The following is a 121,896-nucleotide window of genomic DNA, read 5'->3' as shown; positions in this document are numbered from 1 at the left end:
TTAAATACCCTTTCAAACACATGCATTTGGGGAGGGTCCCTAACGGGTGGCAACCCTAGCCCAGGCATGAAGAAGTCAGACTACGATTTTGTGATTGTTACAAGGGAACAGAGTGAGCTTTTCACGGGAACTCGCGCGTGCCAATGCGTCCCATAGAATTGGAAGGGACCCCAAGAATCATCTAGTCCATCCCCTTGCCATGGAGGAATCCTGCCCACAGCTGTCCAGGGGTGGACTTGAACCACCACCAACCTCCTGGTTGTGACCCACTGCGCCACAGATGGAGTAATTTAAAGCAAAAGAGAGGCAGGAAATAGGGCTAAATTCAGGTTAGAATTGCCTGGACACGGCCGCCATATTGACTGTTGCGCGCCCACAACCAGATGAGTCACCGCCCCGCCTCCTCCCTCCCCTCGGCCCCACCCTCTTAAGCGCCTGTCCGCCAGGAGACGTCGCAGGCGTGCGTGCGTGACGCCACCAAGCCGCGGCAATCGAGAAGACGCCACCAGCCTAGAAAGGCCCCCCTCTCTGCCTCACCCGGAAGCGGAGAAGAAGAGCGAGCGCTGCTCGGCGGAACCTGAGGTGGGGGTATAAAATCGAGTCGCGCCCTTCCCCCTCCCCCCGCTCCTCTTCTTCTAGCCCGGCGGTGCTGTCGCAGGAGGCGGTCGAGTCCACCTGAGACTGCAGGGGTGGAGAGAGAGAAAAGAGAGAGAGGCACGGCGTCTTTTTTCTTCCCCGCCTTTTAATAAGCCGCGCGCGAGTCTTGAGCAGCATCCATGGCAGCGGACAAAGGCGGAGGTGAGGACAAAGCGGGCGCTGGCTGCCTCGGCTGTTTGCGGTTCTTCCTCAGGCGGAGGGAGGGGGTGAGAGAATAACCTCCTTTGGGTGGTCGTGGCGGAATGATCCCCCTTTCAGTCGCGGTTCCTCTGCCTCCATTGGATGGGGCGGGAGGGGTGGCGTGTATACCTCCGCAGGGTTCTGGAATGTAGGGCCGGCGGGCGGGGCCGGGGTGAGGCGTCGCCGCCTCTCAGGAGCGGGGATGCGAGGGGCAGCTTCGATTAGTGGTCGCTCGCTGCCGCCTGGGGAAGAGGCTCAAGTGGCGGCTTATATCCCGCCTCCTCTTCCCCAGCCCCAAGGGGAGCAAACAACAACAACAACAACATGAGGTTTGAGGGTGCCCAACCTGACAGTTGAGGTTCCTGCATTGCAGGGGGGTTGGACTAGACGACCCTCGGGAATCCCTCTGTACTGTTACAGAGAGACCCTGCTGTGCGGCCTTACAGTTAGTGTGTTGGACTGTGGCCTTGGGAGGAGAAATGCCTCACTCGGCCGTGAAGCTCTCTGGGGTGAGGTTGGTGGCCTAGCCTACCTCGCAGGGTTGTTGAGAGGATGAAATGGGGAACCGAGGATGAAATGGAGAGGAGGAGCACCTTGAGGTCCTTGGAGGGTAAAGGTGGTATGTAAACGTAGTAAATAAAACAGAAATAAGTGAGAGGGTGTGAGAGGGTGGTGGCAGGTGCACTTGATTGCATTTATATTCTGCTTTTCTTCCACTATGGATGTTCAGGGGGCAACTAATAGGGCTTCTCAGGCTCATACTCTGAAAGAACCTGCTGCTGGGGGCTATGCCTCTGCCCCTTCCCAGAGAAGTTGTGTCAGCTGGTGGTCAACAGCTGTTTCTGATACCTGTGTGTGTGTGTGTGTAACATGTTTGTTTTGAGCTGCATTGCGTATCGTGGTTTTGTTTTTCGCTTCATATGCTCTTGTGTTTTGTATATATTGTATTGGTAGAAATCTCGTTTGCTCGCTTTTAATTATTACCATGAGCTGCTTTGAGCTCAGTGTTGCTGGAAAAGCAGCACGCGGGCATTCAATCAAATCAAAACAAAACATGCCCTGGGTGTCTCCCTGTATGTCTCTGTGCAGTGCAGCACTCTTATTCTTTGGGGGGCATACTGTAAGGGACACAAGGAATTAGCCTGGGCTCCCATGCTGTTTCTCTTGTGGCTAGCCAGGGCTCTCTTATCTGAATTCATAAACGTGACTGAGAATCCTCTGACAATGCAGTGAGGTCAGTCCCTATACCCAGTTCGAGGACTCGGTTGAGGTACTGGCAAGATGCAATAGGGATTCTGGCAGGTGCCATCTTCCAGAGCTATTGTGCCATAATAAAACAATCATTTATTTATTTATTTTTAAAAAAAAACACTAATAGCAAAACAGCCTCTGGGAAACAACCAGTGCAATGGCATCAAAACCAGTGAAATGGCATCAGCAGCATGAGCAATCAAATACTGTATTTTATTTATACCCCAGGTTTCATCACCAAAACACCCACGAAAAAGTACAATATAGTAAGAGGCTTGGGATTCAAGCTTTTTTCCTGCAGGTGAAAGAGATAGAGCTGCAGATGGAACGGGGCTGGCCAATATACAGAAGCAGGTGTTTCAATGATCTGTAATAAAGAGGGAAAAGTTCTCGGTGACCATACAGTTCAAAAAACTTTCAAAACAATAACATATTGATCTGGCACCTACAGGCTGGCATAAGAGGAATCTAGCCAAGTTTTCTTGAAACCTGGATAGAACCACGGTTACACAACTATTTGTTATAATAATAATAATAATAATAATAATAATAATAATAATAATAATATGCAATGTGGTAACACAGAGCAGAGCCTCAGCTGAAGACTCAAGTATACAAGTAGGTCTCAACTAGGATTTGGGAGGAGGTGGTCCCTTAGATAGTCACGTCCTAAAAAAGTGTCAGAACACTTCAAAGGCAGCCCCATATAGAACACATTGAAGTAATCTAATCTGGTTGTAACCAAGGAATGTGTAATAGAGACCAGAATGGCCTTTTTCATCAGAGTTCAGCCTAAACTGGGCAAAAACGCTTTAAAGGTGAACTTGGATTTTCTTGTAGACTTTGTAAGGGAAGAAATGTCAGACTTCACTTGTTATTATAACCCTGAGCTCCACAAACTGGAGTCATTTGCAAAATACAGGCTCAGGTGTATGCATGTGTGCTAGGAATTAAGGAACAGGGTGCCTCTTTGCACATGCTTACTCCAGAAATTTATGATCTCTACCAGAACCAAGCTGACAAGTGCTTTCACTTCAGGGAAACCAGGAGTGTATTTCTAAGTTTTCATTTTCAGCTGTCTAATGCTGTATGGCAAATAGCTTTTTAGTTGTTTCGGCTGTTGATGTGTTGGGAGTTCGATATACTTCCCAGTTTAACAGCAAATCACGCAGACATCTCCCAGCAAATCTGATAGTTATTTAGTTGTGTCCGACTCTTCATGACCCCATGGAACAGAGCATGCCAGGCACTCCTGTTTTCCACTACCTCCCACAGTTTGGTTAAACTCATGTTGGTAGCTTCGAGAACACTGTCCAACCACCTCATCCTCTGTGGTCCCCTTCTCCTAGTGCCCTCAATCTTTCCCAACATCAGGGTCTTTTCCAGGGAGTCTTCTCTTCTCATGAGGTGGCCAAAGTACTGGAGCCTCACCTTCAGGATCTGTCCTTCCAGTGAGCACTCAGGGCTGATTTCCTTCAGAATGGATAGGTTTGATCTTCTTGCAGTCCATGGGACCCTCAAGAGTCTCCTCCAGCACCATAATTCAAAAGCACCAATTCTTTGGTGATCAGCCTTCTGTATGGTCCAGCTCTCACTTCCATACATCACTAATCTGATCTACATTCCACCAAACCCTTCTGTAAGGTGCCAAGCAAGCCGCACTGTTTACCCAAATACTTAAGTTTCTCATTGACTTATTTATTTCAACCTGCTGTTCTTAAAGACGTATACCTGAACCTTTAAAAGCAAGGATTCAGAATTACAGAATTCAGTATTCTCTCAGAAAAAAATATGCTTGGAGCATAAGCAAGAAGAACACAATATGATTTAAAAGCAATATGAAACTATGCTTGGAGTTAACTGTTGTTTGAAATACTTGTGTTGCAGATCAGGGAGCAGAAAAACATGAAGCAGCAGGCACATCATCTGGGATTACTGATCAAGAGAAGGAGCTCTCAAACAGTGCTCTGCAAGCATTCATGGTAAGGCAATTCTGGAGATAGCAAATATGTATGTCATACACATGTAGTGTGATAGCTAGTTTTTGGAAGCACAGTGTTTCCCATAGCAGGCAAAGTGTGGAGCTGATATGATTTTGAGGAGCATCTTATTTCACATCATAGGCACTGCTTTTTGTAAAGAATAAAGTCAGACATCCCAATACCTCCAGCCTTTAGTCTAAAGTTTTTGTAGGGAAAATGCAATTTGATAGATTTTTCCACTCTAGCAATCCTTTTTAATATTTTGGTTTCTGCATAGTTCAGGCTGCTAGCTAGGCAAATATTTCCCATCGAGATAGGAAAAAGAGAAGGGTGGAGGGATTGCACACATGACTTCTTCCAGATTGGAAAATGTGACATCTGCCTGTGCGCCTCTGTAAATTAGAAGCAGTGTTTTGAATTCTAAGCTGGTTTTTTATTTTAAAAATGTGTCTATTTAAACCTTGCCTTTTCAACTGTGATACTTGCAGGCTGGCAACTATGAAGCTTGTCTACAACACCTTAGCTGCTTGCAAGAAATTAACAAGGATGATTACAAAATAGTTTTGAACATGGCAGTAGCAGAGTTCTGTAAAAGTAATCAGACGACAACTGACAACTTGAAACAAACACTTAATCAGCTGAAAAACCAGGTATTGCTTGCTTGTTTATTGCTTTTTTGTAAAGAGTTACTCGTGATTTGAACAAATATTTCTCGTCCCTCCATACTCCTGCAAAAAGTCATTTCCAAAAGGCAATGGAATCTTGAAGACAAAGTAGATATTGCAGGACGTTCTTTCTGTTCTTATTTCTGTTTGTAAGTAAATTATCTTCTTGTATTTGGTACACTCTGGGGTGCTTTGGGAAATGGCAATAGCAATAGCAAGTTACATTTTCACAAAGACCAGTCAGTAGCACATACTGATTTAACAGTACTTTTTAAAATTTGGTCATAATGTAGGAGTGGGTTGAAAAAAGGGGCTGTGTTTTTATCCCCCAGGTTCATTCAGCTGTTGAGGAAATGGATGGATTAGATGATGTTGAAAACAGCATGCTTTACTACAATCAGGCTGTTATTTTGTACCATCTTCGGCAGTATACTGAAGCAATAATAGTTGGAGAGAAGCTTTATCAATTCATAGAACCTTTTGGTAAGTTGACAAAGGTAAAAGGCTCCTGGGCCTAGTCTCCCCTACCTCAGATTTCATGCAACTTTTGCTTGATAAAGCTAATTTGTATTCATTATATTTTAAATTACATACTTAGTCAAGAGAAATAGTTCAAAAACAATTGAATATACAGTATTTTTCTCTTATGCATATAACAATACTATAATCACAGGAGCAAATATGTAGCTGCCTGTGTTCAGATACCTCTTCGTATGCACAACTTCAGAAGTTTGCAGAAGCTATTGTCTAATTATGTGCACTTGTATGACTAGCCTTAAACTGAAAGCCTTAACAAAGTCAGTATTTAAACCAGAGAAGTGGTGGTTGGTTTTCATAAGTAATCCTTAATGTAAGTGTGAAAATCACCTGCATTTGAGACAGAAGTTTAGTATCCTCTTGAACTAATTTTAGCGAACACTATCGAGGAAAGGACTAAATGTTTATTTTGTCTTCTAGAGGAGAGATTTGCCCAGGCAGTGTGCTTCCTGCTTGTAGACTTGTACCTGCTGACTTGCCAAGCTGAAAAAGCCTTGCATCTGCTTGCTGTATTGGAAAAAATGATTCTACAAGGCGGCAACAACAAAAATGGGAAAAATGAGGTATGTGTAGGAGAATATAGAGGAAATGTAATAATTTAAGAATGTTTGTCAAGCTAAACATTAATTGGCCCTTTGAAACGATGGTGGAATTTCATATAATTCAGATTTGGAACTGTTCACATTAATAAATTTATTTTTAACAGCATAGGAATCCTTTATTGTAGCCAAACTGCTTTCTGGTGGCCTCTTAACAATTGGTGTTATGTTTTGTTTTATTTTCACACAGGTGTTGCTTTTGAGAGTCACAGCTGCCATCTCGTGTGCTTCTCTGTGACTATTTTTGTGGCAATGCCTTCATTAGGTTGATTAGGGTTGGAGGGCTACCCCTTCATGAGATGCTTCGGGAATTATGTAGTATGCGTCATGTAATGCCCACAATCATCTGCTTTAAAATCTGACAATTGTTTCATCTCTCAATTTGTGATCAGGCAGGTAATAACACTAGTAAGGAAGCTTCCAATCACAAAGCTGAAAGTGGAACCCTGACAGAAGCTGCTAAGTCTAAAATACATCAGGTAAGACTAAATATAGGGCTTTTTTATTTTATATTACACTTTAGAAGATACTACATGCTGTTTTGCATTTTTCAAGTGACCCAAGGCTAGGACATATGTGTCATTATTTCCATTGCACAGTCATTCCAATGTATATAACTGTAAGAGTAGCTTCATTGTCTACTGGCCTGTGTTGGATACAGCTCACAGCAACTATTTTTTTCTGGCAAACATCTAGTCACTCTGATTGTGGAAATAGTTGCTGTCCTTTGTTATCAATATCCATGTGCGGGTCAGTTCACAACAAGTTTCTCCACATAATTATGTACCCAGAAGGTATTATTATGTGGACAAAATAGGCAGCCACCTAGATGTTACCCGTATTTTGCAAGCATAAAATACAGTTCTTCTAATCTTTTGCTTTGTACATCCTTTACTAATGAGATATACTAAAGTGTAGTATGGATTTTCAGATGACCCTTAAACAATGTTGGTGTGCTACTTTAATTAGCAATTTAGTTTAGTACACAATTCCTCATGTTAAGGCTTCAATTTATCTTCAAATATTCAATTTCGAACATAAACATGTTTTAACCTTTGTTCAGCAAATTGTGTAATCGTGGCATGTCACTATAATACAATAATAATAATTTATTATTTGTACCCCGCCCATCTGGCTGAGTCTCCCCAGCCACTCTGGGCGGCTCCCAATCGAATATTAAAACAATACAGCATTAAATATTAAAAACTTCCTTCTAAGCAGGGCTGCCTTCAGATGGCTTTTAAAAATAGGATAGTTGCTTATTTCTTTGACATCTGATGGAAGGGCGTTCCGCAGGGCGGGTGCCCTCTGTCTGGTTCCCTGTAACCTCACTTCTCACAATGAGGGAACCGCCAGAAGACCCTCGGCGCTGGATGTCAGTGTCCGGGCTGAACGATGGGGGTGGATACGCTCCTTCAGGTATACAGGACCTCGGCCCTTTAGGGCTTTAAAGATCAACACCAACACTTTGAATTGTGCTCGGAAACGTACTGGGAGCCAATGTAGATCTCTCAGGACCGGTGTTATATGGTCCCGGCGGCCACTCCCAGTCATTGTTCCCCAAATACAATAATTAATTTCTGAGTAGCTGTCGTAGTTTTATTTCAGTTTCATGAGATCGCTTATTAATTAACAGTATAAGGTGCGAGCCTATATTCAGATGAAGTCTCTGAAAGCATGCAAGAGGGAGATAAAGTCTGTTATGAACACAGCTGGAAATGTAAGTAACCATAACTGCTGATTTAAGTCACATGTTTGCATTTTTTAAAAAAATCATTCATTCGTCATAGCATTCGATCGTAATGTGGAAGGGAGAAATTGAAAATAAAGCTTCTCTTTTAGGATTTGAGAAAAATAGACATAGTTGGGACTTCTTGAGTCCCAACCTGATTCTGGATTGTTAGATATAAATATTCATCTAGTTTATACATCTGTGATAGGACTTGGCAGTTTAAGATAGCTTTCTAGGTATGATTTTGCAAATTCTAATGTTTCATTTAAACATTGGAAATTATACTCAGTTGGGTTTTAGCAGCAGAATAAGAGTTCTAAATGTACCCCCCCCAATCAAAGAGGTCAGTGCCCCAAATACCTTCCCTCCCAGTTCTTCCATTACTACCAGCCAAGAAGGGGGTGGGGCACCAATACAGGACTGGTCTCCTGGTGGCATTGTTACTGCCGCTTAGCAGGGCAGAGCAACAACAAGGTTGGGCGGTATGAGTAAATGAATGAGAGCACCTGATTGGCTCAGCTGGTCCCCCTTCCCTTGCCGCTGTCTCCCCCCACTGGCTGCTCTTGCTTCCACCTTCACTTCCCTGCACTTCTGAATTCCTTTGGAGTAAGTTTCTCTTTTGTAGCTATTTCTCTTAGGCAGCCTCTTAATTTTATGACCCCCTGCTTATGTCAGCAGTCCTTCAAGCCACACTGCAAGTCCTGCTTGGACTGGTAAGTGATGGCTTTCTGGCTGATGGATGTGTAGACACTTCTGAGCCTGCTGTTTCTCTCATGTAGATAACTGGAGTATCCAACCACACTAAATTTAGCCTTCCAAGTACAAGTAACCATGGGTATTGTTCTCTTTACAGTCTGCTCCTTCTCTCTTTCTGAAAAGCAATTTTGAGTATTTAAGAGGCAATTATCGGAAAGCAGTAAAGCTGCTGAACAGCTCAAACATCGCAGAACATCCGGGATTTATGAAAACAGGTACCTTAAACTTACATGTTTGCAAAAACAGGGCTTCATTTCACATTCTAATTCCCTTTCCTTGAATTGGTGTAAAATGCTTGTGCGGACAGGAGTATCTCTAGTAGATTTCTTCCTATACAAATAAAAATGTAAGGCTGTCATCACACAGCCCCCATTGGAAAATTTGCATGAACTCATAGGAGGGGAGCAAAAGAGAATGCAGGTTTTAAAATGGCAGTTTTGAAGAACAGCAGAGGCTGTTCAATAAAGCAGGAATGGAAGGATACAAAGGAGCTGTGAGGAAACGAGGGCATTGGTGAGCAAAACGAGCAGGGATGGCAGTCCCTGTGGGCCTTAAAAAAAAAAAGTCCAGAAATTCATTTATTTATTTTTTTCTTAGGTGAATGCTTACGGTGCATGTTCTGGAATAACCTTGGGTGCATCCATTTTGCTATGGGGAAACACAACTTAGGAATTTTCTATTTCAAAAAGGCCTTGCAGGAGAATGACAATGCCTGTGCACAGCTTGGAACAGGTGGCTCCGACACAGGTAAGGTAGACTAGTAATAAAACATGCTGCAGCATTAGCAAATTGTATTTTTATGGACCTATAATGTCAGCATGTAATGGCTCCCTCCCACAATTGAAATACATCAGTATCGAAAAACTACTTAATATGTGACTTCTTAATATGTAGAATTATATTTTCCAGCCTATTTTTCCAGCTAGACCACATAATGCAAAAAGTAGAGCCTCAGTTCATTTAAATAATAGTCAACTTGGTGCATCACCTAAATTTATAAAGGAGGTAGCCAGACTTTATATGGATTTTAAGTACCAGATAGATTCCTTACAAGTACTGCATGAGAAGGAAAGTGGGAGGGTGCACTCATCGGCCTCACCTCTGTCATATCTCTCTTGCTTGGTTTTGTTGCCCTTTTCATACAGAGCCTGGGCTGCACATGGAAGCAGCCCCCTGTTATTTGTGATCACAAACTCTAGTTTGAAATACGCACCATGTGAAATGACGAGGTTCATATATAGAGCATGTTCTCTGGATGGAGTAATTTAGAATAATGTCTCCAGTACCATGGCAGTCTTGGTAGTGGTGCCCGCCCTGTGGAACACCCTCCCATCAGATGTCAAGGAAATACACAACTATTTGACTTTCAGAAGACATCTGAAGGCAACCTTGTATTGGGAAATTTTTAATGTCTAATGTTTTACCATTTTCTATGCGCTGTAAGTTGCCCAGAGTGGCTGGGGAAACCCAGCCAGATGGGCGAGGTATAAATAAAAATATTATTATTACTATTTAACACAAACCAGAAACCATTAGTCCATGCAGACGTTGCTATAACTAGCTGGCCTTCATAAGTAACTACTGTACTCATGTGAATACAGTGGTACCTTGGTTCCTGAACGGCTTAGTTGTTGAACAAATCGGCTCCCGGACGCTGCAAACCCAGAAGTGAGTGTTCCTGTTTGTGAACGTTTTTCGGAAGCCAAACATCTGATGCGGCTTCCGTTTGAATGCAGGAAGCTCCTGCAGCCAATCGGAAGCCACGCCTTGGTATTTGAACTGTTTCAGGAGTTGAACAGACTCCCAGAACGGATTAAGTTTTTTAAAAATATATATATATTTTATTATATTTTACAAAAAAAGACACCAACAATAAAGAAAAACATGACAATAAAAACAGAAAAAAGTAAACACATAAACACATAACAAAGAATTACTTGTTTCTAAAATCCTCTCACATTTTTTAAAGGGACCCCCTCGGGCTCCCGTCCACTGTGGTTCATTAGCCTATATCATTTTAGCAAATTCTATATCAATTTAATCACCTCATTTTATTCTTATTTTACATCTTTTTCTTAACATGCTCGTCATCTCCACAGTTTAATTCCAACCTACTTCTAATCTTAATATATAACTTTTGCATATTTTTTAAAAAACAACTTAAATTCTTTCCATTCTTCTTCTGTCGCTTCTTCCCCCCGGTTGCGGACTCTTCCGGTCATCTCAGCCAGTTCCATAAATTCCATCATCTTCATCTGCCAGTCATCAATTGTTGGTATTACATGTGATTTCCAGTTCTTTGCTAATAAAATTATTGCCGCTGCTGTGGCATACATAAAGAAATTAACATTTCTCTTTGGAATCTCTTTGCCTACTATGCCCACTAGAAATGCTTCTGGTTTTTTAGCAAATGTGTTTTTCAACACTTCCTTCATTTCATTATAAATCTTTTCCCAGAAGTCACTTACTAGTGGACATGTCCACCACATGTGGTAAAAGGAACCTTTCCTCCTTCTTACATTTCCAACATTTATTATCATACATATGATAAATCTTGGCTAACTTTACTGGTGTATGATACCATCTATACATCATTTTCATTATATTTTCTCTTAATAAACTACACGCAGTAAACTTTATGTTCTCTTGCCATAATTTTTCCCACTCCTCTATCATAATATCATGACCCACATCCTTTGCCCACAAAATCATAACATTTTTTGTTTGCAGAACGGATTAAGTTTGAGAACCAAGGTACCACTGTAGTCTGCTTCCATGAATGGCTTTTGGAAGGTTGCAGGAGGAGCGGGATCTATTTCTATGATTCAAAAAGTTGGGAGACAACATTTGAGTATAGCTGTTCCAGTATGCCATTATACCCCGTTCTATTTTTCTTCATGCACTGGAGACATTGTTCTGCAAAGGGCAAGTGTGTGCTGTTGCTGCTACTCAAAAACTGGCAAAGAAATGATTCCTTTCCTTCCTTGTTCCCTATAGCCCCTTTCTCTAACTTAAGAAATCTGTGCATAATATTTAAAACTCAGACAGAGGGCACCAGCAGTGCCCGGATGGGAAATGAGGAGTAAAGCACTAGTGAGGGGGAGGTAGGAGACACTTGCTCTCCTCTTAATTTCCTTTGCCAGCTTCAGGAGAAATGAACAAATCTCACCCTCCCGTATTTAGATCTGTCTTGACACTTGGGCTGTTACTTCTTTGTTTTTATTGGGAGGGGTCACCAGCAGTATTGGGCACACAGTGTGCCAGAGAGAGGCAAAGTGCTTCAGAGGCTGCTGGTCATGCTACTGTTGCACATCCCTAATGTTTTGAACCCTTGTCTATAAAGTTCTCCCTCCAGCAATCCTGCTTACCATAAGCGAATGACTTTGAGAGATGCAAAGCTAGTATGTATGGAGTGCACAATATATATTGGGTTCCTTGAATTTTTGGAAGATTGTCACGGCATGAAGAATTTACCACATTAGTGCAGCCTCAAATAAAAAAGAGGGGAGGGTTGGGGGGGGAGAATTTGACTACGTCTTAAGTGACATGATTCAAATCCCTACTTTCGTTATGAAGTAATTTGCGCGTCCAAGTGCAAGTCACTCGCTAAAATACGATTATGTCATGAAAAGGTTAGTCTGAACAAAATGGCCTTGGTAAAGCAGTGATTATATTAATTCTAGTTTTGGTTAGCTCCAGTGTCTTTGGATATAGGTTAATTTAACCTATTCCTTTTCCAGCAGTGTCCTTTTTGCACTTAATGTTATCTGATTCTTTTTCACAGGTAAAAAGTTCTCAGGACGACCAATGTGCACCTTGTTGACTAACAAACGTTATGAGTTGCTGTATAACTGCGGCATTCAGCTCTTGCACATTGGGAGACCGCTAGCTGCTTTTGAATGCCTGATAGAAGCCGTCCAAGTTTATCATTCGAACCCTCGTCTCTGGTTGAGGATAGCCGAATGCTGTATAGCTGCCAATAAAGGAGTAAGATGAACCCCACATATTTTTTTTCTAATCAGAAATAGTTTAATAGCACATACATACAAAACTGCAGTTCTGGGAGTTTAATTTTTTTTAACCCTGCAGTCCTTTGTTACTTTTACAGTATTATCAGCTGCTTCAGTATCTTTGTGGAACAACCTGAAAATCCTAGTGAGGAGGCAGGTCTTTAAATACTCTGGGAAACTATTAAAAAGAGTTATTGCCATTTCCTTCAGATTGTTGAAAGGAGCCGTTTTTGATTATAGTAAAACAACTGTACTTCCGTTTTGTTACTTGTGAGCCTCTTTGGTTGATTTGAGTCATCTGCATTTTTCAGTTTCTGGCTTTAGAAAAATCTTCTCGTGTTGTGTTGTGTTGTATGGTATGCTAGGCTTGGTTTGGACATAATTCTGGACAATTGCTTACCATTACATCCATGAGCAGCAGCAGAGTTTAGTATCACGTGGTTCTTTCTTCCCCTTGCATACCCATAAGCACCCACTTTTAAGCTGACCAGAGTTACTCTTTACATCCGAACTATGGGAATGATGGTTTGCTAACATGCAAGGATCATGGGCTAAGGTTTGGTGTGTTTGAACAAACCATAGTTTAACCTAGTTTGAGTTTCCAAAACTTAGTATGAATGCAGAAGTGTAAGCATTTAATATTGCAGCAATGGTGGAAGAGAAGGAAGTGGAAAGTTCATGAGCCAGCATGTGCCCACAACACTGAAACGTAGTTTAACATGATGTCGGACAAGGATGTTGGTGTTAATGCCTAATTAGGTGGGTGTTTAAATCAGAGTGGCTGAATTTGGTCGGTGAGCTAGCGATCAATCCTGGAATAATCTTTGTATTATTCAGGTTTAGATTCTGTGCCTGCAGAGTTGGCTTTCTGAAAGTAGGCAGAGAGCGTCTACTGAGTTGCAGCCTGACCTAAACTGGTTCACAGCAGCAGCACTACCACCATGCAGTAGCAAATAATAATTAAGATCGGGGGATTGAATACTTTTGGTTTTGAGAGATGGAGTATTGTTCGTGTTTCATCTTTGAAATGTAGCATGAGGTCAGGAAGAAACAGGAGTGCCTTTGCTGTATCCTCCAGCTGAAAGCTTGTGAGCGTTATAGTGGTGTGCTGATTTGCTTTGGTTTCTGTTGGCTGCCTGCTTTCACTCAGCAAGTATAGAGCTAAAACAAATCACAGGCTCCCTCCCATGGCCGGCTCATGGGGAAGGTGGAGATCAAGAAGACTATTGAACCCTGATTAAGGTGGGACCCCAAATATATGTTGAGACTAAAAGTGGCTAGCTGGTGTATATCATACCTCCAATTAAGTTAATAGTGTTTCAGACCTGTTAAAAACAAATGTTTTCTAATAATGCGATGGAAACCATTCAGCATGCTCCAAAGAGCCTGGTAGAATGATGGCGATAAAGGAATACAACTTACACCTTGAGTTGAATCGGGCTGGTGCAAACAAGAGTTTTATGGGCTTTTATCTTTTTCTTTAAAGAGAGACTTGGATTTCTAGACAGGAAAGGACATTGTTTGCTCTTCCTGGGACCATGTTAAATTGGGTTGGAACCGATTGCTTTTAAGGCCAGTGTAGATTCCTGCAGTGAATTCCTGAGCTGAGGTCTGACCTTGGAATTGGCAATCTTTTTTTGTGGGTGTAGTCTGCATGTAAACTGGCTTGTAATAAGTATAATTGAAATTGCTACTGTGCCCAGAAAAACGGGAATATAATGCAGAGTATAAAGATGCTATGGAAAGAAGAAACAGAATACTGAACAGCAGCAGCTAGAGAAAATGCCAGCCTTTATCTAATAAATATTCCTCTTGATGCCTTAAATGTTTGTTCCCTAGAGTTCAGAACAAGAAACAAAAGGACTTCCAAGCAAAAAGGGCATTGTACAGTCCATTGTAGGTCAAGGATATCATCGTAAAATAGTATTGGCATCCCAGTCTGTACAGAACATTGTTTATAAGTAAGTTGTACGATTTTACATTGTTGTTGTCTAAAAGGGAAGCTGCTGGTTGGCACTTTCTTGGTGCTAGTCTTTTATTTCTTTAAGTATTAATTTTCAGCCAATCATGTGAATGGAAATGCTTTGCATTGCAACATTTACAAGGCTGCTTTGTATATGAGAAAAGATGTCCAGCAGTTATGTAGGCTGGCCCTCTTTGCATGTCACAATAAACCCCCGTTAATGATTTCCCATGAATACACAGGCCCCTCCCACTTTGCTCCTGTAGGGTGAGTGAGAGCAACAAACAGCAACCCCTGTGTTTTGTCCAAACTGGGAGTTGTGATTGAACACTATTGTATTTTGTTGCTCCCACTTGTGCAGCATGGGTGAAGCAGGAGCAATCTGCATGCTCATGGGAAACCATGAACTATGGTTTGCTGTAGTGTGCAAATGCTGTGCGCTATGCCTCAAATTTGAGTTCCTCTTGCTTACAGAACACTTCTTTATACAGTGGTACCTCTACTTACGAATAACTCTACTTACGAATTTTTCTACTTACAAATGGAGCTCCGTCCGGCATCTTGGATGCGGTTTAGATAGGATTTTTTCTACTTACGAATTTTTAGATAGGGTTGCTTCAACTTACAAATGTTTTCTCCCAATGTATTCCTATGGGATTCAACTTACAAATTTTTTCGACTTACAAATGTGCGTTCGGAACGCATTAAATTAGTAATTTAATGTAATTGGCTATGTGCTATGAAGTGGAACCTGGACATGGAATCCAGTCAGATGGGTTTAGCAAACACTTTAGCACAATTCGTATAGCTTTGTTCTCCAAGAAATTTTTGGCAGAAAAAGAAAAATTACTACTTTGCTAGGTTATGAGATTTAAGAGGCCATCTTCTTAAATTTAGTGGTAATATTCTGTACACCTGTACTGTACTGTAAACCTTCCCAAAATGAGCTTGAGACTTTCTTTCTTTACTTTAAAATTATCTGGGAATTTATTTACACAGGATTCTTGAAATTTCTCTAAGACATAAATGTGTTTATTTCTTTATAATATAGTTTATTCAGAAACAACTTAAAACAAGAATACAGTATTTCATGTAAACCAAAGCTGCTGGAGGTTAAGAAAAAGATTCTGACTTCCTGACTCACAATCCTTGCCTAAATTAATGTAGTACAAAGAGCATCAATATACTTTTTTCTTCTGTTTTCAAGTGATGGCCAGTCTTCAGCTATTCCTGTAGCTAGTATGGAGTTTGCAGCAATTTGTCTAAGAAATGCCTTGCTGCTGCTTCCTGAAGACCAGCAGGAGCCGAAGCAGGAAAATGGATCTAAAATTGGCAACCAGTTGGGAGGGAATAATGAGAACAGCGAGAACAATGATGCTTGCAGGTGAGTGCTATGTTAGATGTTTCTATTGCTTGCTTCACTAAATGTCTTGCCCACAACTCTAAAAAGAAATTTTGTGGCTGCTAACAGTTAGGATAATTGAATACGGAGAAAATTGGGGGTAGTGATAAGTGGTTTAAAACAAATGTGTTGCACGTAAATAAAATCTAGCAAACCTAAGGTGCTGCTGAAGGTGTTGTAACTATACCATTACTCTTCCTTTTTTTTGGTATGTTATTATTGGTGTGTATTCCAGATATTGGCCTTTCCCCCCCTTTCCTGTTCCTCTCTTTTCCTAAGGCCTAAGGAAATGTTACTGGTTGTTAATCTTCCAAGCCTCTCATCATTGCACTTCTCTCAAGATGTTAACATTGCTACTCACTCTCTGTCTTTGTTTCAGTAGCAAAAGCCATGAAGGAGACAAATTTGTTCCTGCTCCACCATCTTCTCCACTGAAGAAGCAAGAACTAGAAAATTTAAGGTAGGTCCTAAGATTTCTGGATGTGCTGCCAGACACCACAGTTATAGTATTCTGTGGACTTTGTTTCTGAAAGAAAGCAATCTAAGTTTGTTTTCCCCGAATATAAGAGAAATCTCGAGTACAAATTATTTTAATGACATTTTATATGAACGTATGCTAATGATACCTTAATGGAGGTTCTATACTGAATTTAGACCCTTTGTAAAGATTCCTAACTCCACATACATCCACTGTAAAAGTTTTTTCATGTAGCTACTGTATTATTAAGCAGTAAGTTGATGTGGGCAGCCTCAGCCAATATTCATGTTGTGGAAAAGAGGGGGAAGCCGCGGGTGACCCCCACTATGGTCTGTGGCCCGCCAGTATGTCGCCTCTCAACAGATAATCCCACTCTAAAGAAAAAAGCTCAGATGAAGAAAACTTGCCCACCCTTGCAGTTAGTTGTGTCACCTAGAAGTTGGGCAGCGCTAATTAAATTTAAGCTGATTATAACTGCAAAAAAGTCCTTTTTTCTAGCATGTTCCAATAATGCAATGCATATGTTGTTTCAACTGCAGAAACTCCCCCTCTCTTTTTGTAACTGATGTTTGGCAGTACAGTGGTACCTCGGTTTACGAACTTAATCCATCCCGGAAGTCCATTCTTAAACCGAAACCGTTCTTAAACTGAGGTCCACTTTCCCTAATGAGGCCTCCCACCGCCAGTGCCCTTCCACTGTACAGCTTCCATTTGTACACCGAAGTAAAGTTTGCTAACCGGAGCACTACAGTGGTACCTTGGTTTGCATACGTTTTGGATTACAAACACGTCAAACCCGGAAGTGCGTGTCCCAGTTTGCAACCTTTTTTTGGATTACAACCCATTTTGGGGGGATTATGAAAAAAAAAATTTTGGAGGCCCTATTGGCGAAAGTGCACCTTGGGTTACAACCTGTTTTGGTTTGGAAACGGACCTCCAGAACAGATTATGGTTGTATACCAAGGTACCACTGTACTTCTGGTTTTGCTGAGTTTGTAAACCGAATATTCGTAAACAGGGCTGTTCTTAAACCGAGGTTTACAAACTATTCGGTTTACGAACTCCGCAATACCGGAAGTAGTGTCCCGGTTTGCAAACTTTACCTCGGTCTAAGAATGGAAGCCGAACGGTGGAAGGGCACCGGCGGTGGGAGGCCTCATTAGGAAAGTGTGCCTCAGTTTAAGAACAGTTTCGGTTTAAGAATGGACTTCGGAATGGATTCAGTTCGTAAAACGAGGTACCACTATATTTTCATTGTGGTGGGCATGTATCCAGGTGGAATCTAGTAATGCTGAATACTAGTTAGAACGCTCAGACCCAGATAGTCATCGGGACAAAACTTCTGCATTGCGGGACAATTGGTGACACGAGATTCACAGGAAAGCAAGCTGCATATGAAACGTTACTGTGGCTTCCACTGGTGTTTACACGCAGTTAAATATTTCACTGGAAATGGTGATTATCTGAGAGGCGCAAGAGAGAGAAAGTTAACATTTCATTATGCCAACGTAGTACTCCTTTTGTCCTAGCTTATTAGATAGGCACAAGTTTCATCAGTATTAATAGTGAGCATCCATATACAGTATAGGGGAATCATATGTATGCTGCATTTCCTTCCAAAGAGGTGCATCCTCCTCCTACATAAATCCATGCACTTTCCAAAATGTGGAAATCGCTGCATTAGTGTGTTTCAGGTTTGTTTGTTTGCTTGCTTTGTTCCATGCATCTTGGGTACATGTATGGGAATTAACTTCTGCATGTAAATACCAGGCATGGCCATTCTCACACTATAGCGGATGTGTGCCCTTGAATGTGAATTCAGACTGGCATATCTATAAATGTAATGTGCATATGAATCCCTATTGCAGCATTTAAAGGAAACTATTTGGACTAAGTTTTCTCTCAGTTTCTTAAACCAGGGGCGAACCTAGGCTTTATTTCACCCAGGTCAAAGACCCAGTTTGGCACCCCCTGGAGGTTTCACCCAGGGCAGAAAAACAGGCTCACCCCCCCCCCCCGCCCCCGGTAGCTACAGCTCTGCTTAAACATTAGTAATTGTGAGTAACTATGGGTGGCATTAAACCAAGTTTTACTCAATAGTAGGCCTATTGAAATCGGTGAGCCTAGCATAGATGTCTTCATTAATTTTAGTGGGCCCCTCTGAGCGAAACTTAATTGCATGCCACCCCACAATCCCGCAAGTGGAAGGTTTTGGTGTAAAGGAAAGACACAGTGCCAAGGCTCTGAAAACAATTTCACACTTGACATTTCTTTTGCTGTAAAGGAAGGAAAATAATCTTTCACAATCCACTGTTGTTCTCAATTGATGAAACTTGACAGCCTGTCAAGAAAATCCTGTCATTACAACAAAAATGATTGTACTCCTACCAGAAGGGGCAGAGGGGAGCATGACAGGAGGGAAGAGAAACATTGATTTTAGCTTCTGTAAGGCTAGCTCCAGATAGTTAGGCTCCCTCTGTTTTTAGTCTTTATGTCTCAATATTTTTAATCTTCTGTACAAGATGACTGAAAATAGAAGTGTGTTGTTGTTTCATGGAAAATGATAATTTTATCACTCACACAGGCTATCCATGTCGTTTGCTACTGAGGGTTGGAGCTTTGGCAGAAAGGAGTTTTATCTAAACATGACCTGTGAACCAAATTTTACCTTCAGTTGATGTTGTCAGCATGTTAAAAATTCTATACAGAGTGGTTGTCATGGCCATACATCAGAAATCTGCAATGGCAGACAGTAGCAGCCCCCGTGTTAATGGATTCTCTTGTACCATATCTTTGAACCCAGCTTAGTGGCTCACCTACTTGCCCCATACTTCTCCTAGTCCCTATCCTCAGCAAGTGCCCTTGGAGGGAGGGAGGGCTGGTAGTAAACACCTGCCAATTGTTTTGCCTGGTCTCATCATGCGCAAGCAGCATTGATTGCAAATTATACATTATTATTAGTCATCACTTGCACTTGGGAGTTCTGTTTTGAGCTTCCCCAGTATTTCAAAAGCACATTTTGTTTTGGGGAGAGAATGTGGGTCATGAAAGTGTTTCAGATTAGGACTGTAATCCGAAAGTGCCCCTTTTGGCTCCTGCAAAGTTTTGATGCATTGTAAAAGGTGCCAATTCTTTGGTTTATATCTTTAAAAGCTGTCAGTCATGCTGAAGTATAGAACTGTAGATTCCCTTGCTGGAAAGGTTTGTTAATCCTAGTACACTGGGTTTCCTTAGTCTCTCCCTTCCTCCAGCAATCGCTGCCCCTGTGGCAACCGTTCCTTGTACTTTATTGGAGACTACTTCCAAATTTCTAGAGCTCATCGTCTCTGCCGAACTGCATGTGGAATGATCTCTTTTGCATCAATTAGCAGTGCTTCCCCGCTACAAATAAGATAGTGGCAGTGTGATTTGACTGCCCTTGATATGCAGCACCACCCTAACAGCTGCAACTGCAAATGGATTTTTTAAAAAGCAAAATGGATTTTGGGCTTGAAAGGATGCCTGCTTTCCTTGGCAAGCTCTCCCCCCCCCCCTGTGTGTTGGGATTTGATGTGACATCTGGGCACGGAACAGAGGAAATGGGGAGGGAGCAGCAGAGCGGATTTCTTACCCTGCTTGTGTGTAATTAAAGGGCATGCCTCCTGGGACACAGGCATAAAGGAACCCCAGGCCCTGCCATGAATTAACATGGCTTACTGCTGAACCAAAAGTGGGCTTGACAGTTGCCAGAAGGCTGCAGCCATAATAGCCCACCTACTGGCTAGGGAGTTTAATGGACTCCTCTTGCAGCTCCCAAACACCAAATCTGTCCAAGACGATCCACTCACTCCTCCTTTTTCCTGCCATGCAACAGGGTTGGATCTGTTCTTGTAGCAAGGCAAGCAAAGCCGCCTCCTCCTGCCCTGAAGCCAGGAGAGCCTGCCTTGAACTCTGCTCTGTGAAGTGGAAAATATCCCAAAGTGCTGTGTTAAGGAGGGAGGGAGGGGTGGAATTACAAGCTGTAAAAGCCTGACCTAATACTGACATCCTGATGTGGGCCTTTTGTTTGAAGCTGTGGAATGCTTGGCTCAAATTTCAGGGAAAGAATTTCAGGACCTACTTGTGCTTTATTGAGAGGCTGGAGGGACAGCAAGGCCAAAAAGGCATTTTTGCTGAGGTGCCACAGAGTGCCAATTGCGCAGAACCCATTTCTCTTTTTAGAGATGCTGGAAAAGCTTGTTTTCAATATTCTCCTTTACTGCACATAGTAAAGTATGTAACAACTTTATTTTATGTGATACAGCAGTTTACTACCTTTCCTCTTTATTCCTAATTTAATAAATAAAGTTAAGAGACCCTTAAATTTGTATGCTACCCTTCACAGGCAGTTTACAGCATAAAAATACAAGATTAAAAACACAAAGTACATAATAAGAACTAAACAATAACACACACACCCCATTTAATAGGATAAAGGATGCCATTCAGCCATAGGTCTGCTTATGTGGATTTTCTGCATGTATCAACTTACTATGTGTGCTTCTGTTTTTGTTTTCTAGGTGTTCAATACTTGCTTGCAGTGCTTATGTGGCTCTGGCCCTGGGGGACAACCTTATGGCTTTGAATCACGCAGACAAACTTCTCCAGCAGCCCAAACTGTCAGGATCCCTTAAGTAAGCTTGCCCTAGTCTTTCTCTTACAGCACTTTTACATTTAGTTTCTGTATATAGTGTGTAGGCATTTATGACCTCAAGTTACACATAGTAGTTGGGATTCTTTTCATCTATGAAGTGCCCCCAAAAATTATTCTCCTCCCCTGATTAGTAGAAAAAATAGACCACCACATGATAAAGCGAGAGACAATTTATATTTACACCTGGCTTTGAAGAGGTTTTGCAATTCTGTATATTATTACACTACAGTAATACCTCGGGTTACAAACACGATCCGTTCTGGGTCGCAGTTCGTAACCCGAAAAGTTCGTAACCCGAACGCGACCCGAACCGCCATTTTGCGCATGCGCAAAGCGCTATTTTCGCGCTTTGTGCATGCGCAAACCGCGCGCGCCGCGAAAATACTTCCGGGTTTGCGCAGTTCGTAACCCGAATTGTTCGCAACCCGAGGTGGTCGTAACCCGAGGTACGACTGTACAGTACTAAATTGATGAAACAGGATCTCAATCCCTTCAGTTTGTCATCTTGCCCCTTCAGATTCAAAGGAGTACGGAATGGCTTATTTTATACAAGTATCCTCTTATACTTAATTTTTAATGTGGGGTTTCTTAACTGCAGTAGGGCAGTCACTCAGAGGGAGACGTCCATGTGCTTTGCTCTCCAGCAGTAGCTTGATGTGACTTGTTGCCAGATTGACCTTTGCAACTGTGTGCACTCTTGCTTTCTCCAGGTTCCTTGGCCATTTGTATGCTGCAGAGGCTCTCATCTCTCTAGACAGAATCTCTGATGCCATTACTCACTTGAACCCGGAGAATGTCACTGATGTGTCCCTGGGGATTTCTTCAAACGAGCAGGATCAAGGTTAATGAGTCCATACTTGATTAGAACCGGTCATGCTTTCAACTGCCTTCCTGCTGTAACTTGTAACAGCTCTACATTTTAATGCATTGTTATAAAGGCCATAGCCGCTTGCAAAGTTCCTAGAATCTGTATATTTCAGTTTAAGTGCTCCTAGAATGCTGCTTCCTTTTTCTCTAATCTTAATATTGCTAACTTTAATTTGGACTGTGAACTCGTAAAAACATTGGAATCCCCAGCTATGCCTTAACATTGTATGCACTGTCTGCAGTGCAAAATACATGTGGAGTGCAAAAACAGATTCCCAAGTATGCCTGTATCTGTATTAATCATATTTGCACTGAACGTTGATGAAATATTCAATAACATATAAGCAGATTGATTGGAATGGGGGTCATGAATGATCTTTAAATTGTTGTTTGTCTAAAGCATATGTTGTGTTAAAGTGTAGATTTCACTAAACGATGCGTTCCTGCTTGTATTCTCCGCAGGATCTGAGAAAGGAGAAAACGAAGCAATGGAATCCTGTAAGTACCTACCTCCCTGTTTACTCTGTGTAATTACATATGTGAAATTATACGCTTCCTTTGCTGAGGAGCAGGGTGGGCTATAAAGCCAGTAAATGCTCATGTGTCCTTTCTGCAGTGTGTTACATGAACCAGTCAATACTGCTGCTTAAGTCCCTTACCTAATAAAGCAGCTGTTGTATCCAAGAAGTACATTTCATAGAAAAGTGAGAGGGGAACCCTTCCAAGGGCTCCCTTTTTATTTCTGGCATCACCTGATTTGTTACATATTTTAGCCTAGAGATCTTTTATTCCAAATAAGGAGCTACTTTTAAATTAAAACCATGGGGACCATCACTCAGGGCATATGACTCGTGGAAGGGCTTGTATAATGAATGGGAAGTTCATAAATTCAGCTCTGCCACAAAGGAGAAACCATGCATCCATTAGCTCACCATATAACCACCTTCCTCCTTCCGGCCTTTATTATATATTGCAGAACATGTTTTCAGAGCAGAGTAGCTCCAGCTGGTACAAGCAAATGATCCAAATTCCATACCAAAGGAAATGGCTTTGACACTCTGCTGCTGAAAATATTGACGGACACTGATGTGCAAACACCTAAACACAATTTTCCTTTCAGCATTGTAAATATGCATCTTGGAGCTGTTGGTAATAAGAGGCTCCACAGACAAGTGGCTGTAAAAATTTGGAGATGCACATCCCCATTTCTAGCTTAAGTTTAAAGCTGTACTTGATACACTAAGCATTGTTTTTAGCTAGTTACATGGTAAGCCAAAGTGGGCTTCCCCTGAAAGTGTAAGCACACAGGCTCCAGTGAAGGAGATTGTGGCCGTTTTACTTCTCCCCAATAGTTCTGCTGTGCTGCAACTTGTCGTCCAAACCCAGACTTGAGGTTTAGCTCTCGGGACGCCAATCACATGCTATATATAACAAAGGCGTTTTCCTCCCTGTGGCTTATGGTTCATCTACAACAGCTAATCCATGAGCCTCATTTTGGATGACACACTAAGCTAAATCAAGCCACGGCTTCCCTCAGTGTTGCAGTAGACCAGGTTATGACCACCTAGCCTGGAGCTCATGCATTTGTGCTAAGCCACATACAGATTGGGCCACTGGTTAATTGCTAACAATCTTAAATTTAATTATTCATCTTGACAAGTAATGTATTTTTGCATCTTTTGTAAGCTGGCAAGCAAACCCCACAATGTTACCCCAGTTCTGTCACATCTGCACGGACCATGATGCTGTTCAACCTTGGAAGCTCCTACTGCTTGAGAAGCGAGTATGACAAAGCGCGGAAGTGTCTGCACCAGGTGAGTCTTGTGGCATTTTCACTAGAGGAAACCACCCAAATACAACCAATTGTAATATATCATGGTCCCACAAGTTGTTCTGATAGTTTTCCTTGTCGAAGGCACAAGGTTTTCTCACCCACGGTGACCAAACGTTAAGCTTGGAAAAACAAAGGATATTTCCAACTTTTAAAGTGTTGTCTCCCAAATGACAAAGCAATGCTTCGTTCAGAAGACGGGCAGCCACTGTCTCTGGCGAATTTTTTATTTTGCATTTGCAGTACATTTAAGGCACAGTCTAAAGTGGAGGGCTTCCTTTCATACATCAATTCAACTCTTTTTATGTTTTTATTTTGGTATAAGGCTGCCTCACTGATTCATCCAAAAGAGATTCCACCGGAGGCCATCTTGCTGGCTGTATACCTTGAACTTCAGAATGGTAAGTTGCAAACCCAAATCTTCCTGAACCATACATTGCTATTTCTTGATATGTTTTACAGACTTTCTTCCACATGAAGCCATAAGGTTTAGGAGTCTTGTGTGACTTTCAGAACCCTAAGCACCTTGGATTATATTTGCCTGACAGAAAGGCTCATCTCTGGAAAAGGGAGTATTGTTTTTGGCACTTGCTCCCCCTAACTTTGTGGAAGGCCGCTATCTATAGAGTTTAAGTCTGAAATTGTTTTCTAGGAAACACACAGCTGGCACTGCAGATCATCAAAAGAAACCAGCTTCTTCCTACAGTGAAAATGCTCTCTGAGATGAGGAAGAAGCCTGTGTTTCAGCCGACACACCTGGTCCAGCCTATTCAGATGCCTGCATTCACCTCTGCTCAGAGAAAGTGAAGAAGCTGTGGTGAAAATTGGCCCTTTGAGGGACCACTTGGAAATTTTGTAATTATATATATATATATAACATTTGTGGTACCTGCGTATGATGTACTGAAGTGTGTTGGTTTGAATTTTTAATTAAAACAAAAAAAATCCCAATCATACTGTAGATTCATTTTATCCCTTTCTCCAGCATTCGTTCTGTGAAGGAGCCTGGCTCGGCACCTGTGATGCTGTACAATTAAAAGATACAGAGCAAACATACAGATCTCAAAAGATTTGGCTGCATTACTTTTTCATCTGCTTGGGAGGTATGAAATACACCTTTTCATGCTTTTGCTGCATACCTAAGTAGGTTTACCTTCTATATATGGTATGAGCCCACGCAGATCAAGGTGTTAGCTCTGCTCTGTTAGCATTTCCATTGTTGCATTCAAGAGGATTAAGTTATGGTATGACCAAACTGTACCTGCAGCTAGCTGAATACCCCACCACATTGGTATCTTTGCTGGTAAACACTTTTCATCATAGGATCCATGAAAAGCATTTTAACTGGAAGAAAAACATCAGTCCTTCAAGAGTAGGCTGTTAGCAAGAGGTAGCAAGTAATAGGCTAACCTGCCTTCCAGCGCTGAGTCCGTATGAATTTCAGGAGTTAGAGGGCTGTTGTGAAGCTAACGCTATCCTTGTTGGTTTTTGGTATACATGCATTTGAAAGAGGGGTGGGGAGAAATGGAAGACAAACCACAATTGAAGTGAAACTCACATTTATTTGATTAAACAAAAATAAAATAAACTGCATAGAAACATTTTAAAGTCCAGAGAGAGAATGACTTTGTTTTAAGGCTGCCAGTAGCTTGATACATTGTCCCCTTGCTACATCCTTCAGCCTTCTCCATGGACCACAAAGATACATTCAGAAGCCTCCATTAAAAACACGCAAGTTCTAACTTTAATTTTTTTAGCCCATTTAAACAAAGCTTGTGCCTCACCTGTTCTGTACTCTGCAACTTCAGAACACCAGCTGACCAAATCTTAAAAAGATACAGGGCATCAGCTGAAGGAAGGAAATAATTGTCTCGACCAAATCAAGCTATACACAACACCCATATTTGTATTGTGGGACTTTAGCTAGGCTGCTTACCTGGAAGTGGAGGTAAGAGCAGCAGAGGTCTCCAGCAGAGATTTATTAAAAAGCAACTGGCTCTAGGACAGGTGTACTTCCCTGCTCTCATTTTGGGGGGGGGGGGTGTCGAATCACATGCATCCAAAGCCACCTACAGTATGTAATAGCACCGGTGGTTTTTGCACCCGAAACAGGAGACTTTGAAATTCAAAGGTAAAGCCTCCTTCTCGAGCTGAGAGTGAAATCTCTATCCTACGGACCCTGGGGTGCCCTTTAAAGGGACCATAGGACTGTTCTAAAATTAAATTTCTTGCTTGAGTAACTTTGATTCACAAAGATCAAGTTGTACTATACAGCCAATGGAGGAATTTAGTCTGCAGAGGGTGTTCCCCCCCCAAAAAAAAACTGAATTTTTTTTAACATGTTCTCTTTGGTCTTAGACCACCCACTTTGTGTTTAGGCATAGGAAAAAACCCCGACATGCTTTTTATTTTTATCAAGGACCATTGCCTTAACTGTTTAGAAATGTACCACCATCTAAATAGATGCACAACAGGTTAGGCACAAGAGATATCACATACAGTAAGAAAAGTCACCCCCCCCCCCACAAGCTTGGGTGACTTTGAGCACATTAACTATTTTTTAAAAAATGTCTTAAGGGGAAGAGACTAAAACCAAGAAGCTCTCCCTGGGAAAGAATCTACATAGACTTGAGAAATATTTTGTAATGCTACAAAAGAATTTTTCTAGTTTGGCAGCTTAAAGAACGCCATCTATTCTACTACATACACTTAACATTCAGTCACCAAAGCTCTCTTGACAAAAGAGCTACAAACAAAATTAAAAGGCAACCTGAGTTTGTACATTGATACAATCATTGAAGAGGTCTAAGACCATGCAGGTACAACAAAGCTTTCTTTTTTTAAAAAAATTCTTCCTGAAGAACCATTACTGGTTAAACAATTATGGGGAAGGGGGGGAGAGACCAAATGCCATCCCAATCTTACCAAGGTCAACATAGCATGATTTCTAGTAGTGGTCTGTACCCACTGGAGTCATTATCCAATTCTCATATCCCACTTATAAGAAAGACAGGGGAAGAGGCAAAGATTTAGGAGATACGATCACAGCAATACATTGTGTGCTTCTATTCTAGCTTTGCTGTTATGTGTGGAAAACAATGGAAGAGACAGTCCAGTCTATACTGCCTTTGATGTGAGCATCTTAACTCTGCCAGAATGTCCTGTTCCAAAAATTAACAGAATAACCCACAATCTCATTCCCGTCCGTCACATACAATCATTTTGAAATGTAGGAGATTATTACTTCCTTTCATATAATTCTCAATGGATAATGAGTGTTTTCATGGCAGGCACAAGATTGTTTTCTAACAAACTAACCAGTAGATATGAGCAAACAGGGTTCTTTCCTCTAGCAGAGAGACCTGTAATCACAAGAACTACACAAGACCCAATTTACTGACCAGTCCACTGTGTCTTAATACAGAGATGGGGAGGGGATGTGACTTTAAAAGACTGGTTCATGGCGAAGGGTTATTGGTTTGTTTGCCTGAGATTTCCAAAGTGTCTCTTACACGTACTCTTACAGTGTGGCCATGGGGGGGGGGGTTGGGCCACCCTGGTTTAATGCTATTTGTGGTCAATCCCTTTTCTCCTCGTGGTGGAAAACCATTTTCTTCTGTGACATTCTGGTGCTACATTTGAGGTAGATACTGTGCTTATTTCATCAAAGTGAGGTAGAACTTTAAATTCTACTTTTTTTAGGCATCTTAGTACCACAGCAAACTGGGTTCTTGCTGGTTTCCTGAGGACTCAAGGACCAAAAACAGTGTTTGTCTAACGCAAGTACCAGTGTTAACTTTTTACACAGTCCAAACTGTGTGCATGTCTAAACATCTTTTCTTTTTAATACCCTATTACCTTTTGGCACCTTTGGATATACTTACATAAAAAAACAACAAACCACACACACACACAAAACACAACTCCACACAAAAAATGCTTTGGCACTTCTTAATTTAAATCAGAACTAAACATAGGAATCTCCTGATCTTCAAAAGAAATCTTGAGATATGGCTAAAATCAAGCAGAGACCTCTCCTCTTTAATAAATTAATATTTGCTTAACTAACTAAAACAGGCCACACCAATCACTTGCAATGCCATAAGGAAATGCCCCCCTTGATCCCAGATCTCATTAGGTTTAGGGAGAACATATTTTTTTATATATTTTAGGTCTCCATGGCAACCTCCACTTACACTATTACTTTCATGGTTTCCCCAAATAAGTTATACTTAACGGTATCAAAGTTAGCCACCTGAATTACTGCTGCTCAGCACCATGACTTCCTACTGGGCTTTCAGCAACAACAAAGAAAGACTATTTAGCAGAATATTTGATTCGTAAAGCTTAATCAGGAGCATAGCGATGATTTGATGGGGAATGCATTTGGGACGGAGGAGGGGGGAGTTACAATTTATAACAGCTCAAATTCAAGTGTTTAGTGCACAAAATTTAGAAAGCATTTAAAAAACATATTTTGCCTAAACCAGATTTATTAGCTCAGAAGACTTATACAAAGCACATGTTTGTAGCTTGCAGCTTACGCACTTTTTGGTAGTCCTGCTTTGTACTTGAGTCCTGAGTTGCTGTATAAAGCCCATGAACATGCAAATAAATGGAGTTTAAATCCTGTCACTTACATACCCAATAAAAACCCAAACCCCTAAGGGGCATTTTATGTTGGCATTAAATGTTTCCTGTATTATTACACTACTTAGCTTCATAGTATTATAAACACTCCTATGTCAGAAGTACATTAATACTTTAGGTGAGATAACATGTGCTTAGCACTACACCAACTGCAGTTACTGACAGGAGTCACTCAGGGTAGCCAAACAGCAGCATTTAAAAAATAAAACATTTTGATATGCAAGCTGAACATGGTTTTTCAGATGCTCCCGCCCACCCCGTTTTCTTTGTGCCAAACTGTGGATATCTAGATCCACCAGTAGAAGTAGTGTATTCATGGAAGAACGACAGGCACCATTTCTTTCCTACAAGTAAAGAGATTTCTGGCTTCTCCAAGCTTGTGCAGCAAATACATACAAAAGTCACGAAGCTCAAAACACTATTCCGCTACCTAACAGTTTTACACAGCAAAATGGGATGGCACAGCACAGAGAACTTTTACTCAACAAAAAAGTAGCTTATTTTAAGAGAAGCCCATCCAAAAGCAAATAGGGTAACATCAATAGAAGGAAGACAAACACTTGCCTTACAGACACACACACACGGGATTCTGCCAACTCTAAAATTAAAGCTTTTTAACCAGTTTATCTTTGGTAGCTAGATCAGGAAGGCTAACCTTACTTCTCAACTTGAGTCCCAAGTAAAATGCTCTAATTTGCAATGCCTTAGAACATCATGTTAAGCATGAAATCTCCAGAGACACTGCATGGAACCAACACACCTCCAATTTAGACAACAATTTCTGATGTAATGTGATGAGCAGTTGAATGGCAGGTCTTCTATTAAGAGCACACAGATTACCTTTTCCAGAAGAAAACATGGCATTTTGGTGTACAGAGAGGGGGCAGAAAACCTTCCAAGCAGGATGCAAGAGATTCTCGAAGAGGTGGCACAAAATATACTGCTGTGGTTACAATGCCACTGACAGATGCCTCTATCTCCACTAAACTATGCTTTGCAACTAAACAGCTACTTAGTGTGTGGACATCCTCAAACGTCACATCACCAGGCCCACTACAAACTAGCGAGGGGAGGAAATGAGAACCAAAGTGAATTTCACTGCGACTGCAGAGAACTGTTTCCCACTTTAAACTATATCAGCTCTTTAAAAAAACAATCCAGTATCCTAACAGGCTTTGATGCACTCTCTTCATAGATGCTGGCATTGGCTAAAAGGAAAGGCAATGTTTCGAACTAACCTGATTAAACCTATTAGAAACATTAGCATTCAGACGCTCACCAATTCTACATTATTCCTGGACCATCCAAATTTGCTGGGGAAAGGTTTTCTGCATTCTGTGGGCTGCGGTTCAATGAAAAGACAAAACTCAAGCTTCCTGTTTCTAAAAGTTAGTTTCTAAGAAAATACGCAAAGTGCAACTCACAACAGCTTTGTTAGTATTGAAATCCCTAGAAAAGTTTAATTCTCCCCCCCCCCCAAATAATAGGCATATGGTAGAGCATTCATATACATTAACTGGACCACATTTCAGCCTTCATGTGACAGTACAACTTATTTCTTCCTCGGTAATAACGGATACAAAAAAAAAGTCTCGTCACTATGCCAGAAACATCCACCTTATCGATATTTTGGATTTCCAACTAGGATTCTAGTCGAGACACATAAACGAAACAGGACAGATATGTCTCCTGAGATAACCTTAGCAAAGGGAATAGCTACAATCCCACCACGCACTTGCTCAAGAATACGCCCCACGTGGCCAATGAGGCTTGCTCCCAAATATCTGTATAGAAGAATGTATAGTGTTAAGGTGTGAACTAGAAAGTTTAAACAGGACAACATGGAGGAATTGCATTCCTATGGTTAGGTACAAAGCCTGAAATCTGGAGCTTATTGGAGAAGTCTAAGAATCTCACCTCTCTCAGTGCTAAATTTTGTGGCTGAATAAATTCAAGGAACTCATAGTTTTGGTTTAAGATACTGCACCCCCATTTCACATGGCATTCTTTGGCGCTGGAGCAAATGAGGTAGGTTTTAGGGTGGTTCTCTTTCTGCACACTATCTTGTCCCTAAGAGAGGGCACTACATGGGTGTCCTGGCAAGATGAATTTCCCATGTAGACCATTCTAATAAAGAGAGAAAGAAGGGGAGCTTTATGAAAAGCTCAGATTCCGTTACTACAGTCTCTTTTCCTTCACCCAGGTGTGACTGAAACACCCTGAATCTCCAAATTTCCGTTGTTTATATCTGAACAATTATAAATGTCTCTAGGCACGAACTAGGCTCGATTTCTAAAAAGTCAATTCTTCCAACGCATGCCTTCAAACAGTTTGCCTCTTCAGAACAAACAGAACACTCGGCCCAAGCATTTGACTCACTGCCTTTCCGTGTGCATTGTAACAGAGAGTTGTGTCTGTATCTAGAGAGAAAAAGAGCACAGACAAAAATATATATTTTTATAAAGAACCAGGGTGGGGGTGGGGTTTAAAGGCTATGAGAGAAACACATGGTCAAAAGGAAGCCCTTGCGCACCTTTTGAGAACAAGTGGCACCAAAGCTACGATCCAGAGATCGCCTTTTGACAGAAGCCACTTTCTCGCAAGGCTTCCCCCACACACAATCACCCGCGCACCCAGGCCGCACCGCATGCTGCACTGGAGGTAAAACTTCTAAACGTTTCCAAGTTTGGAGAGCAGCTTGCTCAGCAGTGAGGAGGAAAAGGAGGGCTGCTCCCAGAGGTTCCACATACCGGGAGGACATTTACCACGTGCAACTTTGGACCGCTGTCCAAAGCCACCAAATAAAGAGAAGCTAAACATATTCATAATGTCTTGTGCATTTTCCTAAACAACTTCCTTTTGTGTTGTGGGGTTACTGCATTTTTCTTTTACAAAAAAATATACATGCAAAACAGCAAATACCAATGAAGAAGAACCTGGGCTTCCCTCCCTGGCCCAGGGAATCCCATCCCACTTGCAAAAAAAAGACCAAAGCCTTTGGAAAAAGACCACTCTTTTAACGCTGAACAGTATGTCAAATGCACTGAGGTATTAAAAAGAAAATAAAGGAGAACAAGGAACAAGTTCTCTGCTGCAGCAGCATCTAAAAACAGGACCCCTTCACCGCCGCCATAAAACAAAACAACTCCCCACAGTACGATCAGAACAACAAAATTAAAAAATACCAAAAAACTACATAATTTTTTTCCATTCTTCTTTTTAAAGATGAGAGTGTGCGCCTTTTTGGCAGAGTCTACAGGATTTGCCGCCCAAACCAGCTAGCGTGCACAAAACCATGAATGTCCCCACATCCGGGGGGGGGAGGGGGAGAAGAAGTAGTAGTTTAATTTTATGCTGCACTGTGTGTATACTGTGGAGGTAAAAGGAACACAAATATAATGAGGTAGATAAAAGTACATTCATCTATTAAAAAAAAATTAAAGATGAGGTAGGTTTGAAACTAAGGTTGCAATGTGTGTGTGTGTGTGTTTTCTTAAAAGGATTTTCCCTGAGACAGTTTTCTTCTTAAGTATAGATTAGAGACAGATCAGAAGACGAGTATGCGATTGTTTCCAAAGTCAACCACAACAATCATGCCATCTGGGGTGACTGTTATACCTGAAGGACGGTCCATCTGACCAAAGCCACTTCCCTGAGTGCCAAATTTGCATAAAAAGCTGCCATTCGGCTCAAATATCTGCACGCGGTGGTTCCTGGAATCTGCCACAATGATTCGGCCTTCCTGGTCCACGGCCACACCTTGTGGGCGCAGAAACTGGCCATTGCTTGTGCCTTCGGATCCAAGGAAGCGGGCCGACTGACAGTCGGGGTGTATGACCAGAAGACGGTGATTATTGAAATCCGTCACAACCAGGTGGCCTTCATGATTGAACGTCACTCCTCTCGGGGAATCAAAGTGCTTCCAGAGTGCCCCTTCAAAACCGTACTTGTTCAGGAACACTCCGTCAGGCCCAAAGAGCTGAACCCGATGGTTCCTTGTGTCGGACACCAGGATTTTGCCCTCGGAGTTCACCGCCACATCCCATGGGTAATTGAACTGCCCGTTCTTGGTTCCTTTCTCCCCGAACTTCAGAATGAACTGGCCGTCAAAGGTGAAGATCTGGATGCGATGATTGTCCTTGTCGGCCACAACAATCCGCCGCGAGGAGTCGGAGGCCACGCCGGCAGGCCTGTCGAACTGGCCGGGCCTGGAGCCCAAGGTGCCAAACTTGTGGTGGAAGGCGCCGCAAGGCTTAAAGACCTGGATGCGGTTGTTGCTGCGGTCGGCGACTATGATGTAGCCTTCCTTATCTACACTGACGCCCCAGGGGCGGCACAACTTGCCCTCACTATCCCCCTCGCTGGCGAAACAGAGCCCCGGGAGCCCGATGCCAACATAGCTGCGCCCTGACTTGACGGTGACTTTGAACGGGCTGTTTTCTATGTGCTGGTTGCACATCATGACCGAAATCAGGTGCTCCCCTTCCATCTGTGGCCTGTAACTGACGATGTAGGTTCCGTTCTGCTGGTCGCTAATATCTGCCCCAAAGAGATTTCCATCGGGCCCCATGACCACGGCAGAGATCATGTCTCCCCCAGAAAGACGAGTCTCCCCGTCGTGGTCATAGCCTATCACTGTGAAAGAGGCCACTTTGCCCTGCAGTGCACGCTTGAGACCTTCCCCAGTGGCTTTGGTCAGAGGAGCGAAAGCCCCGCTGCTGACAAACCCCATGGACTTGATGGCCATATACAATGCCTGATCAGGAGGAGTGAACATGACCCTGTCGTCCTCTTGGGGCTGCAGGAAGCCTCGGACGTTCTTCAGCTCCTGCACCTGAGCGAGCATCCGGTCGCGAGCCAGGAGGATATCAATGCTCCGACCTTCCTCAAGCACCTGCTGCACTGCGCTGATGGTGTTGTCCAACTTGTTTAGATTCTGACGCAGTTTCTCAACCTGCAGGTAGAGGGACTTGGCTTTCACTTGGCGGATTTTCTCCACCTAAAATGAAGGTAACACAGAGACACAATTTGTACACTGTTTGAGAAGTATCTGATAAGTTTGCTAGAAAGCATGTCAAATTTCTGCTCAAATAGAGCTAGGGCTGCTCTTTGGTCCAAGGCCAAGGCCTACCTTATTTTATTAATGTACTCATCTGAGTCTCTGTCCTCCTCCCTTATGGCAGCCACTTACTTCCCCGCCTTTGGCGGCTTCCATATTGCCTTTGGTCGTGTTGGTGTCTGAGGCCTCCTCTGAAGCCTCAAACTTTTTGATTTACTTTTTGATCCCCATATTTCTTGGATCATCACCTTGTCTAGGCAATATAAAACTTTTTGATTGGATGTCAATAGGATCCACTCTGCTTAGATTTTGTCTCAGGGCCATTGGAGACACAGAATTATGCCGCCATTTTGTTTTCCAGCTAGCTTTGCCCCCCTGCCCTAAAGACACAATTATGCATCCTTTGTCTCTAGGATATCATAAATGTTGTTGGCAGCTTGAGCTGTGTATTTAAGATGTTAAAGGAAAGAAGAATTCTGATGTGTTGACAACTGCACCTCAGTTAACAAAAATCATCTCTTCCTCTGCAATAATGGTAGGCATGGCAGTGAGGAAAATGTTGTTTGGGGGGGTTGCTGGATGTTTGTGGCATTCCTGCCCCCCAGACACTCAAAAATATCTATATTGTCCCATTAAAACTACCCCCTCATGTAGATGTGCTCAGGTACTTGAGAGAAAAGGATGAGATGGACACACTCTCAGATTACATTTATGCCTATTATGTGTAACATCTTAACTGGGGCAACATATTAGATGTTGCCCAAGTTAAGACGCAACATGTTAAGATACGTTACCACAAAGATAGCTGTGTATTTAAGGAAAGAGGAACACATTCTAAAATTGGGTTGAGGTAAAAAAACTACTCTCCTACCTGGCTGAAGTCACTATAATCAGGAAAATCACCTATATACAGCCCAGGGGCTCTGAGTGCCTGAGCACCCACCAAAAGTTTGTTGTGGGTGCTCAGCCTCTCGAAGCACTAGAAGTCATATCTGAGGCCTCGAGACACCTCGGAGAGGCCTTGCGAGACCTCGGAACCTGACGTCCAGTACCACCAGAATTCAGGTTCCAAGGAAGGGGTGGCACATGTAACATTGTGACGTCAAGACACAACACGCACTGGGCACCCACAACCTGGGGCCCAAGTCAGCTCCCCTGATACAGCCTAAAATGATAGCCCCCCAAAAGAATTTATTTTCCAGCCCTGCTAGTTTTATTTACAAGCCACACAAGGGGCTTAAAAGGACAGTTAATTCTACAGGGTTTCACACTCAAAGAACAGAGAAGTAATTTGTGGAAAGAATACGTGGCTTTGTAGTATTCAGAATCTGCTGTAAAAACTAAAGTACATTTCACCATGGGGGGGGGGGAAGTATAGCTCTATATACTTTCCATGTTTATCAAGGACTGGGTGATAGCCAGTTTCGTCTAGCAGAGAATAGGCTGGTTCAGATGGAACATTAAAACCATAGTTTAGCTTTGCATGAATGAACCCAGCTTTTCCCAGGCCCTCTCCTCCGTCAGCACAACCACACAGAATTCAGAAAGTTTCACTTCCATCTGAAATTACCCACAACTTGTTGGGTCATTCAAACCTTAACAAATCAGAGTTGCGTCTAAATTACTGTTAGTGGAAACAAGGCAACGTCAAACTACGGTTTATGCAGCTGGCTGGTTTCCATGAACAGTTGAGATCAGTCAGAGTATGCCAAGATTTGGGTGACAGAAGAGAGGAAAGTATACCAGCTCATTCACCAGGGCAAGGCTAGCATCATTCCTGCAATACTAGCCTATGTTTAATACAGGTGCAGGCAACATGGTGCCCCTCCAGAAGTTGCTTTGGACCACAACTCCCATCAGCCCCAGCAAGCACAGGCAATGCTCAGGAATGATGGAATTTGTAGTCCAGCAATGTTGGCATGGCACCATAGTTTAGTGCTTTGTCTGAATTCAGCTACTCTTTCACAGAACTTTTTCTCTTGTTCCTTTTATAGATGGGTAACCATAGCACATGTTTATTGTGAAGACAAACAAGAGAACCAGCTGTTTAAACAAGACACAGATCAGCAAGGAATGCCCTGTCCCATTTGCCAGGGGACAACAATAAAGTGTGCCATTGTGGTTCATGAACCAGATGGCATGCCCTGTCTTTTCTTTTTTTACCTTCCATAGCAGCTCACACTCCCTTTCTTCTAGGGCCTTCTTGTGTCTAGATGTCACTGCTTTCACTTCAGATTGTACCATTTTTGCCTTCATCTCAACTTGTTCTGCTACAGCTTGGGCCTGCTCAATGCTGAGCTAAAAAGCAAGAGGGAGAGAAAGAAAAAGAAAATAACTCAATGTGATTAAACAGTAGCACATGGTGGATTTCTCATGCAATACAACTCTTCTAGAACTGAAGCAGAAAGTGACCAATACATCACCAATTCCCACAGCATGGGGCAAAAAGTTCAAGGTTAGTGTGTTCAAGACTTGACCAAGATAACCATCAGGTTTTTTTTATGGAAGAGGGAGGGAACGTCTACCCACAACTGGGCCAGGCTAGCTCTCTCCAATTCAACACACACACACACAGCAAGCAGCTACACACAAGATTCGTCAGCAAGAAGCTAGTAGAAAGCGCACTGCCAAAACCCAAAAGTCTCATTTCTTTGGGATGTTTGCAGATTCTTCTTCACTTTTCAAACTTTTTAAAAGGCATTGTAGAAGCGGGGGGGGGGGAGAGAGTATGACTAGGGCGCCATTAGTCTAATTCAGTGGGTTTTTTAGACCCAGGCTTCACTATGCCTTGCATCCCTCTTGTTCCTGCTGTCATCCTCCTCCTCCTCCTCACCCTCCAACTCAATAGCAGCAAGGTGTTTAAACTTGAGAACTGGCTCTTCAATATTTCTTAAGGAACTCCCCTAGCCCAATACTGTATCAGCTTACAAGATCACCATCATTTTGACATATAATACACTTTTCCTTGATTTCCAGAAATGATTTGAAAACCAGTAAAGTGGTTCGGGTGCCAGAATAGGGCTGGGGAGAGACCTGGGTTCAAATCCCCACTCAGACATGAAACTCTCTCTGGGTGACCTTGGTCCACTCATTACTTCTCAGCCTAGCCCACTTCACAGGGCTGTTGTGAGGATAAAAGAAAGAGAGGAGGACCATAAGCTCTTTGATAGAAAAGACAGGATATAAATGGTTGTTGCCCCACCCCCAAATAATAGCCATCACTCAGCAATGCTCCGAGTACAATGAACAACTTAAGCAACAAAGAGAGCATGAGCTCAGTGCAATGTTTGCCTCCCGCTGCGCCCTGTCCAAAAAAGACAATAATAAAGTAATAATAAGATTTTTTTTAATTATTTATACCCCGCCCACCTAGCTGGGTTTCCTCAGCCACTCTGGGTGGCTTACAGCACAGCAAGCAAACCGTGTGCTTATATAGGTGCATTGTTAAGTCAGGCACCTAATATTAACCTTATAAGAAGAGATGGATGGTTTCAGGTTAATTAGGTACTAGCACTAATTTGAACATTCACACTCTAAGCCTGATGCTGCCTTCAGCAAAAAAGATGGTATTTGCATGCTCCTTTTTAGCAGCTTCAGGATTGGGGAAATTAGCCCTAGTCACTTTACTACCAACACCAGGGCTGAAGATGGAGCTACACTGACATTTGTTCCTTTGATTATTATAAATTTAAGCTTTAGATTTACGAGCATGATTAACAAAGGTAGATAAGTAGAATTCACCTGGGGTGTTTGTTTTTTTTTGAAAACCTACAAGTTCATACCCCTGAGGCTTCTATTGTTTAAGGGGAGAATTTTTTCCAAAGGGAGTGATTTATTGGGGCAGCAACCTATCTATTTACATTGAGATAGCTGTAGTTTTGCAACAAAAGAGAGAGATAAGATCGCTCCATGAAAACTTCCCAGTTGCAGAGAGTTTGTGCGTAAGCCTCCAGCAGCAGCATTCGGTATGCTCTTCCCCTTTGCAGATGTTTCTTTACAAAAATGGAAAATCCGCATGTTCATTGAATTTCTCTTATCCAGAGGGCCTTTGTTGCAAAAGTGAAGCAGAAAATGCACCGCCACCATTCCAAGGATCAAGGCTTTATTTTAAAAGGCTCCATCAGGAGGAGAGAGTTATGGGGTTTTCCAAGAAGCCTTTTTCAGATCCCTTCCCCCTGAAGTCTCCTCATTGATATACAGCAGGCATGTCAAACCTGCAGCCCTCCAGATGTTTAGGCCTACAACTCCCATGATCCCTAGCTAGCAGGACCAGTGGTTGGGGAAGATGGGAATTGTAGTCCAAAACATCTGGAGGGCCGCAGGTTTGACATGCCTGATATACAGTGACTACCAGCAGTGCTGTAAGTACAAAGGGCTGACCACTTGCAACCAATGTGGCAGATCTCTTTCCCTCTAGCTTATTTTTCAAATACAGGCATCTATAAATGCAGCAAGAGGTTTCCATGTCAAGATGAAAAGCAAGAAGGCACATGTTTAAATGTTGCCTTGCACAGTGAGTGAATGAATGAATGAATTTCTCATAATAAAGGACAGCTTCTAGGAAACTTGCAATAACGTTTAAAAACCATACAGAAATGCCTAAAAATTGTCAACAATTTAGCAACAAATCAAACACATTAAATAGCAGCCTTTGCAGGAAAAGCAAACCCTTACCTACAGCACACTAACATAATACCTTGACCCAACTGGATCATATTCTATCAAATGTCTGGAAGAGGAGGAAATTCTTAACCTCACACTTAAAAGATGTCAAGTGTCGACACCAGTCTGGCTTCACTTTGGAGAGCATTACATGGGGAGTGGAGGACAAAACTTCTTGTATGTAGAAAGCTAGGCTGAACCAATCCCTTGACATGCTAACCTTCTCCCTTGCATGCCTTACTTCTGCATGTAGAGTAGTGTTTAAACATGTAAATCTTTACCTCCAGCCTGGCACAAACCCTGGTACAAATCATATAATTATAGGCTTAAAAGACCCTGAGGATCATCTAAGTCAAGCTGCCCGCAGTACAGGAATTTGCAATTGTCCCATGCAGGAATCGAACCTGCAACCTTGGCGTTCTCAGCACCAAACTCTAACCAGCTGAGCTATCCATCTGCATGTATAAACCCACTGTGACTTCGAGACATTAAAACAGGCAGAGTTGGGGGCAAATCAGCTGCAGATCAACCTCCAGGCCAGGTTTTATGTTTATTTCACGTTGAGGTTATAGAGTTTGCCAATGGAATACAATGGGCTGGTTGCTAAAGTGAAAATAAAGCCTTAAAATAGCTTCTCTCACTAGGAACTGACACAATAGCTGCTGTCATAGCCTCTCCTGGATTGGGAATGCACAGATTATTTCTCTGTCTACTCACTGGCCCAGTTGAGCATTATGGGAATGCACCATGGCAAAGCTTAGACTTATTCCTCCCCTCTCCCTACTTCCTCAGTACTTGAGGGAAAGAAGTTGAAAACATCCGTTTCTTCAGTTTTGAATAAAGCACAGCAGAGTTTCCTGTTATACTCAAACTTGGGGAACTCTGGTTTACTCTTGACTGTGGTTAGTTCAAGTAAAATAGTACCAAGCCATTGTTTAGCGTATCAGAACTGGGCCAGTTAGTATCAAGCTTAATTTATAAACATTTGAGGTTTCCCAAGTGACGCTGCGATAATTTGCAACTAGGTTTCTGGAAGTTAATGCCGTTCATTGTTTTAAACCATTCTTCTCTGAAAATGCAGCACCACGATTAAAGGAAAGGTCTTCTCTCCATTACTTTTTTTTTTAATTGGAACCTTCACATTCCCATAACTTTTAAATCAGCAAAAAGACAATTTAAAAATGGATTCTTATGAGCTCTAGTGCCACCAGGTGGCGCTATTTAGTGAGAGTGCCTCTTCCTAGTGAAAACAATTTGAAATACAGTACTGTATATATCATTCCAAGTCATTTATAGTGCTTCTTTGAATACTAAAGATCCAGGAAATAATGCCCCTTGCATTCCAGATGGAAGAACCAGAGCAATACCACCCATGTAAAGTAAGAAAGTGTTTCTGGAGAGGTGAGCTATACCTGTTAAACTAGTTTTGTGGCATCAGTTTATAGCAGAAAGAGGAGTGCCCAGAAACACTACTCCCCATACCTTGTAACATAATATAAAGCTTTGTGCCATTTTTCAGATGGAAAAGGAGTTATGGCATGCCAGAGCTTGAGGCCTTGATCCTAATATTTATTTATTGTATTTATTGTATTTATATTCGGTCCCAGTGGTTTTCAAGCAGTGTGCTGTGGCACCCTGGGGTGCTTTGAATGATGGTCGGGGTGCCCTGGGCAACACTGGCCCCTGGCCTTCTTTCCTTCTCTCCCTCCTCTGATGCCTTCTCACATCTCCTCCTCCCAACGGCTTGCACAGCTGTTTGTTGCAGCAGCCCTTGCTACAAGCTCTACAAGTGAAGGGTGCCTCTGGGGCTGGCCAGGGGGTGCTGTTTGCCAGGACCTGAGGCGGCGTCAGAGTAAGCAAGCAAGCCGACGAGAGAGCACAGCCAGCCAGTCCACCAGCCCTTGCTGTTGGGAATGGACAGACAAGTCCCAGGCCCCTGTGGGGCAGCGTGAGGAGGCACTGCTCTTTGGGGCAGGGGGCAGCTCAGAGACCACAAGATGCCTGGAGGACTCCCAAGGAGAAGGGAGAGGAGAGGAGGCTGTGGGAAGACCCCACAAGGGAGGGTGTTTGAAAAAGGGTGAGAGGCTGCCAGCTCTGCAGGCAAGGGGTGACGTAACTGGGCTCCGGAGCCCCACAGGGGTGCCGCAGAAAAAATGTAGTTGGTCAAGGGAGCCACAGACTCAAAAAGGTTGATAACCTCTGGATTAAACAACTATTACCGTGTTTTCCCCAAATTAAGACACTGTCTTATACAGTGGTACCTCGGTTTAAGTACAGTGGAACCTCGGTTTATGAACACCTCGGTTTACGAATTTTCGGTTTACAAACACCGCAGACCCAACTGGAACGGATTAATTCACTTTTCATTACTTTCAATGGGAAAGTTCGCTTCAGCTTATGAACGCTTCAGTTTATGAACAGACTTCCGGAACCAATTACACCCGTGCTTTGGGTTAAGTACACTTCAGGTTGAGTACTCCGCGGACCCTTCTGGAACGGATTAATCCACTTTCCATTACTTTCAATGGGAAAGTTCGCTTCAGTTTATGAACAGACTTCCAGAACCAGTTGTGTTCATAAACTGAGGTACCACTGTACACAATTGGTTCTGGAAGTCTGTATACTTAACCTGAAGCGAACTTTCCCATTGAAAGTAATGGAAAGTGGATTAATCCGTTCCAGATGGGTCCGTGGAGTACTTAAACTGAAAGTACTCAAACTGAAAGTACTCAAACCGAAGTGTACTTAAACCTAGGTATGACTCTATTTATTTTTCCTCAAGAAGACACGCTATGGCTTATTTTCAGGGGATGTCTTATTTTTTATTACACATCCAGCCTCGTCTCTTCCTTGGTGCCCTCCAGAATGTGCCTATCACTATGTCTTATTTTCGGGGTACAGCTTATATTGCACAAATGCTTAGAAATCCTGCTACGGCTTATTTTATGGGTATGTCTTACTTTCGGGAAAACAGGGTACTTGCAGTTGATTATAGAAATTGGCCGCTGGGTGTTCAAGGAACAGCCACAATATCTGCAGCCTGCCATGCGGCTTGTACATTTACCTGAATGGCCTGGCGACCCTGTTGAGCATCGGCTAGTAGCTGGATTGTAAGAGTTCTGGAGTCCTGCAGAGCATCTTGGAGGTAGATAAAACTGTGGCCCACATGGCGTCCCATGCTGCATTCCCGGCAGATGGGGACAGAACAAGTGTCACAGTAGAAATGGAGCACCTGAAAGAGAGATGGCCCAAGGTGAGATGGGTGAACAAAAGCTAGCCCAGAAGTGGGTTTGAAAAACAATGGTTAGCAATGGTCACCTGTAAAATTAGTGAACAATCACAGGGGTTCCTCTGATGTCAACTCAGATGCAGAAACTCAGATATATAAGCTGATCGCCACAATGTAATGTCCAGCTGCCCTTTCCCCCCCCTCTGTGGTCGGAATTGTTATTATTGTTATTGATTTCATTCCTATACTGCTTTATATTTTAAAGAAAAAATAATAAATCCGTTTACAATACTGTATGTTAAAACTTCAAATATAACCCTCTAGAACAAAATGAATTCAAGCTTCAAACTGAAAATTCAAGCTACAAGTATTTCAGACCCTTCTCTGACATTTTGCTTCCCACCCTGTTTATTTACCTACTTAATTCATAGAGCTGCCCCCCATAGCAGAATTACTGTAGGAAGCCAGTATGGTGTAGTGGTTAGAGCAGGGGTCCGCAACCTAAGGCCTATGGGCCAGAGGTGGCCCGTGGAGGTCGTTTGACCGGCCCACAAGCCCCCCCCAAAAAACTGAGCTACCGGCGCAGAGTGGCACAGGGACTCGCTTCCACAGCGCCAAAAATCGCGTCTGTGCACATGCAAATGCTGAAAATCGCAGGCATGTGCATGATCCGGCCCACGGAGGGATCTCCGCGGGACTGCTCTGGCCCAGGCAAGATAAACCTTGCTGACCCCTGGGTTAGAGTGTCAGACCTGGCAGATCAGAGTTCAAATCCCCACTCAGTCGTGAAGCGTGAAGCGCACTGGGTGACCTTGGGCCAGTCACATCCCCTTAACCTACCTCACAGGGTCATCATAGGGATTAATTGAGGAGGGGGTGAACCATGTACTCTTTGGAGAAAAAGGTGGGATATACATGCAATAAACAGGCTCTTCAGAAAGCTGGAAGGGCCAGTCAAATGCAGATGTCAGTAACCAACCTGGCATCTAGAGATCTCCATGTGGTCTCAATTGGACCCGCACAAAGCACACCTGTAGAATTTCTTGCACTGCTCAGATGGTGTGTGTGTGTGTGTGTGTGTGTGTGTGTGTGTGTGTGTGTGTAGATCCCCCAATTTTTACAACATCTCCTTCAACTTTTTTTAAAAAAACTGCAAATCTGTCATTAAAGCAGCCTACAGTGAACTTCCTCAAAACAAAGCATCAAGACGGTTAGCTGAATTGTCCATCAGTAAAATCAGAAAGCTATTTTCACATTCCATCCAGTAACAAGAGACCCTGTGGCATGGTAGCAAACTTTTAACAATCCATTCAAGATAAAATGGCAAAAGCCATTCCGAGCACCATCCCATCCATTGCTATTGGAAAACACCCTCTAAGAACTCAAATCAGATTGAATGCATAATCCCCGAACCGATATATCAGCTTCAAATTTACCTCTTGGGAACACATGAAGTTCAAACAGCACAAATTACATTCAAACAATGGGTAACAGTCAATCAGCAAAAGGGATGGGCAAGTGATAACAGGATCAGACATTCCTGTGTGTCACTCTCAACATTTAACTTCAAACAAATCCAGGTGGTCAACATGGTTTCTTCAACACTACAGGGCCAAGAGGGGTAATTTTATTTAGGGATTTGTTCATCTTTATTTACACCCACATTGCAGTCTGATCCCTATGCTTTCCCTAAATGCCGGGACCACAATCCTTTAAAATAATTTGATTTCTGTCTAACAAATCTCTTGTTATAGTTGGGCTTATGTAAAGTTCAGGACTACCGTATTTATTCTTTTGGCAAAACATCTCTCAACAACAGGATTTATCATAGTGTGGCACGGAGTACAGAAAAACCCTCTTCTACTAGTTTTAAAGCAGTAAGCAAAAAAAAAACTCTAGGCAGGCCAACTAGTGAGTCACATGAATATCACAATTCGCCTGCTTGTTAAAAGTATCCTCCTTTCCCCCACCCCTTTCTACTCAAAGGGGCCATCTGAAGAGAAAATGGCGTCAATATGAGGAAGGGTTCAGCTTCAAGCTAAACCTACTATTAACCCTCTGAAACAGTTAATGCCAGAAGCAAAGCTAGGTCAAAGGCCAGAGAGCAGTCCTGTCATGCAGATCCAGATGCTACTTTTTGCAAGAATACAAGGCACAGTGTAGGAGTCATTCAGGCACACCAACTACAGAAGAGAGGGGAAAGCAAAACAATTAACAGATTTATTTTTATTTTATTTCAAGAAAGCCTCTAGTCCACTAGCATATCAAGAAATGCTAGCTCAGTAACAATAGTTCTCCAACATTTTGTTCCATGCCAAACAGGTTCCTTTAAAAAAGGGGGGGCTTTGTATAAAAAGAAAAATGTTTTTTAAAAGTCTTCAGTACAAAACTGGTTTTTCAAGTTAGCCTATGGATACTGTGGCAGTCCTGAGCCTAGCTACTGGAAGTGTCTCAAGCAATAATTCACAATTTATTTCTTTCCTCTCATCACAGAAGGTGGTGATGTGTCAGAATACTGCTGGGGGGGGTGAGAGAAGAATTGCCCCCAGTTGGCAATTTACAGATTTTGGCATTTACCAAACAGGCTCAAACACAAGTTTTAGAGCAGTAACTGCTTTGAGCGCAGCTCTCTCACTCTGAACAAAGGCTACAATATACCACTCAACTGCTTGTTGGCGGGTGGTTTGAATGGACTTTCTTTGCAAAGGTTACATTTGTGCCTTTCCAAGGGAAACCAAAACAAAATTGCACCTACCGGCGTCTTCAAAAGGTCCCTAAGGGCGGTGGGAATACCATGCAACTTTCTGCTTCTGGCGCAAAAAAGTGTATGGCAACATTTGCCAACAAGTGCCCCAAACAAATATACATTCGTCTATAAAGTTTCCCAATTCTACAGCAAAGAAAGATGGATTGAAAGAGCACAGTCAGAGGCATGTAATCACTCAAGCTGTGTGTACACACTTCAGTCTTGATCTTACATTATCCGGTAAATGAAAATCTTTTTAGTTGAGGGGCGAAAACAAATTAACTGATCCATTTCTCATTCCCTCATGAGCTTCTTCAGAATTCAACATACATAGAGACTTTGTTTTATCCTCCTCCACTGATAAGGTAGTGGGTAGGAGATCGGTCTCCCCACCCTTATTCCATGCAAATGCAACAGGAGGAAGATCTTTGCGCGTCGATGACCTGTCACCCGCGTGGAGTAAATAAGACACACAAGGACATGTGAAAAATCTCCCACCGCTGTGGCCATTTAAATGGAGCTGGACTCCCCCCCCCCCCGTGAGCCCTATTGGCTGGCAGAGCGGTCTGATGCGGCGGCAGGGAGGGGCTGGTGCAGGGAGCCGACCACGCCCCCTGCAGATTGGCCCCCGCATGCAATCCCTCCCCCCTGGAAGGGAGGGGAGTCCTTCTTGAATAAGGCTGGGGGGGCCAATCCATCGGAGGAAACTAAAAACTCTACAATGATGAGCACAGACATGAAGCTCTAAGCATGCTAGGATTTCAGATGCCAGCTATATTTAACATGATACCAATATGAAAACTTTGGTAGATCTTCAACCTGCAGGCAAAGATTTAACAAAATATACCATAAAATCGAAAGGGTACATTTAGCAACCACATTTCACTGGGCTCTTAACAGCTGGGTTTTCATCTTTCTAGATACCAATAGGAGGAGGGACTGAAACAGGTTTAATTGACCATTACTCGAAGTGACTGGGACCTATATTAATTATGTTTATGTGTGGAAATGCCAAGGCTTAATATGCCCTCAAGGATTGAAAACACAAGTGCCTCTCCATTCAAAGTCCATGGACACCCTTTTTGAAAGAAAAATTGTGTGTGTGTGTGTGGGTGTTGTCAGGAAGGGGACACAGGTAAGATGGATACAAATTCGTGAGGGTAAGTCAAGAGGAAGTAATAGAATTCATATAAACAACACCAACCCGAAACTTAAGGCAACATAATGAAGTTGAACTTGGTGCAGAATTATAATTTTTGACCACAGGAATTTCAGATAATTAAAAAGTGATAAGCGTAGGTTTCAAGGTGGCCTGCAACCCTCCACACTTCTCCTGGAGCTTTCTGAGGTTGGCAGTAAGGACTGAGTCATGTCAAGCAGCGGACCTCAAGCACAGGTTGGGATGGTGGGCAAAGAGAGGGCTGGGGCTTGAGCCTTAGTTTAGGGTTAATAAAAAAATATTACAATTTTAGTATTTGTGTGGCCGCAACCCCCACCCCTACCTGCCCATCTGCCTGAGTTACATCTACACCTGTGTTATGGGTGGCATCAGTTTACATGGCAAAGTGCAGGGCTTAGGGCTCAGTCTATGCCCATGTGGCCTCCATGACTTGCTGGTAGACCTGCAGAGTAAGCTGCCAGGACCACCCACCATTCATCTAGCTCAGGCATCGGCAACCTCCGGCCCATGGGCCGCCCGTGGCCACCCGCTCAAGTCCCCCGCACGCTGCAGCAAACCGGTGCAGCACGGCGTGGGGACTCGCCGAGCGGAACAAGAAATCGCGTCTACGCAGCCGCAGAAGTGATTTCTGGCAGACATTTTGGAAATGGGCAGCCAGCACCGGAAATCGCTTCTGCGCAGTCGTGGACATGCGCAGAAGCCATTTCCGGTGTCTGGGACATGGGCAGCACGGCACTGGAAATCGCTTCTGTGCCTGTGTGGCCCATGTCCGGCCCACGGACAATAGTCCGTGGGAATCCTCCAGCCCACGGGCAGAAAACATTGCCGACGCCTGATCTAGCTTCACCCAGTGGCAAATGGCCAAAATTAACAATGAAGAGGAAAGAGAAAGAGAGGGAGAGGGATGGAGGAACAGGATGGCAGGGTTTTTACAACTGTAATCTAGCATAAAGTACAGTGGAACCTCGGTTTATGAACACCTCGGTTTATGAATTTTCGGTTTATGAACGCCGCAAACCCATCTGGAACGGATTAATCCACTTTCCATTACTTTCAATGGGAAAGTTCGCTTCAGTTTATGAACGGTTACTCCGCGGACCGTCTGGAACGGATTAATCCACTTTCCATTACTTTCAGTGGGAAAGTTCGCTTCAGTTTATGAACGCTTCAGTTTATGAACAGACTTCCGGAACCAATTGTGTTCATAAACCGAGGTACCACTGTATAGGCAATGGTTGTCCAACTTGCCCCCCCTTCCCCCAAAGCAACAATCTCATCCATTCCATATGCAGAGACAAAATGCCACCACTGCATACACGCAATTGCACAATTTGGGGATCACATTATGAGCCAAATCCTGGCATGGCAATGGCAGACCAGAGTGTCAGGATTGCTTCACCACTGCTGAATACTTACAAAGCATGCATACGGTACAGTGGTACGTCTGGTTAAGAACTTAATTTTTTTTCGGAGGTCCGTTCTTAACCTGAAACTGTTCTTAACCTGAAGCACCACTTTAGCTAATGGGGCCTTTCTGTTCTCATCCTGAACCCGAGGTACTATTTCTGAGTTAGCGGAGTTTGTAACCTGAAGCGTTTGTAACCCAAGGTACCACTGTATAGCATTTTAAAAGTGTAGCATGAATGGGTGGAGCTGGACTAACCCCCCCCCCCCGCAAGAAATTTCATGACAATTACTGCCCCGCCCCAGACTATTTTCTATCTAGCACAGCATCAAATGAAACCCTAAGAGGGGGTTGGGGATTGGAGAGTGAGCAAGCTAGGGAGAAAACCATGGGGTAGTGTTGAAAGGCTCGGCTCCCCATCTTCTGGCAACTTAAGTTTGTTCTCCTCCCAAAACAGGAATTTAAGGTAACCAGGACTCAATTGTGCTGCCCCAGCCTGGCACCCTCCAGATAAAGTCAGGAACCAGAAGGCACCAGTTTGTGTGTATTTTATGTTTCTCTGTTGAGAATGATGATGTTTGATATATATCATACCGTTGGATAAAGTGGAGAACAAAACTCTCCAAGGTTTAGGAACATTTGTAAAAGAGGCAGCTGAACAGATTCTGGGGGCTCCATGAATCCAACACTTTCATGTATCTAGCTTTTGGCTTCCTCCAGCTTCGGCTGGTCTTGGGCTTTGCCAGTCATGCATGCCCTCTAGATTACAGTGGTACCTCTACTTACGAATTTAATGCGTTCCGAACACACATTCGTAAGTCGAAAAAAATTGTAAGCGGAATCCCATAGGAATGCATTGGGACAGGCATCCCCAAACTGCAGCCCTCCAGATGTTTTGGCCTACAACTCCCATGATCACTAGCTAACAGGACCAGTGGTCGGGGAAGATGGGAATTGTAGTCCAAAACATCTGGAGGGCCGAAGTTTGGGGATGCCTGCATTGGGAGAAAAAAATTCATTAAGTTAAAGCAACCCTATCTAAAAATTCATAAGTAGAAAAAATCCTATCTAAACCACATCCAAGATGGCGGACGGAGCTCCGTTCATAAGTAGAAACATTCGTAAGTAGAGGTACCGCTGTACTTAAATGCACTCTATGTGGGGCTGCCCTTGAATCACATTTGGAACTTACAACAATGCAATAAGCAAGAGAGACCCTGTGTCTTATTCAGGCCAGTTTCATGTGATATGCGCTGGTTGCCAGTTCAGTTTCTGGGCTCAATTAAAAGTGTTGATGTTAACCTTTAAAACTCAAAACAGCTTGAGACCTAAGGATCCCTTTCTTCCAAATAAGCCTCACTCTGTATTCCAACATAACCATCCAAGGACTTGCTCAAAATAGTGAGGCACACTTAGCAGGCAGCAGGTGTAGGGCCTTTTCTGTAGTGACTCCGAATGACTTACCAAGGCAGCCTCCCTACTGTTTTAGACAGCTATTGTTAAGCATCATGACTGTTTCAAAAGGCATCAGGCTGAATATTTCCTCATTTTGGTATGCTGTTATTTTACTTCTGCTGGCTCCTTTGCAACTGTCATTGTGATCTTGGTTTTTACACTAACATTTTTATTTATGATATGGTTCTCAACTGTGGATTGCTGTATATTATGTTGCAATGGTTCTGAACTGTTAGCAACCTCGACTTCTGAAGCACAGGTGGGATGTAAAAAATTTTAACAAATGGAGGTAGAATTCTACTTAAATATTATGTTGAGAATGAGAGAAAACTAGAGCATAAGACACAGAGCAACACAAGTTTGAAAGCCTTTTTCGTTTTGTTTCTGGAACTGCAGAATAGTTTTTAAATATTCCAAAATTATACTGTAGTATAAGGCGTATTCCAGAGGGGGACACAACTATGCTTGTTGATGGTTATTAAGCTCAGTTATTAAGCTTTATCAGTATTCCAAACCAGCCATAATGAAGTTCTTTTGGAAACATCTGAAAAAGCAACATGGCACTTTTACAGGGAACTGCAAGACACAGGGAAATTGGGGGGTGGGGGTGGAGAGAGAATGGTTAGGGGTGCTTAATAGCAGTTAGCATTCAAAAGAGGCACTGAATGCAAGTGAATTGACAATTTCCTTTAAAAAATGAAACATTTCTTGATCACACACATTTCAAAAATTTCAATGCATATACAGTACATGCACGCGCACACACACAAAATCCCAAATGCAGACACACAACAGGGACCTTCCACAAGTTTCAGAAGCTGGTGAAGAACATCACAGGGCTATTCATCTTTTATAGGCACAGTGGGCCAAAGAGTGCCAGAGCAAGGTCATAAACCTGATTACTCTAGGAAAGGGCTTTACAGTGCACTGTAAAAAAATAAAAAATAAAACATTTTACAACACCAAGAATTCCTGGGTGTCATGCTTCCCCCTCCCCCTCCCCCCCTCCCCCTTTTTTGGTCCATTTGTTTTCAAAGAGCACCGTGGAGGATGGGCAAGGATTCGGTTAAATGTCTCCTGGGATTCCATAGAAAACCAACCAACATCTGATGAATGGCTGCTAAAGTTAAACTCTGACCTGACCGGACAATTCCTACAACCAGCTCCCCTCCCCCCACCCCTCTCTGTTGGTCCGTTCTCCAGTAGCCCCACCCACCCACCGGCCTCCTCTCTCCCAAAAGTTTCAAGTGCCAGGCAGAGTTAACAAAAGCAAAGGAATGCAGGGTTCACCCTGCTGCAGCTTCTAGTGAAAGCGGTGATGCAAAAGGGGCTTAGGTTCTCTGGCGAGTAGATGGCAACTTGGCTTGCTGCTTATGCTTCACCACCATTTGCCTAGATATTCAGGTATGGATCCGGGAGAGAATGTGTTTGACCAGTGACCATTAACACCACCTGTGGGCTTGACCCTAAAATGGAGCATTTTGGGGGGGGGATCTCATAACTGTAAAGACGCAAGGGACTCCCAGGGCCATCTAGTCTAACCCGCTGGCAAAGGCGCAAGGGATGGAGAGTGGAGAAGCTTAGTACACGCACTCTGATCATTTGCTCATCGTCGTGCAGCTCAGTGTCCTGCTCTGCTCCAACATTTGAGGGGGCGCGGGGGGGGGAACTGTGGTCTAAACAACTGAGCCTCTTGGGCTTGCAGATCAGAAGGTTGGGGGTTTGAATCCCCGCAACAGAGTGAGCTCCCGTTGCTCTGTCCCAGCTCCTGCCAGCCTAGCAGTTCGAAAGCACACCAGTGCAAGTAGATAAATAGGTACCACTGTGGCAAGAAGATAAACGGCGTTTCCGCGAGCTCTGGCTTCCGTCACAGCGGTTTAGTTATGTTGGCCACATCACCTGGAAAGCTGTCTGTGGACAAATGCCAGCTCCCTCGGCCTGTAAAGTGAGATGAGTGTTGCACCCCAAAGTTGAATTCAACTGGAATTAGCCATCCAGGGGTCCTTTACCTTACCAACATTTGCAAACCAGAGAAACTTTGGTTGCCAACACACGGCACAGAGAGGAACCTATTCTACAGGCTACAATAAACCGCTTCTTTCAGATCTAATTTCAGCAGCGGGGGGGGGGGACCCCTGTTGACGCCACTGAATGCTTTTTTGGGTGCATGTGGAGCTGCAGACACTACATTAGAAACCTCATTTGGGGGATTTAGGGGGGGGGAATAATTTAGTCTTATAAAACTCAATGCTCCTACCTTGCCTACAATACTGATATCCAGGTCATCGTAAACCCTGTCTGAGATTTACGGGTAAAGGGTGGTATACAAATTTAACCAATCAATTAATTATATTTCTCCACCAACGCATGATCCCTACCAGGAAGCTTCTATTACTGAAACGGAAGAAGACGCGTTGGCAGAAAAATAAAACATTTTGACTGAAAACGAGAATTTCATAAGCTTTTTTGTTTTCTTTACATACAAGAGTACAGTGGTACCTCGGGTTACAAATGCTTCAGGTTACAGACTCCGCTAACCCAGAAATAGCACCTCGGGTTAAGAACTTTGCTTCAGGATGAGAACAGAAATCGTGTTGTGGCGGCGCGGCAGCAGCAGGAGTCCCCATTAACTTAAGTGGTGTCTCAGGTTAACTACAGTTTCAGGTTAAGAACGGACCTCTGGAACGAATTAAGTTCTTAACCAGAGGTACCACTGTATTAGCTTTCTTAGGGAACTGTATTCCTCATTTATTCTTTTTCTGCGTATGCAGCAGTGATCTTTCCTACCCTCAAGTTGGGCGGGGAGTCATTTCTCCTCAGCACCAGCAATTTTATTCTCGAGTCTCAGTCACCATCCATGGCGACAAGACTTCTCAAAGTGCTCACTTTCTGGCACTCCCCAGTTGCAAAATGCACCTGGCTAATCTTGAACGCCGCTTCGAAAGATGGGTTTGAGGTATAACCAATGAGACTGGATTGCTCATATGTGTGTGTGTGTGTGTGTGTGTGTGTGTGTGTGTGTGTGTGTGAGTGAAGGTCAGTCTTTTAGGAACTGGAAAATTAAGTAAGATGCTAATTATAAGGAGAGTTCCCAACCTTTCCTTACCTGACAGAATACCTCAATACAGGGATCATATTATGTATGCCAAGGGGCAAGAAGAATGTGAGCTGGGATAGCTCAGTTGGTAGAGCATGAGACTCAATCTCAGGGTTGTGGGTTCGAGCCTAATGTTGGGCATAAGATCCCTGAATTGCAGGGGGTTGGACTAGATGGCTCTTGTGTTCCCTTCTAACTCTACAATTCTATGTAGGCATACCTTACAGAAATAGAAAGCTTGGCCAGGGCAGATCTTCATGTATGCAATGTACATTCACATCCCAGTATCAAAATCTTGTACAAAAATTCACTTATCCAAACCTGAGGAATTAGTACCCAAACCTCGCATACATACCACAGATTCAAATATCCAAACAGCTAGGCCTGCATGTAGTACTGTAAACAAAGGCCTTAAACAAGCCTTTGCGTTTTGCTGGTCCACAGCAGCTGTGTCACCAGAAACCATGGTGGAAGGAAGGGGGAGAGATGGGACCAATATAATCAAGCTGGTTTACATTTGACCATACATCACTGGTAAGCCTCACTTCAACAGTTAGTGTTAAATTATATTCAGACAGAAAACTGCCTCTGTCCTAATGAATGGTTTCAGGGTTAAGCTCCCATGCTCCCAGGACTGCCATGTTTCTCAGATAGTCACTCAGGTAATGGTCATGGCAGAAATACAGTCCTTGTTGGCAGGCAATTAATTGATTCTTAAGGCTCGTATTTTGAAACTGGCCAAGGACTGAAAATCTGGCAACATGGGGTCCACCCAATGACTCATTTCTCACACACCCTAAGGCTCAGGCAAAAGACTTTTCCAATATCTTGTCCTTCTTAAGAGGAACCATAAACAAAAAGGCCTTGGGCAGAGTTCTCCCCTTAGACAGCTGGACGACCAATTCCTAGGAACAGAGCTAAGGCACATAGTATGGGAAGAACTCTGCTCAAAAGCTCTGGTTCCAATTCACACCTTTTGCATGTCAGCTCACATTGGGAAAAGCTGTTCAGATGCACTATAAAACATGCAGATTTTTGGCACGTGTGTTTTCCTGCATGCATGCGAGTGCACATCTTCTATGCTGCGAACTCTAGAGTGACAGACAAGTGTACTTTTGAGGTTTCCATTGGCTCCAGCACACAATATAAAAGACAAGTCAATTATTAACAAAACACAACTACTTGAAAATTGTCCTCTCTAGGGTAGAAGCCACACATTAGCATAAGCATGCATTCATAGAAGTGTACTTTCAGTATCTTCTCCTGCTCTGGATATATATAACTTGACTTCATTCAGCAGAAGAAAAGCCATTTGATAATCAATTAGCAAGGGAGAAGCGATACACACATTTCTTCTCAAAATAACTGCTATAAGTCTGTCCATCACAACATACACTGCTATAGCTTTTTTTTTAACCATAATTTTTACTGTTTCTTCACGAATAAACATAATCAAATATTCTTACATAATCACAACTTAAATTAAAAAATATATCCCAGATTGTACCTTTTTAGGGACGTCTCCTTTAGTTACAACATATTTTACATTTGTTCTGCCGAACACGACTTCCCCTTTCTCCCATCCTTGGTTTTATTAATCGAATTTTTACGAATTGCGCTCATATAAAACAGGTTCTTATATGTGTTCTTACATCTTATCATCCTCTATGTAGTCTCCATTATTTACAGATGCAGGTATCATGAAGTCACAAAAGATACAATTGGTGTTTCACAATATGTTTTAAGATATTCCGTAAATTTTCCCCATTCTTTCTCGATTTTCTGATCTTTTTGGTCTCTTACTCTTCCAGTCAGTTTAGCTAGCTCTATATATTCTACAATTTTCTCTTTCTAGTCCGCTATTGATGGTACCATAGTGGATTTCCATTTCTGGGCTAGGAGCACCCTGGCTGCTGTGGTGGCATACATAAATATTCTTACATCTTCTTTTATTATTTCCTTCCCAATTAGGCCCAACAAAAATAGTTCAGGTTTCTTTGGGAATGTGTATTTTAACAATCTTTTTAACTCATTATAAATCGCCTCCCAAAAAGGTTTAACTGTTTTGCATTGCCACCACATATGATATATTTCTCCAACCTCCTCCTTGCACTTCCAGCATTTCCTGTCCTGTTTCTTATAAACTCTCGCTAGCTTGACTGGGGTCAGATACCAACGGTACATAAGTTTCATAATATTTTCTTTTAATATCGTACATGCGGTGAACTTGATATTAGAGTTCCATAATTTTAACCAGAGATCAATTTCTATGTTGTGGCCGATGTCCCTTGCCCATTTGATCATGACATCTTTTGTTTCTTCGTCCTTGGTGTTCCATTCGAGAATAAATTCATACATTTTTGACAACATCTTTTTATCTCCTTCCACAATTTCTATTTGAAATTTAGATTTCTCCCTTTCAAAGCCATTCCTCCTGTTATCTTCCTTGAATAAATCTACAACCTGATAGTACTGGAGCCAACTAGTCATTTTGGATTTTAATTGTTCATCCAGGCGCCTTTCCTAATTTTAATCTTGCCATTGCTCCATGTAACTCCTCTAGTGTTATTGGTTCATTCAGGTAGCTTTTTTGATCTTCTGTTATTCTATCCAGCTTACAAGATATCAAGTATCTATCCATCTCGCTTTCCATTTCCTTACCTTTCTGATATAGTTCTTTATAGAACCTCTGAAATTCCTTCCTAATTTCATTTGGATCCTCAATTATCTTTTCGTTTTTCAGTATTTTATTTACATAGTTTTGCTTTTGTTGCCTTTTTAGTTGCCAGGCTAAGAGCTTACCACATTTATTGGCGTATTCAAAATTTCTCTGCTTTAGCCATTTCAACTTCCACTCCACCTCCTGATTTATCATCATAGAAAACTGGGTTTGTAGCATAGATATATTTTGTTTTATCTGCTGATTCCCTGGTTTACTAATTAGCAACTTCTCATTTTCCATAAGACTTTGTATCAACATCTCTTTTTTCTTGTCCCTCTCCCTCTTTTTTATACTATTCTGTTGGATTAAAAAACCCCTCGCTACCGCTTTACCAGCGTCCCATACAACATTTAAATTCGTTTCTTTGTCTAGATTTAAGTCAAAATATTGTTTCATCGTATCACTAGCTTTTTCCACCACCCTTTGGTCGTTGAATAAACTTTCGTTCATTCGCCATCTAAACGATACATCTTCTTTTTTTTAATTCCATAAACATTGGACTATGATCGGAAAGGGTTCTTGGTTGGACTTCAACTTTTCTCACTTTGGGGATTAGTTCTTTTGACAACCATATATGGTCTATTCTCAGAGAGCTTTTATTTGAATTGGAATAATATGTAAATTGTTTCGTGGTTGGAAACTTATATCTCCAAATGTCAATTAATCCCAAATTTTCAACCATCTTAAAGAAGCTTTTGGGTAGTTTCCCTTCAAAAATATCCTTCTTTCTTGCTGTTTATCCATTTCCGGGCTTACTACACCGTTCAAGTCTCCTAACAAAATTATTTTTTGATCCACGAATTCTTGTAGGTTTCTTTCCAATTTTTTAAAAAAGCCAGCTTTCCCTTGATTTGGAGCATAAACACCGACAACCAATACTTTCTCTCCCCACATCGTTGTTTGTACCACCACTACCCTCCCCTCTTCGTCATTATAAATCAAATTTGGTTCAAATTTTTCTTTTATATATAGAACTACACCTCTCCTTTTTTTTTCATCCACAGTTGCAAAATCCAAGCCTAATTTCTTATTTACTAAAATTCTTCTATTTTTTTTGAGATATGGGTTTCCTGTAAGCAAATAATATCTACTTTTTGTTTTTTTACTTTTACAGTTCAAACCATTTACATTCCACGATTATATATTTAATGCCATAATTTTTATTCAGTTATTATCAATATTTTTTATATATCTTTTAAATTATTCCTATATCTCCTTCTCAATATCTTTAATATCTTCTGGTTCAACCTCTTCAATTTCCTCCTCTAAGCTTTCTTCTCCACTTTTCTCATCTGTCTCCTCCTCTTCTCCCCCCTTAGCCCCTTCATCCTCCTTTTTTCCCCATCCTAAGATTTCTTTATACTTCCTTCTAAATTTGTCAATTTCGTGGGATCCTTTGATAGTAAATCTTTTTCCTTTAAAGCAGAACGAAATTCCATCCAAAATTTCCCATCTAAAGCTAATATCGTTCTTCCTTAAGATGGAGACCATCTCGCGATAACTGTCCCTCTTACGCAAAATTCTATTCGGCACCTCTTTGAAGACAATTATCTCTCTCCCATCTATCACCAATTTTTGCATGAAGCTCTGGCTCAAGATAGTATTTCTTATATCCATCGAATAAACATTACTAAACAGTCTCCCGGTAACTTCTTCGCTTTAGCTTTAGGTGATTTTACTTTAATTCTAAATGCATTTAGAATTTTTGCCTCCACTTCCTCTTTTTCGAGTTCCAACCATTTTGCAATTTCCATACTCAGCTTTTCTGATATTTTCGTTTGCTTCCTCTTTAATTCCCATAAATTTCAAATTCAATTGTTTTTGTCTTTGTTCTAATAGGGCCATATTATCCAAAATACCCTCTTTTATTTTGCTCAGCTTCTCAACTTCTCATTTCACCCACTCTGTCTCCTTCTTTGTCTCTTTCACCTCCTTCTGTACCTTTTTTGTTGTTTCCTCCATTGTTTTTGTTCTCACCGATATATCATTTATTTGTTGGGAGATCTCCCCCACTGCCTTTTCAAGTTTTTCATCCATAGAACTTTGTATATCACCCAATCTTTTCTCAATGTTTTGCTCACTCTGTCTAATTTCTTTCTTAATCTCTCCTAATAGTCCTTCCCAATCCTTAACCTCCTTACCTTCTTCTTGTTTGGAGCCTCTCCTCTCTACTGGGGTCCACGTCTTAGCACCTCTCATTTTGCCTTCGGGGTATAACCTTAATCTTCTATATGGGCTTTAGTGTGCAACTCTTAGCAACTCCTTATTCTTTATACTTTATATTTCAACTGTAGTTCTATTTGACGCCACTAGAGGTCACTAATTTTCCCTTACTTGGGGTTGGGTCACAGTAATTTGGCTTTGTCTTCGCCCTTAATTTCCTACCCCCTCTAAATGCTTTCGTCTCTCTATCCGTTTTTTCCCTTTTACTTAAATTTCTTCCCCCTATGAAAGTTCCTAGCAACCTAGTAGCGCTACTAAATATAACCTTCTCTTTACAGTGGATACAATTGATACAGATATCACTTCCCCCCCCCCAGAGTCCTTTGTTTCCTTCGTTACTTTGTTAATTTCTGTTGCTGTTAGGTTGTTTCCTTCTTCCACTTATCCTTTCAGCAGTCTGTTTCCCAAAGTGCACAAAGTCTCTCTTCCTTTTTCCGTCGTTTAGTACACCGTCCCTTCCACTTTCAATCTTCTGTTCCTACCCCACAATTCCCAGGTCCCTCAGTAGAAAGGTATCCCAATAGTATCAAACAAAGTCTTATATAGGCAAGGAGGAATCCTCCCCGCACGGTCGCCAGTCCAAATGGAGTAACAACCCAATATTACAAAGAAATCCTTACTAGGAGCATTTGGTGGTGGGTCCAGGAGGAGTCCAGGAGGAAAGCGAAGTTTAAATATTCCATTTTTCACTTCTTTACACGGCTTGCTACCAACAAACTCGGACAGATTCAGTCCGTTCAATCCGGTCACGACAGTGTCCCTTTAAGCCGCTTCCTGGATTCACACCCTCCCAAGTTTCTCGAGCTGTTATCCCTTTTTACTCCAAAGTCTCTTATTATACTTATGGGCTTGTTGTTTGTTTGTTGCTTTTTTTTTCAAGTTCCAGTTCGCATCCACAATATAGCAAAAAAGTCCGTAGGTTTCAAACCCGCTATTTTCAGAAACTCCCATACACCTTCATTCAACAACTTCCCAACCCTCCTTTGGTTTGCAAGGAGGGGGGGACGTCTGTCTTCTATTTCACCCTCAGTTTTTACTCATAAAAGTCCTGAGGGATAGATGTTATGGGGAATATCTCAGTACTCACACTCTTAGGCAGAATTTTTCAACGCTCTCTGCAACGCCCCTTCAAGCGCCATGTTTACGCCAAAGCGGAGAAAGTTCCCTTTTGCGCCCCACCGTTTTCAAATGCTGCAAAAATTCTTCAGTTCTTTAATATTCTTTTTATAGCTGAATAAATTCAGCATCTAGATGCTCAGCAAGCTTCTTTTCTTTTCGGAGGCAGTTTGCTTCCCATCCAGAGCTTGAGACTTCGAGTTACGGAGTCGGAGATAATCCCCTTGCATCCACCGCTCGATCCCCCCCTCCGGTCTCTCTTGAAGAAACCGAAAGGCGGGGAGAGCAGCCAAGGACGCCGCCGGGATACCCGAACTTCAGGGTAGCCCCCCCTGAAGTGACCGGGTCCGCTTAGTCCTAGCAGACCCCTTAAACCTCCGAAACTCTCGGAACCTCCACAGAGAGAGCGTTCCGCGCTCCTAACAATGGCCGCAACCCCACCGGAAGTCCAACATACACTGCTATAGCAGCAGAATAATTAAAGCGAGTGTGTGTTACCCTGTTTCCCCTTTTTTAATACGTAGTCATAAAGTAAGCCATGGCATTTGAGAAATATAAGACATACCCCGAAAATAAGCCATACACCCACACTGAGGAAACCAACCCCCACAGGCACCTCCACTCACAGAGTCACTCCATGCGGCCGGCACTGCAGGAGCACGATCAGCTGTGAAGCGGCGCTCCAAGCATAGTCTTATACATGGAAAAGTATGGTAAACTGCAACCAGAGTACACAAACATTGTGACAATCCACATTAACTATATATTTTGATTTACACCCATTCATTTCCCCTCCATTTGAACTTAACAAAATATGTAATGTTGCCACAACTCTTTACCCATGTTGTAGGACAGGCATCTCCAAATTGCGGCCCTCCAGATTTTTTGGCCTACAACTCCCATGATCCCTAGCTAACAGGACCAATGGTCAGGGGTGATGGGAATTGTAGCCCAAAACATGTGGAGGGCCGAAGTTTGGGGATGCCTGCTATAGGAAATCTCTTTCCCCCCCTCTCTCTCTCACACACAAAATATTCTTCCTAACACAGCAATATTCTTCCTAACACACACACTTAGAATTCAGGAGCAGGTTCCCTCCTGTATAGTTTATTTCTACAGCCACTGAATTACAACATATAGAGAGAGTCACATTCCTTCCATCCAGTCTTACAGGTCAGAAGTCCAGCAAAAATCAAACTCAAACGATAACCAGTATCTCCCACACAACATTTTCAAGTGAAATAGCCCTGCCCAGGCATGGAACAAATGGGATTCTCTGCATCAGCAAAGTCCCACTTGATAAGATTGTCCCCAAGATGATACGTTTTTGACATTTCTCATCCCCCTATGGTGGCAAGCGGTCTTGCTTCCATTACGATCTTGCCTGCAATTACGCATTAAGTGTCCCAAATGTCACATACCCAAGCAAAACAATCATGCCTAAGCACATGCTTACCCTGAGGCTTTCAGTACAGTAGTCTAGATGTCTATAATATGCACAACCTCCAAGCTGAGATGCAGCATGCCTTAAAATTAACAGCTGCCGGGAACAGAGAGGGAGAAGGGTTGCTACTGCCCTTGTATCTCACATGTGAGCTTTCTGTTTGTATATAGTTGGCCACTGTGTGGAACAGAAGGGACCCAGGTGGCGCTGTGGTTAAACCACAGAGCCTAGGGCTTGCTGATCAGAAGGTCGGCGGTTCGAATCCCTGTGACGGGGTGAGCTCCCGTTGCTTGGTCCCAGCTCCTGCCAACCTAGCAGTTCGAAAGCACGTCAAAATGCAAGTAGATAAAGTAGATAAATAGGAACTGCTACAGCGGGAAGGTAAACGGCGTTTCCATGTGCTGCTCTGGTTTGCCAGAAGCGGCTTTGTCATGCTGGCCACATGACCTGGAAGCTGTACGCCGGCTCCCTCGGCCAATAATGCGAGATGAGCGCGCAACCCCAGAGTCGGTCACGACTGGACCTAATGGTCAGGGGTCCCTTTACCTTTACCTGTGTGGAACAGAATGCTAGACCGGCTGGTCCTGCAAGGCTCACCTATGTGTTTTTGAGCTAAAACAGAATTTTCTGTCTTATACCTACCTATCCACACACAACTCCATGTCTGGTTTTATGCCCTTTGAATTTCCATCCCTTCAGCAGCTAGATCAGGCATCCCCAAACTTCAGCCCTCCAGATGTTTTGGACTACAATTCCCATCATCCCTGACCACTGGTCCTGTTAGCTAGGGATCATGGGAGTTGTAGGCCAAAACATCTGGAGGGCCGCAGTTTGGGGATGCCTGAGCTAGATTAACAAATTCTCATTCTCTCTCTCTCTCGTCAAAGTTACTTATAGAGTAGAAAGCAGCACATTCTAATCTCCAAAAGCCAATTTTCGAAACTCCCATCGTTCTAGGTGCATTATGCGACAGGGAATTTCATAAGCGTGATCCATTTCTGAGCCCTGGGTACAGAACTGAGCCTAAGATTTCAGGTTAAAGCTGCAGAGTGGAAGGAAAGGAGGGCCTTTTTCTCTGCCTCCCCACTTCCAGCTACTCTTTGAAGACTGAAGAAGAGACCAACTTAAGAATATTAGAGGGGGTGGGAAGGGGAAGGACTAGACCATGTGAAAAATGAACATAATGTTTAAGCTGCAGTTAATTCATTTTCCACTTTGTATTATTGTTATATTTAAAAAGCACCTAGACATTCCGTTGTTGCACCCATAACCTCGGTTTAATGTGCCATTTAGCATCTAGCTTTACCTATCTCAGTTTATAACACTGCCAAACGCTAACCTTCCCTTAGTTTAGGGCATGGGTAGTGCAAAATAAGGCCCAGGGGCTGGATCCAGCCCAATCGCCTTCTAAATCCAGCCCGCGGACAGTCCGGGAATCAACATGTTTTTACATGAATAGAATGTGTCCTTTTATTTAAAATGCATCTCTGGCTTATGTGTGGGGCATATGAATTTGTTCATTTCCCCAAAAAAATATAGTCCAGCCCCCCACAAGGTCTGAGGGACAGTGGACTGGCTCCCTGCTGAAAGTTTGCTGACCCCTGGTTTAGGGGGAACTAAGCAGTAATAAGAGGGACGCGGGTGGCGCTGTGGGTGAAACCACAGAGCCTAGGGCTTGCCGATCAGAAGGTCGGCGGTTCGGATCCCTGCAACGGGGTGAGCTTCCGTTGCTCAGTCCCAGCTCCTGCCAACCTAGCAGTTCGAAAGCATGTCATAGTGCAAGTAGATAAATAGGTACCGCTACAGCGGGAAGGTAAACAGCGTTTCTGTGTGCTGCTCTGGTTCGCCAGAAGTGGCTTTGTCTTACTGGCCACATGACCTGGAAGCTGTATGCCGGCTCCCTTGGCCAATAACACGAGATGAGTGACGCAACCCCAGAGTCGGTCACAACTGGACCTAATGGTCCGGGGTCCCTTTACCTTTTAGCAGTAATAAAAGCATCTAATTTGCATTTATCACTGAGAGTTTAGGGAGGGAAATTCATAAGGGGGTGGTAAGGAACCTTATGTGTTTGTCACGACCTGGGGAAAATTTTGTACACAACCACCTTGGGATAAAAGTGTAATAACTAACATAACGTCTCTCTCACTTTCCTTGAAGAGCTTCTATTTGAAAGTGAACTGATTTGTTGGAAAATAAAAATGGGAAATGTGAATGTTTTGGTTGCAAGTTTCATTTTTGCCCAGAAGAAAAATCTCAAAATTATTATTATTATTTTTTTAAAAAAACAGATTGTCTAAGAGTGATCATTAGTCAGGAGTTTTGTATATTGCATCAAGACTGTGTGTTTATTATTGCTATCTATTCATCCCTAGTGAACAAAAACACAGAACACTCAATCTGTTTGTCCCTTTCAAGTTTAAAGGTTTTACTGGCATGGGGTGGGACATCTTTAATTTAGTAACAAGCCTCGAGGTGCAAGATACATCTGGAAAGAAACAAAAGCCCAGGGCCCAGCAGTACTGGGAAATTAAAACATTGGGTCATATTCAAACGGACTAGGAAGTCAAAGGTCAAGGCAGCATTAAATCATTAGTTTCCCAGCTGCCACCATGGCGTGGTGTTGACCTTTGATTTTGCAAGAAGTGGCCCATGCAATTTTCTGGTGGCAATCTGGCAAGGGTTGAATTTTCTACTCACACCATTCCATTTCCTGCTGTGGAGTAACAATTAAAGCATCCGAAAACATCCAAGCACCAACAATTCCAAGAGGATTAAATTAAATTTGTTAACTTTGAATTTGTGAATAAAATATATTGATAATTATCTTATCACTGGTATGCTGGAGCTTTTACAAAATACACACAAGCTGAATTTGCTGGTAGACTACTGGAACTGTGGAAGTGGGGCATCACTGCTAGTTCAGCATCAAGAGACGTCGAGTTCTGAAGCTATGAACTTCATATGTTGAGTTCCACTTTGTACAATATATGACCTATATGCAGCAGGTTGCCTGAACTGAGCTCAAAACAGATCAAGCTAGAATACTGTTATTCAAAATGCCTTCAGGGCCAGTTATACATTTCTCCCCTCTTACTAAGATAAAGCTCTTCAAATGGAAAATAATATCATGTGCAAATTTTCTTTAAAATCATGCTAGATTGCCACAATTTTCAAAGAGTTTAAACCCTCTGTGTCTTGCTAAACAGCAATGTTGTCTTATCAGCTTTGCCTCTTATCAAAAGCAACAGGCAGCATATCTTGGAGTCAACCGAGCAAAAACACAACTTTTAAAATACTGTACTGAGATGTTTAAGATGAGAATTATTCAATGCTGAAATTTAAGGGAAGCATCCTCCGAGAAGCAACTCAAACATTTGGCACACAAAAGGTGAGGCAGAGTGGCCAAAAAGTACTTCGCTACAAATATTTGAGGTAGACAATGAAGGGTCTTAAATAATTTCTCCGGTCCCCTCCGCAAAGGGAAAGCAGGCAGCAAGCCGGAGTACTAAACAACAATGATCAATGCAACAGCTAGAAAAGGGAGCAGAAGGTCAAAGGAAATGATTAATTCTGTGTAGATCATCAACAGGATGGGTCCTGGAGTGGCTCACAACACCCAACTACCCTAATAAGTGCATCTGTTGACCGTCTTGGGAATACAAGACTGTGTAAGAGAGGACTCTTCTCCCCCCCCCCAGCCTATACTCACTCACGAGGGCCATGTCCCAAAAGTAAAACATTCCAGAATTAGGTCTTACAATTTAACCAACATCAGTACTCATTCGTTATGATAATTCTTGAACTCATGGAGCCCATCTTATCCTATTTGCTCTCTCATTTTGCACTCCTGAACTTCTAACATTAAAATAACATGCCCTTGCTTTTCACAGCTTCTTGTTTGAATATCCATTGCGGAGTGGAGAGTCAGACTGTGCTGGCCCTGAAAGTTCCATTTTTTTACCCCAAAGATTTCTAATGTCTAATGTTGGGTGTGGTCTCTCTTCTGTTGCCCATTTTCTTAGAGATCCACATACAGGAATACCTCGGGTTACAGATGCTTCAGGTTGTGTTTTTTCAGGTTGCGTCCCACACCAAACCCGAAAGTACCCAAACGGGTTACTTCCAGGTTTCGGCGCTCGCACATGTGCAAAAACACTAAATTGCGCTTTGCACATAAGCACCGAATCACAACCCATGCGCGCAGACGTGGTGCTGCGGGTTGCAAACGTGCCTCCCGCCCGGATCACGTTCGCAACCCGAGCGCCCACTGTATACTGCTATACACTGTCATTATTGTACGTTGTTGGGTTTTGGAGTGGGGAGATTTAAAAAGCACACACAACTGGATCAATCTAAGAATGTCACCTGACTTCTCCAAACAATGTAATGAAGCATAATCTTGAATACCAATAGCCTATGTTATATGTCCTTAAGATTTCTCTAGTATCTAGCAATTCTTAATCTAGCTTCAGATAACATGAATGCAGTTCTTAGCACAGAGATCTGCAGCTTTCCAAAACACTTTTTGGGGGACAAATCTGAAGTTGGATTTATTGCTTTTGTTTTATCAGCACTCATTCCTCAGTAAAGCAAAACACCTATGTTCTACTTGTAACCACTACTTCCATAGTGTAGTCAAATTTGCTTATGATTTAGCCACTGTATGGCTCTGCTGTTAACTAAAGCAGGGGTTCCCAACAAAATTTTCTCGAGGACCCCTCATCGAGCCGCTATTGTGACAAGGACCCCCATTAATTCCTAATCCTAAAATTAAAAAGTGGGAGCCAAATTAAGAGTCTTTTTATATTTTATATTTATATGTTTTTTACAGTTACAACAGTAACTGTAAACCATCAGTATACAGTTAGTTTTAATTTTTAGTTTTAATTTTCAGTTCTTAATGAGATGAGTTAAATCTGTCCTTTGAGTCCATTATTTCTGAAATATTAGGTTCCAAACTTGAAACTTTCACTCTGAAATCCGACCCCATGTCGAGCCGATTCCTATATTTGTTTTTCATGAAACACATGGAAGAAAATGCTTGCTCATATTATATGTGGTTGCAAATGGAAGGATCTTTTTCATTGCCTTATCTCCAAGTTTCTTGTAGTCCTTGCGGCATACAGCAGAACTACTGCCAAAACAAAAAATCTGTTATCATACGAAATATATTTAATATATTTTTTATTCTAATAGCATCTTGCGGACCCCTCTGGCATAGCTCGCGGACCCCTGGGGGTCCCCGGACCACCTGTTGGGAACCACTGAACTAAAGGTATCTTGACCCATGGCAACTCTTAGCGAATACCTCGGTTTATGAACACAATTGGTTCCGGAAGTCTGTTCATAAACTGAAGCGTTCATAAGCTGAAGCGAACTTTCCCATTGAAATTAATGGAAAGTGAATTAATCCGTTCCAGATGGGTCCGCGGTGTTCGTAAACCGAAAATTTGTAAACCGAGGTGTTCATAATCCGAGGTTCCACTGTAATGGTTTGCCTAGCAACCAACCCTACAAGAAAAAAAAAGATGTAAAAACTGAGAACTTCTACAGGTAAAAAAAAGGGGGGGGAGGAAGGACAAATTACTTTTTGGTTGGTTATGTTCTGCATTATTAACATAAACAATGAAATCATACCAATCTCCACCCCACCCCCACGACTTATAAATGGCTGTGGATAATACAAAAAAAAAATTAGAAATACACGCAGAGCTTCATGAACTAATGTTTTCTGGAAATGCCACTCATCTCCCTGGAAATTAAGGGATAATCCATGTCAATGGGTTGTTTTATAGCCTTACTATAATTTCTATTATATTTAAAAAAATCAGTAATGTATTACTGATGTCTCTGGCTCCCCTCTTTGTCTCTGCTTCAATATTTCATGCCCATTTCCTGTGATGGTTTTGTTCCACACTTGATTCTACATTTTTAATTTGTAAAAAAAAGTAGCAATAATTGTTTCCTGAGTTTTATCCAAAGCAACCTCCTAACTCAGAATGTTTAGCAAAGGGCCAATTCATGTGTGAACTGTCATGCAAGTGGCCAGGTGTTTATTTAATTTTTAAGCCATGTGCATCTGAATACATGGGCACCCTGAATTCTAAGGGTGCCAGAAGCATCCTTGGTTGGGATGCAGGAAGAGCTACAGGAAGAGGCCTTCTCTGTGGCTGTGCCCAAACGCTGGAATTCCCTTCACCTGAAAGCTTGTTTGGCACCCTCTCGACCTTCCATTGTCTGAACAAGATATTTTTGTTGCAGCAGACATTGGGCCTGTTGAGCTGAGTAGTTTTTTAATAGGCCAATTTCCTGCTTAGGTGTTTTATAAGCATCTCTGCGGCTGTTGAAAGCTTTACAGTAGCAATTTTTGATGCTATTTTTGAAATAGAATAAGAGACCCCTCGAAAGCACGCTCAAGAGTTGTTATCACTACTGAAACTGACGACTAATGAAGATGGTACATATGAACCATTTTGTAGAACGTGGGGAGTTGTGACAACATCTGTCGGTTTAAAATTTAAAAACATAACAAATATACCATGTAGCATTCAATACGATTACTGGATTGAAGACAGTTGCTAAATTAGTGTTTGTACAAGTTTCCTATAAAATATTTAATACGGATCGTTACAATGTGTGTATTCATGTATGAAACAGTTGTGTATATTTGTAGTATGGCAAGTATTTTTAAAGTTTTCCTTTGTGTTTTTGGTGAAAATTTGTGTTAAGCCACCATGAGCCTTCTGGCCCCAATGGAAGGGTGGAGAGGTTTTCTAAATAAATGGTCATGCAGAGAAACAGTGTTAACCATTGGTGTTCAGAGACGCTGCCATTTCTGTGATCGTGGCTATACATGACATATGGTCATGTACCCATATACAGTACACAATAATATTGGCCCCAGCATTATCTTTGAGTAGATCCCAACCATTTTTAACTGATTGGGAAAAGCTAAAAATTGGCACATGCGTGGTTCTATTTAATAGAAAAGTCAGTAAAACATTTGGACTGCTTCCTAACAGAGGCCAGAACTCCAGTAAAAAGCAAGGTAAGCCACAGTGGGACACAATAGTGTGTTGTGGGAATTCACTGTATTCCTCACACCAGAGTCTTGGGAGGGAGCTTTAGTAGCTACCAGAAACATGCAATTTTGCTCCCAGAAGGCTGGTGATTTTTACTGGAGCATAATGAAAGCCAGTTTAAGTGTATTATCACTGCATCCAACCATGCACCACCAAATAAGCTTATCCTGAAGTGTAGTTTAGAGACATTTTTTAAGTTTCCTAAATAAATGCTTATACACACAGTCTACCGTTAGAAAACGCAGACCTTTCTGAAGAGCTTACTTCTTCATGTCAACACACATGGCTAACATTGACTAAAAGGCAACAAAAACTTCTTTAAAAATGATCCCAAATTGCTTCTCTTCTTCAGACAGCCAAGTAGGCAAGATCAGGTCTGTATTCACAGAGTGATGAGGAAGTACCTGTATGTTGCATTCCCAGTTAGAAGCTGGTATCAAAAATAATAAAGGCTCATAAATATCTGAACTTAATCAGTTTGAGTTTGCATAATCTTCGCAGTAAATGCAAAGGGGGGGTGGGAATAATCATCCAGTCAGCTGAGTCGCCTTCTCAAGCAAGCACGCCAGAACTCAAGTCTACAGGTCTCAAACTGTCAATACTTGTTAATGCTATCAATTTGTTCCCTTTTGGGGGGGGCAGAGGGGAGAAAACCAGCCTATGTACTTCTAGGAGAAGGATAATTAACTTTTAAATCTAATGTAAGCAAGATCAGCATTTGCTTCAAAAGACACGTGTGAGAGAAAATAGGTGGTGTCCTTCACAGACTACTTGAAGGGAAGGTGGTATCTCCCAATAAGCCCAATCAATGGCGTTCTATCCCAGGCATTTATATTGGTCATTTCCCGCTTGTACTATATCGGTGTAAACCTGGAATTTCTTGTGTGCTTGTAAAAAGGCACAAGAACCATTGTAGAGAGCAGTAGGGTTTCAAGTTGCCCCCTTATAAGAGGCTCCATTATCTTACTACAGTGGTACCTCAGTTTACAAACATAATTGGTTCCGGAAGTCTGAAGTGTACTTAACCTGAAACGAACTTTCCCATTGAAAGTAATGGAAAGTGTATTAATCCATTCCAGACGGTCCGTGGCGTACTTAAACTGAAGCATACTTAACCTGAAGTAAACTTTCCCATTGAAAGTAATGGAAACTGGATTAATCTGTTCCAGACAGGTCCGCGGAGTACTTAAACTGAAAATACTCAAACCGAGGTGTACTTAAACCAAGGTATGGCTGTACGTAAAAAGTTTCCTAAATAGTGCAATAACCGAATTTGGGAACCTGCCAGGCCCACAACAGCCTAACAAAGACTGCATTAGCCATTGGGAAAGCAGCATTCACTGTTCTTAATATGGAGTGTTGGAGATCAGGGACAGGATGGGAGGAGCCAAAAGCCATTAGAAGCCAAGATCAGGAAGCCAACACACCAAAGTTCACCTCCTCAAATATTCATCTCCATTCCAAGATGAAGTTGAGGAGAAGAGACCTTCAGGTTAATCAACAAATCTGCAACAACACAGAAAAGACAAAGAGGAGGATTCAGTCCAGGAGATGCTGCCAGCACACACTTCTCTAAAATAGTGTTTATTGGTTGAGCGATGGGCAGCCTCAGCACTAACGCAACTTTCATTGAAAGGGTCTCTCCTCTTTCCTACATGAAAGCTTTGATAACAGGGAGGAAATGCATCTCCACCTATTTGGATTTTTCACACAGTCCACAGAGGGCAACAGAACCAAATCCACTTCCTTCCCCCTTAGGCTTGAGTGGCAAAGTACATGCTCAATGACAGACTTCACCTGGTAGGGCTGGAAAATGTCCCATCTGAAACTTTTTCAAAGTTTCTGGCACAGAATATTCTTCTGACTGAATTGCTTCTACAAGAGAAGCACCCATTGCACATTACTGAACATTTTGGTGGTGGTTGCCAACACAAAACTGATTGGCACAGTGTCTTTCATTTTAGCACAATATTGACAAAGGGTCCCACTCTAGAAATGCAATGCTCCCGATATACAGATATTTTAATGGAATGATACTTTGCATGATGAAAGATACTTTTTATTGGTTTTTCTATTCCTCGCCCTATGTTAAAAGTTAGAAACCTTACCATCTGCTAAGGTCAAATAAGCAACCTACAGAAGGACTGGGGGTGGGGAGGGAAATCTAATCAGCATGTGCAAGCTTAGAATTAGAATTGGTTCTACCAGAGCTACATACATCTAGCTCATGGGTAGGCATACTAAGGCCCGGGGGCCAGATCCAGCCCAATCACCTTCTAAATCCGGCCCGTGGACAGGAGTGGCAGACAAAAATGACTGACTATGCAGAGTTAGCTAAGTTGACCTGCGGGATCCGAAACCAGGGAGAGACAAGGTTCCAAAAGGAATGGAGTAAATTCGTGGACTATATGGAGAACAACTGTAGAAGTTTAAAGACACTTGCAGGACTGAAATAAATCCTACGAACTGACTTTAAGTAGATGAACTAAAAGGAACTGCGAGATAAGAGTGGGAAAGAAAACCGAATGATGGGAGGGAGTGAAGTCAAAGCTCGGCAGAGCAAGAGAAGTAGAATAGGTGAATAGAAGATAAAATGGAAAAATTCTTTTTTGTTGTTTGTGATTGTGTTTGTTGTTTTTTGTTGTTGTTGAATGTTGTTTATTTGGAAAACTTAATAAAAAGTATCTTTTTTAAAAAAAAAATCGGCCCGTGGACGGTCTGGGAACCAGCATGTTTTTACATGAGTAGAATGTGTCCTTTTATTTAAAATGCATCTCTGGGTTGTTTGTGGGACCTGCCTGATGTTTTTACATGAGTAGAATGTGTGCTTTTGCATCTCTGGGTTACTTGTGGGGCACAGGAATTCATTCATTTCCCCCCCCCCCAAAAAAATTGTCCGCCCCCCAAAGGTCTGAGGGACAGTGGACCGGCCACCTGCTGAAAAAGTTTGCTGACCCCTGATCTAGATCAATGTTTCCTTCTTCTCCTGTTCTACTCCCTAAGAAGAACTATAGCTTTTTTATCTTTCGCCCCACCCCCACCTCAAAAATCACATGGGCAACATAACTGGATGCATTTGACAACCACTGGTATTCATCATTGCCACTACTTAACTTTCTAAGGAAATGCAGCTTCCGGGTTTCCACTTAGCACACCGTTAAGATGGCAGACATTTAGATTATGGAAGTATACACAAGATACCAAGGTGACACAGCAGCAAACTTATTCACAATTTCAAGCTGTTTGTTTGTTTGTTTGTTTAGGAACTAAGCTCTCTTGTCATGTCTTAAGTCTAGTGTTGCATGAGGCAGGATCAGAATACAGTACAAGTTAACATTAAAGCCAGCTACACATCAAAAGTTGCAGGGACCTGGGAGCCAACCCATGGCAATACTTGTTTTAGTGCAATTAGCCAGTCCATTCATAAGTTTAAAAGGTCACAAGAGCTCTGGTCCAAGCAGATATATACATTCCAGGAAGTACACGGAGAGGAGAGTTTCCATTGTTTTAAAAAACACAGAGAGAGAACTCACTTCTGTTTCTCATTTTTAAGGAAAGGCTAGAACAGTGTTTCTCAACCTTTTTTGGGCCAAGGCACACTTGTTCCACGAAAAAAATCACGAGGCACACCACCATTAAAAAAGTTAAAAAATTTAACTGTGCCGCCCTATATTGACTATATAATTATGACTGTAAGAAACACTTGCCAATTGCTGTGTTGGTTGCAATCTCCTGTAATAAGGCTTCACAAACCGCTGATTTCTCTGCCAGCACAATCCTTTGCTCAGCAAGTTTCAGGTTGAGCTCATCCAGCCAGCTTCTTTAAGTTTGTCTAAATTTTAGTTTAGTTTGTCTAAATTTTGCCGCGACGTGCGGCGACGAGAAGGGCGATTTGCATTGTCACGTGCCTGGCGGCCGCCAATACATAAACGCTAACCCACCGGAAAGGAAGCCGGCCGGGTCACGACGCGGGCGCTCGCCCCGCGTCGTGACCCGGCCGGCTTCCTTTCCAGCGGGTCAGTATTGAGTATTGGCGGCCGCCAGGCACATGACAATGCAAATCGCCCTTCTCGTCGCCGCACGTCGCGGCACACCAGCCAGCGTCTCGCAGCACACTAGTGTGCCGCGGAACAGCGGTTGAGAAACGCTGGGCTAGAAGAACGAAAATCCATGTCATCCTGAGAGTACAAATGTATCTCATCATGCTGGCTTCTGGAGTACAGCATTTCCTCCACTTTTCTCAAGAACTGGACACACAACAGGGTTTTTTGCACAAGGTATTTGATGAAGTGCATGGAACACAGCTGAAATTGATATCTGACACAGATAAAATTAATCAGGTTCCAAAACCAAGCAATACACAATATTTTGCCCTAATTTCTGCTGCCATCAGGACTTTTATATGTTTTTGACCAACTGCTCCTTTATACCTTAGAAAACATGCCAGCTTTTTTACCTCAGGAATAGGCGCTGTGGGTTAAACCACAGAGTCTAGGGCTTGCTGATCAGAAGGTCAGCGGTTCGAATCCCTGCAACGGGGGGTGCTCCCGTTGTTCGGTCCCAGCTCCTGCCCACCTAGCAGTTCGAAAGCACATCAAAGTGCAAGTAGATAATAGGGACCGCTCCAGTGGGAAGGTAAACGGTGTTTCCGTGTGCTGCTCTGGTTCACCAGAAGCAGCTTTGTCATGCTGGCCACATGACCCGGAAGCTGTCTGCGGACAAACGCCAGCTCCCTCGGCCTATAGAGCGAGATGAGCGCCGCAACCCCAGAGTCGGACACGACTGGACCTGATGGTCAGGGGCCCATTTACGGCCTTAAGACCTAATGCATATATGGGACCTATGAGAGCCTGGCCATCTGAAAAATATTGGGAGATCACACTGCAATCTAAAGCAACACAATGAAGAGGATGGGGGAAGCAAAAGAAGAAAAAGTGGCATATAGCCAAGACTAACAGAGCATCCCACAATAAAAATGATACTAACTCATTTCCAATACAGTCGTACCTTGGAAGTCGAATGAAATCTGTTCCGGAAGTCCATTCGACTTCCAAAATGTTCAGAAACCAAGCATGGCTTCTGATTGGCTGCAGGAGCTTCCTGCAGCCAATCCTAAGCTGTGGAAACCCTGTTGGATGTTTAGCTTCCAAAAAATAGTTTGCAAACCAGAATAGTCAGGGTTTGCGACGTTCGGGAGCCAAAACGTTCAAGCACCAAGTTGTTTGAAAACCAAGGTACGACTAGCACAATGGGCCATGTTCAAATGAGATCCCAGGGCTGGTCCTACGGCCAGACTGGGTGGCGCAGGGTGCCACGGCGCCCGCCCGCCAGGGGGCGCATCGCAGCTGCGCCCGCCCGCCACCCGCTCTTCTGTGCAGTAGCGCCCTAGGCAGTAGCGCTGTGCGCTGAGCCAGCCTGCCCGTGCGCAGCAGCGCCCTCAACAGCCACGCCTGCCCACCCACACATCGCGCTGGGAAACGGGGTAGGGGGGGCCCGGAGGGATCTGTCGCACCACGGCGCCAGAGGTGCTTAAGACAGCCCTGTGAGATCCCCTTCTAGACGGCCCTTCAGATCCCCTGCTAGACAGCAAACTTCCTAGCACACATCTTTGAAAATACACCCTTCTCCTTCATGCAGCCTACTCCATTTCACCCAGAAAGCTGTGACATTATTTACAGCTGCCTCTTCCCCACCACTCTAGGACCAAGAAGAGGTGGCAGAAATGCTACCAACTTTGCCTCTTTCACACTAAAAACACCATTTATATGCAGAACCTGCAAAATATTCTCTTGGCACAGCCTGGTGCTCTGGAGCCGTTTTGAACTATACTTCCATCAGCCCCAGCCAGCAAAACATATGTTAGCTGGGGGATGATGGGAGTTGTAGTCCAAAATAGCTAGGCGCCCACCAGGCTGCCCAAGGATATACAAGCAGTGTAAAGTTTTTAATCTTCTATTTCTCAGTTCAACCAACTTTTCTCCAGAAATCAAGTTCTGCATCCAATGTAGTACCACTCTAAAAAGAGGATTAAAAAGAGAGTATAAAGGAGAAATAGCATAACCTAGAGTTAAGAGGAAATATCACATGGGTATTAAATTCACAAAGGACACACCCTGGCTCCCCCTGCAAAAGAAAACATTTTTTGGAAAGGGTGCAAGTTTCCAGTGGGAAGATCCTTCCACTTTGTAATGTTATTGTTAGATGCCTTGATTATGCATTTGAAAGACAGGGTATAAATCTAAGCAATTTTTTTAAAATGTCCGTGAGGGATAAATCAACAGAGAAAGCATGAAAAGAAACAAGGCTTGGTGTGCATATTAAAAACCGACCCTGTGAATACAGGGCCAAAACTGGTTACTAGTTCCCAGTTACTAATCTGAAATAAAGCTAGGAGCACAGGAAAGTTAATTCACCTAAATAAATTTATGTATATGTCCCTGAACCCCAAAATAAGATTTGGTCTACATCATAGCTCCATGATACGGGGTAGGAACATGTAGACACAGGTTGCAGTTGCTTAATCAATTTGCTGATTAAGTTCCATTTTAAAACTTTCAGGCAAATAAGGAACTGGAAACCATGAGCCAACTTTAGCTACATGTTTGTCGCTGGAAGAAGCTCACTCAGCATCTGATTTACCAAGACAGATATGAGGCTTACTCTTTGAGCCCGAGGGAAATGTTTAACTCTCTCATTTTACACTCTATATAATCAAATTGTTACTTTTTCACTAGCTCTTGTCTTGATGCATGTGGATCTTGGGGTCAATTGCTATGAAAGCTGGCACCATGCAGTCTGTTGTTTACCTAAGAGACTTGCGTGTTTCTGGGGGGGGGGGGAGTTTGAACAATTCTTAAATTCTAGTGTCATGGTTTTATGGCAAGCTGTTTCAGGAAGCAACAGTACTGGGTAGGCATCCTTGCGATACAAGTTGACCAAAAATGAAGGAGGTGGCACAAGTTATCATAGCAAAACTGAAAAAATAAAAATACATGCCCTTGGATTCGAACTCTGCAAACGGTGCGCAACAAATTCTGCATGGGACTTCTGAGATGTGTGTGCCCAAAATAATGTGGAAACCGAGATTCAAAACAGGGCGACAGTAACTCCATCATAATAAATTATAATAATGATTTTTTTTATTTATACCCCGCCCTTCCCGGTTCAGAAACCCGGGCTCAGGGTGGCTAACAACAAATTTAAAACACTTAATTGTAATACAACATAAAAGCAGCATAAAATACAGTATAAAAGCATGAATTACAATAAAATTCAAAAATCAATTTGGGGGAAATCCATCCAATTAAACATTAGATAGTCACTAGGGCTAGCTGGCTAAATTAGTGCTACTTGGGCCAGCAAGGAGGCCAGGGGAGAATTAGCTGTGGGGTCCCAGAGCGGGTAATCTTCATAAAAAGGGGAGGGGGAAAAGAGAAGGGAAATAAAAGATCAGGCTGAGTTCAAATTAAAGGCCAGGTGGAATAGTCTTACAGGCCCGGGGGAAGAAGCTTAAATCCTGTAGGGCCCTAGTCTCATGCAACACTTCCATGAGAAAATATTGGAGGGTGGGTACAAGAGAGCAAGCTAGAAATAAATTTATTCCCCCTTCTTTGCCACCCTTCCTTCAACAAGGAAGGAAGAGAACAGGGGAGTATCTTTCCAGGGAACATCTCAGGTTTTTGTTTTGAGACAGAAACGCTGTCCTGCATAGACCCAAAGCTGTGTCAAATCTAGGTAAAAAGCATTTGAAGACACCACAACTAGACCGCATCTACAGATTAGCTAAGCCACTGTGCAAGAATGCTGCTTAAATAAACAACATTCTCCTCCTCCCTCTCCCCACCTTCACTGTTCAAGCTCCCTTTTAACTTACCCAAGGTAATCAGCACAACTTGAGATAAACATGTTTGTCCCTTGGATTAAAGGTATCCTGTTAAAGGATACTTATTCCTTACCCACTCGGCAAGCACAAAAATAGCTAGAAATGGAAAGACTGTGGAAAACAGTCACGCACTACAGACAGAAGCCCTAGCAGACTAGCCAGGCTTCCTTATTACAGTACAGTACATTTATATCCCATCCTTCCTCCAGTGACCTCTCTTCTCCCCACTATTTTATAGGTGGCGCTGTGGTTAAACCACTGAGCCTAGGGCTTGCTGATCAGAAGGTCGGCGGTTCGAATCACCCCGTTGCTTGGTCCCAGCTCCTGCCAACCTAGCAGTTCGAAAGCACGTCAAAGTGCAAGTAGATAAATAGGAACCGCTACAGCGGGAAGGTAAACGGCGTTTCCATGTGCTGCTCTGGTTTGCCAGAAGCGGCTTTCTCATGCTGGCCACATGACCTGGAAGCTGTACGCCGGCTCCCTCGGCCAATAATGCGAGATGAGCGCGCAGCCCCAGAGTCGGTCACGACTGGACCTAATGGTCAGGGGTCCCTTTACCTTTACCTTACATTTATATCCCATCCTTCCTCCAGTGACCTCTCTTCTCCCCACTATTTTATCCTTACAACAGAGGGAGAGAAATTAGAATGAGGGCAAATCAAGCACACCTGGACTAAGGTTGCCTGATGAGCTTCACAGCTGTGTGGACATTTGCACCTGGGTCATGCAGGTCCTAGTCCACCACTCTCTAGCCCAGGCATCCCCAAACTGCGGCCCTCCAGATGTTTTGGCCTACAACTCCCATGATCCCTAGCTAACAGGACCAGTGGTCAGGGATGATGGGAATTGTAGTCCAAAACATCTGGAGGGCCGAACTTTGGGGATGCCTGCTCTAGCCACTATACCACACACCCCTGTAAAGAAGAGTTGCAGAAGAGCAAACATTGTACAGAAACCAACAAAAGTCACAAACCTAGAGCATATGGAAAGTATTCCTGGTCCTTTTATGCTACTATCCATTTTTTGTTACCTTCTCTGACAGACTTACTAGGGAAGAAGCCTTCTAGAGACTTACATCTTGAGTAGACACTGATAAGAATTGCAGTGTTAAGTAAGGAATATTTCAAACTCAGGGATTTAGTTGTGGTATTTTGAAGAATTGCCTTGGCATGTTTGGGTTTCATTCTTCTCTATATTGCAAACTTAATGGCTGAATTCTGCAACACAATTGTTCAGTCTCCCAGATCAGGGACACCTTTCTCTTATTATTTTATGGGATGTACGTCAGACGCATTTGTAGAACAGGAAAATGCTTCCTTCCCCCACTGCTGTTTTGATTCCTCAAGTATTCCAGGTTTTAGCTCACTCCTATAGCTCTGGATAAGGAAAGTCCATCAGGACAAGCAAAGTATTTTAACTGATCAACGTGGCTCACCAAACACAGATCAAGCAATTTCTCTCTATGCCACTTGAAGACATGGCAACAAATGGTCAGGGTTAAGAATTGTCAGCTCCATGCAATAAACAGCTGCCAATGAACAGAAACTAAAAACTGGCTTCCACATGGCAGCTGTGATGGGAGCACTGGCCCATCATAGGTTGTTTGAACATTAGATGGGGAAGGCAAAGCTAAAAAATTAAAGGAAGAATGTTAATATCAGATTTGTATTGTGCTCCATATGCAGCACAGCACATTCAAATGTTTTTCCCCCCACTACACAGTTAAAACCTTCTTTTAAAAATAAAATTCTCTACATTTTTACCTGCAAAAATCTAACTGTATTTGTGGGTGGGTGAGCATACCCTTCAGAAAGTGTTTTAGGACTGCAACTTTAAAATATTACAGTGACAAGAGTTTACATCACTTATTCACCAATTATCTACTGCAATTATTCTAGACAAGGTGAATATACATCTGAAAATCCAGATATGAGACTTTTGCAGGAAGCAGGCAACAGAAACATGAACGCAAAGCAAGATGCAATGCAACTTTGTTTTTTCAGCATGCTACAAGATCTCAGTATCATTTGGAACCTAAGCTTCCAACTAAAGGTTCAGTTACAACTTCACATTCAAGAAACATGCCCAATGCAGCTATAGCAACAAGTATTTCCAGTTTCTTACTGTGTGCCCTTTTTAAGGTAAACCAGTTTAAACTATAACTTGAGAAGGAAGGTACTGAAAATATTTGCTGGGAAGAAGGGGAAGAAGACATCAACAACTATCAGCAGAAATATTCCGAATACTTACAGCAGTAAGGAATGCTATTCTTGGTTCAGCTTTGCAGGCTTAAAATTTTGCATTTAAGTGTTCCAAATGCCCTTCAGAGGCCCACAAAGAGACAGGAGTATTTGTTAAACATTAGAAAGCTCTGTGGGAGAACCAAGTGCTAATGAGGAGATTTTTGCATTTCCTCAAACCCTTCCTGAAAGCTCCCTAAACATTCCTTTTATTTACCAAATTCAAGCATTCTTTCTCCTTTTTTTTCTAAATAACCACACATAGATATGGTAAAAGGTCACCCAGTTTCTTGGTATGAACAGAGCTTGACTACTGTAATGCTCTGCTAAGAACCAGTCCTTCTTAAAATACATTTGGGGGGGGGGGTTAAGCCTAAATAGTGCATGTACATAGCAATAACCAAGGGGAAACTTTGCCCACTCAGTCCTCAAGTCATGACTCTTATCTCCAAAATAGTCAGGACCAGCTAAGAACTTTGCTGGGAAGCAAGCTATCTTCTTAACAATGAAGCCAATGGAAAATTCCACTGTGGCACTACCGCCAAGAGGAATGTCGCAATGAGGAATGTCGGCTCACAAATTGAACTTCCAGTTCATGCAGTTGCTACTAGATTTTATTATTTGGCGATCAGAGTACCTAGTTAATTGCTACAGTAACTAATTTATTAGAATATAGATTTATGCCAAGTACGATTCTGTTCTTTTAAATAAATAAATAAATGCTAGTACTTTGAAAAATTGCACTAAATTGAGATTATCAATGTGCTGCAGCCTTTTAGTTATACTTTTAATGCAATGTGATTATATGCTATCATTGTTTACAGCGTACAGGTGTAGTTTTAAAGCATTATAAAAATAAACTTAAAGCAATTTGCTCTTGCTTTCTTATTGTTTCTACACTGTCCCAACTCTTTCTATTTTATGTTATGTGACTAATGGGAAGCTTGCCAGAATTCAAATTTAAGGGCATTTGGGTCTAACTTTTGGTTTAAATGATTAGTTTATTAGGAGTGCAAATCTAAACGTTATTTTTTCCCTTTCATTTAATTAAGTGTTTGATCCTTCTAACGAAAAGTTTCTTTATTAGCAGCATAAAAGTCTCATCTCACTAAATATAGAAACTTCCAAAACAGCAGCCTGTTACTGGGTGCTTTTCGACATCAGAAGTGAGAACTTGGGCACTCTAGACAGCATATATTTTTTATAATAGGAAATTGATTTTAGGTATTATCCAATGCTTAAGGTTTAGGAGACAGCAAGCTCAAAAGCACCTCTCCTGTTATGCAACAATCTCAGGATCAGCAGCTCATTTCATTTTCATGTTTCCTTCCCAATCAAATAAACTCTACAATAGACAACAGTGACAGGAATATTTTTGGAAACTGAACACTCTATAAGTAGCATGATTATTATTTTTGATGGGGGGACTGCAACACAACATACACATCAAAAGAAACTCACATGAAAGTAAGTAAAGTTGAAACAGTGAAGATTCTTGTTTAAAAAGGAAAAAGAGCAAAAGTAAATCAGCATATGAGAGAGAGAGAGAGAGAGAGAGAGAGAGAGAGAGAGAGAGAGAGAGAGAGACAGACTGGGCTTCAAAGCCATCTTGAAACCACATCCTCTGACCATGTAAGCCTTTGTCTATCCCACATGTGCAAGCTCTAGCTGTTACTCAGCAGTGAGAGAAACTTTACATATGCTCAGAGGCATTTGGTTCCATAGGTCAGCCTTGGGTCATATTACACCCTGGCAAACTTCTAGAAGCTACACATTTGTAGATTTACTTGCATGCCACAGTCCTCCACAAAATTCACAAGATAAGAGATGGTGACCCTTAATTCCTATTTCCATAGCGGGACTTGTAGCATTTTCATTTTAAAAACCCACAGTCTAAACTGGCAAAGTTAAGTAATCTGCTCATGTAAACCACTATTTTCAAGAAAACAAATGAGGAAGGGAATCCTGAAGGAGCCAGTTTCAGTCCATCTCAGGAGACAGTCCTGCAGTGCTGGGAAGAGACATCGAAGTCACAAAAAGGAACTTGCAACAAAGTGAAAAAACACATCCTGTTTGCAGGCTTCAATTGTCTGCTCTCGCACTTGATTCTTATTTCAGTACTGTGTGTTAAACTTGTTAAATTCATGCCCCCCCCCAACCAGAACACACACATCACTTGTACTTCAGCATCCCGGGAAGTTTTGCTCTTAAGAGCTCTGAACCATCCTCTCTTGCCTGCAGCACATGCCCGCCCCCCCCCCAGCTCTACTGCTTTGTACAGCATTATGGAGATTTACTCCAGTTAAGCGTGGACAGCTCCACGTGAACAAAGCATGCAAGACGCAAGAACAGGGAAGTAAAGGGCTGGAAGCAGCAAGCACACCATGTAGGTGTAAAAAGGGGGAGAATTAAAGGAAATTAAGGTTGCCAGATGTCCTGGAAAGGAAGGGCCCTCGGGGAGGAACTTGACAGCCCTTTTTGGGGGGGGGGACCCATTTCAGAACAGCTACAGTACAATATTATGAGGAATAAATGAAGCTATACAATAAGGGGAATTGCCAAATGCACGAAAAAATATAAATTTCCTGCAAAAGACAAGTGGAACATGTAAGAACGGCTATAAATTCTTAACAGAACAACAATTTGCACAGGAGGGACCCCTTATTTCACAGCATTCCTCTTGAGGTTCTTATGGGCAGATTCAAAAACAATTCCAATTAACACAAATAGGTTACACCTTAGCATCTTTGAACCACCTTCCTGGAAATCACAAAGCAGATCAGAGGGAACAAACAGTAGCCTACAGTGGAGTATTTGTCTCCTTAGATTTTCTCAGTGCACACTTGTGAACAAAATCCGGGTAAATGGTAAATACAGAAGCAGGGTCCTATATAGTAATAGCTGTGAATTTAAGCCATGCAACCTAGTGCTGTTAACCAGCAAAACCAAAACGGTGCTCAAATATACATGCCTCTTCTGTAGGTGCTCTTTAATTCAGATCGCTCCACCCAGGATGGAAAGAGCACAGCCCCACATGATCTAAGCAAAGAGTAACACGTTTCCACGTTGCATTATCTTCCTTTAAAAATAAAAAGCCCTCAAAAAAACAACCACCCCAGAACAAAGCAAGCAGCCATTTGAAGTTGATTTGGGGCAGGACTCCAGAGGGGGTTCTCAGATCAAGAAGCTGAATACTCGTAGTTCAGAGACTTTATTACTTAATTTAACCCAATAAGGTTAATGCAATCTGTTCTCTATCCAGTGCAACTTACAAACTCCCAAACATCAGGGCAGGCGAGGCCAGTTTGCAGGATCCCCTTGAGCCCCGGCCCCTCTCTCCCTGTTGAACTTCAGAGGCGGTTCAACATCACTCCCACAAGACGCAAGGCGATTCGGATCAAGGCACAGGAGCCAACTCTTAGGGTCCCCCCAATAAAATATTTGAGGGTGCCAACCTTCCCCCCCAAAAGTTCATATACACTGCCATTCAAGTGGTGCGAGTGCGCCACGTCTTGGGATCGATTAGGCGAGGCGAGGATTCCCTTCCCCCTCCCCCAAATGCTCGATTCCAGTTGAGAACCCTGATTCGGATCAACGAGTCAAGGGGAGCCACTCACCTCGTCGTCGTGGTGCTGGCAGTAGTTGACCCGGTCCGAGAAGACGGAGGAGAGGATGGTGTAAGACGCGGCGGAGTAGGGCTGGCTGAGGGCGAGCTGCGCGGCCGCCGAGGCGGGCCCGGCGCCGGTGGAGGCGGGCGGCCCCGGGCCGAAGCGCTCGATGAAGTGGTCCTTGGTGAGGCGGACGCGCTGGTGGGCGCGCACGCAGTTGTCGCACAGGTGCTCTTGGCAGTCGAGGCAGCGCGAGCTGGCGGCGTTGCCTTCGTCGCACGAGCTGCAGCGAGGCTCGCCCTGGCGGCTGTGCGGCCGTCGGAGTAGCAGCGACGAGCCTCCGCCTCCCGACGACGCCGAGCCGGCCACGGAGCCCGGCGACGAGCCGCCGCCGGCCGAGGCGCGGTGTTGCTGTTGCTGCGCCGGTTGCTGTCGAGGGTGGTGGTGGTGCCGGTTGTTGGTGCTGCTGTTGCTCCCTCCGCCTCCCCCCGGTGCACCGGGGCGCCCGTTGTTCTTCTGGTCCTCGGCGGCGGCCGCCACGACGACCACGTCGAGCAGGTTGCTGAGGAGGAAGTTGGACGAGGGCAGCGCGTCCATGCCCGACGGCTCCGAGATCACCACCTTCTGGTCGCAGATGGGGCAGCGCAGCTTGAGAGAGTCCCCCGCGGCAGGGTGGCGCTGCGCCTCCAGGCACTGGCGGCAGAAGGCGTGCAGGCAGGGCAGGACGTGCAGGCGCCTCGACGGGGCGCACGAGGAGGACGACGAAGACCCGCCGCCGCCGCCTCCTCCACCCCCTCCTCCTCCAGACGAGGTGGAAGTCTGCGAGGACGACGACGAGGTGGACGAATTGGACGAGACCGGAGCCGGCGAGCCGCACATCTCCTTGCACAGCGGGCAGATCTGGAAATCCGACTCGGGGAACGAAGCCATTGGGGATTGCGGGGGGAGGGAGGGTTAGGGGGAGGAGAGAAGGGGGAGGGGCACTGGGCTAGCAAGGAGGCAGCATGAACCCCGGCGAGCGGCGGAGACCCGCTTGGCGAGCCCCGGTGGGTGGCATCAAGGAGGCGCGGTGTGAGGGCGCTGCTCCGAGCTTCCTCCTTGCAGGCTTGGCGGGCCGGTTGCTCTGGCCTCTCCTCCCTCCTCGCTTTCCCGTCCGCCGCCCTCTTTTAAGCTCCTTCAGGGCCCGTGTCTCTCTCCCTGCCGCGCCCCGCGACTGGCTGCACGCTGCTGCGTCTTAAGCCGTTTCCGAGCCGCCGTCGCGCTTTCCTCCTTCCCTCGCGGCGCAGCGCTTCTAGGACGGCGGGGCGAGCGACCGAAGCTTTCCTGGTCTGGAAAGTGCATCGGCGCCCTCGCGTTGAAATCCAGCGCAGAGTGCACGTCGCCGGGAGATTATTCCTCCTCCTCCTCTTCCGACCAGGGAGAAAACAACAACTAAATAATGGGGAGGGGGAAGAAGTCTCTGAACCCAGAACCTCTTTCCGCCGGTCTCAGAAGATGGGGAGAGCTCGGCCGAGCGGGAGGGGGGGAAATATCGATGGAGAAGAGGAGGGAGGTCTTTGGGTTCACTTCTTTCTTGAGAGACTCCGGAAAAGGCGCAAGTTGTTGCCCAGGCAGGCTTCTCCGGCCCCGATCCTCGCACGCCGGCCCCGCCACCGCATGTCGAGAGAAGCTGGAAGGAGAGAGATGGCGATCCCGCTGGCGCAGCAGCTTCTGGGCAGGCGGGCTTCCCAAAAGAGAAATGGTGTGTGTGCGCGCACGCGCGCGCGAGGGGAGGGGTGGGGAGGTTGCGAATGAATGAATGAATGAAGTGGAGTGGAGCGCGCGATCTTACGCTAACGAGCTTGGCGTCTTGCTTTTGGTCCACGCCTTCCGCAGGTCTCAGGGGAGATCGGGCGATCGCATCGATCAGGTCCTCGCCTAAGATCTCCCGGGAAAAGAAAAAGAAAAACCAGCAACTGCCCACGAGGTCTCGCTCGGTCCTCTCGGGCGCACACGCTCTCAGACCGGCGAAAGCCTGGGAGAAGAGCAGCAGTAGCGGCAGGTCCCGGCCGGCCGGCCTGAATTATTCATGGGGGGCGTATTATATTCACTATCACTCGCGCAAATTGGAGCTGCGCTGCAATGCTATCCGAGTGGCCCACGCTCACCCAACAGGATCAACCCACCCCCTTCTTCCTCTCCTCTCTCGTGTGGTGTTGTTTTTTTACCCGCCCGAGCCTCGTCAGTGTCCAGGATCACCTTTCCTTTGTCACTGCGCCCCTTCGCGTGGTCTTCTGAGGGTGCGTGTGCTTAAAATCCTCTTAAAATGAATAAAAAATGGTGCTTTCTATCCTCAGAAACTCACGAAAACAGAAAGGGAGAGCCGGCAGCGGGTTTGAATTAGCAGCAGTTACGCATCAGCATGGAGGTCCCGCGAATGAAAGAGCGAATACATTTGGTTCCAACAGAGCCAGCGCGCTGGAGAATGGGTGGTTTCTCCCTCCTCCTGTGTTGTTCTGGCTTTTTTTATTATTTTTATTACAGTAGTAGTATTATCTCCACCACCCGGTGGATTTAGAGGAGCAACGTGGTTCTTGCCGGGCGCCGATCTGCTCGCATTCCTGGTCCGCCTCTTTCAGGATGCGTGTTATGGAAACTGATCCAGAGTTCGGAATCCTTTTAATCTCCAAAGGAGCGAACTCACTTCCGCCCGAACGCAGAGGGGGTGGCTAGAGGGAAAGGAGGAGGGGGGTCTCAAAAGCAAACAGGAAACATTAACCCTCTTACTACCGCTGCCTTTTGTGTGCTGCTGGCTCTTTCCAGGGCAAACGGGGAGGTTCTTGAAGCTTCTAGTAGCCAGACGTTGCTCCTCGACTGGAATAAAACTTGCCTTGCTTTAATTCGCTTTTCTCTTAAATAAAATAAAATAAACTGAGATAGCCGGGATGGGAGGATTAGGAACTGGCATCAAGGCGTTAGGCTAAATTAGCTCTCCCCTTCCCCGTCCAATTTAAAAAATTTTTCTCGGTTTTTCACACACCCACACTTTTATTTTATTAAAAGTTGACGCCACCCTCATTGTTTACTCAGAAGTAAATCTTGTTAGTTTTCCAGTAAACTTCGTCTCAAGTAACAGTGCACAGGCTGCAACTTAAAAGGCACTAAGGAACCAGTTTTATAGAGGTTTTTTTTTTTAATGGAAAACAACACCTTTAATGGGTAACCTCAAATGCAAATCCCTTCCATGTAAAAGCACACGTTTCTGTCCTTTCCAGTAATCTATAGATATAAGTTTCTGAGGAAACTCCTAATAGCTACAAAATAGCTAGCATTTATGAAATACATCCATAAGATCTCATATTTGGAGGGGGCGTTTAATAATTCAGTCAATTCTATGCAAGAAGGCTTCTGCAAATTATTCTGAAAATGAGGTCTGTCATCTGATTAAATAAATCTTAGTGGGTTGATTGAGGAATTTCTGCAATTATTAAATCAATGAATTTGCTTGTGAATAAAAACATTCTGAAAGAGGGAGAAGCATTTCCTGACAGATGATATATGCACACATATCACAGCCACCATCTTAGAAGAGGTATTCCCTTCTCTATGAGAGTAAATGAGGAAGTCTTCTTTCTAAAATGGTGTCTGCCAACTATGGCGTTTATAAGCACAGTACTTGTGTTAAAAATAACTTTTTCTTTAAAAATTTAAAAAGTTAGTTATTAAGGGTACGTCTTAAAATATTTTCAGTTCAATAACTGACTTAACATTGTACCAAACCAATAATATTTGAGGGTTTAGGTATGCTTTACCAAACAAAGTAGCATATATTAATATTTACTTTTAGTACAGGAAATTAGGTTGTTTGACAGCAATTGCAAAAAAAATGGAATTCTTCTTTTCATAAAATGTTGACAAGCAAAAATTACAACCACTAATTAAAAAAGACTGGGACATTAAACAAAAACACTTTCAGTATGATTCTACACATGTCTACTCATAAGTAAGCCCCACTGATTTCTCTAGGGCTTTCTCCCAAAGAAGTGGTGTTAGAATTGCAGCTAAGTGTGTATAGGATTACAGGGTTAGGTCCCAAGCCTGAAAGAATTTAAGGCTCCAATCCTGCACATAATCTAAAAGTAAGCACCAATGAACTCTTCTTATGAGTAGATATTAATCTTTGGCGATCAGTTGTAGCCGAGTAAGATTGCCTTCCATGAACACGGTCTTAACAGTGAGTCTGTAAGTGACTGTGGAGGCCAATTCTGGATCCACATGTCCTTCCACAGTGGGGACATAGGCTTCTGGACGGAAGTTGATCACGGTGAGGGATTATCAAACATGCCTTCCTCTTAGCTTGTTTCTCTTTTTCATCCTGAGTTCAAGTGTCTTCAAAGTCCACAACACCTTTAGTAAAGGCTGTTCTCCAATTGGAGGGCTCGCAGGCCAGTGTTATCAGTGCTTATACTACATTTTTGTAGATTTGCCTTGAGAGTGTCTTTAAACCTTGTTTGCTGTCCACCGGTATTTCATTTTCCATTCTTAAGTTGGGAATAGAGTAGTTGCTTTGGAAGACTATCATCAGGCATTTGAACAACATGACCAGTCCAACGAAGTTGATGTTGAAGAATCATTGTTTCAACATTTATGATCTTTACTTTTTTCCAATACACTGGCATTAGTTCACCTGCCTTCCCAAGTGATGTGTAACAATTTTCAGAGACACCGTTGATGGAATATTTTGAGGAGTTGGAGATGAAGTTTATAAGTAGTCCATGTTTCACAAGCGTACAGTACAGTGTACTGTGAAGTTTGTAGTACAATAGCTTTTGGTTTCCCTGCAAATGTCTCGGTCCTCAAACACTCTGCACTTCAGTCAGGAGAAAGCTGCGCAAATGTCTTGGTCCTCAAACACTCTGCGCTTCAGTCGGGAGAAAGTTGCGCTCGCAGAGCTCAGATGATGCTGGAATTCTTATTCCCATTTATATGAATAAGATGGTGCTGTGGTTTCAAATGCATATACTGTATATGTAACTTTCCATTAATTTTCATTATTGTAATTTTCATTATGTCTTTAAAATTGAAGTACTGGTGCCCTGTGGCACAAAATAACGTGTTTACTGTCATGTCTGACTTGGTATACAAGACAGCTCCCTAGGCTCCTATTTTCAGTACCGAAATACAAAAGAAAATAAGGGAGTCATTTTATTATTTTTCATAAAATCAATACTTTATTTAGTCACTAATTTCAGAGCTCTGAATAAATGCTTGCAAATTGCACAAAGACACCTATGCTGTAGATTCCACAGTACAGAATTATATTGAATTAGCATTAACTTTTATTTGAAATCTATACTTTGATGACATGGGCAAGTGTGTTTGAAGTGCCGTTACTGGATTGCTCATGCATATAGCATATATACCTCTCAGAGGTTCAGCCAGGAGGTTGTTGTCCTGCATGATTGTCACCTGAAGGATTGTAAATGCTGTTCAGTGCCAAGAGTTATATTAACTTGCTCCAAACTCAGCAGTTGCTCAGCTTCGCCACTTGCTTCTTCTATAGCAAATGGAGAACTTGCATGCTCATTATGATATTCAAAACACTATCATTTTCTTACCTCGGAACTTCAGGCAAGATGACGACCCTAAAACTTTGAATTTAAATTGCACTTTTATTCATTAAAGGTTTTTCTTTCCTTTTTTTTCTTTATTTCACTTTTTGATTGGGCTAAAATATGAACACTAACACCAAAGCAATATACATTTGGAATCTGGCTTTCAAATGAGAAGGGTGTCAATAACAGAAAATCTCATATCTGAAGATGCCTATAAAAAACAGAGGACGTTGTTTCGGTCTGTCAGGAAAAAATCACAACAGGCAGACAATATTTTTTTATTAAGACCAAAAATAAGCCACAAAATAGCCTGATGAAGAGCTCTGTGAACTCCAAAGCTTGCTCATTATTTTGTGACATTTTGGTTGCTTGCTTCTATGTTATCCTCATGCACTTGTCATCCTCGGCTTCATTGCTAGTTGCTTGATTAATTTGTCAGCCAAATTTTCCTCTTTCCTTTCTCAATAACCGTGTAATCCTAACACCCTGATCTTTACACACAAGGGGGTTGCGATAGGTAGAAGTTACCTACCAGGCCACTGTGTAGAGGACCCTGTAGTGCCCAACTAGGTAAAAAGCTATTGCAACTCACAAGTGTCTACTAAAAGCAAAAGCATGCACAAAATATGGTCTGAAGCTCAACATCAAAAAAACTAAGATTGTGGCCACTGGTCCCACCCCCTCCTGGCAAATAGAAGGGGAAGAAATTGAGGCAGTGAGAGATTTTACTTTCTTGGGTTCCATGATCACTGCAGGTGGTGACAGCAGTCACGAAATTAAAAGACGCCTACTTCTTGGGAGAAAAGCAATGACAAACCCAGACAGCATCTTAAAAAGCAGAGACATCACCTTGCCGACAAAGGTCCCTATAGTTAATGCTATGGTTTTCCCAGTACTGTATTGATGTATGGAAGTGAGAGCTGGACCATAAAGAAGGCTGATCGCCGAAGAATTGATGCTTTTGAATTATGGTGCTGGAGGAGACTCTTGAGAGTCCCATGGACTGCAAGAAGATCAAACCGATCCATTCTGAAGGAAATCAGCCCTGAGTGCTCACTGGAAGGATAGATCCTGAAGCTGAGGTTCCAGTACTTTGGCCACCTCATGAGAAGAGAAGACTCCTTGGAAAAGACCCTGATGTTGGGAAAGATTGAGGGCACAAGGAGAAGGGGACGACAGAGGACGAGATGGCTGGACAGTGTTCTCAAAGCTACCAACATGAGTTTGACCAAACTGCAGGAGGCAGTGGAAGACAGGAGTGCCTGGCATGCTCTGGTTCATGGCTCACGAAGAGTCGGACACAACTAAACAACAACAACAACAACAACAACAAAAATCTTACCATGTAAGGAAGATACCAAGATGGAGATAGGGGTGAGAAAGAGCTCTTTTGTGACTGACAAGTATAGCTTGTTAACCACAGGGAATGGTTTCACCAGGGGAAGGATGCTGAAGGAAATCAAATTGCCTGTTTGCTAGTTCTGTCTCCCAGAAGCAGTACTGAAATACTTTTGATGGAGTTAGTTGGAGGCTTTTTATTTTTCGGTGGTTGCTAAACCTGCATCGTTTAGTTCATTCTAATCCTTAAAATACTCATTCCCTTATTTACTCATCATTTCTTCCTGGCAGTCTGTTTACATCTGTTCCTTAAACACTACTGTTTTAATCTATCTCAAGTTGTTATTATTATTATTCGGTCATAATTTGAGTATAATATAATTTCTTAACTTCTCTGTGTGTCTTTCACACACACCCTATTGCCAGTTTGTGCTGTAGCATATTGTAGTGTGCATTGCAATTGTTATATATTTTTTACCTTTTATTCTGTCTCAAACTTTTTGTCTGTATCACTGTTTCTGAGGCATTTACATGTTGCTGGGTTGTCCAGTGAAACCAGCTCTGGATTTATCTTGTGTCCTGTTCTCTTCAGTTCTGAAGACCACACTTGGCCAAACCAGTTTTAAACTGAGCTTGTTCTTCCGCTATTCTGTGGACACCTACCACATTTTTGTGAGATTCTATCAGCTGAACAAAATTCCCAGCTTATTGCTTTAGCAGAGAGAGCACAAAGTTTCCTCCTACATGGTAAAATGGATAGCAGCACACCCATCATTTAACAAGATGAAATAAATACCACCCAAGTGCCTGTCTCAATACACTCATTTCTTAAGACTTAGTCACTTTTAATGTGTGGTTGCCCTAACTGTTAACCCATAAAAGCAGTTTTTCCTCCAGGGAATGGTAATAACCACAATCCATAGGTTTTTTTGTATGGGCAATATTCTCCATTAAATTAGGTCACTATGAGAAAGCCATAGACTTTATTTGGATATTATCATGATTGTGGTCAGACGTATAATTAGAACAGGGTTTTCCAAACTTGGGTCTCCAGCTGTTGTTGGAATACAACTCCCATCATCCCTAGCTAGGGATGGACCAGTTGTCAAGGATGATGGGAATTGTAGTCCAAAAGCAGCTGGAGACCCAAGTTTGGGGGAAACCCAAATTAGACCATGCTTTAGACATGACCTTGAATGGTTTCCATAAACCTCATGGGCCACACCTGATACTGCACATGGTGGCTTAGGCACCTCCAAGGTGTCCAATCTCAACAAAACATGGGACAACTGCTCTCAATGTGCACTTTACCCAAATTTTAAGGCAGGCATCCCCAAACTTTGGCCCTCCAGATGTTTTGGACTACAATTCCCATCATCCCCGACCACTGGTCCTCTTAGCTAGGGATCATGGGAGTTGTAGGCCAAAAAATCTGGAGGGCCGCAGTTTGGGCATGCCTGTTTTAAGGTCATTATCATGGCAGTGCAGTGGTGGCCCCTCAAAATCTTGGGCAAGGAGGATCTGTTCCCTCCTATGTCTGGTTGAATAAGTTTGCTATCACAGTCAAAGAGACCCACATCTCTTTAAGTGAGACCTTTGATTGAGCCGTAATAAAAGTACATTTAAGGGCAATACTCAAGTGCCTACTCATAATTAAGTTTGGTGGAGTTCAATCAGACTTATTAGCCTCAGTATGGGACCAGCTTTATTCAATTTACAGCATAATCCAATGCATGTACTGGAGAGCAGTTGGACTTACTAGTTTATAATCTTCCTATCCATGCTTTCCTGGGTGTAAACCAGGGGTCAGCAAACATTTTCAGTAGGGGGTCAGTCTACTGTCCCTCAGACCTTGTGGGGGGCTGGACTATATTATGGGAAGAAAAAAAAAAGAACGAATGCCTATGCCCCACAAATTTAAAATGCAGAGATGCATTTTATATAAAAGCACACATTCTACTCATGTAAAAAACACCAGGCAGGCCACACAAATAACCCAAAGATGCATTTTAAATAAAAGGACACATTCCACTCATGTAAAAACACGACAATTCCTGGACTGTCTGCATGCTGGATTTAGAAGGCAATTGGGCCGGATCCAGCCCCCGGACCTTAGTTTGCCTATCCATGGTGTAAACCAGGCATCCTCAAACTGCGGCCCTCCAGATGTTTTGGCCTACAACTCCCATGATCCCTAGCTAACAGGACCAGTGGTCAGGGAAGATGGGAATTGTAGTCCAAAACATCTGGAGGGCCGAAGTTTGGGGATGCCTGGTGTAAACCCTATTACACTGAGTGGGGTTAATTCTGCGTAGGCTTATGCAATAACTATGCCTGGAACAGCCTTCAGATATTTTTGGGGTACAACCTATTATCCCTGACCATTGGTCATGCTGGCTGTGGCAGATGTGTGTTAAGAGTTGGAAGACAACTTAGAACCATAGCATCTGCACAATTCTATGCACATTTACTTACAAGTCCCATTGATTTCAATGGGCATTACTTCCAGATAAGTATGCCTAGGATCAGCTTGAGTGATGAGTACATTGATCATATACTTTACAGCAGAATCCTATGTCTACACATAAGTAAGTCCCATTGAATTCCATGGAGCTAACTTCCAGGTAAATGAGGTTAGGCTTAATTACGGTAGCTTTGGTTGATTAATTAGTGGGACATATTTGAATAACTTGGGTGAGGTTGAAGCAAAGACCTGTATGTTTTTAAGATGTTTTGACTATGGTATTTTACGTATTTATTTACCTACACGAATGTCAAATATCACAGTACTACCAGATGGAATTTAAAAATAAAAATAGTAAAAATGGCTTTTCTTTCTAAACATGAGTGGCAGCTTTTACTTATGCTGTTGTAAGTTGTCACAGACTTCCTTCCATTTCCTCAAAAAAGGCATTGCGCTTCTGTTAATATGCAGATTTCATTTATTTAAATTTAATCAGTAAATTGATTAAAAGACAGGTGATTAATCAACTTCAGATCTTTAACTGGCGGACAGCTCTTGTTAGTACAGTTATTAATTCATGTACAGATTGCAAAGTGAACAATTAGTGCTATAAAATCAAATTGTGGTCCAACATCCAAATGATTATTTCCTCCGTGGAACAATATCTCTCAGAAAGAAATATTTTACCATTCCTTCTGTATTGTAAACCAATCCAATACCTTTGCATGCAACTGCAAATCCAACTAAGAATGTGAGAAGAGGAGAGAAGCCTTTCAGGAAACAGAATTAAATAGCAAAATGGGCATTTCAGGAAACTTTCCCAAGCCTGGGGATCTAGTGCAGGTGAAGCTGAATAGAGAAGCAGGAAGCCCAGGAAACAGATGTGTTCCTTAAGGTAATCTTAAGGTTTGTGAAGGAAATCATGTCAACCGAGAAGGCAAAATGCTTGTCTTTCCCCCTTCCCTAACGCTGTATGAGGCAATGCATAGAACTTCAGCTCAACTCCTTTGAGTAGCGTTGCCAACTAAGCAAAAATAAAGTAGCTTTAATAGAAGCTTGACTGGCAAGAATCAGGTTTTTGTTTACACAGGGAGGATAAATACTTATTGCTCACTACGTATATGTTATTTCCATGCATCACAGTCACCAAGTTCCTGTGAAGAGAGGAAAGAAGGATGCTGCCTTAGGTTGGATCTTCCTGACTGTTGAAACATCTGCATGCTGAGCATGTCTTCTACCACAGAATACTGTTAGAGACACGGCTACAGGGGCGGGTTCAAAACCTGGCTACCTTTATTTTATTTTTGCAACTGGAACCTACCTTAATGGATGCCCGCAGCTCAATCATCCAGATGTCTCCTTGCAAGTAAGTCCCACTGAGTTAGAATCATAGAGTTGGAAGAGACCACAAGGGCCATCCAGTCCAACCCCCTGCCAAGCAGGAAACACCATCAAAGCATTCCTGACATATGCCTGTCAAGCCTCTGCTTAAAGACCTCCAAAGAAGGAGACTCCACCACACTCCTTGGTAGCAAATTCCACTGCCAAACAGCTCTTGCTGTCAGGAAGTTATTCCTAATGTTTAGGTGGAATCTTCTTTCTTGTAGTTTGAATCCATTGCTCCGTGTCCGCTTCTCTGGAGCAGCAGAAAACAATCTTTCTCCCTCCTCCATATGACATCCTTTCATATATTTGAACATGCCTATCATATCACCCCTTAACCTTCTCTTCTCCAGGCTAAACATACCCAGCTCCCTAAGCCGTTCCTCATAAGGCATCGTTTCCAGGCCTTTGACCATTTTGGTTGCCCTCTTCTGGACACGTTCCAGCTTGTCAGTATCCTTCTTGAACTGTGGTGCCCAGAACTGGACACAGTACTCCAGGTGAGGTCTGACCAGAGCAGAATACAGTGGTACTATTACTTCCCTAGATCTAGATGCTATACTCCTATTGATGCAGCCCAGTTCTTTATCGTTTTCTCCCAGGTAAGGTGATAAGGAGGATTTAAGCTTCAGTACTAAACAGGGATTTGAGCCCGGATTTCAACATCCGCATCTAACATCTAACACTGCAGCAGCTTCTGAACCACAAAGACTGTAAGCTGCATTCAGTTCTGGGACACCGTGAACCATTTTTATTGGTGCCTTTTGGAGCCATAGTATGTTTTCCAGAAGTTGCTGGCGACCCATGCATTAAAATAGATCTAAAGCTGCAGGGCCTAACAAGATTAAATTGGGTGGCAATATATCAGTAGGACAGTGATGGGCAACCTTTTGAGCTTGGTGTGTCACAATTCGCCAAAAAACCGAGCATAACTCGGGTGGTGTGTCACTTCGAGAAAAAAAACATAATTTAACGGTATTTATAGTTTAAAACAAAAATGTATAATTGTAATATATAACTGTATTTAATAAACCAAAACCTAATTATTTAACCTAACCAAACCAAAAACCCCTTATTTATCACAAAGTGCCCAGAGTTGTTGAGCTTTTTGGGGGGAGCTGCTGACCAAAGTTTTGGAGCTTTTTTGGGGGGTGCAAAAGTTGCTTTGCTTTTGGGGGGGATGCCCCAAAGCTGCTGTGCTTTTGGGGGGGGGTAAGAGAACAGAAATAAATGACGAATAATACCTTCACTAGAACTAACATGTAGCACCGACATAGTCTGCCAAAGCGCCAAAAAAACCAGCACAGAACGGGTTAAAAAATGAATGCTGTTACACCCAATCATAGTCTGCCAAAGCGCCAGGAAAAACAGCACAGAAAGGGTTAAAAAACCAATCTCTGGCTACCAGCAACAACAAAAAGGATCCGGGTTTTAACAGCGGAGACAAGCTTTAGTGGAGACAAGCTGTAGGAGGAGCAGGAGAACAAAGGGGGGGGAACAACAACAACAGCGCAAATGGGCCGATGGGGTGCGTGCCAGCAGTGAGGGCTCTGCGTGTCACGTCTGACACGCGTGTCATAGGTTCGCCATCACTGCAGTAGGAGATACCCCTTCTTTTACTTGCATAGGCAGCAGTACACCCATAGACCAGTTGCCCATCAGCCATGTCCCAGGGGCCCTTGGTGCAGCTTATTTTAGGTGTCTGGGAAAACTTCAGGATTGCAGAATCTATATTGTCTTTTACTAGAACCTACAGATCCAGCAACAAGAGCCAGGTGCAAAAAAACAAAAACAAAACACAAACACAACCCACCCAATAGATTGAAAATTAAAGAATCACCAACCCAGGGATTGGTTTTGAGCCCCAGAACTGAACAGAGCTCACGGTTCTTCCGCACAAAAATCCACCCCAAGCTTTCTCCATTTCAGCAATATCATTTAAGGTGCAGTGGGGGAGTCGTTGCTACTATTGTTAAACAGTTGAAATAATTGCTGATCTATTGCAAACCACACAGTGATATACAAGTAGACCCAGAGCTATTTTTCAGGCCAATCTGATTCTTATCAGTTTGTTTTGGATACTTTAAATGCTAGCGCTTGAACCTGGGACTTTTCCTATTACCTCCCCTCTCCACTTTTCTGGTAATGATAGCTAAGTTTGCAGCTGGACCTTGCAAAGCTTAATTAACTTGCAAAGGAAGAACAAGGTACAGTATATTGAAGGAAGCTCAGCTGTCCTTGCAAACCAAATTTCCAGTAAGAAACTTGACTGCAGGAGTGAGAGCTTTGTGGCACTTAGTAGCAAATATTTTCCATGCAGGCACCTTCTGGAGCCACCCTGTCTGATGAAACAGACAGCAAGAAGAGGAGGAGATACATTTACTGTACAAAAATTTCCTGTTCAGGAAGGGCCAATTAACACACTTGCTGTTTAGATATCTACACCCACCTACCCCTACTAGTCTTATAAATATACAGTACTGTATCTAATATGGGGGTGCCCAATGCTTTTGGGCCTGGGGGCACATTTGAAAATATGCGATGAGCACCACAAAATACCCATTTAACAGAATGAAAGATGGCAATGCTCATAAATACCCATGGCTCAAAAAACAGTCAAAAACACACCCCTTAATTCATAGCACTGATTAAAGAAAGTTGGTGACATTTGCAAAGCAACTCCCCCCCCCTCAATTTGTTCTGTTTTTTTTAAATGGTAACAGCAAATGGTAAATGTCAAGATGGGTATCTGAGGGCACTGTGGTGTCTGAGTCTTAAGAACTGACCCATAAGAAGCAATCACCATAGAAGGATCACATTGGTCCTGAGTGTCTGTTGCTGTGGTTTTGCACTACATATTATAAGACACGTCTTATATTTATTTTTTTCCTCAAAAAACACACTATGGCTTATTTTCAAGGGATGTCTTATTTTTTTCCTCCTCCTCCTCCTGCCGCGGCCGGCATTGCTGCTGTGCCTATCACTATGTCTTATTTTCGGGGTATGGCTTATATTCCTTGAATGCTTAAAAATCCTGCTATGGCTTATTTTATGGGTATGTCTTAAAATATGATAAACAGGTTACAGGGTTCAATCTACATTACGTGGTTTATGGCTTTGAATTCAGATAATGGTTTTTGAAGCATGTTGTTTTTAATGACAGAGACTTGTAGAATATTACTGGGAAGTTTAGGGAAGCTTGTAATGTTGGATGTTTTATTGTGCTTTTAATATTCTGTTGGGAGCCACCCAGAGCGGCTGGAGAAACCCATCCTGATGGGCGGGGTATTAATATCATTATTAATAATAATATTACTGGCTCTGTATGTAAAGTAACCCTGCTTGCTTTGTTATTGTTGCTATGAATTTATCAGATCTTTATATTTGGAAAGGGCAGCCTGAAAGCCTAATTGGAATGAATGAATGAATGAATGAATGAATGAATGGTGGTATGCAAAATCCATCGTATGTGCAACTATTGGGCTATCTGGAGCACCTGCTCATCATGATTGACAGCCAATGTTAGTTATATTCAGAGTAGGGTCTACTGCGAGTTGGATATAACCCTGTGAATGTACAAACGTACCTCAGAAGACAAACAGAATCCGTTCTGGAAGTTCACTCGACTTCTGAAAAGGTCGGAAACCAAGGCGCGGCTTCCGATTGGTTCCCGATTGCACAGACGCACAAAACAATAACGGAAGCCGCGCCAGATGTTCGGCTTCCAAAAAAAGTTTGCAAACCGGAACACTAAAAAACAACTGGTTTTCGATCGTTCAAGAGCTGGAACGTTTGACTCCCAAGGTGTTCAGGAGCCAAGGTACTGTACAACTGTATCAGTTCTTCGTAGGCTAGTAGAGCACCATACAGTTCAACACTACAGTAGGTATTGATGAAGAACCTCTGCATTTTTAGCTTCCTAATCTTGCCGTCTCCTGGTGGAGGAGTTAAATATCAGGATGAGTAAATATAATTAAAGATGGAGATTGTTTCCCACAGGCCCAGTCCTCCCCTGTAAAATTTAACGCATACGCTGGGGAAAGGGGGCATAATCTCTCCAGTTTCATTGTGTTACTCATTTTCTGTGGGGAAGGGGTAGAAAATAAATGTGGTAGACAGTAATGCAGGCTGAAATAAATACATACATATGAGAATTGGGAAAGAGGGCACTAACTTTTGCAGCTTAACGTGTTTCCCTCCCAAACTAGTTTCAATCCAAATTAAGGAAAAGAACAAACTAGCTGCATTTTAAACTGGCAATGTGTGTACACAGTGAGATGCTGCACTGGCTAATTCCTGTAACAATCAACCTGCTGCAAAGGTGCAGCTACAGATAATGCTTGAAAAACTGGCACATTTAACAGACAGTTAAGGCCCACTCACATATACTTCCTATAATGCTGTTGTTGTTTTTTAATCTGAAGCCTGTCTTTGGCAACTAATGGAATTTTGCAACTCATTTCTACAAGGCCAAGATTTTTCTTCTGTACAGAATGAGGGCTGGTCTTCTGGCTTGCTATCACTCTCCTCTTATTTTAAATTGCTTCCCTTTGTGCTATTTGTGGATTCTCACCTCCCCCCCCCCGCCCCGCCCCGCCCCCACCCCACCCCACCCCAGGGATGACTGTTAGTCCTTAGTCAGCAGGTTATCTTATTTGATGCCATTAGTTTTTTCTGGGCTTTTGAGAATCCTTAGTAAAGGAGAATGTGCATTATTCGTTTGTTTGTCTGTTTGTTTGTTTGTTTCTCTCTCCCTTTTGGCCAGAAAGCCAAATAGAGGAATAATTTTTCTTTAAATCTCCCCCCTCCCAAAACCCATTTACAGTGGAATTAAGGGTGGTGAGATTAAGAAGTGGAAAGGGTTCCCACCCCTTAAATAGTGTTCATGAAAGGGAATTTCAGCAGGCATAGTTTGCATAACAATGCACTTACTTGGTTACCTGAGAGTAGACCCCACTGACTTCAAAGAGACTTACTTATGAGTAAGCATGCCTAGGTTTGAATTGTTGATGTATCAACTCCCACTCTTTCTCGTGTGCAAATTGATGTGTTTTATTTGGAAGTAAAATTCACTTGGTTCAACTGGAGTTACCGTACTCCTAAGTAAAGGACCCCTGATGTAAAAGCCACTTCTGGAAATATAGCAGAACACCGGGTAAGTTCAGTGCTCATTTCTGTGTTATTTGCACTCTCCTCCTCTGGAAGTCTGTGTAAGGTAAAGGCCACCTGGACAGTTAAGTCCAGTTGAAGGTGACTATGGGATTGCGGCGCTTATCTCGCTTTCAGGCGGAGGGAGCCAGCATTTGTCCGCAGACAGCTTTCTGGGTCATGTGCCCAGCATGACTAAACTGCTTCTGGCACAATGGAACACTGTGACAAAGTGCACAGAAACACTGTTTACCTTCCCGCTGCAGCGGTACCTATTTATCTACTTGCACTGGCATGGTTTCGAACTGCTAGGTTGGCAGGAGCTGGGACAGAGCAACGGGAGCTCACCCCATCGCAGGGATTCAAAACACCTACCTTCTGATCGTCAAGCCCAAGAGGCTCAGTGGTTTAGACCACAGCGCCACCTTGACCACCTAGCCCAGTATTATCTCATTGATAGTAGATATAAAGGTAGAGGATTTTCCTGCTACTTGAGAGAATTTAAACTAGGGTTGAGGAACCTGCAGCTCCTGGGGTGCATGTGTCCCTCAAATTGAATTCAATGAAGAGATGCAAGGAAGAATAAAGAGGATGGCAGAGAGAGAGAGAGAGAGAGAGAGAGAGAGAGAGAGAGAGAGAGAGAGAGATGGTATGGGTCCTTTCCACTTTTGGGTCTGGCCTCTTCCACTCTTGCTCCAGCCCTCCCCACCAACCCTGACAAATTATGCCTGAAGGAACATTAGTTTGGGCAGAAATAAAGGCTCCTCACCCCTACTTTGAGATTGAATCTGATATTTCATCTAAGCAAGTCTTGGGCTACAGCACCTATTTCAAAGTTTGTTTTCTTAAGTTGTTTCTCCAGAGTGAAACATCAGTTGCCTCCCAGTCTTGGAGGATAACATCGGTCTTGTCCAGACTCGCTATTTTAATGGAAGGTCATTGCGGTTAGTTACATAAAAGACTATTATCTTCCAGTTTAGCCATATGTAAACACTTGGCTCTCAGAAATATGCAAGACAAATCCATCTCACTTCTGTACATGTGTGATGATGGGAATTGTAGTCAAGGATCAACTGGAGGGCACTATATTGACTACCCCAACATAGATTAGTGCCACAAAAGGCAGTTCCATTTGATTAATTTTCATGAGTTTCTGTTTCCAGTTTGTATATTTTTGGCATTCTGGAAAAACTGAATTCAGCTCTCCTTCCTTCTGAGTTGACGAGGTCCTATCTTAGTGTGGACTTTAGTTTACCTGCTTTTTCTGTTTTTTCAAAATGGATCCTTCCAAACTTTTGCTGTAAATAGAATGATCTTTTGATCCTTATAAATGTCTCATTTGGGATCCCTGGGCAAGAGATAGACTTTTTTATGATCAAAGGAGGAGTGGATTCCCTTACCATTCAGTGTTCTTTTTTGAAAGACCAAGCAAACAGATAAAAACAGCAAATATTAATAGTGGGGTATTGGAAGGCACGCGGGTGGCACTGTGGTGTAAACCACTGAGCCTTGGGCTTGCCGATTGAAAGGTCGGCAGTTCGAATCCCTGCGACAGGGTGAACTACTGTTGTTCGGTCCCAGCTCCTGCCAATCTAGCAGTTCAAAGGCACGTCAAAGTACAAGTAGATAAATAGGTACCGCTCCAGTGGGAAGGTAAACGGCATTTATATGTGCTGCTCTGGTTCCGCCATAAACGGCTAAGTCATGCTGGCCACATGACCCAGAAAAACTGTCTGCAGACAAACGCCGGCTCCCTCGGCTATTAAAGCGAGACAAGCGCCACAACCCCAGAGTTGTTCACGACTCGACTTAACTGTCAGGGGTCCTTTACCTTTACCTTTAAATTGGAAGGCGTATCTTCAAGTCAGCATTGACCGGGTGTCTCAATCAAATGCGGCATGGTAAAAGTGCAGCCCACTGCAACCAGCACCCAAATTAGTGCTGGCTATTTAAATACGGTAAATGAGGGCTATAATCCTATACCAAGTTGAAGTTGGCCGTCAAATAAATGGGGGCTGCAATTACTCACCTGAAAGTCAGCCCCATTTAACTCAGTAGGGCTTACTTCTGAGTAGACATATATAGGATTGCATTGTAAAATTATTGCATTTTGCATATGGGCAATTGGTATTGCGGTACTTGAAGGAGATTTACTTGGATGCTCCATTTAAATCCATTTAACATGTTTAGGGTTGCGGGCAGGGCCGTCTCGAGCAGGTTGGGCGCCCTGGCGCTGAGGCACAGAGATCGCTCCGGCGCCCGCACCCTCGCAGCGCACACCATGGCTTCTGCATGGCTTCGTCGCGCAGCACCCCCACACACACCGCCCCGGCGCCCGGCGCCACCGGGACTACACCTAGAGCCGGGCCTGGTTGCGAGGGTTTTACCGATAATCTGCTATTGGTATGCAAGCACTTGTTGCCCATTGTAGAGCTTTCAGAATAGGGCCGAATGCAACTGACAACCTGGTGCTGATTGCAACTATGTAGCAGCCCAAGACAGAGGATGGGATGTGCATATCCAGGGCCGGATTTAAGTTTGATGAGGCCCTAAGCTACTGAAGATAATGGGCCCCTTTATATGTCCAGCTGTCATTTGTCAACAACAAATTGTCGCTGTTTTTTGTGTTGATTATATGCTATATGGTCATTTATGGACTAATAGGTATCTAAAGCCATTTGCACATGTTGCCATGCAACCAGTCCGTGCAGAATGTAGGCCCCCTATATACAGAAATGAGGAAACCAGTGATATTTTAGGGAGCAGGCTAGCAGGCAGGGCCCATGACTTACATCATAGAAGCCTACACAACAAAAAACACTGTTTCTGTATGTAGGTTTTATTTGTTTGTTTGTTTATCTTATACGGTATTTCGGAAATGTACATCCAGGTTTTTTTGTTCCTTTAAATTTTGGGGGGGCAAGAGAGTGGGGCCCTAAGCTATAGCTTGTTTAACTTATATGTAAAACCGGCACTGTGCATATCCCCTGCATAGCAAGATTAAGTGGAAAGGCAAGTCCTCAAAACAATCTGCAGTGCAAATGGAGAGCATATCAGATGTTATTAACTTTGACAGAATGGCTTTTTATGCTGTCCATAGAGAAGGCAATGGCTTGCATCCAAAAGTGCAGTCTCATTGTAATAAATGGTAATTGAATTACCAGTAGGTAGAGCATGAGACTCTTAAATCTTAGGGTCATGAGTTCAAGCCCCATGTTGGGCAAAAGATTTCTGCATCACAGGGGTTAGAGTGGATGACCCTCGTGGTCCCTTCCAACTCTACAGTTCTGTGATTCCACAATTACAGCCATACCTTGGAAGTCAAACGGAATTCGTTCCGCAAGTCCGTTCGCAGGGCCAGTTCTAGGTAGAGTCCCAGTGGCGTGGGGCGCCAGGCCGGTAGGCAGGGCGCTGCACGGCAAAGCCACGTGGATGCCATGCTGCGCCCTGTGAGGGCGGGGGCACCGGAGCGATCTCCGCCGCTCAACGCCAGGGCGCGCGACCTGCTCGAGACTGCCCTGTCCGTTTGACTACCAAAACGTACAGAAACCAAGGTTGCAGATGCCGCGCCGGATGTTCAGGTTCCAAAGAATGTTCGCAAACCAGAACACTCACTTCCGGGTTTGCGGCGTTCGGGAGCCAAAACGTTCAACTCTCAAGGCACTTGGGATCCAAGGTACGACTGTACTAACTTGTCCTATTATAAAGCACACAACTTCTTCCAAATAATCCTGGGAACTGTAGTTTGTTCAGAATTGTAATTCTGTGAAGGGTAAACTACAGCTCCCATGATTCTTTAGGAGAAGTCATGTGCTTTAAATGCACGGTGTAGATCTGACATTAGTCTGGATTCAACCCTATAAACTCTACCTTTTGCATTATTCTAGTTTTGTAGTTTGTTTCTCATGACAATAAATCCACCCAGTTAACAGCGGTGTGTTGTTTGCACGGTAGTGCAGTTTAAATTGCCAACGATCTTATGTTTTGAGCATATGCTAGAACTGTTTTGTTCACTGAAATATTTTCAGATTAGTGATATTGGTCATATATTTTAGTGATCAATGTGTAGCTGTAGAAATGTATTTTATTCTATTTTTATATTGTTTTACTTTGTATTCCATGCCTTTTATTATTTATTCACTTTAAAATATTAAGTGGTGTATCAATAGTTTAAATAAAATATTAATAAATATATGGAACTTTGAACTCCCCTTACTAAAATAAGTTTCCTCTCTCAATCCTAGCACCCAGTCCTATTAAAATACATCTAATAGGTTTAGTTATTGGGTAATCATAAGCTAATGCAAACATTTAGTCACTACTGTACAACCAGACAGCAAACAATCACAAAACCTTCACCACTTAAAACATCTGTATGTAATACAACAGCTGGAAATTGCAACAGTATACTGTAATAGAACTACTCAGAATTAACATCATTTCCATTTCTACTGTTTAAGAATTCTGTGTAAAGCAGAAGCTTGTACTTTCAGCTTTCCTGCTAATCTTCTGACAGTGGCAAAAGCAGAGATTGCACTGTGCTTGAAAAGGAACTCTTATCTCATTATCCTCCCCACACCAAAAAAAATGTGGGACATTGTTTTTATCTAGAAAATTCAGGCATCACTTCAGAGTTTCTGTAGACAGAGCTTAAGCCTCAGAGCTTCTAATTGTTTGAATCCTCCAGAGTGGTACAACAGAGATAAAGATATGAAAATCACACTCAACAAAATCTTCAGCTTTTACTACCATAAGTTGGTCCATTTAAAACTTTTCACTTTGTACTAGAAAACACAGAGGTAGGCTTTCATGGAATGAGATATATTTAGAGGATGGAACATTGTTCTCTAGCTAAGTGGGTTGAGAGGAATATTGTCAGATAATACTTGTAAGCAATTGGGCAGTTTTTAAACCTTTTCCCAACATTAGATTGACTACCAACTGTGATTAGAATGGCCACTTAATGCATCCTCAAAAAAGAAGAAGAAGAAGAAAAGGAAGAAGAAGGACTGCATGGGGGGGAGGGGAGAAAGAGCCCAAGAGAGGATGAAATGGGCCACAGATTTGCATACCATTTGTTTCTGCTAATTTATATGTGTAGATGCAGATTTAGAAACAATTACAGTAATTTAAATAGCAATAAACTGCATCTCAAGACAATGGGGAAGACTGTGATCTGGTGACCAGCTATGTGCCTGCCGACCCTCATTTATTTTTTTACATTTATAAATTTATTTCCTCCAAGGAGCTCAAGGTGGCGTAAACGGCATGCTTCTCCCCCCCCCTAATTTAAACCCCACAACAACCCTGTGAGGTAGGTTAGGCTAAGAGGCAGGGACTACCCAGTGAGCTTCATGGTTGATTGGGGATTTGTAATCCTGGGCTCCCATGTCCTGGTCCAACTCTCTAACCACTACACCACACTGGCTTACTAGTTCTTCAAATCAGACTTGGCCTGGACTGCTCCGCGGAAACAGGGCTCCTTCAGGAAGAGGTTTTCCTCTGCAAAGTGGGACATGCACATGGCCACCATAATTTGAACAGGATGGTTCTCTTGTCAACATTTACTATGATTTCTTTTCTGGTTCTGTGGTTATCTGGGTGCATGTTGTCGACTTGAGGCAAATTTAGAAGGACATTTCACTTTATTCTGTAAAACTTTATTTTGCCTAACAGTGCAATGATTCCATGGACTAGGAAGTCCCAATTAAGGCTGTTTACACAATCCTAATTACTCTGCATCCACTGTGCTCCCATCACTGGTTTGGGAAGCAATATACACACAATGTCAGTCACAGTCCATATCTACCGGTAACCTGCATCTCACTTGGTTTCTTAAGAAATACAGTGGTACCTTGGTTCTCAAACTTAATCCGTTCTGGGAGTCTGTTCGACTACCGAAACAGTTCAAAAACCAAAGCAAAGCTTCCGATTGGCTGCAGGAGCTTCCTGCACTCAATCAGAAGCCGCAGAAGCCGTGTCGGACATTTGGCTTCCGAAAAACTTTCACAAACCCGAACACTCACTTCTGGGTTTGCAGCGTTCGGGAGCTGATTTCTTCGGGAGCCAATCCATTTGAGTACCAAGGTACCACTGTACTGCATTTTAATGCATCTCCCCACCCCAAACCAGCTTCAATCCCAATTGAGGAAAAGAACCATCTAGCTGCATTTTAAGCAGGTAAAGGGTACAGAGCTTAATTTAGGCAATCTTGCATTTGCAAATCTGCACCTAACAAGAGCTGACTCTTAAAAATTCAGAAGGTAAGGGTACCCCTGACCATTAGGTCCAGTTGTGGACGACTCTGGGGTTGCGCACTCATCTCGCTCTATAGGCCGAGGGAGCCGGCGTTTGACTGCAGACAGCTTCCGGGTCATGTGGCCAGCATGACTAAGCCGCTTCTGGCGAACCAGAGCAGCGCACGGAAATGCCGTTTACCTTCCCGCCGGAGCGGTACCTATTTATCTACTTGCACTTTGATGTGCTTTTGAATTGCTAGGTTGGCAGGAGTAACAATTCATAGATGTGATAAATTGTCTGGTTCCTGAACTCAGGAGTCTGAGCAACTACCCTCCTCCCTATTTTGTTTTACAGTATTTTAAAGTAAGGTCAAACTGGAAAGGTTCATTTGAGGGTATTTTAAAGACTCACAAGTCAAAGGAAAGGGCTTGCTTTATACAATCTAAGGATTACCTACATCAAATTAAGGCTCATATAGAAAATATATGAATAGCTGAAGCCAGTTTGGATTGAGCTTCATTGGCAACAGCTGACCACAACTAATTTGAACCCTTTCCTTCCCCTTATTTCCTCTGCTAAGCAAGCATTTGGATGGTGGAACCCTCCGAGCTGCATTCACAGCTCCCCATTTAATCCTACAAGGAGGCTGACATGCAAATAGATATCTTGGGAGATACCAGTCCTTGAAATTTGCATGTGCTAGTGGGAACCCCAGGGCTTAATTTGAGCTCAGCAGGACCCCAGGAATCTCTTTTCCCCATTATTATTTTATTTATCCATTTAACATATTTCTCAAATCACCCAGCCCTCATGGAGAGGATTCCAAGGTGGTGTGCAAAGGTGTGAATGAAGATTTGTACACAACGTACAAATACTTTATTTATTTATTTTTAAAGTATATGCAGCAAAAATAAGAGGGAGAATAAAGAATGGAGGAAGGCAAAATACCAACAAGATTGTCATCTAAAATGCCTGGGCAAAGAGGAACAACCTGGCCATAGACCAAAAAGTTCGCAATGTTGTAATGTTGATGCAGGACATGGATTTTTGAAAGGGGGGGAGTATTGCCTTCCCGCCAGAGTGGTACCTATTTATCTACTTGCACTTTGCTGTGCTTTTGAACTGCTAGGTGGGCAGGAGCAGGGACCAAGCAATGGGAGCTCATCCCGTCACGGGGATTTGAACCGCCAACCTTCTGATCAGCAAGCCCTAGGCTTTGTGGTTTAGTCCACAGCGCCACCCGTGTCCCTGAACCTCGTAAGTTCCCTTTAAAAAGAACTGTGTTACGGTGCACCTGTGATCCTGATGAGGCTGAGTGCATTACTGTGACCCCTACATAATCAATTTTTTGTTTATTGGAAACGATTTTTTTATAAGTGTAGAGTTAAAACAATACCAAATACATATCCATATTTAGAATATTTCTCTGAAACTCCAGACTAAACAGTTTCAGGTTAAGAACGGACCTCCGGAATGAATTAAGTTCGTAACTAGAGGTTCCACTGTACTTAGGTACGGTACTTAGTGCTGCATGGATGCAAAGATGTATCAGCACCCACTGGGGTCCTTAGCACAGCCTTCTCTTTCAGCGTTGTTTCTGTAGAACAACACTGGCCTCCTGTGGCTGGATTTTTAATCACACAAGTGTTTCATCCATGACACAAGTTGTAGAAAGAATTTCAGTTTGTAAAGAATGGGGCAGGATGGAAGCAAAGGGAAAATGAAATAACAAAAAATAGAGCTAGCCCCGCATGTTATGCCCTACAATGAGGCAGGGTGTGCGGCCTTCTTCAAACCTTGCAGATTTTGGGGTAACAATGTGTGGAGCACGATACTCTTAATCTCAGGGTTGTGGGTTCGAGCTCCACGTTCAGCGACATTTGGAGAACCATAGCTTCCCCATCCGTGCTAAAGGTCAACAAGCTTAATAGGTAAAATAACAGAGCAAAAGAAAGTGTGGTATTGAGTATTTCCACCTTCTACAGCTGCACTGCTCAAGCTGTAGCCTCCTCTCTAGAGTTTGGAGTATTGGGCTAATGCCATTTTTTGTTATATGAAAACAGTATGGGATCCAGAGAACCACAAGTCACATTCAATTCATGCTTCCTTTAAGCTGATTTGGGCCATGCAGAAATGTTGGGTGGAATCAACGTTAGTCATAGTCTGACTACACCCATTGAAATCATCTGATTATCAGCCAGCTGGATTAATGCCCCTTATTTAGAAGCAATTTTTTACCCAGGAAGGGTACATTAAGAAAAAGATAACCACGGACTCCTCTAGCAATAAATGTACAGTATTTCCACTACAGTACAAGTACTGGGGAAATGAACTTATGCTCTCCTTGTAGTAGCCTGGAGGGACAAAATGTAGCCAAGTTCTGCAATTTAAAAGTTAATGGATAATCTTGTAAAATAATCTAGTAAACTTTATTATGCATGTCTGAATTCTATTAATAGAGTTAGAGGGTGTGTGGGGGGGGAATCATACTTACTTTGGCAAGGTAGTCAGGCGCAGTAGGGGGTTTTAGAATGAAAGAATTAGATTTTGCAATGCTTTTCTTTTTCAGGGACAGAACGGAAAATAAGCAAGCATATGCAGTATATATATAAATATAAATAAACAAGAGGGAGGAAACGCTCACTTTGGATGTAGTTCAGCAATGTTATTTTTGGGGGTGGGGGTGGGGTGGGGTGGGAACATGAGGCAGGGGTGCCAACTTGAGTAAAATATTATGGGGGGCCAGATAAGCCCTGCTCCTCATAATTGATCACATGACGCAGCGCACATGCACCATTTGAATGGAATGCCCAGCAATTTTATGGGGGCCCGGTCCCCTCAGAAAATTTATTGTGGGGGCTAAAGCCTCTGCAGCTGCTAGGAGTTGGCTCCTATGACATGAGGCCCCCATGAGGCTTTAATTTCAAGATCTATTCCAATTTACTGTAAACAGAGCAAATATATAAGAGAAGAACATTTAAATGGAGCAATGATTTCTTCCCATACTTATTCCCAATAATATGAAGTGACCTACCAGTCCTTCCTGCCACAATGAACAGCGTTCCTTCCCCTATAATCCTACGCATGCCATTCAGTGAGAACTTAACTGAGTTCCGTGGTAGTTTCCCAGATCAGGGCAGCAGCCTTCTGTGGAGACAGGATTAGAATTATGTTGTTAATTACTAACATAATTAACTTTTATAGTAATTTTAGGGAGAAATCCTATGAACAAGAAACTGGCATAAAGCAAGCCAGTGTAAATTAAGTCAACGTAAAGCACACCAGATCCAAACCCCTCGCCAACCGAAGCCTGGCAGAGGGAAAACAAGCCTTTAAAATAGTGTTTGAGTCACACACCACTCTGTTTTTGCCAGCTTAATTTATGCAAAGTGTGCCAGATGCATGACCAAGCTGAAGGGACTTAGGTGTCATGAGTCCTGTGGAGACATCTTGGAGGAGCTGGTCAGATCAAGCAAGGGGTGGGAGGAACTTGGAAAGCTTGACTGTGAAGATCCTGGACAATGCGATGCACCCCATGTTTCCTCTCTCTATCCTGCCCCAAACATGTCCTCAGAACGTCCCATTTTCAGGGCTTACACCATTTTATGATCTGGCCTTGGCTTAGCCAGGATGGGGTATCCCAGTATCTCCAGCTGAGCTGATGCCTGTAGCAGGTGTGTTCTATCACCACCCATACTGGTAGAACTACTAAGAATTCAGCGAATCAGCCACACACTGACTTGGCAGTGGATCCCACTGAAATAAAGGGGAAATATGACAGCGCTGGTCCCTAAAAACTTTTTTTTTAGGATTGCAAGGCATAGCTGCCAAGTTTTCCCTTTTCTCGCGAGGAAGCCTATTCAGCATAAGGGAAAATCCCTTTAAAAAAGGGATAACTTGGCAGCTATGTTGCAAGGCTGTTTCAGAAAGGGAACCAACCAGGCTTCTAATGTGACGAAGCCTTTCTTAAATGCAGAGTCATTGGTTTATTTTTTGGTGACAGAATGGCAAACACAACTGCTGTCTATACTGATAAAGGCCTGACTCAATATTTAATCTCGTCGTGTCAAGGGCACAATGGCATGGTGCACACAATATCAATAGAGGCAGAAGCGTACTTTATCTCTAAACGTTCAAATGGTCAGACTCCAAAACTTGTCGTGGATGCTGCCTGCTGCATTCCCCGCCCCTTAGTCCCGCTGTCTGTTGGACACACAGGACGCAGACCTCTTTTTCAGGTGTTCAATGTACTCAGGATGAAAGACCTGCCTCATGGTGCGGGGTGGGGGCAGGAAGAGAGGAGGTGAGGGGGGAGCCTGCTGGTCCAAGGCTCACCCAAGCCTGTTCTGTTTAAACTGGTTTACTGGCTGTGGCAGAAGGTGGCGGCAGGCCAGCTCAAGGCTCAGGCATGTAAGATCCAAACCAGGCATATTATTATTATTATTATTATTATTATTATTATTATTATTATTATTATTATTATTTTATTTATACCCCGCCCATCTGGCTGGGTTTCCCCAGCCACTCTGGGCGGCTTCCAACAGGAAAATAAAACACAGTAATCTTTTAAACATTAAAAGCCTCCCTAAACAGGGCTGCCTTCAGATGTCTTCTAAAAGTCTGGTAGTTGTTTTCCTCTTTGACATCTGTTGGGAGGGCGTTCCACAGGGCAGGCGCCACCACCGAGAAGGCCCTCTGCCTCATTCCCTGCAACTTGGCTTCTCGCATGGAGGGAACCGCCAGAAGGCCCTCGGTGCTGGACCTCAGTGTCTGGGCAGAATGATGGAGGTGGAGACGCGCCTTCAGGTATACTGGACCGAGGCCATTTAGGGCTTTAAAGGTCAGCACCAACACTTTGAATTGTGCCCGGAAACGTACTGGGAGCCAATGTAGATATTTCAAGACCGGTGTTATGTGGTCTCGGCGGCTGCTTCCAGTCACCAGTCTAGCTGCCGCATTCTGGATTAGTTGTAGTTTCCGAGTCACCTTCAAAGGTAGCCCCACGTAGAGCGCATTGCAGTAGGGGACTACAGTTCCCATCATCCCTGACCATTGGTCCTGTTAGGAAGGGATGATGGGAATTGTAGTCCCAAACATCTGGAGGGCCAGAGTTTTCCTATGCCTTGTCCAAAGCATCCCACTTATTGTCCAAGAGTGAGCTGGCCAAAGGCCTAAATTACACTGTTCAAAGTTGGAGTTAACTATTTATTAGCAAAAACACAATCTTCACAGACTTGGCAGAGTGTCAGGCCTAATAAGTACAGCAGCTCATTAGGTCTTATGAATCAGTTGCTGAGACTGAAAGTCCCCGCTTCCCCACAACTGTCTTAAGTCCCTTGCTCTCCATGGTTTTTCCCAAGCCCATATCAGCCCTTTTCTGGCTCTGTGAGACAGGGGGAGCTTGAGCAGCCGGAGGCTCTGAGCTGTCTTCCATTGAGGGTTTCCTAGCTGGTTCCTCCCACCATTCCTTCTGTGTCCAACCAGCCCATAACATTTACCAATGTGGAAGACTCTTAGGATCTTGCTTCATAAGTTGCCAAACCAAGCTGAACTCGTACAATTGGCTTTGAATGGCTCAACTCATGTGCTGGTACAAAAGGAGGACGGGGAGGATGAAAGATGTGTTTCCTTCAGTCACCAGTCACGTTTTTTCTGCCCAACCCACATGGCACCTCCTTTCTTAACTGTGGGAGAATAGCAGCCAAACCTAACAAACGCATATTCTAGCTAGTTAGCATGAAAAGTGGTTAATGCCACAGAGCTTTATTGCTGATAGGCAGATACTCAGACCACAGAAATACAATTGGTAGAGAGGGTTCTGTGTGATGTCATTTCCCCTCTTCTCCTGGAGAGGAAGTAACATATAGTACTTCCTGTTCCTCTCTCTCTTCCTTTGACCTTTGTTGGAGGCATAAATCCCTCTGCTTGCTCCAGCTTTAGGCACATGCCTTAAGCTGGTTATAATGTAAATATAAGTATTTTGCCTGAATAGCTTTTACTGCTGCCTGGACACAGTACTCCAGGTGTGGTCTGACCAAGGCAAAATAGAGTGGTGGTACTATTATTTCATCTGGATATGATACTTCTATTGATGCAGCCTAGAATAGCATTAGCATTTTTTTGCTGCTGCATCACACTGTTGACTCATGTTAAGCTTGTAGCCCAACAAGACCCCTAGATCCTTTTCACATGTACTGCTAGTAAAGCCAGGCACACCCACCCACACACCCATCTTATATTATCATACAGGATCATGTAAAAAAGGCCTAGGGGGTGTGGTATGGTCTCAGAGTCATTTTAGGGGAAAATAAAAGAAAATACAGTTTTGGGATAACCCTTGCAATTGACGAATGTTACTAGGTGTCCGACATTTATTCTAGTCCTGTAAACCTTGTCTATGGTTTATTTATTTTTGAATAAAGTTTGTGGCTACTATCCCCTAGCCGCAGTTCAGAGAACATAGCCAGAAAACTGGTTTCTAAATTTATAACCTGTGAATTAGATGCTAGAATATTGATGTGACATGAGACCTGCCTTGGGAAGCACACTATCTGACTTGATGTCATGCCTGAAGAGACTTTACTGCCTTCTGTCAACACCCTTGCAGTGAGCAAGGAAGTAATATTGGCTGCCAGTGATGTGATCTCTTTGCTGACATTTTAAATCAAAGCTGCTGTCGGCAGGAGGGGAAGAATGCTTCCCCCAACACCATTTTGATTTTGATTCCTTTAAAGAAGAGAATAAAGGCATTCATATCTCCAGCCTTGCCTTGACTCCTGCTATCTCAATAAACTTCCTTCATCTTTAAACTAACTACTCTCCGCCTTGGCACATAGGAAAGCTCATTATTAGCACTAGCTTAACATAACTAAATTATTGGCTGAATCTGCCTGTTCTTCTTTCTGACACTGAATTTACATCTATTTGTTTTTAGCGAGATTTATATACTGCTTAATTGGGGGGGGGGGAAGATATGCGGTTAAAATAAAATAGCAGAAAATATCCATTGAGAAAGAAGTAAAAAATGACTTTAAAATAAGTACAGTGGTACCTCTGGTTAAGAACTTAATTCGTTCCAGAGGTCCGTTCTTAACCTGAAACTGTTCTTAACCTGAGACACCACTTTACCTAATGGGGGCTCCTGCTGCCGCCGCGCCACCGGAGCATGATTTCTGTTCTCATCCTGAAGCAAAGTTCTTAACCCGAGGTACTATTTCTGGGTTAGCGGAGTCTGTAACCTGAAGCGTTTGTAACCCGAGGTACTACTGTATATACAATTGAATTATCAAAACATATATCAACAGTTTCTTTTTAAAATGTACATAGTAAAATTAAAAGTCTGGATATATGTGACTAAATAAAAGCATCAAAACCAGTACAACACAGATGCTGAAATATAAATTGCAGATCATAGGGAAAATAGGAACATCCTATTCCATCCAACCTTTCTCCAATAAAAATAGGGATGTCCTAAGGAAAAGCAGGACATTCCGGCATCAAATCAGAAACTGGGGTGGCTTTTGTAAATCTGGGACTGTCCCTGGAAAATAGGTACATTTGGAGGGTATGTGTGACGCTATGAGAAGCTGGATCTGCCAATTTCTTTACAATAAGCTGCTGTTTAATGCACAAGAGCAGGCCAGGGCCATGTTTTGGGGGTCATGTGGCAATCCTACCTACAGTATGTGTACAAATATGTAGCCATACAATACAAGCATCCTTTATGATTACAACTTTTACGTGCTTTCAGCTGAAGGACAAAAATATTATAAAAATCCCCAATTTTCATAACAGCCCTTTTAGCTCTTCTTAGGAATTGTCTGTATAATAAAGCTAAACTGACATTCTTCCCTCTGTTAAGAAGCACTTAATTGGACATTAAAGTATGCAGCTGTTCAAACCAACTGAGAATTTCACATCTCCACCCACCCAAGAGTTATCAGGTATCCTCAGGAAGGAGAGAACGGTTTGGCAGTCATCCTCTTGAATTAGGACATTAAGGATTAGTTAGCTCCCTCTCCCCCTTCCCTCTTTTTTTCACACCACCAACCCAGAAAAACTACCAGGCATGTGCAATGAGCAAAATTTCTCTGCCAAGGAAGTGCTAAGAAAAGCTCATACTTTACTGACTCCTGACCCGGTTCAGCACTTCTGGAATTCCACTTGATTCAGAAGACAAGGACAAACAGTGTATTGTCCTTCTACTGATGGCATCTCGCACCAAATGCTGTTCAAGTGTCATGTTCTTAAAAGAGTCTCTACAGCTGATTTCAGGTAGACTGGGCAGCTCATCCAGAGGACCAGCAGTGGGTTTCACACCCACCCAGTACATTAAATGCACATTTAAAACACAAGTGCAGTGGTACCTCGGCAGTCGAACAGAATCCATTCCAGACGTCCATTCGACTTCCAAAACATTCAGAAACCAAGCTGCGGCTTCCGATTGGCTGCAGGAAGCTCCTGCAGCCAATCGGAACCCACGTCGGACATCCGGGTTCCAAAGAACGTTCGCAAACTGGAACTCTCACTTCCAGGTTTGCGGCGTTTGGGAGCCAAAACGTTGGAGTCGCAAGGCATTCGGGAACCAAGGTATGACTGTATTTTAAATGTGCTTTAAATGTATGGTGTAGATGTGATGCTACATTGGAAAGAGGTAATGGGTTTGTGGGGTCATCCCATGGGAATAGCCAGGGTTTGTTTTAGGGGAGGGGGCAGGCTTTATGTTGGGAGGGCAGAACCGAGTTATCTGCGATGCAATTGGTCAATTAGTTAAGTATTTATATCTATTGATTTTTTTTTTGGGGGGTGCCACGCCCTGGCCATGTTCATGGGTCATCCACTCATGGCAAATAGCTGTTATTGGCACAGGCACATAGAGATACAATAAAAGTGGCTGCCTTAGGAATTTTACCTTCTATTCCACATGTTAACCTGCAAGATGCTAAAAAACTGACATGTAGGGTTGACAATGGAAAATCGCCTTAAAGTCTAGTTGCCATAGCAACGTCTACATCCCATATCTCATAACTCCATTTGTAAGTCCATAGTTATTTCTCTCTCACTTTTTCCTCCTTTTAAGCTTTCCATGCAGTGAAACTCATGAAAAATGGACAGGGAAATAATTGGACTAAAACCTGAAATTCTGGCAATGACTTCAGTGTACATTCTGAAGCTGATTAAAATTAAAATCCAAATATATCCAAATATATCCACTAGGATCTTAGTACATCATTAAAGCCCTTGCTGGAAAGAGCCAAAGGGTTTAGGTGAGTGCAGAACATTGTTAGGAATACATAATAATGTCCAGGAAATAATCTACTAGCAATCACTCTGCGCTGGAGAGAGAGAAAAGACAACAAAAGTATTCCAAAATGATGCAGTTTTTAAAGCCCAAAGGAGAATCTACCTGCAGGGGAGAATGTGGGCAACTGAATTTCACATAGCCATTCATATGTGAACCCCAGTACCATGAAAATTAACTTTTTTAAAAAAACGGACTTCTGTTTAGATGTTTTATTATTTTGTTTATATAATGATCTATTGATACCGTACACGTAACACTTAACTGGCTTCAGCCCATAACATGGAATTTTAAATTAATCATGCTGGCTTACATTCATTCCTCAATATATCTGGTCTCTTTTCCCCTTCCTCTGCTTTTTTATTTCCTCCACTGTCATCTGCTTGGGGCAGAGATCTGTCATGTTTTATTACAGCGCTGTGTAAAACATCATGCGCAAAGATTGTGGAATTCCCTCCTGGGTGAGATCCAGTGAGAACCCTTATTTGCTCATCTTGAGATGCATACAAAATACTTTAAAGAAAAAATCCAGTTCACTTTTAATGCATGTTCCTCAGTTTTTATACTGGTAACTGCTGACACTCTCTGTTTTATACTTCTGGGCGTTATTGGGTTTTTTTTGCTGCCATTTTATTCTTATTTGTGATGTGTTTCCCCCCCCCAATATTATTTATTTAAAAGCATTTCTACACCACATAATCTTTTTTTAAACACACACACACACACACACACACACACACACACAAAACCAAAAATTGTTATTCTTCATCACAGGGAGGGGACATATTAATTGAAAATGCCTAGTAAATCAAGTTGGTAGTTGGGTTCCTACTGAGGGTACCGTATTTGGTGAGCCAACATGAAAGTAATGAGGCATTCAGGGTTGGAGTGATCACTCTGTGATACTATGGCGGTGGACAAAGCTGTATTGTAACTTTTGAATAAATGTGTTATATAAGAATCAGAATAACAGTAATAATAAAAATCCCCAGAATTCCCTGTGAATAACCATCTGAGGAAACTGTGAGCAACGTGAGGAGCACACTCAACAAACTACAGCTTCCAGAATCCTTTGAGGGACATCTAGACAGATTTTTTTAAAAAAAACTATCATAGTGGTTTAAAATGTAGGGGGTGAATTAAATAATTTAGGTGGCCCTAATCATTATTTGAATGATTGGTATTAGTAATTGTATTATAATTTGGTGTTGTTATAATGCGGCTATTATTGGGTGGTGTGAGGGACAAGGGATACAGGGAAGTCCCTCCCATCTTAAGTTCCAGCCCATCACCAAGCGCTGGAGAGAGTAAGGAGAGCTCTGCCTCCAGCGGAGAGTCAGGAAGTGGTGTCCGAGGCTCAGGCAGGGTTGTGGAGCCCATGCCTCAGGTGGGACAGGAAGTTGGACGCACGGGGGGGAGGCCAATCCCCCCAACTCCCGAATTGCGACGCAAACGTAGGGGGAAGAGGTTGGGTCTGCCAAAGTTGTGGTGCTGGAAGAAAACGCGCCAATCGCCATTCGGGAGTTCTGACACCTCACCTTAAGGATGCATTTTTACTGCTCTGAACACTGTAAATAGTCAGCACTTAATAAAAGCCTTAAAAGACCATGCTGGAGTCGTTACTCTAGAGTAGCCATACCAGGCCCTCTGACAGCAACTCCCGAATCTTTTTTGGCTACTTTGGAGTGCAGCGATGAGCGCTCAAGAGGCTGAGCATTGGAGGCTGGAGGCTGAAGCAGCGAAGCAGGAGCTACAGACCCTCACAGCGCACGCACAGCAGCAATTGCATGCCGCTCAGGAGGAAGCGCGAGGGGCGCAGGAGGAGCTGAACAAGCTGGTGGACCAGGTGAGGACAAAAGAGGAGACTGAGAAACAGCTAAGGGTGATGGTATTAGACCTGCAGAAAAAGTTGGAAGAGGAGAAAGCCGCTAGAGGTGGGGGGGCACCCCAGCCGCAGCTAGTCCAAGTGAGAAGGGGACAGAGCCTAGTCACCAAGTTCAGCGGAGACCCGAGGGAGTACCTCGGATTCGAGACTGAGATAAATTATGCGCTGGAATTGCATGCAGCAGAATTCCCAGATGACGCGCACAGAGTCTACTTTATCATAGAGCATTTGACGGGGGCCGCCCGGGAATGGGTAAGACCGCTCATCGCGCAAAAAAATCCTTGCATGAAGAACGCAACTTTATTTCTAGAAGCTTTAAAATTAATGTACGCTAGCGACAGTGAAATGGAGGCCACTAAACAGGAGCTTCATGACCTAACACAAGGAAAATCGACAGTTAGAGACTACTGGGCGAAATTCACCATGCTGGTGCACAAACTGGGGTGGGATCTGAACAGTGAGCCAGTGAAATCAGCCTTCTACCTAGGTTTGCATGCAGACGTTAAGGATGAGCTGGCAAGAGGTCCTAGACCGCAGACTATGGATCAGCTCAGCAAAGCGGCGCTAGCGGTGGGGGTGAGGCAGGAATCCAGATGGTATGACAAACAAGCGACGCGCGCAGCAAAACCTTGGTTCCCACGCTCTCAGGACAGACCACATCACCAAAACCCACCCCAGGGACCGCCCCCAGACCCGCCCAGACCAAGCCCAGAGCCGGAACCGATGGAGATCGGGGGGAGCGCGCGCGCGGGCTTTTCAAACCCCGGCGGCGCCAAAACGCAAGGAGGGAAGAGGAGGGAATTGCTTTCTCTGCAACTCCCCCCGGCATCGCGTCAGAGACTGCCCTCATCGCAGGGAGTGGCAAGGAAAGGCGGGAACGGTTGTACCTTCCCCCACTGACGTAGCACCACAGCAGGGAAACGAGACAGCCTGGCTGCAGGAGACAAGGGGCAGCAGCCAGGCACAGTCAGCAGTGAACAGCCCCAGCCCGCCCACCCGCACAGAGAGGAGCAGAGCCAGCCCACCCCTCCCAGAGCAGGAGTGGTTCTAGAAGTCACGCTGACGCTCCCAAATGGCTACCCCCTGTCAGTCCTCGCCTTAATTGACAGTGGGGCATCTGCCAACTTCTTCTCGAGAAACTTTGCAGAAGAGCACCAAATCCAACTTCTGCAGCTGGATTTTCCCCTGCATGTGGCCACCATTGATGGCAGAGAGTTGCTGGGAGGGGCCATCACTCATCAAACCCCCCCCATGAGAATGACGGTGGGAAGGCACTCAGAGACACTGGCTTTCAACGTCACGACCATCTCAGACCCCCCCATCGTTTTGGGAATGAGCTGGCTGGCGCGCCACGACCCTTCCATAAGTTGGCACCAGAGATGCATCACGTTTGGGTCGGACTTTTGTCTGGAACATTGCATGCAGCACCAACCAGGGGAGGGGCCTCCGATAGCCACGGTGGCCACCATGCACGTCAAAGGGGGTGAGGCGATACCCAAGCCGTACTGGGACCTGCAGGAGGTCTTCAGCGAAGCGGAGTCCGACCACCTACCCCCACACAGGCCTTTTGACTGCCAGATCAACCTGGTGCCGGGGGCAACTATACCCCCAGCCAAGCTGTACGCCATGTCAGACCAGGAACTGGAGGATCTGCGCGCTTTCATCGACAAGAACCTCAAGCGGGGGTTCATCAGAGAAAGCAAGGCAGCAGGGGGCAGCCCGGTCTTCTGGGTGGACAAGAAAGACACGCAACAGCGCCGCCTGGTGGTGGATTTTAGACGGCTGAATTCGGTGACAGAGCCAGTGGCTTTCCCCATGCCCAGAGTGGATGATCTCCTGACAGCGGCACGCAGGGGCAAGATTTTCACCAAGCTAGACCTGAGGGGGGCGTACAACTTGATCAGGATCCGGGAAGGCGATGAATGGAAGACCACGATGTTCACGCCTCTGGGCTCTTTTGAATATCTGGTGATGCCCTTCGGGTTGCAAGGGGGCTCAGCCTGCTTCCAGGCCTTCATGCACCACGTCCTGGGGTCCCTCCTCTTCAAGAACTGCCTGGTCTTTCTGGATGACATCCTTATCTATTCCAATGACCCAGTGCAGCATGTGAAGGATGTCAGGGAGGTGTTGCAGCGCCTGAAGGACAACCACCTGTATGTGAAGCTGGAGAAGTGCAAGTTTCACACCAAGGAGGTGGACTTCTTGGGCTACAAGCTGTCAGACAAGGGACTGGCAATGGACAAGGACAAGGTGCAGACCATCCTGGACTGGCACAGCCCCAGGACGCGCAAAGATGCCCAACGACTACTAGGCTTCGCTAACTTCTACAGGAAGTTCATCCAGAACTTCTCTCGGGTCACGGCTCCCATCACCGACTGCCTGAGAGGCAAGCAGAAGTTCAGGTGGACACCAGAGGCACAAGCAGCGTTCGAAAGCCTCAAGAGGGTGTTCGCGTCAGACCAGCACCTGTTCCACGTGGTGCAGGATGCGCCCCTACGCCTGGAGACAGATGCTTCTGATAAAGCTGTGGGAGCGATTCTGTTGCAACTGGACGCCAACAGAGAGTGGAGACCCTGTGCCTTCTTCTCCAGGAAGCTGACCCAGCCTGAACGCAACTACACAGTGTTTGATAGGGAACTTCTCGCGATCCACGCGGCGTTCCAGCACTGGCGACACTTCCTGGTGGGCGCCAAGCACCCCATCCAGGTGTGCACAGACCACAAGAACCTGGAGTTCTGGAGAACGGCCAGGGTGCTCAACCAGCGGCAGATACGGTGGGCAGAGTTCTTCTCGAACTTCAACTTCTCCATCCACTACATCCCGGGGGAGCAGAACGTCAGGGCGGATGCCCTCTCCCGCAAGCCAGAGTACATGGAGGAGGAGTTGCCACCAGCACCCAGGCACGTTTTCCCCCTATCTGCATGGTCATGCGGTGCAGCAGTGGTGAGCGAGGCAGAACTCACAGCACTGACGGCAGCGGATGAATTTGCCACCCGCATCTTCAGAGACCTGAGAGGGGGGAGGGAGCAGGCCAAAGACTTTGAGGAGAAGAGGGGTTTGCTTTTTTACAGGGGAGCCCTGTACCTCCCGACCAAACAGCTGAGAGGTAAGGTTCTCAAGCAGATGCACGACAACCCAACGGCGGGTCATTTCGGAAGGGACAAAACCACTCACCTAGTCATGAGACACTTCTGGTGGCCAGGGGTGCGGGAGGATGTTCGGGATTATGTCAGGGGATGTGACACCTGCCAGCGAGCAAAGGTGGTCAGAGCGCCACCAGCAGGTTTGCTGGAGCCATTAGCCACACCGCACAGGCCGTGGGAAGTAGTGTCCATGGACTTCATCACAGACCTGCCGTCGTCCAGGGGCAAGACCGCAGTGTTGGTGGTGGTGGACCTCATGTCCAAAATGTGCCACTTTATACCGTGTGCCAGGGCGGTCTCGGCAGAAGAGACGGCCAAACTGTTTGTGGACCACGTATTCCGACTGCATGGATTGCCTTTAAGAGTTATTTCGGATCGTGGCCGCCAATTTGTTTCCAGGTTCTGGCGACGGCTCATGAACCTCCTGCAGGTGGAGGTCAGCTTGTCGACGGCTCGGCACCCGCAGACCAATGGACAGGCGGAGCGGGTCAACGCCATTCTGCAGCAGTACCTGAGATGTTACGTCAGCCAGAGGCAAACGGACTGGGTGGATCGCCTGCCACTGGCAGAATTTGCCTACAACAATGCGGTGCACGTCTCCACAGGGGTGTCGCCCTTTAAGGCCAACTATGGGCGCGACCTCAGATCTTTCCCGGAGAGGGAGGGGGAGGAGGAGGAAGAGGGCCCACAGGCCGAGGAGTGGGCAGAGGACCTGGAGACGGTGCACCAACAGCTCAGAGAACACTTGGAGAGGGCCAAGGAAGCGTATAAGAAGGGGGCAGATCGCCACAGGCGGCCGGGAGAGGTCATAAGGGTGGGGGACAAGGTTTGGTTATCCTCGGAAGGTCTTCCCACCAGGGGGCGATGCAGAAAGTTAGCACACAGGAGGCTGGGCCCCTTCACGGTCACGCAACAGGTCAACCCGGTAGCCTTCAGGCTAGCACTGCCGGAGGACATGAGAGTGCACCCAGTGTTTCATAGATCACTGCTGTCGCCGTACAGGGAAAGTACCAGGTTCAGGGACAGCGATCAGCCTCCAGAGGGAGGGGGGGAGACGGGAAACGCCCGACAGCTCAATGAGGCAACTGAGATTTTAGACTCAAGGAGAGGGGTGAGAGGACTGGAGTACCTGATAGCATGGGAGGACACTCCGCCATCCCACAATGAGTGGATACCGGCCACGGAAGTACCTGAGGAATTTTTAGTGGAAGAATTCCACGCCCTGTTCCCCCACAGGCCCAAGCCCTGGCACATGGAAAGGGAGGGAGAGGGGGAGGAGCAGGAGGAAGGGATAGCAGGCAGCAGCTCCCCATGGAGATGGGAAGCGGAATTTGAGGACACGGAAGAAGAGGTGTGGGTTTCACCGAGGTCAACGACGTCAGAGGCAGGAGAGGACTGGCAGAACATTTTTACTCCCACCAGCTCTGATGCCACTGACTTCTTGGGATTTCCGTCTTCTCAGGGGGAAGGAGAGAGATCGCAGGATTGGGGGGAAATTTTCACACCCACAGGCTCGGATGCCACAGACTTCTTGGGATTTCACTCGTCCCCAGCAAGCAGAGAGCCACTGGGGAGGAGGAGAGAGGAGCCTGGGAGGGGGGTGGATGTGAGGGACAAGGGATACAGGGAAGTCCCTCCCATCTTAAGTTCCAGCCCATCACCAAGCGCTGGAGAGAGTAAGGAGAGCTCTGCCTCCAGCGGAGAGTCAGGAAGTGGTGTCCGAGGCTCAGGCAGGGTTGTGGAGCCCATGCCTCAGGTGGGACAGGAAGTTGGACGCACGGGGGGGAGGCCAATCCCCCCAACTCCCGAATTGCGACGCAAACGTAGGGGGAAGAGGTTGGGTCTGCCAAAGTTGTGGTGCTGGAAGAAAACGCGCCAATCGCCATTCGGGAGTTCTGACACCTCACCTTAAGGATGCATTTTTACTGCTCTGAACACTGTAAATAGTCAGCACTTAATAAAAGCCTTAAAAGACCATGCTGGAGTCGTTACTCTAGAGTAGCCATACCAGGCCCTCTGACAGGTGGTAATTGAAAAGTAATAAAAAATATTATTATTATAAAATGTAGGTGCTGTGTTTTTTAAAAATACCTCTTGGCTTTATTTTGCACGGCAGACACGTATGGTTACATACTTTTGAGGCGGCTCAGGCGTCACATCCCAAATAGCCGTGTGGACGACAGTTGGGCATCTCAACATTTTGACAAGGCCTCTCCGCTTCGGCCCAGGGAAGATCTGCTTCAAATAACGTGGCAGGGTCCCTGTTCGCCCCCCAATGTAGTTTGCCTCTTCAAATGAAGGAAATTATCCAGGTTTTCCTGCCCTGAGGCCCTGTGGGAGCTCTTGTTCGGTGCGCCCGGTGCGCCCTGCCCTCTGGGAAGCCTTGGGCGGAGTGCAGAGTTGCGTTCTCTGGGAAACGCATATCACTTTGCTAGTTTGCTTCCTCATCCTCACTCCCCGCTAGTTGTCCTTGCTTTTGTTTTGTTTGCTCGTACAAGTTTGAAAGGGGAGGGGGGGGGGGAAATACAAATCTACAGATAAACTATATTACAGTCGGGAGACGGGCCTTGCAGGAAGGGCACTACCTTTGACCCCTTCAATATCTGATGCCCCTTTGTTACCAAGGAAGGAATGTCACCCTGTAACCCTGTAACATTCAAGGGCGACAAAGGAGTGTTGCTCGGGGAGCCAGTGAAGTGGCGCAGGCATCTCGCAGAAGGTTGCCTAGCAACTGTCGGAAAAAGGCAAGGTTTACTCGGAGTCAAGTTGAGAGGACATTGGCAGCATCTTCCTTCCGGGATGGTGTCCCTAAGGGGCATCACACAAACACACAAAAAAGCACGTATTCTAATCTTTGTATTGTCGTTCCACCGTGTGTTTTAAATAATACGGGTGAGGGGGTTTTCTCCAACCACAAGACTGCCTAGGGGATCTTCTTTTCCAATAGAGAGAGAGAGAGAGTGTGTGTGTGTGTGTGTGTGTGTGTGTGTGTGTGTTCACTCCCACCATCAAATTCAGCAACCAAATTGCATTTTTCTGGGGAAGGTTTACTCGGAGTCAAGTTGAGAGGACATTGGCAGCATCTTCCTTCCGGGATGGTGTCCCTAAGGGGCATCACACAAACACACAAAAAAGCACGTATTCTAATCTTAGTATTGTCGTTCCACCGTGTGTTTTGTGTGTGTGTGTGTGTGTGTGTGTTTACTCCCACCATCCAATTCAGCAACCAAATTGCATTTTTCTGGGGATATAGGCAGGCCCAGACTTGCTGTCATCCTTTTGACTTGCTCTTTTGTTGGAATCCATAAGCGTCTTGGAAACAATGTACGCATGAAACCTGCCATACCACTCAGGGCCAGCCTACCCGTGAGGCAAGGCAAGACAACCGCCTCAGGTGGCAGAATCCATAGGGCCAGCAGATCCTGATGTAAATCTTTATTTCCTCCTTGTTCCTGATGTAGCTTTTCACTCCTTGCCTTCTCCCCTGGTGCAGAGAAGGGCACCATTTTGTGGTTCGCCTCAGGAGACATATATAACCGTCGCCGATCAACCAGCCTGCTTGCCTAGGCTCCATTGAGAAGAGCCAGGATGACACCCATGACTGATTTCCCTGCTTTTATTCCCTCACCCCTCTTTACGGCACAACTGCAGGCTCAATGGAAAGGGCCAGTGTGAGCTGGCTGAGGTTGATGAGAACTGAAGTCCAAAAACATCTGGAGGGACGCAGTTTCCCCACCACTGATTCAAACCAAAGTGACTTATCTCAGAAACAAAAAAAATAGTGTAGCACTGAGGTAAAAAAACGGAGCCACGACAAAAATAGGCAGAGTACTAAGGAAAACAAAGCACAATTTAAATTATAAATTCAGAGGGAGTGCATAACACGAAAGAGGAGAAGCAGAAGCAAACCTACAAGCAAGCAAAAGCTTAAAATGTGGTATACGCTATATTGTTAAAGCACATTCAAATTCCCTCAAAGAATTCTGGGCATCTTGCAGACTTATAATTCCCAGCAGCCCCAACAAACTACAGTGCCCAGAATTCTCTGAAGGGAAAGGATGTGCTTCAAATGTGCTTTATTAAAGGTCATGTGTGTAGGCCCAAAAGCCTTCCGGAAGGACCAGGAGTGAACTTGGCCTTAATGCTGATACCTGAAGGACTTCCCTGAGGAGGCCATTTCATGAAGTTGGTGCCATCACAGGTGTGAGAGGCCCACTTCTAGTAGCCACCCACCAAACATCAGCTGGCAGGGTGCTGCAGAGTGCACCCAAGGGTGCGCCTGTGGGGAAGATGGTCCTTAAGGGACTTGTTAGGCTCAAGGTATTTACGTTCTCCAGTGGCCTTTAAATCACCACCTTAAATTTAATGTAAAAGAAAATGAAGAAAATAATAGCCTAGATATATTGAAGTAAGCACCTTTGCTCTGCTGTTTTAAGTGTCTGCCTGAAACATTGTTGCTTATGCAAGCCTGTGCAGATAGGTAAGGTTGACATACATTTTAATGGGTTGTTTTGTTTTTTAAACAAATTATGTATATTTTAACTTCCGGGCTTTTGAACTTTTTTTTTTTTTTTTAGGTCAACGTGTTCTTCACTTCTGACTTTTATGTATAGTTTTAATGTACACCGCTTAGATGTTTCATCTGGTTAAGCGGTTTACAAAGGTTAAAAAAATGCATTTTGCAGATGGCTCAAAACGGGGGTGGGATAAAACCTCTTCCCTACCCTGCTAAAGGTTTGTGTGCGAAAAATGTGATACTCAAGGAGTTAAACGCAGAAGTGCCACTTCAGACTTACAATGCTGGGCCTGTTGTCCCCCCAAAAACTGTGTTTCACATCTGGCTCCAAGGCACTTGAGCTGCAGCAAGTAAGGCTTTGTTGACTCCGTAATTGGCCTAATAAATTACACTTTATAATTAGGGATTGTGTGTGTGTGTGTGTGTGTGTGTGTGTGTGTGTGTGTGTGTAAAGGATAAGTAGTCCAAGAGTAGCAGGCAGGAAGATGGTGAAGGGATGGGGGTTGTAAAACAGCCAAAGACAATCGATGGTCATGAATAGCACCAAGACCACGCTGTAGAGATGGTTTTGCTCCTCTTAAAAGGGGCTGCTGCTGCTGCTGCTTGCTGGAGGATGGGGAGGCCCAGCTAAGGAAAACAGAGTTGGAGAGAAAAGCAGTGTTGGAATACAGCTGGGGTCATGACACTTGACCTTTCCATTCCTTTTCCTCTTTGAAACCTGATTATCTCTATTTTTAGGCACATGGGTGGAGGAGGAGCAAGGAAGCAAGGGCAGCTGACCCTGGCACGCTAGGCTCTCTCAAATTTTCTAGCCCACTGTAACCCCATTGTTAATGAGGTACTGCAAGCAGCGCTCCTTGAAACAAGCTCCAGCTGCATCAGAAACGACAGACTTGTTTCAGAGGCACAGGTTAGCTCCTTGGAGTCTCTTTTTACCCTTCCCATAATCTCTCGATTTATTTAAATAAGGGGGAGGGGGTGTAGAGAGAGAATAACAGTGTCCCATGAGTAGCTGCACCCAACATTTATATAGCAGTTTCAGGGTCTGCTTCAGCCTGCCTGACCTCAAATCCCTTTTAGGCCACTACCACTACTGATTTAGACATGAGAAATTAAAGACACAGCAAGGACATATTGAGATTATAATATTTATTGGCCTTGATTTTGATTGGTTTGTGCAAGAAAGGTTCAGGGGTGCCCTCCAGATGTCTTCTAAATAGTGCTTGCATTTGGTTATTGCACATAAGAATGCAGAGCAACCGTGGCTCTCAGAATGGTCTTCCATCCGGGCAGATTTACAGAGCCATCTTCAGACCATAGGTAGCCAGTGTGTGAGTATTCAGATATTGTTTGACTCCTCCCATCATCGCTGAACATTGGCCACGCTGGCTGGCTGGGGTTGATAGGAGTTGGGAGTCCAACAATATATGGAGAGCACCAAACGGACTACCCATGCCCATAAGGTAAAAATATTCCTTTGAGCTGTTGCTGTGCAAATG

The 121,896-nt window shown here is 43.7% G+C and overlaps 2 protein-coding genes across 6 annotated transcripts; one reads left to right on the top strand and one right to left on the bottom strand.

Moving 5' to 3' along the window:
- The first annotated feature begins 502 nt into the window (after window positions 1-502).
- CNOT10 (CCR4-NOT transcription complex subunit 10) lies at window positions 503-29,737 on the top strand. Of its 5 annotated transcripts, none has more exons than XM_060280654.1 (19): window positions 503-798; window positions 3,976-4,070; window positions 4,559-4,720; window positions 5,068-5,218; window positions 5,693-5,835; window positions 6,264-6,350; window positions 7,508-7,591; window positions 8,457-8,574; window positions 8,957-9,106; window positions 12,144-12,346; window positions 14,209-14,330; window positions 15,540-15,716; window positions 16,117-16,194; window positions 20,751-20,864; window positions 21,595-21,725; window positions 22,214-22,249; window positions 23,438-23,565; window positions 23,908-23,983; window positions 24,235-29,737. In XM_060280654.1, the coding sequence occupies exons 1-19, from the start codon at window positions 777-779 to the stop codon at window positions 24,387-24,389; spliced, it is 2,232 nt and encodes a 743-aa protein (XP_060136637.1). In that variant the 5' UTR covers window positions 503-776; the 3' UTR covers window positions 24,390-29,737. The 5 variants fall into 5 exon arrangements, with proteins under 5 accessions (XP_060136637.1, XP_034984734.1, XP_034984735.1 ...); XM_035128843.2 differs by having other exon boundaries at window positions 504-798; window positions 16,114-16,194; XM_035128844.2 differs by lacking the exon at window positions 503-798 and adding an exon at window positions 1,049-1,166 and having other exon boundaries at window positions 16,114-16,194.
- Window positions 29,738-30,510: 773 nt separating this feature from the next.
- TRIM71 (tripartite motif containing 71) lies at window positions 30,511-80,315 on the bottom strand. The gene is made up of 4 exons (XM_035129654.2): window positions 79,395-80,315; window positions 41,018-41,185; window positions 35,455-35,589; window positions 30,511-33,231 (listed from the first exon to the last, which is right to left on the bottom strand). The coding sequence occupies exons 1-4, from the start codon at window positions 80,313-80,315 to the stop codon at window positions 31,780-31,782; spliced, it is 2,676 nt and encodes an 891-aa protein (XP_034985545.1). The 3' UTR covers window positions 30,511-31,779.
- Window positions 80,316-121,896: the final 41,581 nt, after the last annotated feature.

Source organism: Zootoca vivipara, chromosome 12 (genome assembly GCF_963506605.1).
Source record: "Zootoca vivipara chromosome 12, rZooViv1.1, whole genome shotgun sequence".
Taxonomy (NCBI): Eukaryota; Metazoa; Chordata; class Lepidosauria; order Squamata; family Lacertidae; genus Zootoca; species Zootoca vivipara.
Note: the sequence above shows the minus strand (reverse complement) of the source record. Positions and strands in the feature narration are given on the sequence as shown.

What these genes read in the sequence shown, in the direction of transcription:
- CNOT10 (XM_035128842.2), top strand. Translation starts at nt 1,390, where the DNA reads ATGAAATGGGGAACCGAGGATGAAATGGAGAGGAGGAGCACCTTGAGG. An exon ending in TTAATCAGCTGAAAAACCAG is followed by an intron (nt 4,721 to 5,067) that starts GTATTGCTTGCT and finishes TTTATCCCCCAG; the next exon opens with GTTCATTCAGCTGTTGAGGA. An exon ending in AACAGGTGGCTCCGACACAG is followed by an intron (nt 9,107 to 12,143) that starts GTAAGGTAGACT and finishes TCTTTTTCACAG; the next exon opens with GTAAAAAGTTCTCAGGACGA.
- TRIM71 (XM_035129654.2), bottom strand. Translation starts at nt 80,315, where the DNA reads ATGGCTTCGTTCCCCGAGTCGGATTTCCAGATCTGCCCGCTGTGCAAG. An exon ending in GCCAGCACCACGACGACGAG is followed by an intron (nt 41,186 to 79,394) that starts GTGAGTGGCTCC and finishes TCTCTCTTTCAG; the next exon opens with GTGCTCCATTTCTACTGTGA. An exon ending in AGTGTGAGCTGCTATGGAAG is followed by an intron (nt 33,232 to 35,454) that starts GTAAAAAAAGAA and finishes CCTTCATTTTAG; the next exon opens with GTGGAGAAAATCCGCCAAGT.